This window comes from Boleophthalmus pectinirostris, unplaced genomic scaffold (assembly GCF_026225935.1).
Source record: "Boleophthalmus pectinirostris isolate CB_2022bp ecotype Guang Dong unplaced genomic scaffold, ASM2622593v1 HiC_scaffold_8, whole genome shotgun sequence".
In the NCBI taxonomy this organism is placed as follows: Eukaryota; Metazoa; Chordata; class Actinopteri; order Gobiiformes; family Gobiidae; genus Boleophthalmus; species Boleophthalmus pectinirostris.
Window position 1 is genome coordinate 32,802,780 of NW_026571515.1, and position 121,896 is coordinate 32,924,675.

General features: G+C 38.9%; 6 protein-coding genes across 7 annotated transcripts; 3 read left to right on the forward strand and 3 right to left on the reverse strand.

Moving 5' to 3' along the window:
• Nucleotides 1-42,071: 42,071 nt before the first annotated feature.
• pcbp2 (poly(rC) binding protein 2) lies at nt 42,072-48,225 on the forward strand. 2 transcript variants are annotated; one of them, XM_020929710.2, is made up of 12 exons: nt 42,072-42,228; nt 42,994-43,133; nt 43,211-43,243; nt 43,681-43,797; nt 44,393-44,524; nt 45,261-45,389; nt 45,876-45,950; nt 46,145-46,204; nt 46,482-46,554; nt 46,637-46,692; nt 46,780-46,949; nt 47,081-48,225. In XM_020929710.2, the coding sequence occupies exons 2-12, from the start codon at nt 43,041-43,043 to the stop codon at nt 47,115-47,117; spliced, it is 975 nt and encodes a 324-aa protein (XP_020785369.1). In that variant the 5' UTR covers nt 42,072-42,228; nt 42,994-43,040; the 3' UTR covers nt 47,118-48,225. The 2 variants fall into 2 exon arrangements, with proteins under 2 accessions (XP_020785369.1, XP_020785370.1); XM_020929711.2 differs by having other exon boundaries at nt 46,145-46,186.
• A 2,388-nt stretch (nt 48,226-50,613) lies between these two features.
• Nucleotides 50,614-60,010, reverse strand: map3k12 (mitogen-activated protein kinase kinase kinase 12). Its single transcript, XM_055166138.1, has 13 exons — nt 59,560-60,010; nt 58,622-58,805; nt 57,168-57,359; nt 56,404-56,562; nt 56,151-56,309; nt 55,133-55,241; nt 54,681-54,790; nt 54,474-54,590; nt 53,791-53,922; nt 52,959-53,673; nt 52,822-52,889; nt 52,068-52,353; nt 50,614-50,763 (listed from the first exon to the last, which is right to left on the reverse strand). The coding sequence occupies exons 1-13, from the start codon at nt 60,008-60,010 to the stop codon at nt 50,614-50,616; spliced, it is 2,832 nt and encodes a 943-aa protein (XP_055022113.1).
• A 2,054-nt stretch (nt 60,011-62,064) lies between these two features.
• Nucleotides 62,065-67,655, forward strand: aaas (achalasia, adrenocortical insufficiency, alacrimia). The gene is made up of 17 exons (XM_020929932.2): nt 62,065-62,212; nt 62,888-63,015; nt 63,373-63,500; nt 63,575-63,630; nt 63,721-63,812; nt 63,907-63,953; nt 64,029-64,127; nt 64,548-64,691; nt 64,833-64,953; nt 65,026-65,150; nt 65,616-65,676; nt 65,768-65,858; nt 66,312-66,408; nt 66,483-66,550; nt 67,037-67,109; nt 67,208-67,292; nt 67,426-67,655. Exons 2-17 carry the CDS (start codon nt 62,908-62,910, stop codon nt 67,579-67,581), a joined length of 1,551 nt encoding a protein of 516 aa, XP_020785591.1. The 5' UTR covers nt 62,065-62,212; nt 62,888-62,907; the 3' UTR covers nt 67,582-67,655.
• A 945-nt stretch (nt 67,656-68,600) lies between these two features.
• col2a1a (collagen, type II, alpha 1a) lies at nt 68,601-96,112 on the reverse strand. Its single transcript, XM_055166012.1, has 57 exons — nt 95,978-96,112; nt 94,146-94,209; nt 90,788-90,963; nt 88,826-89,342; nt 86,519-86,725; nt 85,795-85,805; nt 85,682-85,714; nt 85,106-85,147; nt 84,967-85,011; nt 84,743-84,844; nt 83,892-83,969; nt 83,472-83,516; nt 83,336-83,389; nt 83,197-83,250; nt 82,402-82,455; nt 82,231-82,284; nt 82,096-82,149; nt 81,956-82,000; nt 81,436-81,489; nt 81,307-81,351; nt 81,156-81,209; nt 80,562-80,660; nt 79,938-79,982; nt 79,758-79,856; nt 79,291-79,344; nt 79,101-79,208; nt 78,953-79,006; nt 78,386-78,484; nt 78,243-78,296; nt 77,743-77,841; nt 77,472-77,525; nt 77,316-77,369; nt 77,154-77,207; nt 77,003-77,056; nt 76,874-76,918; nt 76,655-76,753; nt 76,445-76,552; nt 76,252-76,305; nt 76,111-76,164; nt 75,973-76,026; nt 75,817-75,870; nt 75,621-75,728; nt 75,111-75,164; nt 74,506-74,559; nt 73,798-73,959; nt 72,891-72,998; nt 72,472-72,579; nt 72,295-72,348; nt 72,081-72,188; nt 71,824-71,877; nt 71,632-71,739; nt 71,489-71,542; nt 71,078-71,185; nt 70,706-70,994; nt 70,366-70,550; nt 70,048-70,281; nt 68,601-69,965 (listed from the first exon to the last, which is right to left on the reverse strand). The coding sequence occupies exons 4-57, from the start codon at nt 88,914-88,916 to the stop codon at nt 69,819-69,821; spliced, it is 4,452 nt and encodes a 1,483-aa protein (XP_055021987.1). The 5' UTR covers nt 88,917-89,342; nt 90,788-90,963; nt 94,146-94,209; nt 95,978-96,112; the 3' UTR covers nt 68,601-69,818.
• Nucleotides 96,113-97,598: 1,486 nt separating this feature from the next.
• Nucleotides 97,599-117,866, forward strand: LOC110164497 (glutaminase liver isoform, mitochondrial-like). The gene is made up of 18 exons (XM_020929531.2): nt 97,599-97,868; nt 99,694-99,781; nt 103,291-103,412; nt 108,694-108,823; nt 109,508-109,587; nt 110,150-110,313; nt 110,458-110,516; nt 113,752-113,784; nt 113,884-113,942; nt 114,012-114,078; nt 114,163-114,213; nt 114,343-114,519; nt 115,820-115,951; nt 116,419-116,511; nt 116,587-116,648; nt 116,932-117,008; nt 117,117-117,180; nt 117,713-117,866. The coding sequence occupies exons 1-18, from the start codon at nt 97,657-97,659 to the stop codon at nt 117,864-117,866; spliced, it is 1,824 nt and encodes a 607-aa protein (XP_020785190.2). The 5' UTR covers nt 97,599-97,656.
• A 385-nt stretch (nt 117,867-118,251) lies between these two features.
• Nucleotides 118,252-120,451, reverse strand: spryd4 (SPRY domain containing 4). The gene is made up of 2 exons (XM_020929532.2): nt 120,282-120,451; nt 118,252-119,614 (listed from the first exon to the last, which is right to left on the reverse strand). The coding sequence occupies exons 1-2, from the start codon at nt 120,421-120,423 to the stop codon at nt 119,073-119,075; spliced, it is 684 nt and encodes a 227-aa protein (XP_020785191.1). The 5' UTR covers nt 120,424-120,451; the 3' UTR covers nt 118,252-119,072.
• Between the last annotated feature and the right edge of the window lie 1,445 nt (nt 120,452-121,896).

Genomic DNA, 121,896 nt, shown 5'->3' on the forward strand with positions numbered 1-121,896 from the left:
CACACGTCACATGACATCACCGCTAAAGGTGACTCTAGCACTGACACTGCTCCTGCATTAACGCTCAAGTCAGGCTGAAGATGTGCCCTCTCTCAATGGCAATATATGAGATATACACAGTGACATCTTATTTTTTAGTTTTTAATATACCATTGTAGAATTGTTGTTGAGAACAGGACAGAGACAGACACCACAAACTCTTATGTCTCAAAAATATATATATATTCATAAACCATAGAATGTGAATTGCACAGATTTTAATAATGTAGAGATGTAACAGTAACCAAAATATTGTGATATTGTATCGTCAAAGTTCTCACAATAATATTGTGGACCATCACAAAATATCGAATCACAAGTCTCTTTGCTTAAATTAAGAGTTATGGTTCAGCAATAACTAAAAAAAAGACAGAGGGAACTACATAGACCATGATCCTTTGCTCCATTTCAGTGCAGACTACAAGAAGAAATAACAGTTCTCAGCACTTTCAAGTCTTAGTTCTTTGGATTAAGTCTTGTCAAGGCATTTTAAGAGGAAAAAGTAGCATATTCACAGTTTTGCCTCCACAAAATATCACAATAAATATTGTAGTGTGAGATGTATATAATGAAAATATCGTATTGAGAGATTTTGATATCATTGCATCCCTAATCATGAGCTTTCACACAATATCGCAATAAATAATGTACCATGAGGTTCATACTGTGACAATATCGTGAGACTTGGATATCATTACACGTTATAGTTATCATTAAATGAAAAATAAATAAATTTAGTGCTTAGCTGTGGAAAATCACAAGCAAAACAGTAACAGAAAGTGTATCAAATCAGACCACTATACATGCCGTCTTCACTGAGCTGGAAAACTTTTTTTTTTTGTCAGCTTGTAAGAAAGAGCCATGTGATTCATGACTGATTGGTTGTCCATGTGTGGTCCACCCTGCTTCACTTTTCTGTCTGAAAGAGCTCTTCTAAAGCTGTGGTAGTGGACAAAGAATCATGCATGTGAATTCTAGTTTTTGTGAGAGCTGTAAGATGCATTCATCGTTTCACTGTTTGAAAACCTAGCCAGGCTGGCACCACCTAGTGCCTCCACTCAATTTCATTTCTCTCCAGTGACTAGATCAGGAATTGGAATACACTAGACAGTTCACAAAAACCCTGGAAGTGCGAGTTCGGGCCCCAATCAGCGAAGAGCCATACATTCTGTTGTTGTGTTGGCAACGATTCCCGAGATCAAGGATTTAAAGGCGGAACAAAGAGAATGTTTGGTGAATTTTATCAAGGGGAAAGATGTTATTGCCCTTCTTCCTACGGGATTTAGGAAAAGTTTAATATACCAGTTAGCCCTGTTAGCGGAGCACTTCATACATCACCAAATAGCAGCGATGGGTTAAATTTTTAAAAGTACCCGCCTACCATAGAGCAAACAAATTCTAATGCTGAAGAGGTCAGACAGTTTCTAGGAAGTGAAACCATCTGATGAAACAGGCGATTGGAAACCAGCTCATATTGTGTTATTTTCTCATCTATGTTATAACGTACATATTTAGTCTTAGCTCTTCTCTCAAACTGAAAACTGATTGGAAATTCCAATCTCTAAAAACAGTAGTTAGTACCACTTCATGACATCACAAGGTGGAGCATTTTGAACTTTGGAGATGCAGACAGATACAGGATTACTCAAATATGTGTGAATGAAACAAACCACAATTACAGATATGTTTTTGATGAGGCAACAGCATTCTAGTCCATTGTGTGCAACATAGGAGCTGTAAAATAATTCTAAACTAACATAAAACATGATGGAAAAGTGTAATCCATTCCATCAACATTTTGAGAATAGCAATGCTGCCTGTATTTGAACTGTATACAGTATAAGGTCTCATGTCAGGATTAAGCCTATGGAGCTTTGGATTGCTGCTGCAGAGTAAGCCTAATCTGTAGTTCACAAAGACCCACAGTGGCTCCTTCTGCCACTCACACACAGCCCAGACACTCAGCAAAAGTTGCATATTTCTAAAGTACAATATGTTCTCTCCACATCCACTTCTCTTAGGCCTATTTTCTTGATAAATCATTTAAAAAGCTTTGGCAGTTACCACCACAGCGTAAGAGGCACACACTGACATTTTTACCCTTCAACAAAAGATTTCTAGATTCAGATCTGACTAAAACATGGATCATTTCAAAGTACAACATGAAATCTTCAAGTAGTATTAAAGAGAGAGTATTAGAAGTGTGTTGTGGGTGTAAAAGGTGTTACAATCTCCAGATGTTGGCTCCCTCATGGTCATGTGACTCTGTGTGGGCGTTTTGTTGTTTACTATCTCTAAAACAGCTTTCAGTTACTTTCCTGCTAAATCCCAGAATACACTGATTATTCAAAATATCTGCTGGAGGAAAGGAGCTGATACCAGTGATATATCTAAGAGAAAAGTATTAAAGGTTCATTATGCAGTACTTCTAATAATAATATCTTCTAATAATGTAATGTGATAATAATAAAAATAATGAATGTATTTTTCCATAGTAGTCTTCTGATATAGATTAGGATCCATCTAAAACTACTAAGGAAAGGTCAGAATTTGTTAATTATATGTATTTTTATCCAGTAACTGCTCAAATATTTAATAGTATTATTATTTTCTAATGATGACTCTAACTTTCATGGGTTTCTGCTGTCCTGTTATCTGGAACATCCCATTCAAAAGAGTCACTATTTTGTCTCAACATTTCCATCGCTATGGCAACATGCCTAAGTTTTCATCATTCTGAAAGCCACTGACATGTATCTGCACGGGGAAAGGAAAGAAAATCCAAAATTGGTCAGAAATACAGTGTCAATCAAAATTTGAAACTCTGACATCAAGACAAATTTATTCATTCCTATAGCCAGAGTTGACTTTCAAATCCTGTTCACTGCAAGGAAAAAAAAAAAAGCAAGCTTCAGTCAATGCTCCAATGAGTACTGGAACTAGTTTTAATATTCATTTTTGACAACCCGAATTATATGTACTGTTTTTTCTGTCTGCGCCTGGAAAATATGGAAAATTCAAGCTAGGAGATAAAACTAGAACTAGAACTAAACTTAGATCACTCCTCAAATCAATATTTAAATTCTGACATCACCAATGGATTTCTGAATTATATGTATTATGTTGAACAACTCAAAACGGATTAATTACATAACTATTATAACTCATGCTTAACTCTGTGCACTAATGAATGGATAATGGTTTATGTTGTATTGGCATCTAATTGTACCCCATCTAAGGTTTGCCCTCTTTGCAAGAATATATATTTCTTGCGACCCCTAAAATTTGTAGCTCTCTGGCATTTTCATTTTCACCAGAAGAAAAAGTTTGGAGACCCCTGCTGCAGATCAATTAGTTGATAGAAAAGAGGGCATGACAAAAGCTCTCAAAACTATTACGCATCTCTATGTATCTGAGTTTAATCAGTGTTTTTACATATGAATGCAAAAAATCAAACTCACTAACCTCTCCTTTCTACTGTTATCCCATATAAATCCTAAAACAGGACTATAGCCCTTGTTGTTGTGTAACCATAGTCAATTTTCAAATACTGTTCAGTGAAATCCCCTTCCTGCTCCACTGCCTTTGACCCTTCAGCCCAATCATTATAAAGACTCCTCCGTGTTCCCCCTGATCTCTCTGTACATGTCTGACACGTGCTTGACACCTGCCACGGTCAGCAGCAGTGTGGGGCCATGCGTGTAGGGAGGTGAAAACAATCTGACCAAAGCTCGTCTCCGTGGAGGCGAGCGGAGGAGGTTGTGACCCAGTGGAGCAGCACCAGTGTCCTGTGTGGATGGGTGATCATTACGGGGGGTCTCCAGGCTCTATCTCCTGGTGTTTAAGGTGCACATCTGCCCTCGGCACACTCCATAGATAATGTCCATGTATTTACTATTGCTGTGATAAAAGAAATGGAATTATTTTGGGTCCATATAGGTTTTATTTAACAGAACAGTAGGTGTAGCAGGAATTGCCCTTGTTCCTGCAGGATTTGGGAAAAGCTTAATATACCAGTTAGCCCCGTTAGTGGCGCATTACATACGTGACTACCAAATAGCAGTGATTGGTAAATGATAAAAAAGTACCCGCCTACTGTTGAGCAAACGAATTCTACCGCTGCAAGGTCAGACGGTTTCTACGAAGTGAAACCAGCTGATCAATCAGGCTAATATTTTATGCCCTTCTTGCTGCAGCCATGCACAAAATAAATGAGATTTAGGAATGCTCCAATCTGATACTGGTGTCGATATTGGTGCAGATACTGAAACATTTGCTGAATCCAATATCAGCTTCCAAATATCCACTCAGATCATTTCCTGGTTGGACATATACACATTGACGTAGATGAGACTATTTACTGGATCATAATTGGCCTAGAAAGTCTTGCAGTGTTTAAATTACATTATTATTATTTATTGTTTATTATTTATCATTTGTTATTTATTATTTATCATTTATTATTTATACAAAGCTGTCCTGTGTTATTTGAAGGATTGGTTGATATCTGGTATTGGCAGATACTTAAATCTTTAGTATCAAAATCAGTATTGGAACTGAAAAAGATGGATCATTCCTCCCTAATGAGATTGGTAAAATCAAAGTAGGAGTGTGTTGCCCAAGGATACAACAATAGGGCTTGGGCTTCATTTGTGAAAACCTATTATTCACTTATTTAAATCAAACATATTGATTTAAATGTGCAATATTAAATATTGTAACCTTGTCTCCTCTCCACTTGTCTCCTCACTCACAGCCCTGCTCCAGTTATATAGTGTTATATAGTGTACCTTTAAAGATGTTATAGTTATATAGTGTACCTTTAAAGATGTTATAGTTATATAGTGTACCTTTAAAGATGTTATAGTTATATAGTGTACCTTTAAAGATGTTATAGTTATATAGTGTACCTTTAAAGATGTTATAGTTATATAGTGTACCTTTAAAGATGTTATAGTTATATAGTGTACCTTTAAAGATGTTATAGTTATATAGTGTACCTTTAAAGATGTTATAGTTATATAGTGTACCTTTAGTTATACAGTTTACCTTCAAAGATGAACTCATTTTCTCCTGTTTCCTGCTAATGTTTTTATGACTACTTTGCGATATAATCACATTTGTTGTAAGATGAATAATTTTTCAGGAAAAACAATGAAATACTGTTTAGCATTTCTCTGATCTAGTAACAAGAAAAACTGTCCTTAGACGTACAATAATAAAAGTAGTGCATAAAACAAGTGAATTGATGTGCATTCTGACACCTCTGGCTGTAAAATCAATAGAGAGTGACGTTAATGTGATGGCATGTACCTGGAGGTGTTTAAAGCTTTGGATCGATGAACATGTGATCAATCATGGAGCATGTAAAACACCAGTCATTTCCTCACAGTTTGTCCAGTGTCCATGCTGTTTGTTTACCTGTGCTTTTTCCAACTCAGCAGTTTCATGTCAATACACAAAGTCCACGGGTGTATTTACATATTGTGTAGGGAACTTTAATTGATTTCAGCATGGCTTTAACCAGATTATGAGGCAAAAATATCACTTAGAAATAATGTTGTGAATAACAGTGCTGTGTGCAGACTCATGGTGTAAGGGGCACACAGAGAGTTGGTCTAATTGGGCACTATAACAGCAGGCCTTGTTTGTCGGTTGTTTTGGTCAACACACAAACACCCATTATTTATTATGAATCTACTACCTGGTCTACATTTAATCCAATGCTTCATTATTATTATTTTTTTTTCATATTACTACTTTTGTTATAGTTTGGATTTTAGAAACATCCAGGAGCACTCCTTGCCTGGGATCCAGAAAACACATTTCTTTAATACTTTAGATGTGAGATGTGATTCTGGTCACTGGTGAATCTGTTTTCACATGGGCATGATTGACAGGTGGAATAGCCAATTGGGCCACACATGGTCCATCCATATCATAAACTAATCTGACTGGATGAGCGCTGACTGACGTCAGTCTCTATAAAATATACTGAGGGATATTATTCTGGATTGGCAAGGCAAGAGCACTCCCATTTACTGTAAGCTTGTTTACACAGAGACTTGATGCAAAGCCTTTGCATTGCCAAGCTAACACAGAATAAGAAGTGCCATTGAAAAAATGCATCATGAAAAGCTCACATTTACTCCAGTAAATCTATATTTTTCACTAATGTGGTATACAAAGGAAATTTACATTTTAAGATTTTTTTTCTGCAGAATAAAAGTATAAAACTAGATTTCCTATCTCTAACTAGGTTTGTCAAAGTATCAAAAATCAGATTCTAATTGATACTAAAACTAATATCAAAAGACAGACATAGACACATAGTCGTGTATACACCCCACTATGAAACCTACCTGGATGACTGAGGGATTACACAGATAGATGATAATATAAAAGAAAATACTACAGTTTAATGCTGAAAACCACATTTAATTGTCTAAAGAAAGAGTGTTTTTAATTGTCACTGTGGTATCGAGTCTATTCCTTACGGAAGCCAAGAGGGCTCATAACAAACGCAAACGCCGCAACAAGTACAAACGCGACAACACAACAAAAAGCCACAACAAACCAAAAAAGCCACAACACACCAAAAAACGCCACAACACACCAAAAAACGCCACAACAGAAGTGACCGCTGGACTTTATTTTAATGCAAAGGCCGCAACAAAAACAAATGCCACAACACAAATGCAAATGCCACAATACAACAAAAAGCCACAACAAACCAAAAAGCCACAACGGAAGTGACCATGGGACTCTATTTTCCGATGGACCAAGCGAAGCGTTAAAGGATCAAGCGGGAAGGGAATGGGAAAAGTTGAAGAAGAACAAGAATGTGAAAAGTAAAGGAACGGAGAAGTGAATGAAGTTGGAAATGTAAGTAACAGTAATTTATTATTTTGTGGCCAGGATCGATGTCCCTGTCTGACTGTCGCTTGGTCCATCGGAAAAGAGTCCTGCAGTCACTTCCGTTGTGGGTTTTTTGGTTTGTTGTGGCTTGTTTTGAATTGTTGTGACGTTTGCATTTGTGTTGTCGCCTTTGTATTTATGCGGCACTTGTGTTTGTTATGAGCCCTCCCGGCTTCCATAATTCCTTATCATCGAAATCGAATTTGAAAGTTTTGTAACACGACATCACTATCTCTAACCTATACTTAACGCTGCCCTGTCCTCATCTCACCATTTGTGTTTATGCTTTTCATCGTGGGCCTATTGACACAACAATCACACTCACCGCCCTCTCTCTCCCCGATGCTTTCAGACTAATTTAATGCCAAACAGTCCCAAGAAAACCATTAGTCTGTCCTTACTCAGAGGAAGAAATATGACACATGTGAGAATCTCGACAAGAACAAACAGCTGTTGCCAGATTGGACACATGAGGCGTAATGAATCACTGGGGACGTACTGGTTAATTGCAGTGCGTAGATGGATGGTCCCTGGAGTGGAGAGCTCAGCTTAACATGCAAATATGTGTCAGAGCAGCTCCTCGGTACAACAGCAGCAGCTCAGGACAAGTGGCACAAGAGACAAAACACAACTACTGATAAACTTAGCACTCCTTCCTGCTTACTTTCCAACACACTGATCGTAATATAGCCATGTTCATTAAAAGTCCTATATTAAATTGACAAAACACAATTCCAGGTATGTTTTTGATGAGCAAAATGGTGTAATAGGGGCTCTTTAATTGCTGTCCCTGATGTTTTTATGATCATGTATTTTAAAATATTTATCTTTGCAATACAAAGTTCTCAATCAAAAATCAGAGATGTAAGTGAAGATGGAAGTTCAAGCTGGAACTAGAGCCAGTATTTCATCAGTTGATTCAATCTCAGAGCCAAAATAGGGTTGTCAAAAATATCAAAAAACAGATACTATTTGATTTTTACATCACATTTACACACCTGCAGGTAGGGTGAGTGAAGTGTATTGTCCAAGGACACAACCACAATATGCACTGGTGGTAGAGATTAACCTTTGACCAGTCAACCAATCAACTACTACCAACTACTATACTTGACCTTGATTTAAGTGTGTACATGTGAGTAAGTGTTGTATTCACTGGAAGGCAAAACGGGAATAGTGCTGTAGTTTTTCGCATACTTGGACAGCTCTTCAGTTTGTGGGTTTGCCTAATTTAGAATCCATTGTGTCCCTCTTTTGTCCACCTTTTGATAATTTTTTCAAACTGCTTCAAACTATGAAGAACTATGAAACATGAAGTCCACTTTTAGACCCAGTTTAGACCTTATTAGACCTAGAATAGTCCTGTGGTAGTCGGAAAATCAGATTTTTTATTTCAGGCATGTCAAACTCAGGTCCAGGGGCCAAATTTGGCCTGCAATATAATTACATTTGGCACACGAGCTCATATCAAATATGTATTAGAGCTGGCACACCAGCTGCTGTGCCAGTAAGGCTCATGCACCGCTAATACTACTACAACTAATACTACTACTTTGATGAACTTGTATCTAAGAAGAGATGCCAAGTATTTGTATCTGCTTTGGACCTATATGCATCAGAGTAAATCACAGTCTAGCAAACTGAGCTTGGATAAATGTTTTCTTTATTATTTTTAACTAGTCATAGTTGAAAGATTGGATTTTCATTGAAGCAAGTTGTTATTTTTGACTGATTGTTGGCTTGTGGAATTTATTTTTTTTTTTTAAAGGAGTTCAAAAGCTACAGATAGGCTATAGAAACATGATTTATTTAAAATGTTGTTATTATTTTATATTTTGCTTGTTCTGGATTAATTGTTTAAGCAAAACCATTATTATGCATTTATTTTAATAAGAAAAGGGTTTAACATTACATATCTTGAAAGAAGACTAAAAATGCAGATGTTGAAATTTTTCAATAAATATTTAGTTTGGCCCATGACTTAGTCCCAGTTTTTAATTTTGATCTCTGTGAATTTGAGTTTAACATCCTTGTTTTATTTGGTGGCACTTGGTGTGAAAAGTGTGAGAGCCAGTGGTATAGCGCAAATAATGCCTTATATATAGGTAAGGTGGGTGAAGTGTTTTGCCCAAAAACAACAACAGCCCTAGCCAGTGTCAAGAGGCAACAGCAATGCACTGCAGCAGTTTTAAGGTGGAATGGGAGAGGTAAAATTACAATAGTAGTAGTAGTAGTAGTAGTAGTAGTAGTAGTAGTAGTAGTAGTTGTAGTAGTAGTAGTAGTAGTAGTAGTGATGTCATTGTAACAGCAGCAATAGCACTAGTTGTGGATCACTTGTAAGACAGTCAAAAATACTGAAATCAAATACTAATCAATACTGAAGTTAGCGGATAATAGATCCTCATTTAAGCAGGTATCAAATATTATATATATCACTCACAGACTTTTCCTGAATAGCTTTAGAATGATCTTGAACTATATCAGAACAGCTCAAGATCATTTTGAGGACCACTGAGGGATTACACAGATAAAAGACCTCATTGTAATGGCAAATTAATGCTGAAAGATCAGCCACCTTTTATTGTCTAAAAAAACGACAATAGATTTTTTATTTTTATTTTTTTCAGTATGGTATCTGAATCAGTACTGAATATGAGTCTATTCCTCTGTTTCGAAATCAAGTTTGAAATTTTAGTATAATGACAACACTAATCACTTAACTTTTTAACAAACTATCTTTGGAACTATCTTTTAACTTTTATTTAGAGTTCAAACTTTGATTACTTCCTGTTCTGTCGTCAAATAGACGACCAGCATTGCTTTCTAAAATTACCCCAATGAGGACACATGGATCAGGGAGAGCTCAGGATTAAAGTAAAAGTGGATATTTTTGCCATTTCTGTGCGGAGACGACAGTGATGAGACAATAACACAGCAGATGGGACAGTAAGACACTCTCGCAGTGATAAGGAGGAAGTGTACACATGGCTAAGTTCAGCGCGCTCTTATTCTGAACTAAAGTAACACTGTTGCTATGGTAAACACAAGAAACAAAGGCGTGCAATGGGCCTGGTGATTTCTATGACATAATACTTAAGCAAGTCAAAAAGCCAAAAATGATACTGGAAAGAATCTGCAGTGGTGCTCAGACTGGAGCACTGGGAGCAGTGATGGTACACAGCCTGCTGATACTAAAGGGTCTTTACATTTACTGTTGTAAACTAGAGTTAGTTCTGAGTTAGCAAATTAGATTAGACTTTACTTTAGTTTTCTGTTGGTTCTGTTTAGACACAGAGATGCCAAGATTATTCAGTACATTTATAAATGTGATTTTTCAGATCACAATGAGCCATATCAGTCTGGAAACACATTGGCCAGAGTATCAGCAGTGTAGCTTTTCAGATATTTAGCAAACAGTTAGCATGTCTGCAGTTTAATAGTATACTATTGTGTGTTACAAACAGTTATTACCCATTACCCATGTTGACAGAGCAGTCCTGCCCTCTTTTGCTGCAGCTTTGCTCCATTGCTTCTTTAGAGCCAGGGCCATGGAAGTACAATAAGAGCTAAGTTGTTATTATAGATCCATGGTTAAGGTTCTGCCAGTGAGACATTCAACCAACCAGCACTTCTATGGTAGGGTAACCTTCAGGTAAGACTTTTACTTTCCAATAGACAATTTTACAGCTGAGAGGTAAAAGCTGGTGCTTTTCAAAATGGAACAGAATCATTTTCAGAATTTTTGTGAGATAATAAAGGTGCTGTCACTGGTTTGTCTCCATGGAGATATTATGGCTTTGCCTGGAATGTTACACAGTATAGCATTAAAGAAATAAAAATGAATAAATAAAATAAAACACAAATAAAACAAAACTTGAAAACATGCATTCTTACTATTACAGGGGTCGTCTCTTCACAGATTTGACCTCTAACTTACATACATACATGAGTTTATAAACTTTATTGCTATTGCAGTAAAACGTTTCAGCCCAAAGCAATAACATCTCCATAGATACAAACAGGTGGACCCTCTACTAGTAAAGTTACACAGTGCACCTTTAGCAATACCCAAATCTCACAGTGCAATATCATGGTAAACTGTCACATTTTTCTACAGCGCTTTTCCACCTTCAAGGCACTCAAAGCCCTTTACAACAAGGAACCACTCACCCATTCACACACGGCCACACCAGTGTATGCAGAGATTGAGGGCGAGGCGGAATAAGCGTCTTGCCAAGGACACAACAACATTTATCTGTGGGAGCTGGAATCACACGAGCCAACCTGTGGGTCAACCCATAATGTTTATGGGTTTCTAGAGCAGGATTCAAACTGCCAACCTTCAAATCTGCCACCCTTATTATCACAGTGTGTATCTCATTGTAAGATTTTTATAGCAATATTGCAGAATTGTAGATATGCTACCTTTTCTTTATAAAAATTACTTGACAAATCTTTGCTAGTACCATTACAGTCATATTACAATGAATTAAAGATACAGAAGTGCTTAATAACAGTTATTTAATCATGATCTTTAGCTGTTCCTGTTACAAAACAATGCAGTTAAACAGTCTTGTAATTCAATATATTGTTATGGCGTAGGATATTGTTGTGAGATAAGACTTGCACAAAAACTGCAGGTCTCCCCTTGAATATCTCCTGCACATCCTACAAATAGCAGTCATTTGGCATTGATTCACTCGTAAGCAGAATCAACTGTATCCCATTGAAACTAGCTCCTTTTCTCCCTCTCCACTCTACAATACAGTGTAGCATGACGACTGACATGGAAATCTGCTGAAGCCACTACTCTGTAATTACCTTGTTGTGTTTGACGAATGACCCCATGCACACCATTTACAGAGGAAAGCGACTGAGCGAATACGTGCCAGGAGCTTATAGGAAAATAAAAGGGATGAGTAAATAAATAAGGGTAGAACAGAAAACAAGTGAAATGCCAATTAGAGCGATACCTTGTGACATCTCCTCTCTCTCTCTTTGTCTCTCCTCTCTATCCTCTCATGTGAACGCTATAGTCAGACTTCATACGCGCTGAGTGAGGAAAACCTAGGTTATGCACAAAGACATTTCGGCTGTTTTAAATAAGTAGAAATCTCCAAACACCACCAAGCTCATTATCAGGCCAGTACAGACCGTGGTAAGCTGCACTTAGTTCAAAAAACACTTTCTTCTGTGTGTTTTTAAAGTTGGGATGAGCCAGACTTGAAAATAGAAAGTCAATTCAGTTAATGGGAATGCGCCATAGTGGGGAAACAGAGTGGGTTGTGAGCACAGGCGACCATTAACACCCATGGCAACGTGATATGCAAATACATGAATATATTGTTTAGACCATGAAACTGCATCTTCATCTTATCTCTCGGTCTTCATTTAGTCCTGCACATTGTAGTCTTATTAATTCTTATTAAGGTGGACATCTTAAAGCTTGGTGGTTCCGTTCAGCTTCAACCGGTCTATACTGTCATTGTGTCCTTGAGCAAGATCCTTCACCCTTTTCTAAGCGTGAATGTAATGTGTGTGAGAGAGAGGAAAGGCTATTGGAGCAGATGGACAGCCAAGTCTCTGTTTTGTCGACTTAAGGGTATCTGTAGTTACAATATAGATCTAATATACATTTTATGAGGTAATACTGACATTAAAATTTTGAAATCCCGCAAGACCCACACATTGCCTATCCCTAAAAGGAGCTGTTTACATATGGTACTTTTAACTAAAGGTTATAGTGTTGGAGCCAGGCTAGCACCACCTAGTGCCTCCACTCAATTTCATTTCTCTATAGCGACTAGGTCAGGAATCGGAATACAGTAGACGGTTCGCAAAAACCCCAGAAGTGCGAGTTCGGGCACCAGCCAATCAGCGAAGAGCCATATATTCTGTGTTGGCAACGATTCCCGAGATCAAGGATTTAAAGCCGGAATGTTCGGTGAATTTTATCAAGGTGAAAGACGTTATTGCTCTTCTTCTTACAGCCTGTTAACAGCGCATTACAGACGTCACGAACAAATAGCAGCGACTGGTTAAATAAAATAGTACCCACCTACTGTTGAGCGAACGAATTCTGACGCTGCGAGGTCAGACGGTTTCTATGAAGTGAAACCGGCTGATTAATCAGGCTAATAGTGCTGTTACCTCCTCAAAAACATACCCAGAGTTGTTTTGTTTCATTCACACATTTGAGTAACCATTCATTATTAGTCTGTCTACATCTCCAAATCTCTGATCCACCTTGTGATGTCAGGGAGCAGTAGTTTTCAAGTTAACAGCTATCCTATGCTAGTTTGAGAGAAGAACTCAGCCTAAATATGCAGGGTTTGTGTGTTAAACATGTGCGAATGAAACAAAACAAAACAAATCTCCAGGTATGTTTGTGATGAGGAAACAACATTATCAGTACAACGATCAGAAAATCATATGGGCCATTTAACATGTAAGGTCACAGAATCAAACCACCTACTCCTCGCACTGGTCACCCTCTGTAATGCTTTGAATGACAGTTGGATTCAGCCCATCACAAAGAAGTGTAAACTCTCAGAGCAGTAATAAAACTGTGATACAATTCTTTGGCATCTCACCCACTCCTACCCAAACCTACTTATGGTTCCTGCTAAATGCAACATTTTGAGAACTTATTTACATCCATCAAGTGTTAAATTATTAATCACTATGACAACAGTGCTAATTTCTCATTCGGGTGACTAATGTTCTGTGGGGTATGTCCTATAACTAGAGTGATGTATTAAAGGTGCACTGTGTCATTTGGGCTCAAATTTGACAAAATTTTGAAATTGCTCAAAACTTACTGGCAACATCTCCAAACAACATCAGACCACCCCAGATGTACATATTGAACCATCTTTTGTCATTTGAAAGCAGTTTTGGGCTAAAACCTGACATGGGCAACAAATGTGTATTTCGCCAGGTCCGGCCCCAGTCTGATTTATCAGACGTTTTCACTTCGTAGAAACTGTCTGACTTCACAGCGTTAGAATTTGTTCGCTCGCCGTTAAGACTGGTACTTTTTTCATTTAACCAGTTGCTGCTATTTGGTCGTGACGTATATAATGCACTGCTAACGGGGCTAACTGCTATATAAAGCTTTTCCCAAATCCCTGTAGGAAGAAGGGCAATAACATCTTTCCCCTTGATAAAATTCACTGAACATTCTCTTTGCTCCAGCTTTAAATCCTCGATCTCAGGAATCGTTGCCCAAACTCTCACTTCTAGGGTTTTTGCAAACCATCTACTGTATTCCAATTCCTGACCTAGTCGCTGGAGAGAAATGAAATTGAGTGGAGGCATTAGGTGGCACCAGCCTGGCTAGTCCGGCCCTGTCGTTTGGGTTCAAATTTGACCAAATTTTGAAATTGCTCAAAACTTGCTGGAAACGTCTCCCAACAACCTCACAGACCACCCCAGATGCATTTCTGGTGAAAGTCTCTGAAATGTTTCGAAGTATGGCATTAAACATTTCTATCATGGAGACCAAATCAAGCCAAGTTGCTGGGTCAGATCCGTGAAGAGGCGACACTACTAACAGTCAAAATACCTCTTTTTCTAAGTATTTTTGAGCTATAAAACCACCTGTAATTGAATAAATGTAAAGTAAGTAAAGATCTAAAGTAGAAATTGTGCAAGATTCAAAGCAGAGGAACGACATCTCCACAAAAACAAGAAGGTGACGGACCTCCAACCGAAAAGTTCCACAGTGCACCTTTAAGAACATCTATGGTATTATACTGGGTATCTCTTTCCTTTTCAATCCACTCTTAGCGTCACTGTACATGTCACAGCACAGGTTAGCTAATCAGTGCTTGTGGTAGGTCTGACTAAGCTCGTTTAATACACCCACCAGCCTGGCACAGCTCCAGTTGGGTTTCCTTCCAAACTCCTCACTCCTTCTGTGACTCCATAACAGCTCCGGTGACATTGACATTTTATAACCCCACATTCACATAGGACACCCCCAAGCCTGCACAAGCACACCTCTCCAGTCTGCTCCAACTATGCAGTCCTATATAAAACATGCTCAGGTTAATATTACATAATGGTTGTTTCTGCAATGAGCCCACACGTTAAAACCACACTTGTCAATCATTGCTGTTACACTGGCGTTCTGAACAGATTTGTGCTGCCATTCAAGTAATTGTTTGTGGACTAAAATAAGATTATAATTGGGTAGCTTTGTTTCAACACATTAAAAACCGCGGAGCTACACTGTTAAATAAAAATTACGTGTAGAGAGACTGGTGATGCATGCTTTTTACGCATTAATGAAAGAAGGTTTGGATGTTGTCAAACGCACACTGATGTTACGTTAAACGGAACACGTAGCTGAGTGCGTAATGGCAATGATTAATTCAAATGTGGATAGAAATAGCCAGCCAAAACTAAATCTGACCCAAAATTTACGTTTTTCTTTCACATTATCCAAGGAGAATAACTTTGAAGCAAGAAATAATGATTTGTCATAGCTCGAGCTGTTATCAAAGTTAAGTTGAGTTCCTAGCAACCGTGTATCTCTCGGATTTATGATGAAAAGACTGACGATTGACGTGACATTTCCACGCGAAAGACTATTCTCTTAAGCGTGTTCCCACAGGTGAGGATGCTATAAGCTTTGGCAGACATTATGGCACACTGCAGGCTCGTGTCTACGTCCTAAAACCGTGCGTCTTTTTGAGGGAAAGCCGCAACGCCCGCTGTAAAACCCAATAAACGTGTCAACAAGCTTACCTTTTCGGCGAACGAGCTGCCAGTGGATGTCGTTCATGCAACACACAGTAGTTTTTATCCAGCTTTTACATGTCGGCCGCGATATCACTGTCACCAGCTGTTGGCAAGGTAAACAAGACGCGGATCCGGGGACGACTGAAGCGCGGTAATTTCCTTTTTATCCTTTTAGATGTATGGCGTCATTCCGCTGCGGTCATGTCCAATTTTCTATCCACTGTCCCGCCAGCGTGGTGAGGGACTGTCCGAGCAGCTCAGGATTCCGTCATAGGCAAAAACGCAGTTCGGTTTTCTGTGTTGACGATGGAAGAGGAGGCTGTTGCCGGTAATGCAGCTGCCGCACCGCCGAGACGCGAGATGAGGAGAGAGGAGAAGAGGAACGGAAGGATAGAGATGCGCGCGAGAGAGAAAGAGATGGAGAGAGAGAGAGGAGGTGGCAGTGGGGGGTGGGGGCATCCAAGGGCCCACGACAAACAGTCAGATCCGCGTCGGAGGACTCGGTATGAACTCATAAGAGAGGAGTCCGAGAGAAGGAGCACGGACTCACGAGCAAACGGTGGTTGATGAATCACGATGCGCACGCAGCGAGCGAGGGGACTGTTGGAAGTGCGCACCGTGAATTAAAAACAGACAGAGCGTTCGTGGAGGGAAAACAAATGTAGACTGTTGAGGCAGAAGCTCAATGGGATTTTTAATTAGCCTCGTAAAAGTTGTTTCCCAACATCTGAGCCCTCTTGTTACAGCTTTTGTTACGCACACTCATATTGTGTCTCACATGGAATAGCTCTTGTCATATTATGAATGGATCAGAGCAGATGGCAGCGCGTGAAGAGGCGTCTCAAACTACTATTTAGAGGTGGAAGGTGAAAAGACATGACGTTGCGATGACGTCCACTGAAAATCTGGACGAGTAGCGCATATAGGCCTACGTATTACACAGAGGGTGAGAATCTCATGTGATTCAATGTGATTAAATAATAGTAATTTAAGATATTAAAAATAGCCCAATGTAAATAGAATAGCCAGAATAGAATTTAGCATTTTGAGCATTTAGTCTATACAAACTGATTGATGCTTAATGTCAATAGGCCCAGCCATTTAGTCTGACAAACCTTATTGATTCACAAGAGAAATTACTTGGACACAGTAGCTCATATATCACAATGAACAACTAAAAGGAAAATATAATGTGTTGCTGTGACACAGAGGGCCTTTGTCCTTGTTTATTCACATTTAATTTCATTTTACATCTGTTTATCCATATTCAACTGAACAGCTAAATATTACTATCCCGGGTGTGTTTTATTTAGTCTTTTAGTTAAGTTAACATCACAATACACAAAATTTTAATATATTTAATTTGGTTATTGAGGATTTGCGTGTGATGTGGCAGTCACGTGATTGAATGATTTGGCGGCCATACTGGAGGTCAAGATTGGGGTTGATCCGGATGGTGTTCTTCAGTTTACAATATAATCATGGCAACTTTAAACAGGGTAAACAACATAAAACTGTGTGAAATTGCCAGCTCCTTAGATCAGCTGTCATTTGAAAGGTATAAAGCTAAAGTCGTCCTCCTGGGTTGTGGAATAGATCCCAATCTAAATCCGACAGACCGCTTTGTTAGTTTAATCAACACTCGCTCTATGCATAACCTTCAGTATCTGTTTTTTTCATGTTAGATCTTCTTTCAAAGGAAATAAGCGAACATTTTGCTTTGGCTTTCACTGGCTATGGGGTGTACGTGAATAATGATGGAACGTAATCTGGTGAAAGTGGGTTATCATTCCTTATACCTATGAGAAAAGAAAAAGTTTTGGTATATATCATTTCATTTACTGCAAATCCCTTCTTCGTTTGTGTGGAGATCGTCCCTCACCAGAAATGAAATGTTGACTGCACTCTTTTTTCACATCAGCTATCTACCTCTGTCTGCGATCTTTATCAGCCGGGATCCGATAGAAAGATACTTTAGTCTAATTCTTTAACAGATTGACTTCGGGCAGAACATCCAATTGCAACACAGGTCAAAACCATTGTTATTCAATTCAAATGTTATCTCACATAAATACTACACGCTGGTCCAGATGGATAGTTTGACCTCCAATATGGCGGCATAAACACCAGGTCACATGGTTTTGTGACGTAAACACAAAACGCGATTACATACACCTTACCAGCTTACCTGTTACTCCACATGGTCTGGAGACAGAAGAGGGGGCGTACCCTTGGTCAGCCATATTTGTAGTCTCTGGGGGAGGGTTTGGGCCAGACCATGTGAAGGGAAGACTCAGTTTCAGGTCTCTTTTGTTTTATAGATCCATATATTCTGGCAGCACACTTGAGAAATAAGTAAAGTGGCTAGGAGAGCTAACCTGAGTTTGTTGCACTGACCCAGAGGGAGGTGCTTCCTGTGTGGCGGGAACTATAAATTTGGGGTAATTCAGCCTGTCTGGGGTTCACCACCAGTGTAGCCATGTACACGTCGGTTTTTCCTTTGTTTTGTTAATTTCTGTTGCTTTTGACTTTATTTAAGTATAGTTATTTTTTGTAAATGTGTAATTTTTCCACGATTCCACAGTGAAAGCAAGAATATATCCTTAATATAATATGAAATGTTTATATAGAACAGATGAGGATAAAGAGATTTAATGCAAACATAAAAATGTATGTGCAATATTCTAAACAAATTTCAAATCTGATGCAGACATTTCCTTTATCTTTAGTTGTGCAGACAAAATGTGTGTCTTAGCAGTATGTAGCTTAATACAGGTGGTGATACAAAGCAGAATGAGGAGCAGAGAGGTTCTGAGCGGCAGTATAATCATAAAATTTCTAATATCTTACCTTATTATTTTACCAGGAAAATCCCACTGACATTTGGGATCTCATTTTCAGGAGAGCAAGCTTGAGGGAGCTATTGTCGCTTACATGTTAATAAGATAACCAGAGCAAAGACGAAACCTACGCTGACAAACTGAGGACATAACTCCACACAAAAAGGCTGCTATTGATTTATACAGTTGTTTAAAGGTCATATATTGTGCAAAATTGACACATGTTTGAATGTTATTACCTCAAGAACATGGAGCTGTGTTTTGTTCTGTTCACACATGTTTAAGTAATCCTGTATTATTGCTGGCTTCATCTCCAAAGGTCAAAATCCTTTGTTCCACCTTGTGGTGTCATGAAGTGGAAGTTTCCATGTTAACAGCTACCTTTTATTTATTTATGTATGTATGTATGTATGTATTTATTTATTTATTGTAGAGTTTGGCAGTTCCAGGGTTGAAATTATCCAAATGATTCTAATGAAGGCGTATGGAGTTTAAAAATACAGTAGAGCACTTCCTGCATTACCATATGACATCATAAGATTAAACAGGGTGTTTTCTGTTTGAGAGAAAAACTCAGCCTAAGGCTACGTCCACATGACAACGCGTAATATGGGCCCTTTAATATATCTATAACTAATAATAAAACACACACAAACACCAGTGGACCAATGTTGAGCAAATATGTTTTCTTCAGATGTGGATCTTTACCACTTTGAACTCATATTTGTGCATAAAAAAACACACTTACTCCATGAAGCAGCTGTTTTTATTCTCCAGAGCACTGAAAAGATGAACATGCTTGGTTTAATGTGAAAATTATGCATGCAAGTAGAATGAGATGCAGTCTGCTGTCTGTACCATTGCCTCTCCACTGTAAATGCTGTAAATAGCTCAATGTTGGAGGCGAGGAAAGCTTTATTTTCTTCTGTCTTCTTCAATTGGGGGAAAAAAGCACTCCAATCTGGCAACGTGGTGAGCGTGTTCTGGTGTGAGGCTGCAGTCTTCTTGCGCTGATGGAGGTGCATTTCCACAGTGATGGCAGTCTGAAATTGGGGTAATTTTTTCAGCTCTCTCAGAAAGTGGGTGCTGGAATGTCTTCAAAGGTGGATACAACATGGCAACAACTCATGGTGGAAAAAGTTCAAGAATTCTACTCTACAAAAATGTGCCGTGAAGCTGCTAGTTAAAATGCCTTGAAATGAGAATATAAATATGTGATGCTTTTTGCCAGTGCTGTTTGGAGATTGCTTCACTGTGCGACCCTGACTGGGAAAGCAATCAAAAGATGGTAATGTCTTACAAATAAACAAATGATCAATAATTAAGTATATAGGCTTTGCAAGTGTGCACTGTAAACCTGAATAAGTTACCAGAGCTCAAAATAATTGAGGCAATCAGTTGTTTCAAATGTAATCACAATCCAGTATATCCAGCTGTACCTACACACATTTTAGTACACATATGACAGTATATACACAGTAGCAGAAAGGATTTGAACCCAGGTCCCTCATGTGAAAGTCAGGAGGTTTTACCAGTTGAGCTACCCAGCTGAATGCTATCCACACTCTAGGAGGGGGTTTAAACAAAGGTTCCCCATGTGAAAGTCTTATTTATTTGAGCTGAAGCTCGTGTATCCAGACAAAGTGTTCCCAGGTGGGAGAGAGGAAGGCATGATCCCACATTTTATTTATTTGAAACTGTGCACAATTTTCACATTAACCTTGACAGGAGAGATGGATGCATTGTACATCAGGTTGTAGCATCAGTGTTAATTTCCACCTGTAGTCCCTGGACAGGTTCATTGATTGTATTTAACTGACCTTGACTATCAACTGTTCTGGGGACCTGTAGCATGTTTTGGGTTGATAGGGGAAACCAGAGCACCTGGAGGAAACCCATCCAGACACGGGGAGAAACATGCAAACTCCACACAAAAAGGCCCTGGGCGACCTGGGGATCAAACCCAGAAACTTCTTGCTGTGAGGCATGAGTGCTAGCACCACCATGCCGCCAGTAAGTCAAGGGACTTACTAGTTTAATTAATAATATATAATATGTATATAGTTTAATAATACATACATACTTACATACATTACACATTATAGCATACACACATTACATATAATTTTGTCATTACTTAATTGTACTAAGTTGTACATCTATCAATCAATCAAACTTTATTTATAAAGCGCTTTTCATACAAAAATGTAAAACAAAGTGCTTTACAGTGATTAAAAACAATCCCACATTCCTTTCACTCACTCACCTGCCCAGCCCCCACAGCTGCCTGACCCCACACAACCAAACAACCCAGACACACACACACACACACACAAACATGCACAGACACTCACACACATATTAACACACTAAAATACAGAAAACTACATACAGGAAAATGTGAGGCTGAATACAGGCAAACCAGCTGAGAAAACACCATTAGAGGAGCCGTCTACACCAGGAGCAGAGAGCCGTCCACCGCCACCAGGAGCGCTGCCACAGGGCCCAGGGGAGAGATGAAGCCCAAGCACCCACCCTCCACCAGGAGCCCACGGGACAGACTCGGCAGCCGCAGTCAACCTCTGCTCCTGATGCAGAGGCTCCTACAGATACCTCATCTATGTTTTTGAGTTACGCTCACTTATACTCACAATAGTTCCCTTTAATCAAAAAATATTAGTCAGAATTTCTAAAAAAGAAGATGTTGACATAATTAAGTTAGTAGGACTATTTCTAAAACTTTGAGTATACACAACTTAATCTATTGAATTACTTTGAACATTCAGATTTACAGTGATGAGCCCATATCATAATTCTTTTTAAAGGTCCTATATTACACAAAATTGACTCTTGAACTTGAAATTGAACTTTTAGCCATGTTATAATGTTGTTGCCTCTTCAAAAACATAAAACATACATGGTGTTTTGTTTCATTCATACATGCTTGAGTAATTATTAGTCCTTCTGCATCTCCAAAGCTCAAAAATGCTCTATTCTACCTTGTGATGTCAAGAAGTGATACTTTTGAAGTTAAAGTTGCACTGCTTATGTTTCTTTTTCATTGCTTTGTCTGGAATGTTCCACAGTAGAGATTAAACTCTGTTTCAAGGGAGACAACTATAGGCTACACTATTGTATTTTTGAGCGATAGAAACATAGCCTGGTTTCACTTCGTGGAAACCTTCTGACCTCGCAGCATTATAGGATTCGTTCACTCGACAGTAGGTGGGTAATTTTTTTATTTAAACAATTGCTGCTATTTGGTCATGATGTATGTAATGAGCCAAATCCCATAGGAAGAAGGGCAATAACATCTTTCCCCTTGATAAAATTCACCAAACATTTTCTTTGTTCCAGCTTTAAATCCTCGATCTCGGGAATCGTTGCCAACACAGAATGCATGGCTTCATCTACATCCATCTCGACCGCTTTGTTTACTGTTGTGCTGTACCACAAAAGGGACCCAGGCACGCACTTCAGTCTGACGTCATGGCTTCACAGCTCTTCACTGATTGGCTGGTGTGCAGTCAACAACTTACAGGGTTCTTGCAAACCGTCTAGTGTATTCTGATTCCTGACCTAGTCGCTGGATAGAAAAGTAAAGCACTAACATTTCCATGGAGACAAGAAGGTGATGGACCCTCCACCAGAAAAGTTGCACAATGCATCTCTAAGCTACTTTTTACAGCTTGTTCAGTAGACATTGGCAATTACGACCCGTAAATTATCAATTCTAGTGAAGGTGTAGAGTATGGATTTTAAAAACTCAGTGGAGCACTTCTTGTATTACCACATGACATCACAAGTGTATTCAGGTTGACAAAAGAACAGCCTAAATATGCAGGGTCTGTGTTTTAAACATGTGAATGAAATAAAACACAACTCAAGGTCTGTTTGTGATGAGGAAACAACATTATAACATAGATCAGAAAATAGTGTAATACTGTATGGACCCTTAAAATAGGTCACCGCTGTTTCTATGTAAAGACAAACTCCCCTCTGTGGACAGGTCTCCAAGGGGTCAACATGTCAGACTAAATGAGGCTCCAACAGATTAGAATGGCTGTAATTAAGCTTAACTCTATTGATCACATGGTTCAAAGTGCAAAGGGTCTTGACTGTACAGCAAGACAGGGCAGGCTCATTTGTGGAACATCATTTATACACACGGTAATCTGAGTTTATAGTGATTTATAGAGAAAAAAGTTGTTCAAAAATACTGACAACTTTTACAGATGAAAAAGAAGTTTGATTAATAGCTACTCTTTATGTTTACAGCCGAAATAAATAAATACTTGAAAATAATACTGCACAAACACTACGACACAGGACCCCATTAAAAGAAATCTATAGGGTGAGCTAAAGCAGTGTTTCTCAATCAGGGGTGCAGGGACCCAGTATAGGAATAGTCCATGTATCATTCGTTCATTCGTTTTTCAAAATAAAACAAAAAATAAGAAACAAAAAAACTACTATTTTCTTCATTATTTGTCTCCAAAACCAAAATGAAAAAACTGATAACTGTTAATGATTTCAGGACCAGTCCTGGTCCTGGCCCGGTCTTAGTCCCAGTTTCAATACCGGTCTCAGTCCTAGTCTCTGTCCTGGTCTGTCCTGGTCTCAGTTCTGGTCTCAGTTCTAGTCTCATTTCTGATCTGGTCCCGGTCTCAGTGACGATCTGTTCTCGATCTCAGTCCTGGTCTGGTCCTGGTCTCAGTCCTGGTCCTGGTCCCGGTCTCCGTTCCCTTCCTCAGTCTTGGTCTGTTCCCGGTCTGGTCCTGGTCTTAGTCCTGATAACCCGACAGAGTATGTGGGCACACCTCTGGGCCCGTCCCAACACTCAGTCCTGGTTCAGTCTGGCATCACAGCTTTAGTCACAGAAATAGGAAATGGCTGTTATCTTTTTTTTTTTCCATTATTAGTTTAAACACAAAATCGAAAAAGTGAAAAAACAAATCGTTATCTGTTTTTTCATTTTGGTTTTGGAGAGAAATAATAAAGAAAATAGTTGTTTTTTCGTTTTTTTTTTTTTTTTTTTTTTTATTTTGAAAAACGAATGAACGAATGATACACGGATTTGGAATGATTTCAGATTTAAAGGAACGATGGCACTGAATAGTAATTGAATTTAAAATGTTCATAATTTTACATCCTTAATAGTGTTTCTGTATGATATTTTTGGCATATATATATCATAAAAATAAGAACATTTTATTTTTATAATTGGCCATGTTGGTTAAAAAATGTTAATTACCAATAAAAGAAAAAGGCTGTGAACTACTGGTCTAAAGCTATACATTAATTAAATAAATATTTAAGCTGTAAAAAGGCAAATTATGACAGGTTTTTAGTATTAGGGTGATGCAGCTCTTGTAGTTCTAAATTCGTGCTCTACCTTTTAAAGTGTAAACATGCTCGGGGTCCTGTATTACATCATCAACATGTGACCTCTGCGTCCTTGGACCAGCTGCTGCTCCAGACACTAAAACACACAACATCAGGGAGTGTGCGTGCTCCAAACATGACTGTACATACAAAATAACCAAATGTTCACTTGACCCCAATTAAATGTATGGTATTTCCTTAAGGGAACATGGATATTTTAAAGGTACACTATGTAACTTTTCTGCTGTAGGTTCTGCCCCGTAGGCCATTTCACTGGAATGATTTACTGTATGGCATTAAACAAATTTGCCACCATCAGGCTACAGATACAGGTCAGATCTGTGGAGAGGAGATCGTGCTGCATGTTTTTAGTGTATTAGTTCAGCAACACATGCATCACGAATTTCGGACTTCCGGTCATTACGCAATAAATACTGGGAAGGATTTTCTGAAAAAGTGAGCATCAAACCACCATGTTTGATTTCCCAGTGGGATGCGTCTTTGTCAAAGCCGATCTTATCAAGTCTTTTGAACCATATCATATTTTGTTTCTGGTTCTGATAGTCATATTTTATTTATATAATTGTGTGGTTGTTGGATGTCCTAACAGCGGACAACGGACTTCAGAAGTTTGCGAACTCCATAACTGCAAAAGGGAATCAGATGTGTGTGACCTCCGTTCAAACTGTTTCCCTTCCCAATGGAATTGAAAAACAGTGAAAGGTGAAAGCGATGGGCAGTATTGATCCACAGGAAGGACGAAAAAGGTAACCTTTGGCTGCCTAAGAAATCATCCCGAGTTTGCAGCGAACATTTTGTATGTGGAGCACAATCAAAGGAAAATACTGTTTGTTAAGGGAAAGGTGCAGAAGACAAACAGACTGAGCTGCACTTTCTTGTTCTTGTGGCTTTACAGCAACATCACGTCTTGGTCGCTTTGCAGTGGAAGGTGTTTCTTGGCGAACAGCTGGTGCCTTTCGCTTTGGCGTTGACTTTTTAAAATTGTAACCGAGGTTAAGTGAGGGATCGGGATTTTGCTTTGTTGGCGCTCCACATATAAAATGTTTGCTGAAAACTCGGGATGATTTCTTAGGCAGCCAAAGGTTACATTTTTGGTCCTTCTTGTGTATCAATACTGCCCATCGCCTTCGTCTTTCTATTTTTTCAATTTCGTTGGGAAGGGAAACAGTTTGAATGGAGGTTTGCAGTCACACAGATCTGATTCCCTTTTGCATTTATGGAGTTTGCAAACTTACAAAGCCCGTTTCTTGAGCTGTTTTCCACTGTTAGGACATGCAACAGCCACACAATTACGATGTCCGAATCCCATAACTAAAATATGACAATATCCAAACCAGAAACAAAAGAGATATGGTTCAAAAGACTTGAAAAGATCGACTTTGACAATAGATGCATCCCACTAGGAAATCAAACATGGTGGTTTGATGCTCACTTTTTCTGAGGATACTTCTCAGTATGCATTGTGCGACGACCAGAAGTCTGAAATTCGTGATGCATGTATACAAATAACTGTAATAAGTCCATAAAACATACTTATATAATTTTAATGCTATACTATGAAATATTCCAAGCAAAGCAATATCTCCATGGAGACAAGCAGGTGGTGGATCTCCTCTATTTGCTTCAGTAGACCTTTTATTGTGTGAGATTGTGTTAAAAGTTAAATCATTTGCTTTGTGACATGTAAAAGAATGACACATATATTTATTTATTCATTTTTAGAGTGTACGTTTATTCTGAAGGATTGCAGTATTTTTTTTAATCATATTATTCTCTCAAAATATCCTGACAAGCCCTTTGTGCATCATTCATTTTAGGGGTGATTAAGAAAAGTCATTTATTTGACTGCTCTGGAATGAAGCCAAGAATTATGGGCTGGAGTTAATATTTTTCACGCCACTGTAACAAAGCTGTACTAAAGGCCCAGGACTGTTTGATATTTCTCTTTTCATTCAACTGTCCTTTTTTGGCAGGAGATTCTGCTGTTACCCAGGTTATTTGGCAGATTAAGTCAGATGCCCTTTTCGGTAGGCTACTGAGGAATTAGTTCTAAATGTTAAGCCTGGTGAAATAAAGGTAAAATAAAAATAAATATTACTGATTGGAATAGGCGATGTGGTTGAAGTGCTTGAGCAAAAACCTGTTCCTTTGAAGTACATAATTTACATGGCGATATTACGTCCCCATTGTATAGTATTAGACTGTGTTCAGTGTAATATATTACAGGTAAAATGCCTGTCACAATAAATCCTGATGTAACACGTCGTCTTCCTCACAAAGGGAATAAAAGGTCGAGTCTCTGCCACCAGCGACACATGTATGACTAATGTAGTTTTAAACCCTCTGACAATACAAGACAATATGTCTCTCTCTCTCTCGTCTCACCCCCTCTTCTCAGTCTCTCTCTCCCACACACACATTCTCTCCTCTGTCTCTCTCGGTCCCTCTCTTTCTCTGTCTGTCTCTCCTCTCTCCTCTCCCTCTTCGCAGTCTCTGTCACTCTTTCTCACTCTCTATTTCTCTCTGTCTCTGTCCCTCCTCTTCTCTCTCCATCTCTCTCTTTCTCATCTTATTCTGTTTCTCAGTCTCTCTCTCTCACGCACACACACTCGCTTTCTCTCTCTCTGTCCCTCTCTTTCTCTGTCTGTCTCTCCTCTCCCTCTTTGCAGTCTCTCTCTGTTTCTCACTCTCTTTCTCTCTCTTCTCCCTCCCTCCTCTTCTCTCTCCATCTCTCTCTTTCTCATCTTATTCTATTTTTATTCTCTTTTACCCTGTCTACGTCTCCCCTCTCCTCTCCTAACTCTGTCTCTCTGCCCCTCTCTTTCTCTGTCTGCCTCTCCTCTCCCTCTTCACAGTCTCTTTCTCTCTCTGTCTCTCTACGTCTCCCTCCCTCCTCTTCTCTCTCCATCTCTCTCTTTCTCATCTTCTTCTATTCTCTTTTACCCCCTCTACTTCTCCCCTCTCCTCTTCTCTCTCTTTGTCTCTCTTCTTACAACCCTTTTTTCCCTTTCTCTCCCCCTCTCTCTCTCTCTCGCTTTCTTTCTCTGTGCACAGAACAGCCTGGGAGCTTCAGTGTTAAGGATGGCCCATTGGATAAGAGCATGACTAATTTGTCTGAATGTGATCCAACAATGGAGACATATCACGCAGACAGGCCGCCATATTCCCATTATAGCTGGAGATTAACTCGTCTACCACAATCATATGCACTGTATATTTACAATAGACATGTACAATTCATCATTCAAACAGACTATGTGCTATTATTATCAATACCAAATCCACACTAAAGGGACTGTATCTTGTGAACTTTAAAGGGACAGTCCAGAATTTTGAACATAGAACCTAAATTCCTAATTAGCCAGAGTGTTGGAGACATGTGGTGACACTTTCTAAAATATTCCATCAGTTTTATTATATTGTATTTGCAGAGGTAGCTGGTGCTAGGCTAGCACATGTCAATGGCCATAGTTAGCCTGCCACTACTGTCTTACCCACCCACAAAACACCCAAAGCAAATCTATTATTACGCCAGACTGTCGCTGTGAATGTCTGTGTTGATAGAAAAATGTTTGAAATAAAACTAACATTGCATCGCATGAATCGTCACATGTTGAGGGACTATTTTCTCGTATATCAGTCCGCCGCTGCCAAGCTTTTTTATCAGGAAGTACAACTCGCTGCTGCTGTTCAGACATAAATCCTTCAAATGCAAGGTTGGTTTTACTTCTAAAATTATTCCGTCAACTCAGACATTCACATCGACAGTCTGGTGTAATAATGTTTGTTGTTAGTCTGTTGTATGTATGTCTGTTTTTAGTGGCAGGATAACTATGGCCATTGACATGCGCTATCCTAGCACCAGTGACCTCTACAAATACAAGGACTGTATGGAATGTTTAAAAAAGTGTCTCCACACGTCACCAACACTCTGGCTCACTAGGGCTACTGTTACGACCTCAGCTTGGGTCTGTATTTTGTGGGGGTGTGTTTGTGCTGCTGCTGGCTCTCTCTCCCTCTTTCCTTCCAGATTCCAAAGTGGGAGGGCCAACCAACGAGCTGCACCTGATTGTGGCCGTGGCCCACGACCTGTAAAAGCTGGCTGCTGGAGACTGCACTTTCTCTTCTCTCCTCTCCACCATGAAGCCACGACTTTGTTTGCTCCTTGCTTTTAAATAAATATGTATTTTTGTACCGTTTTTGAACATGTGTGGACTCCCTCTTGTTCAAACCCTGAGCCAGTTTATAACTGCTACATTTACACTGACACAAATCACCGTATCGGAAAATATCAGAGACACGTAATTTCTGTGTCCGCAAGCCTTCCCTATTTGTTTACGTTTTACAAAAACGAAATTTAAAACCACATGGCTAATTTGCATAAACTGAGCGCTCAAAAATACAGCTCGCTATTGTGCACTGATGCGGTTCAGCTTCTGTCGGACTAAAGGACACGACTCAGTTTAACTCATGTTAAACTTTTCCGATTATACGTCTGCAGGTCATACGCATAGACCCTATATATAAATAGTCATATATCCTAGTGTCTTTGCATTTTGGCAGTGAATTACTTCGCGGCGCATAGACCTACCGCGTATCAAAATTTTCAGGCGTCCACACTGTGCTGGATCAGATCTGTACTCAGATAAATTTGTAGAAGCTGGCAGCACCAGATCATTCTGTCTCTGGAGTTGTTTTCAATCGGATTAGTGTGGATGAACACTGCATCCACAATGAAAACGACTCGAATACGTACTAGTGTGGACGGGGCCTAGGAAATGAGGTCCTATATCCAAAATTCTCGACTGTCCCTTTGAGCTATGTTAGAATGTTGTTACCTCCTCAAAAACATAAGCCTGAAGCTGTGTTGTTTCATTCACACATGTATCTACATTTCCAAACCTCAAAATGCTCTGTTCCACCTTATGATGTCATGTAGTGGTAGTTAAGTTCAGTTAAGTTAACAGCTACCTTTTGCTTTTAGTTTAGTAGAAACTGGAAATTCCAGGGCTGAAATTATCCAAATGCTTCTAGTGAAGGTGAGTTTAAAAACAAATCACAAGGCAGAAGAGAGTGTTTTCAGTTTGAGAGAAGAACTTAGCCTAAATATGCAGGTATGTTTTTGATGAGGAAACAACATTATAATTCCTAAAAAGTGCGTAATATGGGTAGTTAAAGACAGAAATCAGATACAGTGCCTTTAAAATCCAATGAATTGTAAGCAGACAGAAAAAGTATTTTTAGTTTTAGCATTCCAAACTGTCAATACGCAAAAGGACTCGGGAAATAGTCTTGGGATCCAATGAAGGAAGTGTCTGGGGAGGGGCAAGTCTTCGTTTCTCTACGCTGAATAAGTGTTTAAATATGGATGGATCATTAGTACTTTTTCCAATCGTCTGTGGACTGCTTGCAAGTGAATGTGTTTTGAAGCCAGCTTTACAAAATGGTGGTAAAATCCGTCAACATCTTTTTATGCTGATCCCCCTCAGAAACAAACGGCTTCATATACTCACTATGATCACTCCCAGATGTGTCGTGAAGAGCTTTAATCTTTCATATTTCAGCCCTAGATTAGTCATTTCAAATCTGCTTCTGTTTCACACAATGCAGCAGTGTCAGTCTCTGTTCTCCACTGGGTTTAAGCGAAAAGAAAAATAAAGAGAATTTTAAAAGCAGTTGGGATCTGTCCTCATTCTAAAAGTTTGTACAACAGAATGACTAATGGATAAAAGTTAGTAGTAGTAAGTTGTGATAATTATTAATACTAGCACTAGTAATAATTTTGAAGTTGTACTTTTACCCAGTTAGTCACAAAGAGTATAGGTTCTAAAAAGGAGGTCTTCATGGGGGCACTTTGGCTCCATCGGCTCTGAATGCAATTGACTTTACATAAAAAAACTGTCGCCCCTCTTTCTGTAACTGCTGTGGTGAGTGTTGTCATTTTGATCTTAAAATGCTCATATTATTGTTCTCTATATGGTCCTTTAACATTGGGTCATTCAGGCAAAGTGATAGCATCCTCATGGAGCAAGTGCAAGTCCAGTTCACCGTTATGGCAGGCGTTGAGGTGGGGAACTAAAGAGAGGCGGGAGAGGGGGATCACCAGTGGGTAGGGTCTGTTAGCCATTCTGGTAGTTATGGCAAGGGTTGGCCAACAGGTGGCGCAGGTGGAAGCAGGGTAGGAGCAGTCTCTGATCATGTTGTGAGTCATAGACCAAAACTATAAATATATATTAAAAATATACATATTATGTGCTACTACCTCCACATAAATATTTGGCACACTGACCAAATATCAGTTAGCGAGGCTGGTGCCACCTAGTGCCTCCACTCAATTTTATTTCTCTCCAGCCAATCAGTGAAGAGCCATACTTTCTGCGTTAGCAACAGTTCTCAAGATCCAGGATTTAAAGCCGGAACAAAGAGAATGTTTGGTGAATTTTATCAAGGGGAAAGACATTTATTGCGCTTCTTCCTGCAGGATTTGGGAAAAGCTTAATATCCCAGTTAGCCCCGTTAATGGTGCATTACATACATCACGACCAAATAGCAGCGATTGGTTAAATTCGTCGAGCGAATGAAGAACCCCGGAAGTTGTAGACTGCGCACCGGCCAATCAGCGAAGAGCTGTGAAGCCATGATGTCAAACTCAAGCGCCTGTCTAGGTCCCTTTTGTGGTACAGCACAACAGTAAACAAAGCGGTCGAGATGGATGTAGATGAAGCCAGACATTCTGTGTTGGCAACGATTCCCGGGATCGAGGATTTAAAAAACAAAGAGATCGTTTGGTGAATTTTATCAAGGAGAAAGACGTTATTGCCCTTCTTCCTATGGGATTTGGTGCATTACATAAGTCATGACCAAAGAGCAGCGATTGCTTAAATAAAAAAGTACCTGCCTACTGTCGAGCGAATGACAGTAGGCAGGTCAGATGGTTTCCACAAAGTGAAACCAGCTAATGAATCAGGCTAAATATCATTATCAACTAGATAAAATATAACAGGACAAAAGTTTCACTAAAGTTTCAGACAATTTCTTGATTAACAACATCTAGTAGACCATATTGGGAAAATAGAATTAGCTTATAGAACTAGTAATTTTAGACTTATTTCAAGTGAGCAAATGCTTGATCTATGTATACAGTAAAAGAAAGTGCTGTATCATTTAGAATAGTCTTGTGCTCTGTTTCACTAAGCAGCCTCAGTCCACAGAACATGGCCGGTGGCATGCATGGCCCGCTCCTTCGTGTGGAGGGCTGGCATTAAACCTTACCCCCTCCTCCTGTTTGTGCCCCTAAGACATCACGCCAATTATCTGCCTCTGTGGGAGCAACCTATTTGCAGAATATAGGCCCAAAAAAGACTCTGCACTTCACCCTCTGGTCCTTGAGTGGACAGTTAGTGTGCACGTGTCAGCGCGGGTGGAGGGGACCCTAGGGTGCTCTCTGAAATGGCAGAGGAAGTGCAGTGACGTTGGTGCAGACTCCCGGTTCAGTTCACACCCCTGTGGAGAGAATGGGTCCCGCTGTGGCTGTCTGCATCTCCATTTTAAGGAGATAAAAGTACATCACACTGCTTTGCAAATACAAGCCTATGTGTGTCAGCCCACAGTCCATTTATACACACTGCAGACAAGGTGACCAAGTGTCTTGCCCATAGAGACATCAACATGGCTTTCAAGGTATACCCACAGTCCTTCGTTACCATAGCAATTACACAATCAAAGTATGTAACTTTTTGGATGGGGGTTCATTACCTACAGTTTTTAATGGGTATGTTATTTCTCTGCCTGAAATGTTATACACTATAACATTAAAAAGCTCTACCTTACATGTATTCAATTACAGGTGGTTTTATGGCTCAAACATACTGTGATGGAGCACCCATAGTTGCCCCGTCATCACCCGACCGGCACATCTTCCCCTGGCCCAATAGACTGTTTCCACGCAGGACCGTTCATGTGTCCCACCGCCCTGTACCCCCACAGACTGTTTCCCCACTACCTGGACTCTGTTTTCTCCACTAGTGTGTTCGAGGGTACGCACTCGACGCCTATGTCCCACATACTCCTGCAGCAGTATCCGCACCTCTCTGGTGGGACCAAACCGAGGCACTTCCTGGTCATGTTCTAATAGTTTCCAATTTGTGTATTTATTTTGTTTGTTTTTTTAAGTTATTAAGTTGAATTAAGGATAACTATATGAGGGGTTATTTAAGTCATTTTTATTATATTTATTTCCAAGTTGATTTATGATCATGAGTACAGTTTTGCTTATGTTAAATCCTTAAAACCCTTTTTTTTTTTTTTTTTATGGTTAGCCCAGGGGGAGGGGCTAAGGGGTGTATAAGGGGGAGCTACAGCCATTTGGTGTGCCTGTTTTTGGCCTGACTATGTGTGCTGGCTTACTGTAAGAGCGATTGCTGTAAATATTATTGTAAATACTTTTTTTATTTTTTATTTTTGGACTCTACCTCATCATTGCCACTGTAAATATTGCACTCTGCACATTGGGTTGTGGTGTGAATAAAAACGCACTTAGGTGAAGTTTTTTTTGACTGAGCCATCATTTCTTTACATTTATTTACCCATGACACATACCTATAAAAACAGGTATTCTGATTGTGAGCAGATATGACCTGTAACTTGGTTTGGTTTCTCCGTGAAGATAATAAAGGGTTAATACAATACTGTGAAATATTCCAGACAAAGCAATAACATTTCCAAAGAGAAAACCCTCCAACATAACAGTTACACACTGCACATTTAAAACCAAAATAGCTCAGAGCTTTGAGATTGGGAGTAATTCTCACAAAATCATCATATAATTTACATGAAACCATTGAATACACATGAGTTGTTGGAAGAGTGTTCTACAGTAAGGGCCTGTTAACACGAGAACACTTATGGGTAAAAACAACAGAATATTTTATCGGAAGTGCCTTTCGATTAGACGGTGATGGCATTTTTGGGGCTTAAAAACGAAAAAATCTGTAACCCCCCTCCAGAGTGGAAAAGGTGACTATGCTCGGTCGTAGTGTTGCGGTCTACACTGCCCAAGACGCAAAACTCTGGTCAGATCTGCTCACATTGCATACACATTTACGTCACATACATACAGTATACAGAAACCTGGCATGCATACCCAGTCGAATTTCACACACTTTTGCGTCACCATATGCACGCAGATTTCCTCCCGAGAACGCTCGTCTAAACACGGACTAAAAAGTGAAGACGCAACGCCACTTTTGTTTCTTCTGTTCAGACCATCATCATATAAAATCAAGGTCAAAATGTTCTATCCCACCTTGTGGTGTTATGTAGTGGTACTTCGTAAGTTAACAGCTACCTTTTACCATTAGTTTAGTAGAGATGGGCAATTCCAGGGTTTGAATTATCCAAATGATTTGAGTGAAAGTGTATGGGTGCACTTCCTGTATTATCACATGACATGAAGAAAATATGCAGGATTTGTGTGTTCATGGGAATGAAACAAACACAACTTCAGGTATGTTTGTGATCAGCAAACAACATTATAACATAGCTCAGAAAACAGTGTAATATGGGCCTTTTAAAGTCATCTGCATAATTAAAGCAGGTAATGCCAACAGCAATTTCAATTTTAAGTTTAATCAGCTGGCAGCTTCAGTGATCACTCAATAGTTTCTGTGTGTGGAAAATTAGAACACCCACATTTCCAACAAAATAGATAAAAGTCAGGCAAAGTAAAAACATAAATACCAAACAATTTAAAAATGATCTAGCTAATATTAATTGGACTAGATTTAAACTAATTCCTTGTGTTGCAAATGCTGAAGACATCTTCCATGGATTAGTCCTTGTTTGTTTGAGCCTTTTTAAAAAACAGGATCAAGCTTGGGATAAATACAGATTTTCTAAGGACCCTGCTATTAGGGAATCATACTGGCTTCTTAGAAACCACTGTAAAACACAAACACGTAATGCATAAGCTAACTGCTTTAAGGAAGCCTTTGGTCACAATTGAAAAAAAAATACCAGACAGTTTTGGAAACATCTAGACCATCTTCTCAATAAATCAAATGATGACTCAATTGTTAATAAAAATGCTGCTTCAGATCCTCTGATGATATCTGAGGCTTTTAGGACATATTTGTCTTTGATTAGCAGTGCAGAGCACTCTGATCATTCAGCTTCGTCATGCTCATTAAATCAAAATGAAGCATTTTTTTTCTTTTACTAAAATTTCACCATCCGATGTACAAGTTATTTCTGAACTAAAAACTGGTAGTGCTGGCCCAGATGGTTTAGAAGCCAAATTTCTTAAGCTTGGATCTAGTATATTTATATACTGTATTCACTATCTGATCTGTACAATATGTCCTTAGATAGCAGCACCATCCACATTGTTTGGAAAACTGCAAGAGTAACTCCAATATTCAAGGGAGGCGATAACATTGATTTAAGCAATTACCAGTCTATTTCCATAATGTGTACTGTTGCCAAAATATTTGAAAATTTCCAACAATGATATAAATATCGCAATCAATTCAGCATCTTATCTCCTTATCAATCAGGCTTTCATTCTGGTTGTGTACAGTGTACAGGTACTATATTTTTTGACTTTTGATTTTGTACTCCACTACCTACTGTTGGACTCACTCACATCCATAGATCTAAATAGAAATGCTCTTTTACGGTTCAGTGCGACGTCAGTTTATAGTATTTAAAGATGCATCTATTCAACACATTATGAAAAAAGGTGTACCACAGGGTTCTACTCTAGGTCCCTTGTTATTTTCCATTTCTATTAACGATCTGTCTCACGTGTGCACAAACTGTCATGTTCATTTATATGCACATGATACTGTTCTTTATTTTTCAAGCTCCAACTTATCTCAGCTCCAAAACAATCTACAAATAGACTTCAGTTCAGTCCAAAATTGGCTTAGAGTTAACTTCCTAAAACTTAACATGAAAAAATCTCCGTGTATGTTTTTTGGCACTCATCATTTACTTCAGTCTTTTGATCGGAACATATATTTTTACAATGGCACTCTAATGACTGAGGAAACCTTTGTTAAATATTTGGGAGTGTGGGTGGATCCAGAATTAACTTTCAAACTCCACATTGATTATATAATAAAACAACAAACATATTCTTGTTTAATGCCTCTGTACAGATCAGGAGTAAGAAAGAAGTTAATCTGAAATCTTATTCTGCCTATCACTGATTATGACAATTTATCACAACACCTACAATATACATCTTAAACCATTAGATGAATTGTTCAACATATTATGGAGATTCAGTACCACTGGTTTCAGTTTATATTTAAATGTATTTATTTTGACTTTCCATCATATCTGGAATGTTTTCTTGTCCTGTCTACTACAATTTACTCTCTTTGACACTCTCAGTATATAACATTTACTGTACCTCCCATCCGTAAGGAGGCGGGTCAGAGGACTTTTCTTTTCTTTCTCCTTTAGAATGGCTTTGTTAACTTACCTGAAAACTGACTGTCACTGCTGTTGATTCTGTTACCGCTGTGTTTACATTAATAACTATATGGGATGAACCTATGAGAAGTGGGACGGTTGTGAGCAAAACTGTCCTGTTACTTATATTGTATGTATGTGTATGTATGTATTATCTTGTTGTATGTGTTGTTGTGGAACTATGTGTTTGTATGTTGTATGTTCTTAGTCCCCCTTGAAGATGAGATGCAGCACCTCAAGGAGATTTCCATGAATAAATTCAAATTCAAATACTGTGGAACATTCCAGGTAAAGCTGTAACATCTCCATGCAGAGTACCACAGTGCACTTTTAAGCCCTGTTAATTTGTTTTGTGAGTGCGTCTGAAGGTATGTGTTGTCTCTAATTTTCTGTCGGTGGACTATTATTATTCCGCTGATGTGAGGTCCCTCTTGCTCAGTAATAAATGTTTGGTTGGATTTGCTGATATAGGTACTGCCCCCACACTCCTTTTGGGAATAAGCAAGAAAAGGTGATGCAAAGGATAATGGTCTGAAATTGTAAATATGGAAATAAATCAATGAACCAACATAGTAGCCTATATCAGACAAAATGTTATTTATTCACAATAAATAATGAGTACATATATAAGACTGTTTATATCTCCAAAACACAACATGCTCTTTTCCACCTTGTGATGTCATGTAGTGGTAGTTTCCAAGTTAACAGCTAAATTTTGTTCAGTTGAGATTGAAAATTCCAGAGCAGAAATTATCCAAATGATTCTAGTGAAGGCCTATTGAGATAAAAGATACAGCAGAGCACTTTTTCTATTATGACATGACATCACAAGGTGGAACAAAGCGTTTTCTGTTTGAGAGCAGAATTCAGCCAAAATATGCAAGATTTGTGAGTTAAATGTGTGAATGAAACAAAACACAAAAACAAAATATAGAAACACAGAAACTAGTGTAATACAGGCCCTTTAAAGAGACCCTAACTTATAAAATATATGCCAAACATAGCATGAAAGACAATTTGAGAATTTCAAGAAGATCTAAAATTGTTGTTAAAAAAGTCCTGTATCACATCACTCAAGATTGTAGGCACATTGGGATAAATGAAACATATCTTTTTTTCAGTGAAACATAAACTTGTTTCAACCATTTTCATAATAGTACATTTTATTGCCAACACTTACATTTACGTTTTAATGAAGTATTGTAATTACCAAATGTAACAAACCAATACAGAAACAACAAGGGAAATGGTGTCTGTATTAAATGTTCCCCCTTTGCTTTTTTAGATGTGTGTCAGCAAGCTGTAATGCAGGTAATTTCTTTTTAATCATTTTAAAAAGCAAAGGAAATCTACAGCCATGAAGAATTAATTGCATTTCGTTGTTTTTTTTGTTTTTTTTTCATTACATCAAGCAATAGTGGTTTCTCGCTCAGTGGGGACAGACTAGACTATTAAACCAAACAAACGCAAATGTAGAAATGTGCATTAAACTAACTGTGTTTTAAGGGCATTTGGGTGAGACTAGTTTCAACTGAAGATTAATAAAAGTGAATATTATCTTACTATCCACGCAGGCAAATCTATTTACTATACTGCTGAAGGCTTCGCAAAAAAGTCAGAAGCTGTAAAAAGTTGACAAATACTACTACATATGTTGAGAGTCTGTGTTCTGAAAGTGTTTAAAGATGCACTATGTATCTTTTTTGTTGGTTTCCATAGAGATGTTACTGCTTTGCCTGGAATATTCCACTGTATAGCATTAAACTGTCTTCATGGAGGTAATTTAAAGTAAATGTAAGATTGTTATGTTTAAGCCAGTAAACATATACCATATATATTCATCAAAAGAGCTGTTTTTATTAGCCTGATTTATCAGCTGGTTTCACTTCATGGAAACCGTCTGACCTTGCAGCCTTAGGATTTGTTCGCTCGACGGTAGGCGGACACTTTTTTTATGTAACCATTCGCTGCTATTTGGTCATGATGTATGTAATGCACCGCTAACAGGGCTAACTGGTATATTAAGCTTTTTTCCAAATGCCATAGGAATAAGGGCAATAACTTGAGGAAATTCACAGAACATTCTCTTTGTTCCAGCTTTAAATCCTCGATCTCAGGAATCGTTGCCAACACAGATTGTATAGCTTCGTCTACATCCATCTGACCACTTTGTTTACTGTTGTGCTGTACCACAAAAAGGGACCCAGTCATGGCTTCACAGCTCTTCGCTGATTGATCGGTGCCCAGACTTGCACTTCTGGGGGTTTTCCGAACCGGCTAGTGACCTAGTCACTGGAGAGAAATGAAAATGAGCAGAGGTACTAGGTGGCACCAGCCTGGCTATGTTTTTATAAGAAGGAGGAGGAAATGTCAGACCTGCTATATCATAGACTGTATAAAGAAGTGAGTCACCCAAAGAGTTTGACTCTAGTCAAATAGAAATAAATATACAAGGTTTATATGAAGAAAGTTAATACGAACATTTTAAGACCAAAATGATGAGACTCTCATAGCAGCAGTCAGACAAAGGGGTGCCAATTTTTCAATATAAATTCAACTGGAGCCAGAATGGATGGAGCCGGTGCCACATGAACACTTCCCATTTAGACCGCAGGTTAACTATGTCAACTTATATGTGTTATATTCATGGATTTCAGACCAACAATTCCTTCCTGATTTGAATTACTTATGTGAGGATTCAGTGAGGACCTTTCTCCGTATTCAAAAGATATAATATTTTAATCTGAATTGCTTAATCGCTATGACCACAGAGACAGTTGCCATGGCTTGAAACCCATGAATAGAAGAACCAAAGAGGAGAGAGTGGATAGTCACAGATGAAATGAAGTTACTTGGTCTGAGGAGAGGGTGATATGTTCCCTTTATCTTAGTGGTGAAAAAGTGTCTGAACATTACTCCTCGCTGTGAGCATACCCCACTACAGCTGAGACAGAACAGTGGGTTTAACAAAGCAGGAGAATCCGACATTGGGCACGGACAATAGCAGGCTGTGACATTGACTAATTGTGTTGTGTGTGCTCAAATGTGCACAAGATTAATGAGTCCTCAGCTCAAGCAGAAGACTTTGTCAAACAGACCATGAACATGTGGTTTTAGGGCTACACTACTCTGCTTTAATTGTCATATAAATATATGTGTGTATTGGCTGCATGTTGGTTTGCTATTTTTGTACTGTTGTTTTTGTAAATGTTTTGAATGTTTATAATAATGTTTTTCATGAGTGTTAATGTGAAGGACAGGTCAGAATTCTGTGGGGCATTTAAGGACTCATATTACGCTATTTTCTGATCAATGATATAATGTTGTTTACTCATTAAAACATACCTGGAGTTATGTTTAACACACAAACCCTGCATGTTTTTTTCTCAGACTTCTAACTTCTCAGAGAAAACACCTTGTAATGGCATGTGTTAAGACAGGAAGTGCTCCTCTGTGTTTTTTAACTCCATACAACTTCACTAGATTTATTTGATTTTAGTCCTAGAATTGCCAATTTCTATTTAATTCAAGGTGAAAGGTAACTGTTAACTTGAAAACTTCCACTACACAATATCACAAAGTAGAACTGAGCATTTTTTGTTTGGAGATGTACACAGACTAATAATGCTACTTTACTTATATGAATCAAAGTTTATGATGTCCTTAACTAATATGTGAATTTTGTGTATGAACAAGTGAACTGAGGTGAGCGTGCAATCAATGATCCAGTAGTTTGTCAACTGTTTTCCAGTCTAATGATAGCCTGATTCATCAGCCGGTTTCACTTCATGGAAATCGTCTGACCTCTGACCTCTGACGTCTGACCATTAGAATTCATTCACTCGACGGTAGGCGGATACTTTTTTATTTAACCATCTCTGCTATTTGGTTGTGAAGTATGTAATGCGCTGCTAATGGGGCTGACTGGTATATTAAGCTTTTTCCAAATCCCGTAGGAAGAAGGGCAATAACGTCTTTCCCCTTGATGAAATTCATAGAACATTCTCTTTGTTCATCCTTTAAATCCTCGATCTCATGGAATCGTTGCCAACACAGAATGTATGGCTCTTCGTTGATTGGCTGGTGCTCGGACTCGCACTTTCGGGGTTCTTGTAGACCGTCTAGTGTATTCCAATTCCTGACCTAGTTGCTGGAGAGAAATTAAATTGAGCGGTGGCACTAGGTGGCGCCAGCCTGGCTAGTCTAATGAGGGAAAGCAATTGGATTTTAAAACAGGAAAAATACACATTTGGTGCATAAAAAAAATTTTATGGAATAAAAAATTATCTATAGCTTAATTTTTTAAATAATTTTTTGTTTGTTTTTTTGTTTTTGCTTGTGAATACATTTGTCAAGAAGAAGAAGGTATATTTAGTGTTTAAGTGGTTGGGACCCTCTCTATGTCTTTCATCATCAGGCATCAAAAGCAAAGTCTGTCTCCGGATTTTGTGAGACTGTAGTATTTTTTAATAGCTTGAATCCAGTTGGATGAGTGAAAGGGATAGTTGGCTCTGAGTTTGATGTTGGACAGCTCTGGTTCAACAGTTGGGTTCTTGTCAGGTCTCGATACTGAAAGTTTCTGGTGTTTTTCATTTTTTGCCACATTTGTTTCAGTGCTCTGTGACTGCTGTTGAGGTTGCAGTCTTAAGTTATGTTTTTTCCTTCTCTTCTTTTTGGGAGTTTGTGGCACTTCTTTTGGCTCAGGCTCTGCTTTTAGTTCCTGGGTTGCTGAAATTTTCCAGACTTCTCCAACTTCTCCAAACTGTACTATACATTCAGGCATCTCCAAACTTAAGCTTTGATGCCATCACGCTTTGCTTTCCTTGTTTTTGGTGTAACTTGTTTGGTTACTGAAGGCAACTCAACACAAGGTTTGAAAAGGGGTCCAAAATGGACTTCAAATCCTTGTCTGTCACCTGGAATCTCCAAACAAATGCTAACTCTAGCCTTTGTGGCCTTGCGTGGTCTTGTTGTGCTGTAGATTCATTCACCTCCATTGGCTCAGGGTTGGTTTCTTGCTTAGTTACTGCAGACATATGAACACAAGGCTTGAAGAGGGACTTGTCAACCTCACCAAAACTGATGTAGGACCTTTGAGATGTCTGGTTATGGGCCTAAATATTATTACAATGAAATAACATAGATCATATGGATACTCCTTAGATGCTGTGAGTTTGTGTGCCATCTGACCAGCATGTTTGTGGAGGTATAGGACATTTTGAGAACCCAAGGGAAACCTATATGTAGACACAGGCAGAACATGCAAACCACATGCAGAAATCAACTCTGCACCTTCTTGCTCAGAGCAGTTTTGAGCCTGCTTGTTGAGCATTGCATAAAGCTGAAATACTGGTTTGTGATTCTCTGTTTAGTCCTGACTGTGGGCACCAGCAGGAGGCTAGTCCCTGAGGTGAAACTAAAACTGGCACAGCCGCTGACTCAATCATAACAACTTGATTATCATTTACTCACAGAATTTAAGATACTAGCTGAAAATATCATGCTTTTGGGCCCCATACTTCACAATAAATTAAATTAAATAATCCATATTCATTTCTTTTACATCCACATACTTATATTACTGACCCTTCACTACACTCCCAAACTGAGATAAGGACATCAGCAAATTACCGTCCCCAGCCCATTAGGCCTATTCCCTGCACAAAAAGCAATATGCCGTAAGAGGTTAGTCATGTGTGGTTAATTATATGGTCTATGTAATGCAGAGCAGTGATAAACATGGAGCTCATTATTTCAAGGTCGTCAAAAGGTTAAATCTTCATGACTTCCCTTTAACCAGCAGTTTATGATTTATCAGCAATTTCTGTGTCAATTAAGAAAGGCAATTACTGCACACACACAAACTTTCATATTTAGAGTTAATATAAATATGATGGATTCACAAAATAATGCAGATTACTGACCTTGCCAATGGAACAAATGACACACAAATAACCAAATAATGTTGGAGATGTTGGCAGTGTAAATGGCCAATACCTGAGAAGGGCGTGCATCTCAGTAAATTACATTACATTTTCTTTTTGTTGTTACTCATGGACCCAGGCTATATTCTTCAGAACTGAATGATGCATCAACATCAATATTGCTATAATAACATCCCTCCCAGTGGCCCATGTGCTTAAGGAATGCAGTTTACTGTACAAAATGACGACTCTGTGGCGCAATGGCGTCATCTATTGGTTGTATTAAAATCTTGCTGCTTTTTCGCGCAGCTTTACAAAAGAGATACATTTGTGGGGCGCTTCATAAACATTAATCATATTTAAGCAGACATGGAAAAAATATGTGTGTGTGTTTGAGGTGTGTGGGGGGGTACACAGAATGCAATTTTTCTTGGATAAATTTGTGTTATTTTGATCTGGTGACGGGTCTAAACTAAAACATACAAAAAGTGGAAAAGCAAAATCCTAAAAATGATTCACGAAGTGCATATACGAATGTAGTATAGGCTATAAAAAAAAAAAAAAGAAAAAAAAAACAAACAGAGTTGTACACTTTTAAGTTGAGCTACTCGTCGAAGTAAAAGTAGTAAAGTGAAGGTTGGTGGGGGCTGGCGGGCAGGGGCGTGTCCACAGCTCAGGGGGCGGGGGCTGCGGGGTCAGAGTTGATCGTGTTTTGTCTTTTGTGCTGATTCTGGAGCAGGAGGAGAGTGGAGTCCGAGCGATCAGCGGTGTCTCTTCCCTCTTCCCCGGGTCCTCTCTAAACTCCCTCCCGAACCTCTCCCCTTCTACCCTAACACCCTACCCACCCCCCGAACGCTCTCTACGGGACGCGAAAGGTAAGACCACCGCATAAAACGACGCGTTTGCTTAGTTTTTCCCTCTCGGTTTTGCAATGAAGGACGCGGGTAACTCATAATGCTTCAGTGCGCTCACTAGGCCGCAGGAGCCGACTATTTCCTGGAACGCTAGCGTGCTCAATGGAAAATTACCCCAAGTGAAATGAATGACCAATCTGCATCTACTTATTTTGTATGGGGTAATACTATCTATCTTCCCGATTGAAATAGTTTACCTACTGCCTTCACACGCGGTGATTTGATGTTTAGTAGTTTACTTGTTGTGATAGCTCGCATGGCGTAAATCTCGTTTGCGTGACTAGCGGAGATGCTCTTTCCACAATAGGATTTGGCTATGGAGCTGGATGCACGAAGCTCCGTAAATAACCCTACTGATTGCAAAGTGAATACATTATATCACTACGATGTTTTTGACTATAAATTACTGCTTGTAGATTAGAAAGTGAAACGTGCGTCGCTTCCCCCGCTTTTCCAGCACATAGACGGCGCCACTCGGAAACAGTGGCTCATTGTGCTGATGCTGAATGAATGGATTCGGGCCAGTGAGTCGTGCATTACCGCAACGAGTACTGCCCTTTATATCACGATATCTTCTGATGTTTATTTACTAATAAAGCTAAAAACCTGAGTCTATAAATACACTATTAGCACTTTTCGTAATGTAAACAGAACTAGGCTAGTTGCACGCAGCCATGTTGTTTATTGTTTTAATTTTAATCTCGTTTGTTTTTTGATCTGTTGCAGCTACCAGTGACCAAAGACATATTTCGTCGGCCAGTACAGTGTCTACTATGGAATCCAGTCTGGTTGAAGGGGGACTTAATGTCACCTTAACTATCAGGCTTCTTATGCATGGGAAGGAGGTTGGAAGCATCATTGGCAAAGTATGTTTTGATTTCTCTTACAATTATTTCTTTTTTCTTGTCTTCCTTATGCTAAAATGTTTATTCCTTCTTTGTAGAAAGGAGAGTCGGTGAAGAAGATGAGAGAGGAGGTAAGAGGGTGCTTACATGCATGATGCAATACTCTGTATCATGCTGCAATGAAAGTAAACTTTAAAATTTAATGCTTCCTGTGCCATTTTGATTTAATTGTTGCGCTCTTTGACATACACTCTAAGCATATTTGCATGTTGTGTTTACATAACATTTATTCAGTTTCAAAATTACTTGACAGTTGTTTAAATAATTGATGAGCAGGACCAGCTCCATAATATTCTTGGTGAAATCCTATCTATTACATTTGACAATTTATGAAAGTGTTCAACTTCTTGTCCAGTTTGTTTATGGACGCCAGAGAACAGTATTTAATCATAGGGGCCACCATAGTCTTCTCTCTTGATTTAAAATGCTGCATGTTTAGAGTTTCAGTGGCATTCACTGTTACATGATCAGAGTGAGAGTGATTTTGGGTGTCCTGTTTTCTCTGTAGAGTGGAGCTCGCATCAATATCTCAGAGGGCAACTGTCCCGAGAGGATCATAACACTCGCAGGGCCCACCACCTCCATTTTCAAAGCCTTCTCCATGATCATCGAGAAACTAGAGGAGGTAAGAACCGAGCACCTACACCAGTGTACACCTGGTATGTGGTGGCACTCGTGGTCCTCTGCTAGAGTGCCAGTTCCGACTTAGACTTCACAGGTACTTTAGTAATCATTGTTGATTGGTGTTTTGAAGGTTTAGACCTAGTTTATATCCAGCTAGTTTTAGGTGGGCTGAATAATTCCGGGAAAAAATCTAGTTGCAATTTTTCTGACAAATATTTTGATTGGCAATTTATGTTTAAAAAGTTGTTTTCTGGTCAGTGCGGATATTGTAAATACTCCAGGAGCATTGACATGAGAGAAGACTGAAATGAACTAATAAACTAAGAATCAAAAGACATATCAGAACAATTAGTAGTATACAAACATAAGTACAGCTTACAGATTTTGCTTTTAAAATGTTATATTTAATTTTTTGCTGTGCAGTATCTAACTGCAGCCTTTGTGGTAGGATAATTTAACCATCTCAAATTGTAATTTTGATTCAAATCTGAATGTTCAGTCACTACTTGGTGTGAAAAGTTTGCAAGTCTGGATTTTCATAAAATTGTGAACTGCAAAGAAAATTCAATTTACATTGAGATTTATTGTACTTTCAGGACATAAGCAACTCTATGTCAAACAGTACGGCCACCAGCAAGCCTCCCGTCACCATGCGCCTCGTCGTGCCGGCCAGTCAGTGCGGCTCTCTTATTGGGAAAGGAGGCTGCAAGATCAAGGAGATCAGAGAGGTCTGTGCTCACTGTTCTAGTATGTGGTGATGTCATCTCTACAATGGGGGCAAGAGCCAGTATTCCTGTAACAATAACCGTATATGGGGTGTTCATGATAAACATTCAGAAAGAAAATCCACAAATATGAACCTAATTAGCGACAATATATACGGTTCCATTTATGTATTAGACATTGGCCTATAACATAATTGTAAAGCAGTGGAGAGTGTATCTGCAAACTACTTGAGTTATTAGTAATATTTAGTATTCTGAAACTGCAGTGTGTTAGTATACCAGTTCTTTTCTTTGCTTTTTGTACAATTTTGGCAAATAAATCTCTATGGACGTTATTACTAGCAACAGCAGAAACTTTGCCACATTTTTTTCTCATCTTCGACTGTCTTTTTACTGTTTCCCAATCTTATAACTACGGGGACAATTAGATGGCATATGATACCACAAAAAACAACAGTATTCCTATTAAATCATTCCAATTAGGAGTGGCGCCAGAATGGACAATGCAGGTTTAAATGTAGTTGGCCTCCTGCAGTGATAAAACCCTAATGTGAAATTCAGTTTTTCCATAGCCTCATTCTGAGTATTTTATGGTTGCTATTTGAACATTTTTAGACAAGATTGGATGTTCTATGAAATATCTTGGCGGCCCCATTAGAAGAAATGACAATCCACATCACTGTAACCCCCTCCATAAGTTCCACTTTTCTAACTTTCTGTTTTTGTGTGTGTGTTGCAGTCGGCCGGAGCTCAGGTACAAGTAGCAGGGGACATGTTGCCCAACTCCACAGAGCGTGCCATCACTGTCGCAGGGACCCCACAGTCCATCATCGAGTGTGTCAAACAGATCTGTGTCGTTATGCTAGAGGTATGGGCATCAACAAAATTTAAAGTTTACTATTCTGTCTGAAACTATAGCATTTGTCTTGTAATACACCTTAATTTTTCGCTAGAGCAGGAATAAAACAAAAAAAAAAGATATTGAGAAATGTTATTTTAAGTCTAAATGGTAGGGCTGGACAGTATACCTAAAAAAACAAACATTTTAAAAAAAAAATTTTAACATTGTTAATCACAATTTTGGATTAAACGTTATTTTCTTATTGAAGATAATTGACACATTTCTTTCAGTATTAAAGTATCCTCTAAACCACATGCTTTGACAAAGATTGGCTGCAGACCTTTTGATTAAAAAGACCCAAGCATGTTATTGACCATTAGACATGACTGAATCCTGACTAAAACTAAATTAATTGCACAGCCCTACTTGATTTCTAGACTGTAAGACTAAATTATTAACTTGAATTATTTTTGCTGCTTGTGTTGTAATGAAATGTTATGTTTCTTATTTTAGTCCCCACCAAAAGGTGTGACTATCCCATACAGACCCAAACCCTCAGGCTCTCCTGTCATCTTCGCAGGTGGTCAGGTAAGGACAGTTTTTCCCTTTTTTAAAATTTCTAATGTGACCTTTTGCAGATAGTGGTAGTACTTTTCCTTTAGAAAATGCCGATTGTAGTCCGGTCCTCTTCAGGTTTTGTTCTTTAGTGGAGTACGGGTTGGGGTTTGATGGATATTGAAGTGGTCTGACATGCCTGGTTAAGTGCTCTTCTCTCCTTGTAGGCTTACGCTGTCCAAGGGCAGCACGCCATTCCACAGCCTGATGTAAGTGAAGGGCCCTCTGTAAGTGATCCAATATATCTGCTCTACCGTCCTGGGGAGCCATGCCCTCCTATCTCACCTCCTTTCACTTTATTTCCTATTACCTTCTATTATCTTTTGCATTCATTCTAAACACCACTATTGTTGAATCTCCTATAATTACCTACAGCACGTTCCATTTCACTATTCTTTCCATAATCACACCACTTTAAAGGGATTTACAAAATACTATGCACTAATGGTGTTAAGACGACTGTGCTCATGAGTCCTTCTGTTTGTTTGTTGCTCGTCTGAACAGCTCACCAAACTTCACCAGCTGGCCATGCAGCAGAGCCCCTTTCCCATTGCACACGGCAACCAGTGCTTCCAGGGTAGGCTCACGCTCCAACCAGAATGCGATGTATTTGTAATCCTGATAATCAAGTCTGATGTGAAATCTTTGTGTTATTTCAGCTGGGATGGATGCCTCTGCACAGACGGGCTCTCATGAGCTAACCATTCCAAACGATGTATGTCACCTCTCCTTTTAGAGTGGAGCCTTTATTTAATGTGATAAATCAGAGGCTCTTGTCTCAACATTTTCTGTTTATTTTCAGCTCATTGGATGCATCATTGGACGCCAAGGGGCAAAGATCAACGAGATCCGTCAGATGTCGGGTGCTCAGATCAAGATTGCCAACCCAGTGGAGGGCTCTACCGATCGCCAGGTCACCATCACGGGCTCCCACGCCAGCATCAGCCTGGCCGAGTACCTCATCAATGCCCGGTAAAACAGAGAGAACCTTTTGACCCTAGATACAATTTAGTGCACTGCTTCACTTTACTGTTATTATTGTAATAATGATGTTGTAAATGTTGTCGATGTATTTCTGCTCTAAATATGTTTCTGTTCCTCAGGCTGTCCTCAGAAGCCACTGGACTGGCAGCCAACTAACGCGGAGGTCTCATCTGCACCTGACTCCCCCCTCTCCTTTTTACCGAAGCCCCACACTCGATTAATGCAAAAACCAAGTAAACTCACTGTTCTCTTTGCTTTGGATACATGTAATCACATCCTTCTCGCATCAGAATATGGATATTTTATTTATTTATTTTTCAAATTACTTTCCATTTAGTTTCCAGAAATATCCTTCCTAATGTGTTCTCATATTTTGCTGTATATCTGTATGATCTTTATAATAGGTAAAGTTTTAGAAAAATCTGAAAATAATGTTTTTTATGTCAGATTTTTCTTAGAAAATGTAAAAAATGAAGAAAAAACTCACAATAACATTGATAGACTGTTCTTTCCTTTAACTAAATATTTATTTTATTTAATACACAACGTCTACACAGTAAGAGTGCATTGATATTTGCCACCTATTTGGAACAGTACTTTTGAATATGGCATTGGGGGAAGGCGCTAGCAGGTGTATGATTTTTCCAGTTGAAGTTGTATGCGGGTAGAAATCTCATGTTGAAGGCAATTTAACTTGTGTTTGGTGGAGTTTTAAGGAGAAATAATTAAGCAACTTTTTTGTCACACCTCTAATCTGCAAAGTAATTGTTTTGTGTCATTCCTGTTTCCACCTTGTTTTTTATTGATCAGGACTTTTGAGTGTTGTTGTTGTATTGGATCATTTTGAGCGGACCGCGCGTCAGCAGGAGGTCCCGAGTGAGAGGAAGCATTTTGTTTTTCAGCAATTACAAGACCACAATAATGATGAAAATAACATTGAAATGTTTGTTTTAAATAGAGAAAATATTTTTTTTAACTGCAGGGTTTGGGGAATGCTACCGGGGCAGAACTTCAACATATTGGTCTTTATAAATATATTATGCTGAGGAATTAAATTAAGATAAACTAGAATGAGAAATATAGAAATAACACTAGTTTCCTGCTATCTGTTTTTGCTTGGGTCAGATTTTATTTTTTATTATTCTTTGCAGGATGAAGAAACACGTTTTTTGTGCACGTTTTCAAAACTATTGTAGATCTGGGTGCAAATGAATTGTTGAAGAATTGAAATGCAGAAATAAAAAAAATATGTGAAATGCTGAAATGTCCTGATTATTGAATGGGTCAGATTAAATTTATACAGTGCTTTTTTATTGAGTTTAAAAAGTAAAAATTGTTATTAAGATGAGTGGAGTTCACTCCTGTAAATCATGGTAATGTCATTACCGGAGTATATTAGACCAAATGCATCATGAAATGGAGTTAGAAAACAATGATGTCATAGAATTTGGATTATCCAGCCCTATAAATGCACCTGTTTAAATGTTTATGTTCAAAATACTATACATGGCCAAATTTGGGAGATTTTTTTATAATCTGTCAATTAATAAATTGCAATTTTTAGTGAACCTTAACATCTAGTTTATTGTTACTTCCCTCCTCCCTGGCGGAGATGTTCATAACAGTGAAAGTACTGGGGTTGTCAGTATCACTGTCCAGATAGTATTGAAAACTAGTCATTTAAACAAATCGCATAAACTGGACAAAAAATCCTTTTAGATTGAATCTTTAACAGTGTAACACCATATGGTGATATTAAAGACACTTATTTTGTGTTGAAAATTACAGTAACTATATTTTGAATTAAAATATTTTTAATGTTTAGTATTGTGACACTTATGTACTGAGAGTACTCCATCTGAGAGATCTCACACAAATGTGAACACAACCAATAAAGTGACACTCTGACACTGTGCACATGCTTAAAGTTGTTGAAAATAGTCATTTATTTCTCATCCATCTGTCGTTGAGTGACATAGCAACAGCACAAACTGTAGCTATTACAAGGCTTGTGATTTTTAAACAAACATCACACTGTTTTTTAAACCAATACATTATTTATTGTTCATAGTATTTTTGCTTTTCGATATAATTCCTATGTTACAGGTACAATGTGCAATGCCGTATAAAAACAGAACATTTCTATTCAAACCCAAAGGATACTTATAGTCTTCTACTGAAACCACCACAGAGTGCTCTAGTCAGGCCTTTTGGCTAACCTCTTAAAGGGTTCAAGTGTTTTTATTAAGCTCACCCACAAGAAACATTGGTTCATTAGTGGAGCACCATATATTTAAACATCTGATACCTTTGCACCGCGATCAGACATGCATTCTGCAGGTACAGGCCTTCATAAGTTCATTTACTATAGTCCAAGTACCTTTAAAGGGCCCATATTACACTGTTTTCTGATCGGTGTTAGAATGTTGTTTCCTCATCAAAAACAAACCTGGAGTTGTGTTTTGTTTCATTCGCACATATATACATACAGAAATCCTGCACATTTAGACTGAGTTTTTCTCTCAAACGGAAAACACTCCATTTACAGTACCTTCACTAGAATCATTTGGATGATTTCAGCCATGATTTCATGCCTATCTTTAGGAATTTTGAGCGCTGGAGATGCAGACGGACTAATAATAAAGGGTTACTGGAACATGTGAAGGAACACCACAACTCCAGGTATATTTTTGAGGAGGTAACAGCATTATAAAATGGCTTAAAGCACATAAGAATCAATTTTGTGTAATATAGAACCTTTAATGAACCTCGTTTCCTGTTTACATCAGATAAACTCTATAAAAACCTATGTGTGTTTTATTCCTAGGTAGAAGCTTACCAAGACCATCTAAATATGCATTATGACACTTGGTGTAGATTTCATTCCCATATATATATTTATATTTTTTCAGTGTCGACATTTATTATTAACAAAATCAAAAATAACAGAATACTTTCAGGATTTAAAAAAGTGTAAACTCTCACAAAATATAAAACGGACACATCTGAACCTTAAATTATAAACATTTATAGTCATGCATTTGTTCACAGGGGCTGCATACCGTTTAGTTTTATATACTATACAAATAAAATAAAGTTACATATTTGTCATGTGGTATGGAATGAATATTTACATTATTATTCATTAGTATTTGATGCATTAGTGGGAAGTATTCAAGATACTTCATCGTGAGGGTTAGTGTTTTTAAAGGACTAAAGTGTAAAGTTTGTGCGTGCGGTAATGAAATGTTTTTTTTTGCCAAAGTCGAGCAGCAGATTCGGTTACCATGTTTTATGTTACGCTCTATCAACGCCAACTCATCTGTAACTGCAATAAATGTCCATGTGGGAACATTGGATGCACATAAAAGTTCCACTTTATCCAATAACATGGTAACAATTCTGGCAAAATGACCCTAGTGACCATTAATGACACAATGTGATGTTACAAGCTGCCAAATATCTATGAGGAGGAGAGGGAGGAGAGGAGACAATTTCGTTTGGCTTGTTATAGTTAGTGTTTCATAAAATCGTCGTGGCAACAGTTCAGTCCTGCACAGATTGTTTGGTGTAGTGTAGTTGTGGTTCTTCTCTGGGGCAGCTCTAGTCTCTGTTGGGGGGCACAGAGCTATGGGGGTCTTTATGGGGGTCCTTATGGGGGCCCGGGGGTGGTGTGGGGGGTCTGGTAGCCCTGTGGTTGGGAGGGGGAGGCCCAGGCTCCAGCACTTGGGGGACGGCTGGGCTCACCGCTGCCAGACTGGTCCAATTCAGCGCTGTCACAGTCAGAGTCGTCACATAATCTCTATGGAAACAATGACAATAGGTCAAGCTCTGTTTTATTAGGTGTAATACAGCAGTTTATAGTTCATTTTCTGTGTGCTTTCTGTACCTTACTGATTTACAATCACAGTCATTCAACTGTGTAGCGTTTTATAGTGTAGGTAAAGTAGTGTGGTTGAATGCTGACATTTATTTTCTGTTAAAATAATTAAGCCAGATGAATAATGCATTTATCCCATTGTGACCCTCATAAAGCTGAAATAATTTCATATTTGTTTACATATTCTGTAATTATTTGTAAATAATTTGTAATGAGCTTTAGTTTTTTTTTTAAAGTTTCAGTTTATTTGACTTATTTAGTGTCATGCACCATTTAGTTGGTGCCCAGCCCGCATGGGCTTATAAGACACATACAACAATAAGCAGATAGATCACACATCAAACTCTTATGGAGGTCCCAGTCTTTCAACACAAACTCAGCCAACTTGAAAACATTAAATTTAAACAAATACTCCAGTCTCTCCTCATCAGACTTCGCAAACCAACAGTAAGACACATTAGACAACAACTAACAGCACGGGTAATGATACAAAGGATAGTAGAAAATGAATTTCATTTTCAATGTCCTTTAAGCCACACAGAGCACATGTGCTCCTCTTCTAGGACTGAGTGGAAGCGTCCCATCTCCAGAGCCAGAGACAGAGTCCCACACCTCAGCTGGGCACATACTGACCTCTAACCTCTGACCTCTGCTCAAGTTCAGAGTGACATATGGCTCAGGACCAAAATAGTCTTTAAATTTAGAATATATGTTCTTAATTTTGGTTTACATAAAATTTCATTGTGCCACTTCTGTTTATACTTCTGACACTACAGATTAAATTATTTCTATAAATAAACTGGAGATCTGCATTCTCTTTGCAAGTATAATGATTATGCACGGAGTACCAGGGCACAGGTGAAGTGAATTCCACCGCAACATTCATTTTTAAATTGTCACTGGATAACTTTATATAGCCTACTGGTTTTGTAAAAATAATGGACAATAAACATCCTTATTGTCAAGCAACCCTTTCACACTCACTTGCCCATTTATACACCAACGGATGTAAACAATGCAAGATGAGATGTCTTGCCCAAGGACATATTGTCAACATTGCAGTACCTGCGATTGCACCACCAACTTTCGGCTCAATGGGATAAAGCTTTTACCAAATGAGCTCCAGCTATTGTCTTTCTGTATTTTTGGTGAACTGTTTTTACCCATGAATATTTTGAGTGCACTGCCTTTCGCCTGTGTCAGTTCAGCATGACCAACCCCAAAACACTGACCTCATTTGAAGTCTGCCCCAGGTCCAGCGCTGCTTTGGCCGTTCCCATAGCGCCCTCTCGCTCTGACAGTCCATCTGTGTTGTCGGCAGGGATCTCGGAGCCCTGGGAGAGGAGGTCATCGCTGCGGTCGTCCAGCCTGTCGTCTGTGTTGGTGCTGACCACGTCTGGAGTGCCGCTGTGGGAGTGGTCTGTGGTGTGACCCTCCTCTCCATCCGAAACAGACAGGTTCTCTGAGCTGAACGTGGACACCGACTGGCACTTAGTGATACTGGTGGGACGTCTGTGCAGTGTGGAGGAGACACATTTGACACATTAGAATCCTGGAGTACCTTATCAATGCAGTTTAGGTTTAAATGGGCTGAAGTCCCTCTCTCAGATGGATGAGCAGGGGTCAGAATTCCTTTATTCATGGATTTTCATCTTTTGTGTGTTTTAATTGCCATGGTAACAGCCTGGATCCACAGTTTGATTTATATTATAGTATTATACCATAATGTATACTTAATATACCATTTTCAAAGAGCACAAGGAAAAAACAATTGTTGAACCTGATCATACATTGTACAGTGACCTTTATACCGCTGCATTTATTCAGCCATTTCACAAAATATTAATAAAATATAATATAAACTACAAATATAGTATTTAAAATGACCACAAAGTCTCATAGTTAAAGCAACATAGAGGTCGAAGCTGAGAAAATGAGTGAAAGAATAAAGCAGTGACAAAAGGACAGCAAGTTACTCACCGTCTCCGTGGCAACTCAACCTCACTGTCAACTTCACCCTCCTCCTCTTCTGATGACACTCCACGCCTCTGTGTGAGAAAGCAGTCAGCTTCCTGTGCTCCGTGCTTTGTGCTGTGAGACACTGTGAATGCGTGTACCTGTTTGCGTGTGATGGCAGCTCGGTACAGGATGGCTGATGGGGTGAGGTGTTGACTCCCTATGCCCCCTGACGCTCCTCGTGGTATCCGCACAGAGCCCGCCCCCTCCTCCTTGTCCTCTCCGTCGTGAGGTAGTCGTGGAGATCCTAGAGACCCCCGCCCCGCTCCCGCCCCCCTCCCACACGGAGAGTCAGGGCTACTCGAGAAGGGGAAGGAGGGGTCTTCACTGGGCGTGTCACTGCGTGGAGGTGTCTCTGTCAGGTCGTCTAGAGCAGAAGCCCCCAGCTCTGAGCCCCCCAAGCCTGCAGAGGCACTCAGACTGCCCCCACGCTCTAAAGCCCCCCCAGAGCCCTCCCCTTTGCCCTGGGCATCGGCCTCCAGCGTGGTGCTGAGCAAGTCGGGGCTGGAGGAGGAGAGCTGCCTCTGCTGCTGCTCATGGCTCAGGCCCCTCAGAGCGGCCGAGGGCTCCAGGAGCTGCTGAGAGGGGGTGGTACTGGAGGGGTCGGCTTGGGAGGAGGCGTCTCGATGGGGGGACGACTGACTGGCTTTGAGCCCTGCCAGGTCCCCGCTGCTCCCTTTACCGGGCTTACGGTGCCGAGTCTTTACTCTCCGTGAGCGGTTTGGAGAGGTCCTGTTCTGACATGTGGGGATTGTCACTTGCATCACAGAGGAGTCCATTTTAGGAATGATCACCTCTGACTTCAGAATGTCAGGCCTACAAGAGGAAGAAAAAATGTGGTCACTCTGTTATTCAACAAACCATAATGATCAGCATTGGTATCACTGTTACATATTTAGGCTTCATAAATAAATCTTTAGTAACATGACTCACCTCTTTCCTGACGGTAGTTTCTGTGGGACGTTCCTCTTCTTGATGAGTTTGTCCATGGAGTTAGTTGAGCTTTGTCTAGAGCTGTGGTGTTTGAATAAACCTGGATACTTCTTGTCCAAAGACTGTTCTCTTCTACAAAAGACATAGATTTAATCCTATTAACTTCACTTTTCTCTATAATCTATACCCCTGAACCAGACACTCTTTAAAAACAGTAAGTAGCTGATGGAGAAATTTCACTGTGAAGCTGAGCCAAGGACACTGTCTGCTCAGTCCTCATTATGTTAGCCATGTCATGTCATGAGAGGTATAATATTATCTACAATGTAAGCATAAAGAGACTTGAATAGACCATACTATTCTGGCTCCAGGGTCTCACACTAATGGTGAATAAACCTCTTCTGCATTAGAACTCTAGTGTCATACCTCTTCTTGTAAAAGCCAAGTTTATGCAAGCACCTTTTCTATTGACTGATGCTGTTTAAACCTTTTATGTTTTTAGTCAAATGTTTTTGTGGCTATTTTACTTTGGCCTTTTCAGCACTTTGGTCAACTGCAGGTGTTTTTAAATGTGCTATAGAAAAAAACTTAGACTTGACTTGCAACTCTGACTACTTCAATATATTCTACAGCAATATCCATTTGACCCAGAGCCCCTGTAGTGATGTCGATTATGATGTTACCTCTGTAGCTCCTTCTCTTTGAGCTCCAGTTGCAGCATAACAGCACTCAGCTCCATATACAGATTGTTGGCCCTCTCCAGTTTCCTCTCGTAGTGCTCGCGGATGTCCAGAGCATGTCTAAGGTTAGAGGCTGTTATTACTATGCGCTCTATGGGTCTAATGTGACCATATGTCTTTCTATACTATATTCTAATCTTGATATCAGACCTGAGCTCCTCTCGGCGGCGGTTGATCAGCTCCTCGTCCAGTCGGTGCAGACAAGTGCCCTCCGATTTAATTTTCTCAAAGTGCTGCTTCACTTCTTCTCTCCATTCGGCCTGTTCAAAGCACACTTCTGTTAACATGGCCTTCTGTAAACCATCTATAGTATCCAATATACTGCTAAATTAAGATGACTTTAATTAAGAACATATTATCTTGATTTAAGTAGATTTAGAATAAAATTATCTACTAAACGAACTTTTTTTTTGCCAGGTGAACATCTCTTCAAATCAAAATATGTTCTTAATTCATGAAACTTTTTAAACTTACCTAGATAATACATTTTGCAGTTTAATTCATAATTCTAGCTGAATTGATGTTTTGTTGTTTACCACGCACACATAATGTACTGTAACTATAGCGATTTAAATGCATACAAATGTGCACATGTTCAGTACCTGAGACTTGAAGTAGGTCTCTTGAGGTGTGGACAAAACATCAGCGGAGGCTATGTCCAAATGAAGAAGGATCTGACGGAAAGAGGGTCTGTTCCTGGGCTTACAATTCCTGCACATTTGAACAATAAAAATATATAGATATAGATTTAGAGTAGGTTTTGTGGATTCAATCTACTATCATGTCAGTGGCATAAATTTGTTTCAATATTATCATTTATCATCTATATTTACTTACAAAATTTGTTATCATTACAAGCTTATAAGTGCTATTTTACAAGTTCATATATCATTGCGCTGATTGTGTATGCATCAACAAACTTTCCATGTTACTCTAGAGTGCATAAAAGTCCTTTCATCTGACAACAATTAGAAAAATGGCACTACTATCTGAAGCTATTAAGCATCCTTTCACTTTCTAACTAAATTCATGCGGACAGAGGTTGTGTAACCTAAAACCAACCAGCATTGTTCTTATAGTATATATAGTATAAATATTGTGATATCGTATCATCTAAGTTCTCACAATAATATCGTGGACCATCACAATATATCGAATTACATGTCTCTTTGCTTAAATTAAGAGTTATAGTGCAGCAATAGCTTAAAAACTACATAGACCATCATCCTTTGCTCCATTTCAGTGTAGACTACATGAAGAAATAACAGTTCTAAGCACTTTTAAGGCTTAATTCTTTGGATTAAGTCTTGTCAAACCATTTTAAGAGAAAAAAGTAGCATATTCACAGTTTTATTAGCCTCCACAAAATATTGCAATAAATATCGTATTGTGAGATGTATATCGTGAAAATATCTTACTGAGAGATTATGATATCGTTACATCTCTAATCGTGAGCCTCCCCACCATATCGTGAGCTTTCCCATGATATCACTATAAATATCATACCCTGACTATATTGTATCGTGAGACTTGAATATCTTTACACCCCCTAATATATAGTATTCCTAGCTATATCTATATATATACATAGAGAGAGATAGATGAATGAACAGTAGTCACCAGCATTGTCTGAGCAGGATCTTAAAACCATCTGGGCAGCTTTCAGGGACAGGCAGCTGGAGACTGTTGTTCCCCACTCCCCAAATAATCGCAGAAGAGTCCACGTCTTTGTAAGGAATTTCCCCTGTGAGCATCTCCCATAGAACCACTCCAAATGACCTGCAAAAATTAAATCAAAAAGGTGAATACAGCACAGGTAATAAAATCATGATTCAAGCCAAGATATTGTTTGAGTGGTGATGATTTGACTCACCAAATGTCCACTTTTTCAGAGACTGGCTCGTTTCTTATTACTTCTGGGGCCATCCAAGCCACAGTGCCAGCAAATGACATTTTTGTACTTTTGTCACTCAGCTCTTTCGAAGTGCCAAAATCAGAAATCTTCACCAGATCGTCATGCGTTATCAACATGCTGCAAAGTCAAAACATAGAGAAATTATGCTTTTTGATGTTTTTGAAGGCAGAGGTTCTCAAACTGTTGGAGTTACTTAGTGGGATCTAGTGGGATTGATCTGTGGATATTTTAAGGGAATTAAGACCTGTTTTAATCCTGGTTTAGTCCAAGTTTAGTTCTGATCAAGGCTAGATAGTTCCCCCATTGATGTTGCATACCATTTTCTAAGTCCTGGTTTGTTTCTGCATTTAAACACCAGTTTAATCCTGATGTAGGCTTGATTTGGTCCTGTTCTAATCCAGGTTTAAATATTTAGTTTCAAAGCTGCAATTTCAAAGATGTACTGTCTACCTTTTTGGTGGAGGTTTGTAATATGCTTCTTTCCATGGAAATGTTATTGCATTTATTCAATTACTGGAGTTTTTATTGCTAAAAATGCTTTCTTGCATTTGGTGTTTTTTGTAGGCTGTGAATCACCCTGAATTTCTAGAGGTAGGGGATACAGGGAATTTTGAATACTTCTGTAACATGCTAATGTAAAGCCAGATTGGTGATTTTTCATTGAAATAAAAAATTAAGAATGACTGGTCTAGGATTAAAGGAGCACATATGTACAATCTTACTTTGGTGACTTGAGGTCTCTGTGGATGATCTTATGTAGATGTAGGTAGTTCATTCCTCCTGCAATGCCCATGGACCAGTCCACCAGAAGAGAGGGGGTGATCTTTCGCCCCGCTCGGAGCACCTCATACAGCTGTCCTTGGGCGCAGTACTCCATCAGGATACAGTAACATGGGGCCTGCGTGCACACACCCCTAAAAACAACCAAAGCAGTTAGATATGACATTGATAGAACTGTAGATCGGAAAAATATGTATGTAGGCAATTAGAAATGCCCCACACATGAATATTAAAGGTGCACTATGTAACTTTTCTGATGAGGGGTACACTACCTTCTTGTCCCTGACTTGTTTTGCTACACATTATCTTGAAAACATGCATTCTTACACTGAATGAGGTCACCTCTCCACAGATCTGACTAATCACTTGGCTTTGTGACTTTACTTGCTTTTCTCGATGATGTGTTTAATGTCACACTGTGGAATATTCCAGTAACATAAATAAGATTTCCATTGGAAAAGGAGGTGACAGATCCTCTACCAAAAAGTTACACTGTGCATCTTTAAAAATAGGCTATGTAACTGTAGGCTCCCTGATGTGAAATTGTTTATTTTGTTGCAGTGGCAAGGCAAAAAAGAAGAAGGATCTACACAGCGCATGATCCAATTGTTGTGCTTCAGTGCAACCAACGTACAATTTCAATGTGTCAATCTTATGATATAATTCAAAGGTTTAATATTGTGCAAAATTGACTGTTATGAGCTTTAAGTTATTTTATAATGCTGTTACCTCATGTTTGAGAAATCTTTTATTAGTCTGGCTACATCTCCAATGCTCGAATATGCTCTTTTCCACCTTGTGATGTCATGTAGTGTAGTTGTCAAGTTAACAGCTCCCTTTTATCTTTAGTTCAGTAGAAATGAGCAATTCCAGGGCTGAAATGATCAAAATGATTCTAGTAAATGTGTATGGATGTTAAAAAACACAGTGGAGCACTTTCTGTATTACTACATGACATCACTAGGTGGAAGACAATGTTTTCTGTTTGAGAAAAGAAATCTAAGGTCTAAAATGAAATGACATGAATGAAACAAAACACAAGTCCAGATATGTTTTTGAGGAGGAAACAACATTATAACATAGATCAGAAAATGTGGGCCCTTAAAGTTTTTTTGGAACAGTACTGTCAAACTTTGCTTTTGTTTCACTGTGCTGCTCTATCTGGAATTTGTGTCTCTGTCTAGACTGCCTGCTTTGCTGCTGCTGCTGTGCAAACTTACAATATGCGCTGTCCTTATTATAAATAAAAAAGTATCATTTCTACCATATGACAAACCCTCTTGTAATACATATCATAACAGTGTAATGACCATAGTGCGTGATTTGAGTTTCGTTACATTCCACTCTGATTGCCTTGTTGATTGAATGGCCCTAGAGGCATGGTGAGTGTCCTTACTTGAACGTGATGATATTGGGGTGCTTGAGTTTGCGCAGGTGCTTGATCTCAGTCTCCTTTATGTCCCGTACTTTCTTCACTGCCACCTCTTCTCCGTGAAACTTCCCCAAAAACACAGCCCCCTGAGCCCCACTGCCCACCCACTGCAGGTCAGAAATCTCCTCAAATGGGACCTCCCAAGACTCTGCACACAAGACAACAGCAAACAGTTTTACTTATTAAGTCATTTTGAAGTAATGAACCAACCAACCTCAAAGCATTCAGGCTTAGAACGCAAGTTTGTCAATCGTAAAAGTCAAACTCATTTGTTTTTGTTTTATGACACTTAAATATGTTACACTTATTCATAAATAGTAACTCAGCTGTAACTTTGTGGTCAGTGTACTTCTGTTTGTGTTTTTTTGTTTTGTTTTGTTTTTTCATGCTTCCCCCAAAATACTGCATATTTATCATGTAAGACTCCTATGTAACTTTGTTATAGTACAATGTTGTTTGAATGTAATATGTTTGGAGTGCACTACACATGTGATGGTGTATGTGACCATGACCAGTCTCCTAATGTTTGTACTTGTATTTGGACATTTATTGCAGTCTCACCAAATGAACAAGGACTAGTCAAAGAAATGTCTGCCTGTGAGCTGTCAAACAGACTCTGGCTCTAAGTGACACAGACAGAGTGGTCACTTCAGAGGAATCAGCTCTGAACAGACTGAGATCAATTCTTTATAAAGCTCAGAGCTGGAGCCAGACCTCTGTGAGTGGAGATCTATGTGCTCCTCACACTCAGAGAGTGACAAGAGCACAGCCAAAGTCCACTGCCCCAGGACCAGATGGAGACAGACTACTGTCTACTGTCTGTACAGAGAGAAGCAACACATGACATGAGCAGCTCTTAAACCCTGCTCCACCTGTGTCTTAACAAAGAGTGGATATCTTACCCTCCTGATTGTGTTTATGCTCAGTAGAGTAGGCCTTTCCGATCATGGTCCACACAGGTTTGAGGCAGCCGAAAAGTCCCTCCAAAAAGCCTCCACTTCCAGCCTGCAACCTGAAGCTCTCGGACTGCCTGCGGACAGCGCCGGCCTCCGGGCTGTGTCCCGCCTCTGCCCCACCACACTGGCATGCCTCATGTTCATGCAGAGTCAACACACTGTTGTCAAACTGGGGTCCATCACTGGGGGTGGGGCTACTGCCCCCGGGGGCGCCCTGGGCCCCAGTGTCTATAGACAGAACATTTCGCAGCACACACTGTGTGGGGGTCAGGTCCGTCTCAGGGGTGAGGGCGGGTGTGCCAGCGTCCAGTCTGCGGTAGGGCTCTGAGAGGGGTGAGCTGAAGCCTGAGAGGGAGGGGGAGGGGGCGCGGGGCTCATGAAGACAAGTCCCACTCATCAACACAGAGGTGCAGAGTGGAGTGGTGTCAGACAAGGAGACCACCCGAAATCAACAAGGACCACCTGAAATCAGTCAAACATTAGATTGAATTATTGTCCTGAGGGAAGCATTGGACAGACAGACAGACTGACAGATACTTTATTAATCCTGAGGGAAGTTCAAGAATCCCATTGCATTGCATTATACTCATATATACAATATACACATGAAGAGGACTGACATTTAACTCTGTGGTTGCTCAACTCAAGGATGACTTGTTTACTGCTCCATATGCAGTCATGTGTTTGTGAGTGTGAATGGGACAGAGCATTACCCTCTCACTACAAGGGCTTTATGAATGAGTCAGTCATTGGAGGGTGCACGGTGCACCCATCTACACTATCACCTGTTCTTACGATCCTTCTGCTCCGTATCTCGTCCGTCATGCATCAAGACACATCACAAGAATAAACCAAATTGCTTTACCAGGCAGCGCTGAAGTGAGGGGAGGAAAGATGTATAAAGCGAAAGCACTGTGGTCCAGTCACACACACATCAGCAGCGTGTCCTGTACTGCACCACTGCACGGGCTGAAGCGAGAGCGGCGTGAAAACGGCCAATAAACAAGCGCTGGGCCTCGCGAGCAAACCGTGCACACGCGCGCACACGCTAACGCAGGAAGATCAATCTTTAAATAACCGAGGATGTGACGATGACACTCGGCAGCATCATTGCCGACGTGCATGAATGCGAGCCCTATGTCCAGTCCAGTCCTGTATGGTCCAAGTCAGATTGCCGCAGCGTCTTTACGTTGCTCGGTTCAAGCATCAACGCAAATGTAGATGATAGTGAGACATTTTGTGGTCACAAAAATCATAGTTTGTGCAGCTGATCGAGCACGCTGCTTTGATTGGTGCAGTGTGAGCGGCACGAGCGGCAGCGGCATTACGCCAAACAGACACTTATCACAGGCTCATCTGTGCTTCACGCGCGGTTTAAGTGGATACTATAACATTCCCATACCTTTCTGCCCGGGTGATGTCGCGTTGTCAAGTGCAAGGATGGGCTCCGTCCTGGTATTTGGCGTGGACAGTTCGTTGTTTGTTCTTCGGCCCCTCGGTTGTATCTTGTGTAGTAGGCCTACATCCAGCGCCCATATATCCACGAGTTTCACGTTTCTGGGATGGATCCCAGTGGGCAAATTGTGTTATCAATAACCGGAGCCATGCAACGTGAGGAGCGCGCTCGGTTTTGGGGGAGGGAGCTGTCTCCTTCCCAGTGCTGAATTGACGTCACGGAAATGCAAGTTCGCTTGAGGGGGCGCTGTTATCCCCACACTAAGTACACATGCCACTAGTAAGGTTAAGGAAGTCGAATATTTAAACTTTACCCCCACGCATGCCTTTATTAGGCTATCAGAGTGCCATTCATTGAGACGCAGCATTTTTATTTGTTCATTCTGAAAATAAATAAATAAATAAATAATGATAAAAAAAATAAAAAATATGCCGTAGGCTATATTGTCTGTACTTTATTAGGCTATATTTTAGATGCCTTCATTAGGGAATTGCTCCACTGTGAGAGCAAAATAGAATATATAACACTAAAACCTAGAAATGGCCTACTGGATTTCTGCTGTTTTTGTACTACTCTGATTTCTTTGCTGTATATTTTGCATTTTATATTTTTAGTTTATTTTAAGAAATGATAAATTTAAAATAAGTACCAAAACAGCAAGAGACTTTTTTTTTTTTGGCTACTATTCAGTGTTTCATGTGCATCATATTGCACATTCCCGTTGTGTTCATAGGGAATGGGAATAAAGCCTTTTCTGATCCTGATTATATTCCTTCAAAAGAAGATACATTTTTCCTAACCTTGTGCATATCAAATCGTCCATATACCCATAATTTGAATATACTTTATAAATGCATATTAGAATTACAATCAATATTGTGCTTGGCTTTTAGGTTTATTTTGACTACAATTTTGATTACAGTTTCACTCTTTGTCCACCAGAGGACACTGCACAGCTCCGTGAGCACCAGCATTAGACCCATACGCGAGAAACGCTTTTTGTCCTTCTCGCTTCCTGTTGGTGCTTTCTCGGCGCGATTCGGTCCAGTCAAATGTGTCATCAAAACTGCACTCATGTTTTTTACTCTTTTAACACTTTTTGCCCAATAAACCAATACTGAGAGACACAGCAGAGAGAGAGGGGTAAGTTTTATTGAACTACTTGAAGGTACAATGTGACAAAGTGTAAATATAATTTTACAAAGTAAGCCAGTAGCAATGTGGCTATCAGAAATATTAACATTAGCTGATGGATTTGATATGTTGTCCAAAGAAAGTACACAAATGAACTAGCGTGATATCATAATCAGATTATTATTATATTTCAAGTCTTAAACGAAACATTTAGCCTGTAATTAGTTTGTTATGAGCAACATGTAGAAACTCCGTGCCTTACTGTCAGATATCAGCCTTAAAAGTTTTAACCTAATCGAGCCAAAATCTGTGTTTTACCGTGATATGTAAAACGATTATGAAAATATCTCTAAAACGTATCATCAGATACAGTTACAGTTCTTTACAGTTTTGATACTCACAAACCACATTTGTTGCTTTGTTTATCCTGTGGGTAGAGTTGCTTAACTATCACTATATTGCTTAAAGATTCACTGTGTAACCCTTCTGATGGCGGGTCTGCCACCTGCTTCTGACCCATAGATTGACCTGGTGGCCTAACTTCACAGATGTTTAATGAGATCAATGCCATACTGTGGAACATTGTAGGAGCAGTACAATCTGACATAGGCATTAACAAGTGTAAGGGTCAAGTCTCTGCATATGACACTTTACCATAACTCATTAATTGTCTGTGTTTTTCAGAGCCTGTTAGTGATCTAAAGATGTGCTCCCTGACTTTGTTCCCTCCTCCGCTGCCCTCAGGAAACACCACTCTGTGTGAATCCAACAATGAGCTGCTGTCAGGACCCAACAGCAATGAGACTGTCCAGGTTAATTACAGTTTATCTTGGTGATGTCAAATTTGAATGGTGGAATTATTTTTAGAATCCAGCAGTGTTCTATTGTATCAAAGGCTTTGAAAAATAGTAATCTTGTTTTATGTTGATGTTTTGTGTTTTAAGTTTGAAGTAACAGATTGTAATCACCATTAAAGCCATTAAAAAACATCACATAAACAATTCTTTACACGTTCTTTCTCCCTCATACAAAAACACTTAATGTGCTCTTTCACCTATACAAATAAATCTCTCTTTGAAATTCAGCCCTTCTGATATCTATACTGTCACCTATATATTATTTGGTCTATTTACATATTTAAATGAATGTTTTGTTTTGTTTGTTTCCAGGACAATAATCTTTTGAACTTGTATTTTCCACGGGATTCTCTGAAGCTACACAGTCGCACAGAAAGCAGCAGTAAAGCAGCTTTCCTGGACCATTCAGAGACACTGTGGATGAGGAGTGCTTCGGCCTGGTACAAATCATAGAACATGTATAAAATATGAAATGTAAATAATAATGAACACTTTGTATGTAATCTTTCTACAGGAGAGATGGGGGAATTACAGGACTACTAAATGAAATATCGAACTCGGACACAGAGGGTGAACACTGCAAACTACCTTCTAGAGTTACAAAAAATATGGATTTTTAAACAATTAATAATTAACAAAAGTCTGTTTTGTCTGTTTTAGTGCCCAAGTGGCTGGCAATGAGCTCCAGATGTGTTCTTGCACTGCTCAGACGGATTGCCTCCTTTCATGGATCTTTGTTTCCTCATGTTACAGTAATATAACTTATTTTAAAAAAATTAGAAAAAAATTTAAATTGGTAAAATATTACTCAGCACACTAATAATCTGTGTGCCTTTGTTTTCATAGCTGAGCAGTGAAGACATGATTGCTGAATTTTCACAAGTTTTGAATTGGTAAGGACTTTATCATCTTAAATTTGCTTAAACTTGTGTTGAATGTGCAAATGAATGTTTTAACTGTTTTGTCAGGCCTGACTGTGTAGTGCGAGCCTTTGCCTGGCACCCGCACACAGACAAATTTGCTGTAGCTCTTCTAGACGACTCCATCAAGATTTACAATCCCAAGAGGTAAAAAATGTTTTTGTGTTCACTGATCCTTAAATAAATACACCTGAAAGTGATAACTATGTAACTTTTAGTTTAGTGTCTGTCACCTGCTTATCTGCATGGATATGTTATTGCTTTGCCTAAAACATTTCACAGTTTAGCATTAAACTCTCTTATAGTGATTGAGACAAGCAGGTAGTTCCACCAGGGAAGTTACAGCAGTTTAACTAATACTGTGGAACATTCAGGACAACAGGTGTAGGACCCATAGCAGAAAAGTTACAAAAGTTACTTGCAGCTTTTAATATATCCCTGATATAACATTTTTTGATTAGTGATTGAAATTTAATATTCATACAAATTTCACTCTTATTCTGAAGCCACCTATTTTGATTTGCATTATATTTGAAAGTATTTCATGTGTATTCTTGCTGCTGTCAGTGCCACCACACCTACACTGAAGCACCGTCTGCAGAGGAGCGTTGCCGCAGTGACGTGGAAGCCTCTGTGTGCATCAGCTCTGGCTGTGGCCTGTCACAGCTGTATCCTGGTGTGGCACGTGGATCCCTGCTCTTTATCAACAAGGTGCAATATGCCTCACGTTTATTTTCTCAACTAATGTGTTTTCTCAAGGACAATGCTAATCATGATTTTGAATTAAATTTTCTTTTGTCTTATCAAAAATATTCTATTTTAAACCATGTGCTTTTATGGACCCATCTCTAGGCCCTCCTCCGGCTGTGCTCAAGTTCTGTCCCACCCAGGTCACTCCCCTGTCACCTCCATCGCCTGGTCTCCAAGTGGATCCCTCCTGGTTTCTGCTTCGCCCATGGACACTGCCATGTTGGTAGGGGCAAACCTCTTATTGTTTTACTCACGTGTCACTGAGCATACAGGTGTTGACTGTCTCCACTGTCAGGTTTGGGATGTGGCCGCAGAAAGCTGTGTTCCTCTGCAGAGAGTCGGAGGAGGAGGAGTCACTTTTCTCTCCTGGTCTCCTGATGGTAGTCATGTTTTGGCTTCTACTCCTGTTGCTCTCTTTAGGTATGGGTACACTTTTAATTGTCTGATTATTGTTATATGCAAGGTCGATATACGAGTGCTGATGTTTTCCTGTTGTGATATCTGTTTGATATGGTAAATGTAGCTGGTATCATGCACCAATATTTTTTTGTAGTCTCTGTGTGTCCATTCTTTTAGATTTTAAAACGTATTAAGAGTGACATCATCATCCAACTATGAGTTCCATTGACAGAAACAACAGAAATTAGGACTTTGTTACAGAGCAGAGCAGATAATGTCTGTTATGTGTCTGTTATTCTCTGTTGGTATTATGGCATATTCTTATATAAAAAATAAAATTACATAAAATTGCTCCCCTTATATCTATATCTTACTACAACATATATCGCATACATGTATATTAAAAGAAATAGTAGTGCTTGCTGTCAGTTCATTAAACAGTACAGGCCTGTAAGTTGATATTAAAAAGCGACTATATTTTATTAGGGTGTGGGAGACCCGAATGTGGACGTGTGAGCGGTGGCCTTGTCTTAAAGGACGTTGCCAGGTAAGAATCTCTGTACTCTTTTTTTTTTTTTTTTTTTTTTTGTAGTTTTAGCCTTCCCCTGACCCTGTTTTTCTTGTTTTTCTGTATGTAGACAGGATGTTGGAGTCCAGATGGAAGTCGTCTGCTTTTCAGTGTTCAAGGAGAGAGTGTCATCTATGTCCTGACCTTCACCGCCAGCCCAGGTTAATTCATGCTGTTTTATTTGTATTCTTATAGGTGTGACTGTCTTAACTACGGCTGTACAATATACCACAATCAAATGGTGTGGTATTGTTTTATTTATATAGGAGCAATGTGCAACAATACCTTAACTAAAACAAGCCTCATAGGAAAAATACTGGTGTTAGGTTCAAGCGCAATTTGAGTTGGAGCAATTATTAAAACACAAAGGCATTCATGGGATTCTTATATTTGTTTCACATTTACATATTTCAGTCTTATTTGAAATGTTAAAGGTCATGAGTTGTTTATAATGTGCATATTTAACTACTTTTTAATCATATATTGCAAATTTCAATTGCAATACTAGTCAGAAAACTTTAATTAATTAATTTATTTATTTTTTGTAGAATTGAGTTGTTTTAACCCAAGCCAAGATACAAGTTTCAAATTTTATTTTATTTTTTATAATTCAGGCCTGTCTTCAAACTCTCCTGTCACCGGACCTCAGACAGCGACTGTAGTGGCTGATCTTTCAGAGACGACCTTCAACACACAAGATGGAGACATAATGTAAGTATTCTGATTCTGGAGACAAATAATAATTGATTTGAATTTTGTTTTTTTGTTTTGTTTATCTATCTAAGTGTTGGTGGAGAGATCCAGTGTTTAGCCTGGGACTCTAAAGGAGAAAGACTTGCTGTGCTTCTTAAAGGTACAGTCAGTTTCTTATTTTTTTTATTGATTTATGCTCATTAAGCAGTGAACTTTGCTTCCTCTACTTAACTACTACTTATACTTATAATGAATTCTATTCTCCAACTCATAACAACTCTACAAACCATAAAAGTCATACAACCGTTCGCTACAGCATCATGCCAGTAATTTCCTTTACTCCAAAGCTATCCATCTTTCCAGACTACTATTTTAACACTTCATGGAACTGCATGAGTCGTGCAGTTTCTTGTGCCCTCTTCTGGAATTTTGTATGCATGACAATTCTTCTTGTTTCCAATAATTAATGAAAGACATACATGTAATTCCTTTAAAAATGTATCCTTACATGTTTAATAGTGTAAAATAGTATAATAGTATATAGTATTAATAGTATAAAATTAGATAGTACATGAGAAGTGCTTATGTTTTTTGTGTCTGAAAATACCCCAGAGAAATGTCAGTTGCTGTAAATTCTTCATTTCAGGGGCTGCAGACCGTCCTGCCATGATCGCAGTGTTCAAGACCAGAACCAGCCCCATCTTTGAGCTTTTGCCTTGGTTTGTAATTTTGTCGACTTTTTCATTTCTTTCCCAACCCAAGTAAGCTATATTTAATTCATGCTCTCTTCCTCCTCCCTTCCTCTTTTCTTTTGTAGTGGATTTGTTCAGGGGGAGCCCGGAGCTGAACCAAGGCTCATACAATTTCACCCAAACTTCCAGCATGGAGCCCTCCTCACTGTGGTAAGCGACCTCATTTTTCTTTAAATAAAATCCACTTTCTTTTATGCATTACTAAATCATGGATTCTTTATAAATAATTGATTAGATTTTCCTTTCTGCCACCTTAAGCACAGTTGTTCCATTATTCTTTCAGTGTTGGTCCAGTGGAAAAATCACCCATGTTCCTTTCTACTTTTTGAGCGCCGGCGTTCCTCATTTTGGTCTCAATGGAAGTCCGTCACTGCCACGCCCCCAAGAAAGACCAGCTGACTTTGCCAACCAGTCACTTTTTACAGAAATGCTCTTGTAAAATATTCACTACAACAACTTTCTTATTTTGCACTGTGAATTTTCCTAAATAAACAATTACATATTAGGTTTTAATTGTTTTGTTTTTTTCTTTGCCTTGTCTTTTATCTAGCTGAGACTTGACTTGTGGTACTTTTAAAGTGGCAAATTCATGCATCAATCACACAGCTTTTACCTATCTCTTATCACTGGCAAAATAAACATTTGTATCATAATTTTATGAAAATAATAGGTTGGACTGATATTGCAATATACATACTTTTCAAATCACAAACTTTTATGGACTTTTTCCATAGAATGGCTATTTGGGCTAAAGATGCTATTTTGTTTTGTTTTTTCAGTTGCCTCTGTCTGCAACAAGTGCCTTCTTTTGAAATATGACTGTAAAGATTACTTTCAGAATAAGAATAATTTATAACGTGAGTAAACTTCCATACTGTACAATTTCATGTTTCATATTACCATGCTATTGACAATTGTAACATGTTAGAGGAAGACATGCAGTTTTGTTTGTTTAAAATGTTACAAACATGACCTAAATGTAATAACTAAATATACCCGTTCACCTGATGCCCATCATGAATCAGTGCTAGTGCAGCCTCTGCGGCTCAGTGAGTGAATTCTGGAGGTTCTAAACTACACAACATATGGCCTGAAAAACATATGTGACCTCTATGCAGGTTTGGGCACTGGTAACTCAGGTTCAGTTGTGATTGTAGTACTTTTTTTTTTAAACCAATATGATACTGAGTAAATAAAAGTATGCTTCTTTGAGGCTTTAGTCAGACCTTTATTGCTCAGGACAGAAAAGTAGTGATGCACGAGTTCTCTGTTGCAAATGTTGCATCAAACTACAAAATTGTTATAGAATTTTGTTTCCATTCATCTTTGGAAATACAGTACTTGGATAATTGTTGAGAGGAGAGGTCACTTACACCAAACTTATGTTAACACACACACACGCATTCACTCACCCAGTCACAGCTATGACAACATGAATAAATCTATAGACAAAAGCACTATGTCCCCACGCCAAATCTGTTTTATTCAAAAAATCAACATCCTGCTAAGTTGTGTTTTCCTTTTATTTCCAATTTACATCAAATAGAAGTGTAACAAAATAAAAACAAAAATACCATAATAAAATTAATTAAAAAATGTACACGCCCTCACACAAACACAGACACCCCACCCTAGTTTGCTCCAATTCCCATAACCAGTTTTGGACAGCAAAAGTAATGCAATTTAACATACCCCTCCCTCTTAGTTAGCAAAGTGCGCCCCCTTCTGGTCCAGAGTGGAGTGTCCGTGTAAGATGTGAGGCTAGTGGGACACAGGAGAGAAGGGTTAAGGAGGGAAAATGAATTCATAGCACCTTTAGAAATGCGAAAGTGAGCAACCCAAAGCAAAGCTGGCATAGCAGCCGCCGAATTCACTTTAAGGCAAATTTTTTGGATGAAATTCACTTTGATTTTAAGCGTGAGGTAGCATTTAAAAGGATAAAGGTTTAAAACAGCAAAATGTCTCTAATTATTTTACAATCTAAATTTGCTTGGGAACTGGGTAACAATGTCTTATTCTAAGCAGTTGAAACATACATCCCAATGAGACCTCACTTTCATAAAAAAGTGTTGGTGTGCATATAGACACAAATAACAATCTGGCTGCTTATAAACACGCACCTTTACAACAACAGAACAGGGTTTATCATACACATTTAAGGCCTTCTTTTGGATTTCTGCCATTTTTATGTGAGGAGTAACACAGGGAGGGAGGGAGCTGGGGTAGGACAGGTCCAGAGGCGGTGCTGTGGTCTTGTAGTGGAAAAGGGGCGTGGCTTACTTACAAAATGTACCTGTCCAGTCCTACCTCAACTCTGCCTGTTCATGTTAGACAATAAATAAGTGACATCAAGTCATGTTTCTCCAATCAGTGACTCCTCCTGGTCCCTCTTCTTCCTCTGGCTCATTCCCGTCAACAGTTGCCATGGGAAACATGACTGGATCTCAGGAAGTAGGTCGACAGAGAATGGTGTTTAATGTACAGATATTGCCGGTGCCCTTCAGTGCTAACATCCAGGGAGTACAACTTGGAGAGCACTTCGTTTTGACAGAAAAAGTATCAATTTTCTTTAGAGTTTCCAGTCTCCTTTATTGTCGAAATGTAGTTTAATAGTTCATGGTGGAGCTTATCTTTTTCCTGTATTTTTGTCTGGGGAGGGGCTTGTGATCTTTCACTTTACAAGAAGCAGACTGCACCTAGATCCACACCAAACTCCTGATCGGCTCCTCCGATGTCTCGAGGAGCAATGTCCAGAATTGGCAGACGAGAGGTCTTTGTTGTTTTGTACTCAAAGACAGTCTTGCCCCACCGGCCTGTGTGTCTCTATAGGTAGACACAAAAACATAGGTTAAAACCAGGTTACAATCATAAGTGAAATACTGCAGTATTGGTTACTGTAACATACCTTGCAGCCGTCCTCCAGCACGCTGTAGGTGAAGCGGCTGTTGCCCTCTGCGCGGATCTCCACCTCGTTGGAGCCTCCGAGCAACAGAGCCTTCTTCAGGTTTCCTGAGGCCTGGTCCATGTAGGCGATGCTGTTCTTGCAGTGGTACGTGACGTTCTGAGATGCTTCAGTCGACAACAGCCTCAAGAAGTTGAGCTGCACGGTGGCGAAGGGGCTGTTCTGAGCGTAGCTGAACTGTAAGAGCATGGTCATATTAGTAAGCTCTGTGCACAATAATGATAGACTATTACATGAATCATATTGTATACGTATATGTACCTGGAATCCTCCATTCATATCTCCAAACCAGATGTGCTTGTGTTCCTTGCTCTTGGCAGTCCACCAGTTCTTCTTTGGTAGACTGGCAATAGTCGGGTAGACACAGGTCTCTCCAGTCTCCATGTTGCAGAAGGCTTTGATGGCATCAGCTGTGCTGCCCAGGTTAGGATCAATCCAGTATTCACCTGAGGACATTGTACAGTGAGTCTGTCATTCTGTACAATGGATTTAAACCTTTATATATCATGATATTTTAGATGACATTTTGTATCGAACATAGCCATAAAGTTAATAGATAACACTCCCTGGCCTAAGCAGCACTAGTGTCTCCAGGACTCACCGCTCTTCCACTCGGGGTGGCACAGCTTCAGATCTCTGCAGGAGCGGGATGGGTTCTTCTGGGTGCCATCGGGGCTGCGCAGGTTTTCGATCTGGTTGTTGAGGGATTTGAGAGTGGAGTCCACCTCAACATCGTGCTGCCGGAGGGAGGTGGAAGCCTCATCAGCCCTCATGTACCTCAGAGGATCAGGAGACTTCTCAGTCTGACCCAGACCAGCGAAAGCAGACATGTCAATGCCAGGGCCAGGAGGTCCGGGAGGTCCAGGGGGTCCAGGGTTACCAGGAGGACCCTAAGAGCAGAGGGGCAGATTAGCACAGAACAGGTGTGGGCCAAATGCTCTTTAAAAATGCAGCAAAAATGGGTGTTACTTACAGCAGGACCAGACTCTCCAGAGCGACCGCGGGGTCCAGGGGGTCCGATGGGGCCAGGCTGTCCGTTAGTTCCATCTTTACCAGCAGGTCCAGCAGGTCCGGCAGGGCCCTGAGCACCAAGGGGATAGATTTATCACATTATTTTTCTATTTTATTTTGAATTGTACACATACACATTTATATAATTATATCTTATTTGACACCTGTCTCTTGCTACCTTTTTGCTACTTATTTAGAATTCATTATTCCCATTTTTTTATTATATATTATATTAAATATTGAATTGTAAATTGTGTGAGCTACTAATAATAACTAAAGTAAAAACTAAAGTGTTCAGGTGGTGTTAAAGTGATTTGACTGTTTTGATTTTAATTTGATTTTAGTCACATTATCTGTTGTTTCCTTGTCTCACCTTAGCTCCACTTGGTCCGGCAGGTCCAGCAGCTCCAGCATCTCCAGCGGGGCCCTGTATTAAGCATATAACATTAATACTGTCTGATGCATACAGAATACAGACAGCAGACTGAATGTAAGTATAAGGCCTAAATCACGTACAGGAGGTCCAGGCAGACCCTGTAGACCGGTGAACCCACGGTGACCCTTCTGTCCTCTCTCTCCAGCCTCTCCAGCCTCACCCTTGTCTCCACGGGGTCCTTGGGGTCCCTGCAGAGTGAACAGCAATCGTTAAAGAGCCATTTGTAACATTTAAATAAATCATTATAATGTTGGTAAATACATGATACTTACAGCCATGCCTCTAGCTCCAGCAGGTCCAGGGGGTCCAGCAGGTCCTTGAGCTCCCTGTATGAGCATTAAAGAAGACATATTAGGCTTTTTGTCTAGTACTTAGTAATAAACTATAACAATATTTATAGTGGGTTCATAATAAACGACAACATCTATCTAAAACAGCTTAGTAAAAGAAATGGGAAGTTAATTTAGCAAATTATGTCCCCTTTTACAGTTATTTATCTTTATCTATAGACTTTTGGTGTGACACTTACAGCCTCTCCTCTGTCTCCCTGTTTTCCCAAAGGTCCTACAGGTCCTGGGGCGCCGGGGGCTCCAGGGGCACCAGGAGCTCCAGCAGGTCCAGTGTTACCGCGCTCTCCCTGAAGAACAACAAAGTCAGTGTCAGCAATATAGACACTCATCAATAATACAATAATTCTAATAATGGAACAATAGTGCTTGAGAAAAAATAACAGTGTCACCCACCTTGACTCCTGTAGCTCCATCTCTGCCAGGGGGTCCATCTGATCCAGGATTTCCCTAAGAGTTAAAAACCAACAATGAAGTACTCATCTATCACAATACTAGAGTTTGGGGCTTATTTTTCTGTTTTCGGGGGATATAGTTTATATTAGAATAATGCGACGATGCTCCTGTTCTGACCTCTCTGCCAGGCTCTCCAGCAGGTCCGGTGAGTCCAGGGGGTCCAACAGGTCCAGGGGGTCCACGGTCTCCAGCACCTCCTGGGGCTCCCTGTTTCCCAGGCTCACCCTGAATACAACAGCAGATATTAGTAATACATAAGCAAAGTATCACAAAGGTACAAAAGTGCAATTAATGTGTTCACTACATGGAATTGTTATTGTTGCAGGTATAAAATGTGTGGTTATGACAAATATAGTTGGTATAGGAAGATGAAGCTTTCTTTCAATTAAATTATAGATGAGCTGTGTTTCAAATTAGTCACTCACTTTTTACATTACCACCTTCATATATAATCGTTCATAGTCACACAGTCATATTTCAAAATGACTGACTTAAAACTAAAGCTAACTCTAGCATGTGGTGATTGAGACACTTACAGAAGGTCCAGGCAGACCAGGGAAGCCTCTCTCTCCACGCTGTCCAGGCAAACCCACAATACCACGAGATCCAGCCAAACCCTGAGGTCCTGCAGGTCCATCAGCGCCCTACACACAGGTCAAAGAATCAGCATCTTATCATTTTACAAATTATCTAAAGCATAATTTCACAAACACTGATCAACACTTTTTACTTTTATGTATGTAACAGAATCAATCAGAGCCTCTCTATAATATCTAGTAAATTCTGTGCTTAGAGGATAGGGCTGTGTATCATTAAGAAGTTGCTGATGCGATACATAGCTCGATACAGTGCACTTTCAATTTGATATCATATATTTCAAATCATTTCGATAGGATTCAATAAAAAATAATGGCTAAATAATGGCTAAATAATGGCTAAATCATGGCGGTGATTCTAAAAGTCTTTGTCAAACCACATCCTGTGCAATGTTCATATGAAACACAAACATTTTAATCATGAAAACTGTGAATATGTCAAATGTGTCTCATAAACGAGTTTCCTTCCACTGAACAAACAACAAAATTGTAGTTCTGTAACAAAATAACTTAGGAAAATATACCAAAAAATACTCTTACTTGATATATCGATACAGGAGTCCCCGATATTGATACTGTATCATCACATTAAATGATACGATATATCAATATTTTGATATTTTTGCACACCCCATTAGAGGATAATAATGGCCTATTGTGATACTATTGCTATTATTTAAGACACCATTAAGGTCTATCTATCATATTACCATTATTATTTCCATACCCACTACATATCCTCATGCAGTAATGAAGCTGCTGCTGAGTGCTAGAGGAGACTGCTGAAACAAAGTACTGTAGTTTATGTCCGACTAATCTAAATAAGATTTGCTTGTTTTGCACTTACAGGGGGTCCATCCTCTCCTGCCTCTCCCTTCTCTCCCTGAGCTCCGGGTGGGCCGCGCAGACCAGCATCTCCCTGTCGTCCTGGGGGTCCGGCATCACCACGAGCGCCTTTAGGTCCGTCTTTACCACCGGGACCAGGAGGCCCAACAGGTCCTGGGTTGCCCTGACATGGAGAAGTTGAATTTAGAAACACCACTTTGGTACAACTGAGCATTAAAGACAAGCTTTAATAGGTTGGGAATACATTCTACAATTTCAGATGGAGGGCAGGGGTCAATGTAACTAAGGGAAATTCTGAGTTTTTGTAGGAAAGACATTTACAATGCACAAATGTTGAACTTATCATTATTATTTGTTTGAGATTGGCTCAATTGGCTTTAAGTCTTTTCAACTGACACCTCGTTTATGGGTTGAATAATGGCACCACTTTCTGAAGCTATAGTGAAAATGTCTTTTCACTTTGGTTCATTTCTGCGCACAGCCAGTGAGTCAGTGTTTTTTGTTTCATGTGGATAGGACCTGTAATTACAGTACAGTATAGTAATTAACCATAAACCAGGTCAAATCTGCAATGTGAAATCCACCGACCTGTTTTTGATTTTAATTTGGCATTTCATGTTTGTACTTGTTAGCTTGTTGGTAGCTAATTGATTGCTTTTACTCTTTAGCACTCTATACATTATACTCTCTACAGTCAGTATATACTTACATTAGGTCCAGGAGCTCCAACTCTTCCAGCAGCACCAGGGAAACCAGTAGCACCCTGTCAGAAAAAAAAACAAAAACATTATAAATCACAGTATTAACAAAGCTACTTTATAATAAACCATATGTTTCAATGAAACCAGGATGACTTATTTCTCAGCATACATCTCCTGTCACCTGTTGCTATCTTTGTATTTCGGCCAGTCATCTTTCAAGTTGATTTAAAAGCCCTCTCAATTCACTCCTTTCTTATTTTTTTAGCTACAACCCTCCTCCACAGCATCTCCACCACAGCAGTAAAACCACCAGCCTCCACAACGTGCCTCTACACTTTTCATGTGTTTTTGTGTTTCTAATTCTAATTCTAATTCTAATCTATTTTGTAAACTATTTATATCACCCCACTCATTTGTATGGATCTGTTTAGGACTCTCCTTCTCAAAAGATATAGTTTTGTATTATATAATTTGAACAATTCAGAAATCTCTCAGTTGCTGACGTTTTAGTCTATCAATTACTATGTGAATTATGAGGTTTTTGTGTCATAATCCTACACATTAGAGCAACAAAAACAAAAAGGTGTGATTTAATAAATAAAATTATACTTACAGGAGCGCCCTGAGCACCACGAGCTCCTTTAGGTCCAGATACACCAGTGGGTCCCTAGAAAAGTGACAGCAAAAATCAGATTAACATTTAGGATTTCCTATCTGCTGCATGCTGGCTGCACAGGGGCTATAATTTATAGAAGACAAGAGTCTAAAACTGTTATTATGGGTGTCATTAATAGTAATATTTTAACAGAACATTTTTAACCCAATAATATGTTGGTAACAGTTAGCAGTTCATGTCTATACAATATGGTGTTACTGAATAATATCACTGCATCTGATGCCAGTAATTGTTATTGATATTTGATTGGCTATAGATCATTATTATTTTAAATTTTGCTCATTCTGGCCAGCATTAGACTTTGTGTAGGTCTTGTTTCATGTGGGCAGGCCTAGGACAGGCCTATTTATTACACTTCTAACTTGCCAATTGTACTTCTAAAAGTTCAATGTTTCTGTGCACTGCCACAAACAAATAAAAATATTCAAACTTCTGTTCACTACTTACAACAGGTCCAGGAGCTCCAGAGGGTCCCTGAGGTCCAGGGGCACCAGCCTCTCCCTTCTGTCCAGCCTCTCCCACTTCTCCTTTGGCTCCAGGCTGACCATCTGCACCCTTTGAGGCACAAAGCACAATATGGTTTAATACATGAAAACAATAATACAGTAAGGCTGATGATACAAATTGAGGTAATTTTACTTACAGGAGGTCCAGCAAAGCCAGCAGGGCCAGGAGGACCAACCTCACCACGGTCACCCTAAAGGACATCAGCACAGTTGGAGTTTTCAATTCACTGTATACTTCAGGTTAAGATTATGATTTGAGGGATTTTGCTTCACTGTAATGAGGAAGTACTTACAGGGGCACCACGAGCTCCGGGAGCACCATTCGGGCCACTAGGTCCAGTCTCACCCTGTTGACAGGAGAAAGGGTTAAGAAAACAGGTGATAAAACTTTAAATGATATATACAGTCTCAACAAACCAGCAGAATCTTACCTTAGCGCCATTAGGACCAGATGGACCAGGAGGACCAATAGGTCCAGTCAAACCCTGGAGACATCACAGATTAAGATGTTATGGTGGATGATTCAAGATAGAGACAACACTGTGAAAATGGCCAAACAAATGGACACTTACTCTAGCACCATCCTTTCCAGGAGCTCCCTCAGGTCCCTTTGCACCATTGTCTCCCTGATCAAAGAGAAGAGGGCAGGTTTGAGAGCATGCACCAGCTCACATACAGTTTAGACTACAAATACAGGTCTTTAACTCTGCTCCATTCGACACATCTGTGCTTTCCAGTGGCATACACAGTAACAGTGGCACTCACTCTGTCTCCTTTGGGTCCTGGGATGCCACCAGCTCCTCTCTCTCCGGGCATGCCCTGCAGACCAGGAGGGCCCTGAGCGCCTTGAGCACCAGCCGGTCCAATAGCTCCCTGAGGAACACAAAGCAGCAGTTATAGTTGACTTCCTAGAAACTTCTCATTAAAGCAGTATTCACAAAATAAAAAAAGATTGTAAAAAAATAACCCTCTGACCTTGGGTCCATCAGTTCCAGGAGTTCCAGGAAGTCCACGAGGTCCCTGCAGACCCTGAGGTCCAGCTCCACCCCTCTCACCAGGGAAACCACGCTCACCCTGTTCAACAGAGACATCATGGTGTCAGGGACAGGTGCAGTCATGTAAGTGTGTCTGTTAACTGTTTGGATATAATAAAAAATAGGACTGGATATGGTTCATGATAATGTGTTTACTCACTCTAGCTCCAACAGCACCAGGAGCACCGCCCTCTCCAGGAAGACCCTAAAAACACCATTTGGAATTTAGACGTGTTCAGTGCACCTATATGAATGGTGAAGATTTTGAGAAAACTTCTTATAAACGTACCTGGTCTCCAGGTTTTCCACTCTCTCCAGGAGCTCCAGTAGGACCAGGCAGACCCTGCACACAAACACAGTGAGTACTGCTACTATCACAAATATCACTTACATATCATAATATTTCTGTAGTCTAGACTAGACCCAGGTCAGACATGTACCTGGAAACCAGGGGGTCCAGGTTGTCCTTGCTCTCCTCTCTCTCCAGCAGGTCCCTGTAATAATCATATCATCAGTTAATGGCAATTGTTTGATTTCCAATTGGCAATATATAAATAAAAAAGCTTGATGTAATTTTCCAAAAAGCAACATATAATACTCACAGCAGGGCCGGGAGGTCCAGTGGGGCCAGTCTCTCCATCTTTTCCAGCCAGACCCTGTTAGACAGATTTCCTCCAGTTACAAAATGAATGTCTTCATGATTTCTATAATACATGTAATATTATGTATAGTTAAAGTATAGTTATAGTTGTACTCACTCTCAGACCAGGGCGACCCACAAGACCCTTCTCACCAGGTTTTCCAGGTTCACCCTTGAAAAGAAAATGTACAATAATTACAAAATGTATGAAGTATTGTCACATTATACCTGTCGAAAATAGACATAATGATGAATGATGTAACTACTACACAATAGATTATAGATGTCTAAGAAATAACTAGATGATGACAGATGAACCATAACTAACATATCTTCTCTTCTGCCAGAAAGAGTTACAGTTTTAACCCCATATTCCTCCTGACTCTTACATTGGCTCCTTTGGGTCCAGGGAATCCCATAACTCCGGGCTGTCCACGAGCTCCCAGAGGACCAGGAGGACCGGGGCGGCCATCTTCACCAGGAGCTCCCTAAAGGAAAACAACACTGTCAAATAATCACTTAAAAATAAGGTACTGTCTGCGTTAGAATTGACTATTGCTCTGCATCTGCATATTATTTACCATATCATTACTTGTATAAAACCTAATGTTTGTCTAATGTTTGTATATTTTACGTAGAATATTCTATTCTATTGTTGTGCATTTGTTCTTTACTTTTGGTAATTGTCATAGGTCCGTCTTGAAAATGATACAAGAGATCAAGAGGCCTACACTTATATAAAAAAAAAAAAGATTAAAATGTGGCTCTGATGCTGCATGTTGCACCCTGTATTTGATATATGACTATCTTACCTTACACCTGCTAATAGCTTATAATGGATATCAAATGCATTGTCCCATTAATTTCCAAATTCAGGAAGTGAACTTACAGCAGGTCCAACTTTGCCCTGAGGACCAGCATCTCCAGGACGTCCAGTGAGACCCTAAAAAGACAATACCAGACACAGTGTTAAGTCTATTTTCATTATAACTTAAAATGAGCACAGCAGAGATGCCTGAATCCTCTACTCACTCTTGCTCCGGGGAGGCCAGGCTCTCCTGTGCGGCCGGGGTCTCCAGTAGCACCCTTGGGTCCAGCAGCTCCAGCAACACCACGGTCACCAGGGGCACCCTAATCCAGAGAGACAAGATAAGTTATCAACCATGACACAGGGACTTATGTTCTCAATATAACTAAGAGATAAATAATGGAAAGTATGATTTGTGTTCATGTGATGTTGTCACTTACTTGTTTCTAAGTTAATTAAAGTTTTAAAGTTATAACTGAGCTAGAGTACAGAACAGAATTGTATGGTAGATCCTAATGTATTGTATAGATCTTGAGGTTATGTCATCACACCTCATAGATATTTTAGTTAGCCTAATGTTAAACCAGCAGAGATGTTAAAAACTATATTTAGCGAACATTCAAAGGTATATCTGTATATGATAAACGTAGTAGTGACCCAGCAGTTTATCAGGTTCATCCATGGTGTTTATATATATTTTTTGGCAAATGTCATTGACCTGTGCTTTCATGTTTTGAAATGTTGAAGACGGTCTAGAGTGATAATTTGTATATATGAAATGTAAGACCCACCTTAGCACCAGCAAGACCATCCTGACCTGGGAAACCACGGTTACCAGGAGCTCCCTAGAACATAACACAGAAATGATCAACATGTTGTCAGTGTATTATCAAATAAAGACATAAAAATGTAAAATCCAGTGTAATGCTAATAGCTTACTCTCTCTCCAGGAGGTCCGAGGGGACCGGCTGCTCCAGGCTCTCCTCTGGCTCCTCTCTTTCCCTCTTCTCCAGCAGGACCAGGGGGACCTTGAGGACCAGCAGGACCCTGGAAAAGAACAAGATTCAAAGCAAACAATTATAATAAAATAGGAACAATAAAATCTAAAATCTCAAAAAGAGGAACTTACAAGCTCTCCTTTGGGACCAGCTTCACCTTTCAATCCAGCAAGACCAGGCTCTCCCTAGAAAGAGAAGGAGCACGATCAGTTTAAAACCATACAAGAAACTTAAAATACCAAATAATTATCCGATACAGTGGTTCTAAAACTTTTCTGAAACAAATCTAGCACCATTCCAGAGCAATTAACAATATAAATACAAAATATTATATTTTCCTTAATTGGCCAGCGTCCTCAAAATATCACAAATAGCTGCTTCTAAGGGCATTACTGAAACTTTAGGTTAGTTTAGAAGTGACTGAGTCCTGAATTAGACCTGTTCTAGACTTTGTTTAGTCCTGGTTTGATTCTGTGTGACTTCCTGTTTCACCTTGGTTCAGTCCTAGACCAGTTATGACTGGGTTCATTTAATGTAGGTACTGAAAAATATTTTCTGAGACAGTTCTTGGAGTGAAATGTTGTATATGAAGACTTACAGACTGTCCCTTTGGTCCCAGAGGTCCAGTGGCTCCCTGAGGTCCAGGTGGGCCACGAGGACCAGGGAAACCGGGGGCTCCAGCAATACCAGGGGCACCCTAAAACACAAGATCAAACATCAGGCAAAGTTTAAAACAAAATGAAACATCACAGGACAAAAAGAGGAGACATGAACTTACAGCAGACCCTTTAGCTCCAGGAATACCATCAGTACCAGGGTTTCCCTATGACACAAGAACAGAGGACATGCAATGAAATTCAGACTGAGACAGATCATAGTGCTGGGTCTGAGATCACAACATTCTATAGGCCAATAATATTTAATGCAGATGGGGCGCTGCTAACATTTATATTGTTAAAATGCATTTTTTGTTGTAATATAGTAAGTTCTAGGGCCCAGACTTCACTAACATAAATGATCAGATTCAATATTTGTGAATTTGCCTTTTGGGTATTTATACAAATGTAGTCAATACTATAAACTAGCTCTCATCTTCCATTCAGAGACTAACATTATAACACTATAGAATCTGAAAACCACCAATACTGGCCTGGTTCACAACTGGCACTTAATCTATTGACCAGACATAATGATTAAATAAACTCATTATTAAAATGTTTACAAGAATGATTTCAATCCCAAACTTATGTATTATCACTAATCATTTCTAGAGGCTTTATTTGGTTGGGGTGGTGAGTTGTACTTTGGTTGAGGATAGTTCTTGGTCACTTTCAGTGGCAATAGACAGTAGACAACAACTATTTCTACCTAGATTCAAATATAAGAGACAGCAGAGACTTACAGATGCTCCAGCAGGTCCAGGAGATCCGGGGGTACCAGCCTCTCCTCTGGGTCCCTGTGCTCCCTCAGCTCCACGGGCACCAGTAGGGCCAGCTTCTCCCTAAAAAAAACACAAGTTTATAAATTATACATTTTTGTTATTATTCAGTAGAGTGTAAGGCTAAATATAAAAGGCATCAATTATATTTAGATTTACTGAAGACTGAAATAACAGGAGACAACATTACATGCTAATCCTGATATGTGCCAATCACAACATCAGAAGCAAGATGAGCAACAATCTGAGAATAGAGGTACTGAAGAGCTCAAGGTATAAAAGACAATTCATGTTTTCTGGTCTGGCTCTTATTTGCTAGAGTCAAGAGCAATTTACCTTGAGCTAATTTGGCTAAAATCTCTGACCATTAGACCATCATATCTCTAAATGTTCAGTTTATTTAAGATGATGGAGGGGGCTTTTGTTATTGTGCTCTATGGTAGAGTATGCTAATTCCGTTGCTGATTGGGTAAATATAGTGTCAAATTGGACACTGACATAAGTCTAACCTTTACAAATTTGTTTTGAGTGATATGAGTGATCTTTAAAATCTCAAACCTTAGCTCCTGGGGATCCTGGGAAACCGGGTGCTCCAGCAGGACCAACAGGCCCCTGAACACAAGAGTCATCAGTTAGATTCAAAAATATTGTATTAGCTTTTATTTGTTTCCATCAAAAATAACATATATTGTTGAATTTAGGCACTTACAGGTGGACCAGCAGGACCAGGCAGGCCATCATTTCCACGGGCACCCTAAAAATGAGAAAAAGAAGGAAGTTTTGAATTTGTCTGAAAAAGTTTAATATTAAATCAAAAGTTTAAAATAGTTTCACTCACAGCAGCTCCAGCGGCTCCAGGACGTCCCCTCTCACCAGGCAGACCACGAGGGCCCTAAACACAAGACATAAACATAAACAATATAATAGATGATATCCCTAAGTTTGCTTTAAAAATTTGTTTTGGGCTACTTAAGTTATAGCTATAAGTTCTGCCACAGTCAAGCTTTAAGTTGCTCTGGGCTTTAGTGGTCACATTTAACCACTAGGAAAATCAGCTGCAGTACACATGTCATTATAATCAGACCAGCTTATAATATAATATATAATGTATGTAAATCTATTTTCAAATCAGAAAGTTTTTTTCATTCTTGTCACACAAGTAGGTGGGGCTATTACAGTTAGTGACTGAAGGAACTGAAAGATTAATATCACCTTGTCCTTTTATATCCTTATGAATGTGTTCCCCTGGTTTTAGACAAGTTTTGTTCTCCTGGTGTAGACTTAGTTTTAATGTGGTCTGTGTGCAAGTGTTATTATTTTTCCCCTGGAAAAGCATCTGTTTTATTTAATTCACTTACCATTGGGCCAGGGGCTCCATTCTCTCCAGCAGCACCAGTCTCTCCCTAAAATGGAAGGAACAATGGTAAATGAGATACAGTACAATACAATTTAATACTAAAAACAAAATTATGTTGGTTTAAATGGAACTGTTTTGTACCTTGGCTCCAGCAGCACCATCTTCTCCCTTTGCGCCGTCCAAACCGGGGTGACCCTACACACCAAATCACAATGGTAAGACTCATCATTAATTACATTTAACTATAATAAATATAAAAAGGGTTAGGCCGTTTACTCTGTGTCCTTTGATTCCAGGAAGTCCAGGAGTTCCAGGGAATCCACGAGCTCCCTGAGAAGTTAATGTTTAAATCAGTGTTTCAGTTCAATTTCTGAATTTAGCATAATGGTATTGAACATTTGAGTCCTTCAATTTAACATTATGATATTTTAACATTCCGGTCCTTACCTGTGGTCCTGCAGGTCCACGCTCACCAGCTTTGCCAGGTTTTCCAGCCTCACCCTGAAAGCAATCAAGTCAATATTGGTATCTGTAAATATCTCTGTGTAGCCACTAGAGCATTCACATCAACAAGATATTTGTTTTGTTCTGTGATAAAAAAAAAAACCAAACAAAAAAACTGCATAGACATATACACATAGACAATAAAACAATAGATTCACTGAAATTAAAGGTTGGCCATGTAGCCTGTGCTCTAACTGGATTAAAAAAGGAATTACAATCACAAAACTGAACCTGGGTTACCAGTCTCTTAACACACATACAAGTTTGTCTCATTCTCAGTATATGGACAGACCATGTCTCATGGGAAAATTCAGAACCTCCAGAATTCCCTCACTGAGCTGCAGAGGCTGCACTAGCACTGATTCATGATTGGCTGCAGGTGCCACTCAGATCAGAGATCAGATTCTTTTAGGTTTTAACCAGTTGGATTTCACTGTTGAAACTGGCAACCCAAATGAGAGACGTGTGAGGCTCATTCTGCTTTCAGATTGGATAATCATCCAGAGAACCAAATACTAAACGACCACTTCAGCAGATTTGCCATCATATGCAATGTGTTTGTATTTAAGAATAGATCAGCATTACAAATTGCTATTGGTAAAAACAATATTTGATTTGAACATGTTAACCTTATATCACAGATAGAGAATGTTTATGAACTACAAATTCTACTAGTACATACCCTCCCTTTAAAGCAGGAGAGTTGCTTATGCTGAGGTTGACAGAGAAAACACTTACATCACTTCCTGGTTTTCCAGATGGTCCAGGTGGTCCACGGGGTCCCATTGGTCCCTATGATTAGATTTAAAAGAGCAATGAGTGAATTATTATAATTAATACAAACCATGAACATTCAGAGAGATGTACTGGGACTTACAGCAGGTCCGGGCTCTCCAGTTTCACCAGGGGCACCTTGGAAACCCTGAGGTCCCTGTAGAGAAGAACAAAACAAAAAATATTCAGTAAATGTAACAATAAATTATTATTTTATGTTTGACAATTTATTGTCTTACAGGAGCTCCAGTAGGTCCAGGGGGTCCACGTGGTCCCATAGGTCCCTGTAGAAAACAAAACAATTGAAGTATTTACATGTATGTTTATCATATTCATAGGTTCATTGATTGTTATTAATACTTTTATTATTTGAAAACATGCATTTTTAGCTCACTTAGAAGTTAACATATTTATACAGGTAACTATTAAAATACATGGTTTAAAGTAATGCATTTCTTTTCTGAAGCCACACAATTCATGACTTTTGTAAATTATGTATTTACTCTGTTCAACCACCTTTGAGGTGAGGTAACACATAACCACAAGAGGGCAGCACTGAGATGCCTTTTAGAGCAAGAAGGAATACTATATTTTGTCAATCAAAGTGTATATATTTATAAAGTGTTCAGACAGAATCGAGAAGGCCACACTGTTCTTACCATTGGTCCTTGCATCACGCCCATCTGAGCACCTCCAGCCTTCTCATCAAATCCTCCAGCCATCTGAGCAGCAAAGGCCTGTAAAGAAAAACTCAGATGAGATTGTGGCATCATGGGAGTTATGGAGGCAATGTTGTGATAGATTAAAACACACAAGACTTAAAAGACTAGCAAGTGGTGTGTAATTTTAGGTGTCTTATTGGAATGTATTGATAGCTGTAAACCTGGAAATGTGAGAGATGGATATACTGTATAAATGGATTATCTGCTAAAATATCACATACAAATTTATTTTTGCACAATGTTTTTCCATCTATTTTGCGTTGTGGCACGTTTCCTCTTTTAAACAGTAGCAACACAACATCCACTGAGAGGGTTACTCAGTGCCACTCACTACAACAATACATGCATCTGTGATTCTGTATTTGAAGCATTCATTGACAGTGGTAGTTGTGTTGGTTTCTATTTATAACCAATTGATCTGGTTCACATTTTGGCTAAAGGCTAAGTACTAATATAGTTACAGTGTGAAACATTACAGCTAAGTGCAAATGACTATAGTATACCTGATAATGCAGTGGCACTCAAGAGTATTGTCACTAAATATGTCACACTACTAAAATCTCAATCCTGAGGAAGGGTTGATACTCCATACTATTGATATTGATGTAAATTTCAACACAAAACCCAATATCCATACTTGCTCAAAATTAGTATCTAGTTTCAGTACTAGTTTTAGTATCTGGGTATCATACTTTTGACAACCCTTACAACCACACACTGTTTTTAAAGACTATAAAATAAACGCTACAAAGGTTCCTGATCTCATTTTCCCGCATGCTCAGACTCACCCCTCCAAGTCCTTGTGGTCCGGGTGGTCCGGGTGGTCCGCGTGGTCCAGGGTTTCCGGGTATGCCAGGCTCTCCATCTCTTCCTCGGGGTCCGGGAAGTCCCTGAGAACAAAGAGGAAGAGCAAGACTGTGTTAGGATCATTAATATAGCCGGACCTATTATTGATTCACCTGAAAAAGTGAAATTAATTGTATGTTTTTGAGCTCATGTTTTCATTTCTTACCATATCACCTTTTGGTCCAGGTTCGCCTCGTGGTCCTTGGTCGCCCTAAAAGTTAGATAATATTAACATCATCACTTTAAGTAAAAAAAGTATAGCTAATTTCATTAAGCAAATACTAATCAGTATTATATCTTCTTACAATAGGGCCTTGTGGTCCTGGTGGTCCTCTTGGTCCTATAATCTATAAAACAAAAACGCAAAATTAGGCAGGCTGTTGCTTGTTTAAAAGTAATACAGATTCAGAACTAAAACCTTATAAACTGAATACTTTCTTGGTTAAACAGTGGCTATAAGCTACCACACTGTGTAATATGAATGTGAATTGACAGGGCTGGCTTGGCTAAAAACATCCCCCCATCTTAATCTCTGCTTTGGCGGACATTGTTCTTTTGATGTGCTTTTACGAGACAGGTGCTGAGCAGATCTAAGAGGACTGGACCTGCTTCATTATGTCGAAGGAATGTAGAACTTTCCCCTAATGAGTTATCAAATTAAAGGCTATCATTATTAATTAACTTTCCAATACAAGACAAGGGTCACCCCATTGCACCAGGACATAGAGTTGGGAATTGAATGTTTTATCAAGGAGCTGTGTAGACATAGTATTGAAAGAAATTCAATATTCAAAATTCAATATTTTTATATTATTGTTTTAATTTTTCTTCTCTTATTATTGTGAGAATTATTTGTGAACTTATCATTAACAAATACTTACATCTGCAATGTCTCCTGGTTCACCCTTTTGGCCCTACAAAAATACCACACATGATTTGGTATTATATTCAATTACAATGCATTTAATAGTTATGCACAATGGGACCAACCTACCTTAGCACCAACTGTCATTGTTGTTGCCAGGTAGATGACAAAAAAAAGAGAAAAAATAACATTAAAAGTGGTCAAATGTAAACATGTATTTGATATTAGTGGCAATTAGACAATGATTATAAAACCATTCACCAAGTCCAAAAGAACCAACATAAAATGGTGACATGTAATTGAAATTGTTTATGCCAAAGCAACCCAGGAATGCATTTTAGTAAATAAAACAGAAAACTGTATGTATTTTTGTATATATATTCTGGATCTCCCTATGTATCTCCCATCCCTGCAGTGCACCAAGCTTAAATAGAATACTAAATAAATATTCTTGTATAGTTTCAGACCTGTCTCATTCAAATTCATTCATTCAGAAATATAACAAAACGCATCAGTGCAAACATTGTGTGGATAGCGGCTTATTAAATTGAGTAAAAGCTTTTGTATTAGTTTGAATGGGGACCAGTGAACACATTACACGGGCTATTTCCATTGTAATGAAATGCACTTCCACTGATGGTGCTCTGGTAGCCATCCAAACCACACACTCAAATAGAAAGCATCTCAAGTTGACAAACATGCAGAGTGCTATGTAAAAATTTGACATACATAACATAACATAACTGAGAAAAGTTAAATAGTCACTCTGCACATTTTATACCAGTGGATGCTTTCTTTTGAGTTTAAAGCAACAGTAATTTATTTATAGGTTTGTGAATAAATAAATTACAACCAATAGGTGCAGTTTCATCAGCGGGGCAGATGGGGCAGCACTCTCCAGATGGGATGATAGGATTGGCGCACTCTTTGATGTCTTCACAGATAATCTCATCGCAAAGCACCGCTCCGCTGTCGCACACACAAATACGACACGGCTCTGGCTTCCACACATCTTTATCATTGTACTGCTGTCCGTCCTGACTGCAGCCGCCTGTTATCTCTGCACCGACCAGCAGAGGGGGCAAGAAAGCAGGAGAGGGAGGCAGAATAATAGCAAAGCATGTTAAAATATGTGCAAAGGGTGGGGTAATGTTGGGGTATTTAGGGGCAATTATGAAGAGGAGATGAGAGAGGCATAAAATGGGGTCAAGGGGCAAGTGGGAGGGGTCAAAGCAAAAGGGGAGGAGCTACGAAGAAGGTGGTCAAGGAATGGAAGAATTTAGGTTGAGGTTATATCCTGTTTTAAATGGACATATGAAGAAAGCAGCATTAAACAGCAAGTTAATGTAAACAAAATATGAAGCAAGATGCATTAGACACTCAAAGCAAAGCAAGCCAAATGCACTTTCAAATTGTCCATTCATAGCTTTAAAATATATATATACATATACATATATATGTACAAATTCCATTACTAAATAAAATACTAAATTTGATATAAAATGTAGGTTAAGAACAGTTAGGGTGTGTTTCTAAAGCTGTCTGCAGTTATTCCACGTCTTGCCTGAGTAAATGTTACCCTGTGCTGAGTATGAATGAAGCCCTCTCATCCAGATACTGTGCCCAATTGACAAGCTGCTGCCTTAAGTAAACATGGGGTCCTTCGAAAATTCTCCATCTGGAACTCAAGCTGGTGTCAAGTGCCAGTTCAAACACGCCAGGGAATTAAAAAAACTGCCTGATTTGTTAATGTATGGATTGCAACTAATGCCTTCCTCTGCAATATGCATTTTTTACTCATATTTTTATTTCAATTACTATCCTAACTGAGTACTACTTGTTAAAATATTATAATAATTTTGTTATAATGTAATATATGGGTTCCAACCTGTCAAATGCACCATTTTGAGGACTTTTTCCCATGCAAAAAATATAGCATTTTCTTTTGTGTTAAATCGCTATGGCAACAGTCCTAACTTTTCATCATCATTCTGAAATACAGATTTGACTTGATTTCACTGTGACTATTTTACACCATTCAGTATCTTCATTTCATTCAAAGTAGATTTAAACATTTTGCTTAATCGTCCTTTTTATCTTGCATATTTTTGATTCCCTTCTTCACTGTTTTTGCACAGTCCAAATAAAGGCTGTCTTTTTTGATTGCTTATTGCTGTTAAGATACTTTTAATGAAACTACTATGTTATCTCCCTCTTAAACCAATTGTCCCAGTATACAGGTGTAAGTACATTTATGACCCCTAGGCAGGTGCTGTGATCCTGGAGCAAATTTAAGGCAGGTATTATTGTCTGTGTCGCTATATTAAGGCCTTCATCTGTTGACCCCCTGCTGAGTGAGTCTTGTGTCTCTGCTCCCTGTGAGCCTGTAGGACTGGGGTCAAGCCTGGTCTGACCTCATCACTTCACATCAGCAGCAGTCACACCCAAAGTGGGCCAATTTCACTGCTCTAAATTGTAACAATAAACTCACTGTTCATGTCTAAGATCATTTCCTACAATCTGTGCTTTAAATATTTGCCAAAAGATTACCAATGACTTATAAATTAATAAAGCCTGCAGTAAATTAAAGTTAAGTAGGTAAATATAGACTGTTGTTCACCTTGTCTGTTTTATGTGCTCTGGCATTCTCTCCTAATCAGAATTATAATATAATACTCTACTTAGCTCACTGCCCTTGTTCTTATTTGTCTAAGTCCTTATTTATCTTTCATATTTTTCTACTGCTATGTGACCATTTAAAACTACCACAGAATGCACATAAGATACATTTGGGCATATATGTAATAAGGCTACACAGACTGGGAGACAAACTGATTTTGTAATGCCAATAGCTTAAAATGGCTGGAAAAGTCCTATTACAGCTGTCAACCTGCCACAACAGGTGGCTGTTCGACTAGACTGTGTTTTCATGATTTGAGCTCAGTTTGGTCCTGATGTAGACTTGGTTTGGTCCTGTTCTAGTCTTGGTTTAGTACTTATCTTGTCTAATTTTGGTCCCAGTTTAATTTTGCAAGTTAAAATGCACACTTCGACTTAACCATCACAATAAGGACGGAGAAAGCAACACACAAAAATGCAACACATATGACAATGAAAAACAGTCCAAAAAATTTTAAATCAAGAATAAAATCAAACTTACGGTCAATCCCTTGACATCTCACCACAGATAGTAAAACGACTTGGGATGCTACAAGTAGCAGGAGAGTCCGTGAATCCACAAAGCCAAACATGTCTAAATATTAGACATGCAATAGCTCAGGGTAAGAAGTTGAGGGGAGCTGAGCCCAGGCGATGGTCAGTCAGTGGAGTGTGGTGGGGGATCCAGAGACTTAAGGGACCATGGACCGATCTCCCAAACCTAAGAGAAATCCAAAAAGAAAAGGGGCCCCGGCTGGCACTCTGCACCCACCGCGTCAGGGCAAGCACCGCGGTTTTATGTCCACTGTGCCTTCTATGGATCTTGGTATATTCAGAGATGCCAGTCCTTCCCCCTGACCCCCTGTGAAGCTGAAACCTGATGCCCTCCCCTCCCCTTCATCCGGCAGCAGCATCACTCTCCCAGGGACTTTTTTAAGTTCCTCCTCTGACCTGCGTGGCCTGGGCTGCCCATTGGATGCACCTTCACTTTTACTTTAAAGGACCACTACCTCAAGGGCCTGACAGTAATGTAGTTATAAGCAAATAGAAATTAATGGCAATCATACATTACAAAGTCAGTGCAAAAAGACTAACACTTCTACCTCAACCATGTGGCCTATTCATGGGTTTCAGAATGATATGTAATTAAAAATGTTGCTGTAGCAGTTAACAATTCAAAATATAATATTTTATCACTTGAACGGTAAAAAGTTCCCAAATTGTTGCATTTTGGTGTGTTTGTTTGAAATTGATAATAAATTCATCATACTGAAACTCATAGATATTCAGGAAGCTGAAACCCATGAATTGATTTGTATTAAGAATTATTCCTAATCAACATAAAGCAGGAGAAGTATTTTCTGTTTAATTGTGTTAACAATAGTGTGAGCTGCTTAATGTGAAAGAATTTATGCTATTTCCAGATATCACAAAAACCTTTCTTTTGCTAAAACTGCTTTGTACTGACCTATCACATTCTTGGCAAGGTTTTCAGAATGGCATTAAGTTTTTAGCTGACTCTGAATAGCCCACACTCGAGTACAAAGAGATTAAACACTAATATGTAAAGGATTTAACTATAAAGCAATTGGTTTTTTTAGTGTTCTTCAGAGTTTATTGGACCATATACTTGAGTAATTATAATTAGTTGAACTTTTAAGGGTCAGTAAGTTATTCAGTTTAGTAGCTCTTAAGTTAACACAATGTTTGAACAAAAGCAACTGACACATACTTGAGAAAACCACTTAAACCAAAGAACTGGTAGAGCTAATGAAGCAGAAAGTGGATTTTACTAGTAGAATACGGTCAGTTGTTTGATATGATTAACTTAGGGCAGGTTGCGCCATTATTTCAAAATAAAAGTAGTTAAATTGAGGTAAAAAGTAGAAAACTAGTATATACTCAAAAATGAAAAAATATGTGGTTGAATACTATAGCAAATATTTTGACGTGAGGGTATTTTTATGGTTTGGACCCAGTTTAGTGACGTTAGTCTTCCTCTAGTCCTGGTGTAGTCCTGGTATAGTACCAGTTTAGTCCTGGTTTAGTCCTAGTTTGTTGTTTGTTTGTTTGTTTATTAGTGCAAGTAAAAGCGTCCTTATCGAAATTTTAGTATTGATTAAAAAAAAGTGTCACTTTTTAACATCAATTTGTGCGCTTTGTAATGGATATTTAAATATTAATATCAGCAAATATCGGTTACTGACCTCAACAGTAGGACAAATATTGAGTATCGGTATTAGCTTTCCAGGTTAACATGTTTTTTGCCTTATAAACTTTACCACTTATAGACAAATTCTGTAACCTATAAAATGTAAGAATATTGGTAATATTTTGTTTTATTATTTACATGACATTATATTAATATTTCTTTGCTACCCATCTATTGTCATGGCATGCATTGATCTCAGCTCTTCACTGAATCCGGGTTGAAGTATAATTAAATATGTGATGTCTCTCGTACCTCTTTCGCAGATCTAGGCCCAGGTGACTGTGGCTGAATGGGGGTCTTTGTCATCCGCAGAGGCACAGTAATTCTAGGGTCACGACCTTTTCCCGAGCCCCCCTCATTCCACATACAGAACTCAACCATTCCAGACACCATCTTAACTTCTGTCCCTTTTGGCAGAGTTCATTAACCTATCAAAACAGAAATTAGTAAGTAAGACATGTGATCTCTTATCTTTATCCTTGAAAGTGTAATATATGTATTGGAATTGACATAATCTAAAATTCAGTTTTGACAGGGTTTGTTTACATTTGCTAACTTTCAAGGAAGTTCTGACTGGTTTCTTATGTCAAGTAAAAATGTATGCCAGTGGGGTAAAGAAATTGCCTGTAGTAGTACTAGTAGTAGCAGCAGTAGCAGCAGCAACAGCAGCAGCAGCAGTAGTACTAGTAGTAGTAGTAGCTGTAATAATAATAATAATAATAATACACTTGATTCATTAAACACTCAAAGCGATATATATGTTTTTTTTTCAGTCACTCAATACTTGGTGGTGGTATGCTACTGTAGCCACAACTGCCCTGATCTAGACTGATGGACGCAATTCTGCCTATCTGCGCCACTGGCCACCTCCAACAACCATCAATCACAATCACCAGATTCATAAGTGTCTTGCCTACGGACACAACAACAGTAAGCACTATAGACCACTGCCAACTGACTACTCCCATCCAAGTACGAGCTGCAGGAATTTTAAAAAATGATCTAAAAATCTGTACAAGTCCAGTCCAAGTCAAGTCCACGAGATATGATTTTCACTTTTTACAGGTGAATAGCTCTAATTTTAGCCCTATTGTTCACCACGTAGTTAAGAGCTGCTGTGAAGTTAGCAATATCATTAGGATTTAGCTCAACTCAACAAACACTGGTGTTTAGACGCTACTAAGTAAAACATTTGAGGAATTTAAACAGCCAGCTGAATCAATAATGTTTGTGTGCACCACTTGGACAATAGAGCTGTAGACACTGGTGCAGTTTGCTGAGTCAGGCCAAGTCACTGTAACTTGTCAAGTTTTAGAACAATACTAACCTAGAGATACAGTGTTATGGTGTGTAAATAAATTAAATCCTCCCCAGAGCTACCAGTAATTCCTCATCCCTGTCAAAATATCTCCTCAGTGGTTCTGAAATCAAAACTTGACTTGACTTGACTGTATTCAGTGTTTAAAAAATATATATGTATGTGCATCTCTTACAACATTGCATTAGAACAAAACACTTAGCTGTTAACGATGCAATGACTGACTTTACTCAAGTTTATCAAGCATGCAACGTTTCTGGTGGAGGGTGCCCCATAATTGCTTGGAATGTTCCACACTATATAGCATTATACTTATCTCCCTGTATTTATTCAGTTATCTGTAATTCATTCAACAAGATACATTGTAAAACTCTTACTGTGACTGGGTTCACCTCTCCTCAGATCTGACCTGTAACTTGAACTAGATAAGTATAATGCCAGACTGTGGAACCTCCCAGACAAAGTAATATTATCTTTATGGAGACTTTCTACCAGAAAAGTTGCAGAGTGAGGCTTTAAATATATTCACAAGCTCGGAAATGGGTCAAAATGAATTCATGTTAGAAAAATGAAGTGCCTCTTAGCCATTTTCATTCATAAAATTACTCTCTGACAATAATCTCAACTTTAAATTGACTTTGATTTCTCTTTTTAATTACCTTATAAGCTACAAATACTATTAAAATAAGACCAACAAATATGCATAGTTAATATTTTGAAGCATAGTTCTATATAAAAGTAATACATAGTGCTTCTGTTCTACTAATTAATGTTATTATCATTTAACATTTCTCTGTTGACTTTAATAACCTTCTGCCTATCTCAATATAACCAACAACTTTATATATAGTTTGCATGGCCTCATTTTGCACTAAGAATCCAGTGTTCATTTGGTACATGTCCTCTTTCTCGGGCCCTCTGACTGTATATTACCTGCTGCTAGCGTCTCCTGCCTCACACAATAGGGCTCTGTGTGTGCGGCCGCGGAATGCTGTGAGATGGCAGGGCAGTGGGATAGCCGGTGCAGCGGAGGGGGTCGAAGGAGAGAGGAGGTGGAGAGGGGATGAGAGGGTAGTGACGGGATCAGGCCAGGCTCCAGGGGTCTACAGGGTGGATAGGTACACCGACCCAGGTGAGGGCTGCTTCCAGTCTGGTCCAGTGAGGAGAGACAAGTCTAATGGTGTGTTCACACTTGTCCTGGTCCTGGTTTGAGCTGAGTTTAGTCCAGGTGTAGACTTGGGTTGATCCTGGTCTAGTCCTGGTCCTGTCCTGGTCTTGTCAAGTTCGGAATTTAGTCCCAGTTTAGCACAAGTTTGGATGTGGTTTGTGTGCAAGTGTGAACACACCCTAAGAGAGAGCAGTGAATAGGCACCGCAGTATAGTACTGTACAGATGCTACGACTGATCAGCTGATATCTGCATCTGCATAACGGAAGAACTGATTAAAGGTTCACTATGCAACCTATTGTCTCCATGGTGATTTTTATTGTCTGGAATGTTGCTCAATATAGCTTTTACTGTACAGCTTTCTTACTGTGAAAGGAGTGACCTCTCCACAGATCTGGACCTGGCCTGTAACTTGGCCTGGTGCCATCAAGTGTTGTCTCCATGAAAATACATACATTTAATCTGAACATTCCAGGCAACGTTCCTTCTATAGAGGAAGGCAAGTGGCTGACCCTCCACCAGAAAAGTTACATGCGACTTTACAGTACAAACAGTTCTCCTTTAATATCATTAGAATATACCTTTGGATTCCTTTGTATCTGGTTTCTAAAAAGGGTTGAATCAAGCAGCCATGACGTCATTCAGAACTAAATGTTAAGTCATGGTTATAGGTGGTCTACAACTTGTTGGTTTGAGCAGTGTAGTATACTTATTTTACCTTTATATCTCATCCACTGACCCCCAGTTTGGTTCCAAATCCCACAGATGAATACTGCTGTTGTGTCCTTGGGCAAGACACTTAGCTCACCTTGCCCCCAGTGTCTGTGTACACCGGTGTGCGAACGTGTGTGTGAATTGGTGAGTGGTTCCTTGATGTAAAGTGCTTTGAGTACCTTGAAGGTGGAAAAGCACTATATAAAAATTAGACCATTTAAATAAACACAATAGTTATGTACTGAGAAAACAAAATGAGACTTAAGTCTGACAAACAGGAGGGATGCAGTGAAACAGCTCACACTGATCCTCTCAAGTACAAAAAATGAAAAGGGTGAAAACGTTGCACAAGAGCTTGCATTATGTGAGAGCATGTTTGAATGTACTCCATAAGGACATGCTCTGACTTACCTTTAGCATGACCCAATTACATGTCCTCCCTACACTCGCTTGGACAGGGATCTTCCTTCCATACCTGAAACCACAAAATCATTCACATATTTAGCTTATTATGCTAAAGGTAACTTTGTTGTTGACATGAGCCCATCTAATTTTAGTAAGTTTATAGTTGTTCATGATATAATTACATCAACTGCCACTCAATCAGCACCTAGCCTCTCTTTTTGGTGTTCTTCAGCTTTGAGACATTTATAGTCTATTCACACTTGCACAAACACCACTTCAAGACTGGGACTAAACATGGACTAGGTCGGAACTGAAGCAAAACCAGGACCAAACCAAACCAAGTCTAGATCAAAAACCAGGACCAGACCAGCAGGATTAACACACCCTTCGATTCACGAGACGATACTTAACATAGGATTTCAAACCAAGAATTCAAGTGAAAAAGTTACTAGTTTTTCACATAAAAGTACATTTTAGAAAATATATATCTTTCTTACATGGTGGCAGTGCAGGCATATTCAATTCTATTTTATTAATCGAAAAATGACATAAAAAGCATTGAGAGAGCAGCTAGGCAATAACAGATTAGAAATGTGCTAATTAACTCATCTAAGTGGGTGCTTGACTACTGCAACAACAGGTCAAATATACCTCCTTTTGCAATACTATCATTAAAATCCAGGTACAAGTTTCGACCTGAGTGTAATGAGTTAGCATCATTCTCTGTAACACACTTTTAAGCTGCTTGTGCTGAAGACCCGGGCCTCTCCCCACACCTCCAGATTAGTGGGGCTGAATCAAAGCCCCGTCTGGGTATGCTTCTTTTCCTGTGCTAGCTAAGGGGAAGAGGTTAAGTTTGTGCAGGCCCAGCGAGTGTGGTGAGGGGGGCTTTCTCACACAAGACGGAGGATGAAGGGACAAAGGTGGCATTCATTGGCCCAGGAATGGAAAACATTTTCTCCTGAAAACAGAGAAGCTACAACCGGCAGAGGTAGCACAAGAAGGCCATGGGTGAGCACTGATCAGCAGCACCCATTTAGAGGAGTCCCTTAGAAATACAGTGGGGACCACCGCTGGCTTAGGTCCTGCTAGGGCTGTGCAATGAATCAAAGTAATGTATGTAATCTGAACTATGAATCAAAACATGTGATTGAGATTCGATTTTTTCATAATAGAACACCAACAAAGTCATGTTTGTATCAGAAATGTTACTGTGAAAAACGTGCATCCTCATTCAGGACTATACTGACTACATGAAACTATTTGGGACCGAGGGAGGCTTGTCTCCAGTCCCAACAAACATCTCTAGGCCAGTGTCAAACTCCTAAAATAACAAAGATTGGCATTCCAAACTGCCAAACTCAAAGCAGTAATAAAGTAGCCTTGAGTCTAATGTGTGGTCTTATCAGGACGTAAACTTACATTAAAGACTACTGTAGGCAGGAATCCACATTTACTAGGCTATTTTAGGACTCTTGCATGGGCATTTTCAATTTTCCCCCTCCCCCCTGAAATCCTTTTGCATAGGGTCCTAAAACCATTGCTCTAAATAGTAATAATAGGTCTTTATTCAAGTTTTGAGCAAACCCTGATCATATTGATCACTTTCCTCACTGAATTAATTCACTGTGTTGTCGTTTTTATGACCACCCCAAACTTTGAACCACGTTTGAAGCTCATTACATTGATCTAGAAATGTGGTCAGACAGTGATTGCTCCATTTTTCATAGAAGAATGGTGAGGTTTAAAAAATCCCCTTCAATCCCATTTGTCTCCCAAATAAAACACAAATAAAGTTTAATCAAATTCAAAACGGAACTGGGGCTAACATGAGCTACCTTCAAAGACAGGAAGCACCGTAGGCTACTTCAGAAACACAACGGGATATCTTTGAGGGTGTACTTCTGATTCAGGAATGCTGCCAAAAGTCTAGAAGAGAGGCGAAGTCTCAGACACATGACTGTGAGATGTCCTCCGACACAACAAGTGCCAGACACACGCACTGATGCACTGACCCGAGCGGCGGGGTCCTGGAGCCACTGCGCCACCCACAGGAGAGCGCAGGAAAAACACGTGTGCGTCCAGTGCACATGCGGCACATTGACCACACGGTGTCGCTATTGGAAAAGGAGAGGGGGCAACAACGCCGATCGTTCTTGGGAGTTGTTGGAGAAGTTACAAGAGCTCCTGACTCCTTAGCCCAGTCCATACTTTACCTGTTTAAATATTTAAGGCTGATTAAATTAATTGTAAGTTCACACTGTTTGCAGACGACTACGGTGATAACAGGTAACCTTTGATTGATACAATATTACAATCTCATGCACACTCAAGCCTTCATTTGTGTGAATTATCAAATGTAATCATGCTAGTCTGCATTATTTGTATCTTACTACCAAGTTGATTAATAGTGGTTCCTGTATGTATTACACACAGAAATGATCAGGGAGCAACCTTTTTTGTTTTATTTACTTCCAATCTTTATTAGTGTATGTGAACCCCGGTCCCTCACTTTGTCCTGGATATTGCTTTACCATAACTTTTCTCAGTGGCCTCTCAGTCAAGCTGTAATTGCATTAGATTTTGAAATTGTATTTTGTCATTTGTCTGCACAGGGTCATCTATGTTTATATTGAATTCATTTATTTTGCTTTGTTTGAAAAGTTCCACAGTAGCGTGTTACACAGAGCTATGGAGAGAAACAGGTCAGACAGAGAGGCGAGCCAGCTCACTGTGAGAATGCATAATTTTCAAGGTATGTTTAAACAATAAAACACCTGTTCAAATACAAGATAGATTGGTTTAATGCCATACTCTGGAACATTCCAGGCAGAGCAATCACATCCCCAAGGGCGATCAGGCTGCATGCAGGTTCCATCGGAAAAGTTACATAGTCCCCCATGAATGTATTATTGTATAATTTATTTTCTTAATGGCAGGCTACATGTAACTTGAGAGTCTGCTCTTGTCAATTGCTTTGTCTGGAATGTTCCACAGTATTCTATTGCACTTATCTATTTCCATGGAGACAAGGACTAAAAAAAGTTAAATAAACAGTGCTTGCATTATGATGACAATATGATGGCCTACCTATAGGTATAGGAGGTGTAGGTAGGGTTTAAAATAAAACCAGTTAAAATTCATGCACAAAATCCAAATTAATTCAAATAGATTAAAGTGTTACAGGTCAAGGCAAAACCAACAGGTGGCTACAATAGTTTTAAACTGTCAATCGTTACGGCAACAGCCTGAGTGTTGCATCATTCTGGAACCCATGGGTAATGTGAATGGTAACTCCTGGCTGTGTTGCTATCAGCTGCCCCAGTGACTGTACGTGAGTGGCTCTTGTCATGAGGTCAGTCTGTCTGTATCGGAGCTCCGCCTCCTCCTCCTCTCTGTGCATTTGATCTGTGACTGTAAAACGCCACCTGCTTAAACTCACTGAGGACTAACTGCTCTGCCCACAAGTCTCCTCCCCAGCAGCAGAAGCAGACTTCTCTATACTTTTCTTTTACTAATGCATTGCTTAAAAAGGACAGCTAACCCCGGGCTTCTGCAGTTGTTAAAACATGCAGGGCCCAGTGCCAGGCTTGGATGTGAGGGTAGCTCTGTGTTGTGGCGGACTCTGCTCCCTGCTCCTCTCTCCTCGGGCTGGGGGATCACAGCATCACCCACTCAGCCCCAACGAGCCCTGCATCAGACTTGCCCTGAAGACCAAGGACACACCAAGTAGGTTACATCAAATGGACTGTTTCAGTTTAATCTGGTGTAATGCATGTTCAAGACACACAATTAGAATGAGAAAACTATTGGAAGGACATATGGCAAGGACTGACCAGAAATGACAACATATTTTCATTCTAGAATATTGAAGTAAGCATTAAACAACAAGGAGCAGTTCACACTTCACGGAGGAACACCGCTGCATGTATTAAAACTGCACAAGTTGTTTAATGCGCTTATACCACAGCTACAAACTGAAATGTCTAACTTGTAAATGTGAAAAGCCTGTTCACTGTCTGTAAATGTCCAAAATATCAGCTATTATCAGCTACTTCAATGTTTTAAATGATACTAGTTACTACATTTTATCCCCAGGAGTTGAACATTTGTTTATTGATGTCGTGGCGACGGCCGCATAGCAGTGATATAAATCAGTGATTTGGGTTTTGCCAGACTACTACTGCGTTATGCAGTATTAATACACAACAGTTAGTTAGTATAACAAACAATACCATATTCATTCAGATTGATGACCTTTTATGGTAAGTATATAGTACAGTACCAGACAAAAATTTGGACATATAATTTCATTCAATTTTTTTTTTCTTTCTTTTTACTAGAAAACATCAAATATATGAAGTAAGATACATGGAATTAGGTAACAAGGAAAAACGTTATTCTAAAAGTAACTCTATTAAAAAAAAACTAAAAAAACCAAAACTACATATTCTTAATATAACTAGCCACCCTTTATTTTTTTTTACTTTATTTAACCTTTTCCTTTACTCCATTATTCAGAAAATCTTGCCATATGTACCTTTCTACATTTTGAAAGTAGTAAAAATAAAGAAAACAAAAACAATGAATAACAGAGTGTGCCCAAACGTTTGACTGGTATGTATTCTTATACACCATTACTCTAGACACATTATGTTTGTTACAATGCATGCAACGTTGACTTAAACTTAAAATATAAGGGCTGCGCAAGATTGCAAAATTATTCATTCAGTTCATTATGATAATTCTAAAATGTGATAATGTCATGAACCTGCTGCCTTCCATCTGTGTTCAGTATTATTGGCATTTAGAACGTTGTGACTTCATCTGAAAGTCACAAATGTTCTAGCAGTTTTAATGATTTATATTTTTGTTGTACTGACTTTTAATTGAACTTTGTTGTCGTATGAGACATGAACCCACATTTGCCCTCAGACATGACCTCACACAGGCAGAGTTTGTGTGCGCTGATGCATCAATATTGGTCCGTGCGCCAGTCTTTCTCAACAGGTCATGTGATTGACGTAGAAGATTTATGTATGTTTAACTAACTTTCTCTTTGTTCTCTGTGTCTCCTCCTCCTCCTCCCCTTTCTCTTTGACCCCCTCCCTTTTACTGTTCCTCACCCCTCTCTCTTTGTCTCTCTCCTATTGCCTCTCTCTTATTCCTCTCTCTCCTTTCTTCCACCTCTCTTTTGTCTCCTCCTCTCTCTGCCCCCCCCCCTTCTTACTCCCTTTCACCCCTCTCTTCCTCTCTCTCACCCCCTGTCTTCATCTCACCCCTTTCTCCCTCACTCGATCTTTGTCTCTCCTCTTCCTCTGTCTTTCCCGCTCTCTACCCTTATGCCTCTCTTTGTGTCTTTCCCTTTCCCTATTTCTCTCAATCTCTCTTTCTTCTCCCCTCCCATCTCTGTTTCTCATCCCACTCCATTTGTCTCTGCCTGTCTCTCTTCCTTCATACATTGTCCCTTCTCCCTCTCTCTGTAACCTCCCTGTCGCTCCATCTCTCTCACTCCTTTCTCTCTCTTTCCCCCCCTGCTGTTTTGCTTGTGTAGATACAGGCTAATGGAGGGGATGGAGGACCTACTGTTTTACACCATCACTGAAGGCAAAGACACCATTCCCCTGTCACAGTTTGTCTCCGTGAGTCAACAACAGCCTTCACACTTCACCTGTCACTCAATGTTGAGACTTTCCACTGCGGCAGCGCCAGAGGACACGCCTGATGTTTACGAATTAACCTTGGCACTGAAGGAACTAGAGCTGCAAAAATTTAATCACTATTGAATCGTAATCCAAATTAGGGTATCTCACGCACATTTGTTTGCATTCAGTTATTATTTCCCAGTGATAAACAAGTGAGGCCACTAACCAAAGCTACAAGTCAGATCTGTGGAGAGGTGATCAGGCTTACAGTGCAGGTTTTTCAAAATTTTTTGAACTCTGAAAATATGTACCTTTTCGCAAAATTGACTTCTGTGAGCATTAAGCTATATTAGATCTTCACGAAAAACATACCTGAAGTTGTGTTTTGTTTCATTCACACATGTTTGAGTAATCCTGGTGCATCATCTCCAAAGCTCAAAATGCTCTGTTCCAACTTGTGATGTCATGAAGCGATAATATTCAAATTAATAGCTGCCTTTTACCTTTGTTCAGTAGAGATAGTAGACAGAAAGCGTCCAAATAATTCTAGTAAAGGTGTATGACAGGGGTCTTCAGCCTTATCCTCGGGTGAGCTACCTTTACAAAACGAATATTCCAGAGAGCTACTAATTTTAGCGGTCGCAGGAAATAAAGTATACATAAAAGCCATGGGAAGACTTAGATGGGGTACAGTTGGATAAAACATAGAACATAAACCAGTATTTATTTATGAGTGCACAAAGTCAGGCATCAAAATAATAGGTTTACAATAATAAAAAGCATTTAATTCATCAAATTTGAGTTTTTCAGGACAATACGTGTAATTCAGGAATCCCTTGGCAAGCTACTTGAAAGGGAGCTACTGGAGTTTAAAAACACTGGCGCACTTCTTATATGACACGACATCACATGGTGAAGCAGAGTGTTTTCTGTTTTAGAGAAGCACTACCTAAATCTGAAGGATTTTGGTATTCAACACGTGTGAATGAAGAAAAAGCTCCAGGTATGTTTTTGATGAGGAAACAACATTATAAGACAGAGCAGAAATTAGTGTAATATGGGCCTGTTTAATTCCACACAGTGTAACATGCCAAGCAAAGTTACATACAGCAGCTTTAAATGAAGTCACAGTTGATTTTACAATACATACATTACATTGTAAATCTTGATCTCATGCACATTTGTTCAGGGTTGAAATACTATTGCCCCTCCTATGGGATTCAATTACTCCATATTATCTTAGTTTGAGCTTAACTACCAATAATGAAGTTACAGTGGACCTGTTTCCTGTTCTGAAAAGCATGTTAGCTGCATTATTGTTGCTCTGTCATAGGCCTATATTCTTAGCAACTAGACTTCTGCTATATCCCACTTGTCCAAGTCCAAATTATTTTAGATTTATGTTTTTGCTATTACTAGACAGTAAAACTGAAAGGCAACCGGGGCTATTTCATTTTGACTTTGATATTTATTATACAGGATTTTATTATGTAAACTGGGAACCCTGTTTCTTGTTGCTGAGTTGACCTTGACATGGGAAGTGACAGAAGGTATAAAGAAAGACAAAGCATGTCCTCAGCTGAATTCTTCGTTGTGGTGAGAAGGTGTTTGGAGCAGAGCTTATGTAATGACTCTAAAAATAACATCTGGCATATTTCGAAGTTCTAGGGCACATGGGTTAAACCTGTAACAAATTCTGACAGGGCTATTAGTATACTGCTATAGTATATTAGTATAGTACTACAGAAAATCTTATATTTTTAATCATAAGTAAAAGCACTCTATCATGCTGGTATCTTACAGCATGCCAACTTAGACTTCACCTTTGATTTCTGAATTTAACAGATCTAAAATAAAGCATAAGAAACAACACTACAAGAATCTACCATTGTCCAATGATCCCTCCTTTTGTGGCAGCAAATTCACATAGGTTCACACACTGAATAAATTTAAATTCTTTTATAGTGAATGATAACTTGTATAAATTAGACTATCTTGAGTTGTTAAACTAATACATTTTACATATGCGGTCCTGTTACAAAATGACGGAGAAAGGCAGTCATTGCACATTAACCTCTGTGTAATCTGAAAATCATTTTTAGCTCAGATTGTGAAATAAAGATCTCGTGTCATGGCTGACTGTATGTATTGTATTTGGAAATAGGTCAAGAGCTTGTGTTAAATGTTATTTCAATCGATAAAAGGTTGGGGGAAATTCAGGACCAGTATCAACATAATTACAGAGTTAGCAGAAAGACTTTGAATTACTCACATACAGTCCCTGGTGTACCATTAAAACAACAGGCACTGCACTGTGTAATGAAGAGAGTGCTGGGCTTTGAACAACAGAGCAGTTTAATTGATTCATATGATAAACAGTGCTTAAATAATCTGCAAGCTGTTTAGTTTGTAAAGAAAAGGCTTTTAATAGAGAATATAATGGAGTTGGATGTTGGATATATTGAATTAAAAGGTAGAAAGGACAGACTGACATGGTTTGGACAAGTAGCTGAACTAGAATACACGTATTTATTGCAGTATGTTACTATTTGGATTGCAATTGGTGCATTAATAATCAGCTAAACTAACAGAAGAATCACAAAGCTTTTAAAAAATAGGTTTAACAGTTTTGGTGCTGTACATAAGACCCTCAGACTGATTTTTTTTTTTTAGTTTTTCTTATCTGGCTGTTGAACTATACAGTATGACTGAACTGGGGTAGTGCTTTAGTTTTTCCTCGAGTGAAGCTCAAAAGAGGGAGCCACTGTTTGTGTGAATGTTCATGTACGTTAGGGAAAACAAGGACTGTGACAAGTTTGTGTTATATTTTTTAATAGTAGAATTATGTTAAGAATTTAAATTTTAAACACAGGAGCATTAACGATTAAGAGAAGAGCAAAATATGAAGTGCTAAAATATCACAAGTGACCTGTGTGATTCAGAATGATCGAGGTCTAAGCAACTACAGGGTTAGAGGGTTGTTTACAGAGAAAATTATCTTACAACTGCATCCATTCAAACTATGATTGTAATTTAATTGCAACTGTAGTCTTACTTTATATTTAGCAGTGCCTCTACATTAGAACATGTGCTTAAATAGTCTCATGTCTGCTGCTTATGAATTAAGAGAGCATGCCTGTTTTTAGTACAGCTCAGGTGGAGCCCATGAGCCTGAGGGCTGACTTCATGTGAGAGGAGAGTTACATAAGTGTGAGGGGCCACGAGTGGACAGCCCATTGCCCCATTTTTGCCAAGTCTGAATTACTGTTTAAAAAAAATCTTTAAAATTCTTAGACTCTTAGATTTTTAGAAAGTACTGTAATCATAATTTTTCATAATATTTGTTTAATCTACTTTGAGCTTAACATGTCTGGAGAACAAGTCCATACACTGATCTTGTATTTAATCCTGTTTCTTGCTTAGTCCTGTTTTTTTCTTAACTATATGCACCATGTTGTTTACTATCATTCTTAACTGTATCTTTCTCCCCCTCTCTTCTGTCTCAGGCCTTAAAGAAAACTGGTTTGTTGATGTCTGATCCTCGGCTGCGTGACTGTTTGAAGCAAATAAGGCAAGCCTCGCGTGAATCCAGCAGCCACGCCATGATGGACAAGGCGCTGTTCAGAAGGTGCACGCTTATACCTGTGTGTTCATTCTTATCACATTTAAATGTCGTATATTGTGCAAACTCGACTCCTTCTTCATTCTTGTCACATTTAAATGTCGTATATTATAGAAACTTGACTCCTTCTTCATTCTTGTCACATTTAAATGCCGTATATTATGCAAACTTGACCGCTGTGAGCTTTAAACCATGTTAGAACGCTGTTACCTCATCAAAAGCATATGCGGAGTTGTGTTTTATTTCATTCACACATGTTTGAGTAATGCTTTATTATTAGTCTCTTTACATCTCCAAAGCTCAAAATGCTCTGTTCCTCCTTATGATGATAGAGGTATTTTTTAAGATAACAGTCACCTTTTACTTTTAGTTAAATACAGATTTGCAATTCCAGAGCTGAAATCATCCAAATGATTCTAGAGAAGGTGTATGGAGTTTAAAAACACAGTGGAGCACTTCCTGTATTATCTCATGACATCATAAAGTGGAATAGAGTTTTTTGTGTTTCAGAGAAGAACTCATCCTAGCAGGATTTGTGTGTTAAAATGGGTGAATAAAACAAAACACAACTCCACGTATATGTTTGATGAGGAAATAACATTATTTTATATTATTATATTATAGATTAAAAAATAGCATAATGTAGGTCCTTTAAAGTGCAACTAATTAAAAAAATAATAATTATGTAGTGTTGCCTTTCCTGGACATTCATATCACCTAATATCAAGTAACCATTCTCATGCTTGGCAAAGAGATTGAAGTGTCTTGCCAAAGAGTACAAAGGCACTGATGCAATAATGATGAACCATCCAACCTTAGCCAGCTAAGCTACTGTCAAGGCTTCTAATAATTTTTTGCTGCCAGCTTGTCTTAAAATGCGACTTGACAATAAAAAGCAAGAACTTTTCATTATTTTCATATACATTTTAACAATATTTATATAAAGGAGTAATAGCACTAGCTTTAATTCCATAATGACAATATTGTAGAGAGCGTAGCATTAGCAGTTGTAATATCCATATAATCATTCACGTTCAGTCGTGTATCTATTTAATGCTCAACACTAATTATTCACAGTCCATCAGCCTTCTCTTGAACAAATTATTTCAAGCTTATTAAAAACACAGCTTTTAAAAGTTTCTCTGGGATCGTTTTGCACCACCTTGGAAAATATTTGGCCACGCAACCATTTTTAATTTATTATAACACTGTGACTAAAATCAGAAATAAAACTGGACTAAATAAAGCTCAAACTATGGCTACATTTGGACAAGAATATCAGCTCTTTCTAGGAGTAAACAGCATAACTACAGGGCTTAGCTATATACCTATAAGGGATCGCTACTGTAGACTGTCTCAGCCTTTTCAGACCTAGTCAACAAAGAAAATATTTGGCTTTCCCAGTAACACCAGGTCTAAAACAGGACTAAACCAGGACTAAAATAGAGTTGAACCATGGCTTAAACATTTAGTCTTTCTAGGTCTGCCACCTGCATGTCTCCATGGAGATGTTATTGCTTTGCATCTTGCATAATAGATGTAGGTGTTTTTATTGTAAAGGAAATACTTTGGGGGAAAAAACCTAAACAAAAAAAACTTCCATACACTGAGCAGAATCAACCCTCCACAGAAATGGTCTGTAACTTAACTTTTTGGCCATAGAAAACAAGCAGGTTTGGACCCTTTGCCAGTACATATTAAAGGTCCTATATCATACAGAGCTTTCAGCCTTGTTATAATGCCGTTACCTCCTCAAAAACATACCTGGAGTTGATTCATCACACATTTGAGTTTCAGTAATTTTTTATTATTAGTCTACAATTCCATGTTCAAAATGCTTTATTCCACCTTGTAATGTCATGTAGTGGTAGTTTTCAAGTTAACAGCTACTTTTTACTTCTTGTTCTGTAAAGACTGGCAAATCCAGAGCTGAAATCCTCCAAATGATGAGCTTGTGAAGGTGTATCGACTTTAATAACACAGTGGAGCACTTCCTATTAGCACATGACATCAAGGTGAAGTGTTTTCAGTTTAAGAGAAGAACTCAGCCTAATTATGGTGGGTTTAAACATGTGTGAATGAAACAGAACACAACCCCACTTTTGTGTTTTTGATGAAGAAACAACATTATAACATAGATCAAGAAATAGTATAACTTGTAAATCCAATTATGAAAGTAAGAAAGCATTAGAATCACTATGTCACCTTACTGAGGTCAGGGCTGTAAAACTATTAAAACTTGTTCTTTCTGACACTGGTTACGCACTGGACATAGACGAGTACTAGGTCTCCTTTTCTCCCTTCCATCCCAGCACGCACAAGACAGAGCCCAGGCGGACTTGTTTTAAATATGCATCTACAGTGAGACTTGTGAAGCAGAAGCACGGAGCACCCTCTTCTCCAGGTGTCACCCAAACACCAGCTCTGAGGGGGCCACCATAATCACCATAATAACTCTGTGTCTCTCACTTTCCTTCAGCAAGACTGAAAGTGTTGACTCTTCTGCAGTGGGTCACTCTCTAGGTGCTCTAGCCCCTGCCCTCAGCTTGTTTAGACATCTTTGCAGAATAACTACTGATAGCTCACCAAGTTAGCGAGACACACAAGCCATGAGACATGCTTTACTTAGTAGCTGGTAGTCACAATCCTCAGCCTCTCTGACTTGCAGGAGTGACATGAGGCTCCATCTTTATTATATTACAACAGCGCATGATCTTGTGCACTACAATATATTGCCCAACACATGTAGTAGCAATCATCTCACTCTAACACTGACACTGTGGACATCAGATGGGAGAGGAGGAGAGCAACTGTGTGTCCTGCAGGTGTCCCTGTTGTGACCACGCCCCCCTTACAGACCTGAAGACTGCCATGTCAGACATTAAAGAATTTAGAAAAATGGCAAGATTAGGTGTGGGGGTTAGGGTATGGGTTAAGGTCAATGTCAGGGGCATGTTTAGGGGTTAGTGTAGGGCTAGGCTCAGGTTTAGAGGTAAGGTTAGGTTAAGGTCAGGGTGGGGGCGCTGCATAGGCACACGCGAGGGCCAATCATTGTTGTCTGTGGTTATATTTTACAATATTTTTGCTTCCTTAATGGGGCTGCCTGTGTTTCTAGGTAAGTGTTGATCACCTGTGCGTTCCCGTGACAACACATTAGACCCTCTTATGAAACAAGTGGAAGAAGGAGGGGGAAGGGTGGAAAGGGCAGATACACCATAAACATTACTGTGGGAAGCAGGAAGCGTGCGTTGGGTTAGCTAAGGTTATAGAGGACTTGCACAGGTTTCAGCACTTGTGTAACAGTAGCGGAGCTATTTAAGTCTGCAGGGAGATGAGGGAGAGACGACAGGTGCCAGCTGCTGTGGGCCGATTCACGTGCCAGGGACCAGTGCTCTGCGGCGGGGAAATATGTGTATGGTGGGTCAGATTAAGAGTCCTGGTTTAGTCCAAGTTGGAGCCTGAATTAGATTTGTTTTGGTCCTGTTCTCGTCATGTTTTAGTCCTGATCTATTTGAGGATTCTTTCAGGATTTAGTTCCAGTCCCAATTTTGATGTAGTCTGAACACACCCTAAGACTTTTATGTAAAGATTGTTAGATGAATTTCAAGAAGGAATATCTCAGTAGAGTTAACTTGACTTGAATTATATACGTAAATTATATGTTATATATTTTAATGATATAGCATGTTACTTTCTGGAGGTGGCATGTCGCCTGCTTGTTTCTGTGGAAATAGAAAGTTAAAACCATACATTGGAACATTCTCCATGGAGTTAGATCAGTTTTAGGCCATATAACATAATATGTTATATTATAGTCAGAGGAAACAAGCAGGAGAGAAGTCAAAGTCAGATTTGTGGAGATGCAAACCTGCTCACAGTCAGGAAGTATGTTTTTCTAAGTTTTTCAGTGCAGTTTAAATAAGGGAAAAACTACACTAAATATCAAAATTATTACAGTAATTAGTTAACTTCTCCATTGAGTTATTATGATCTGCCAATGACTGTTTTTAACTAGAGATTTCTCAGTGTTTGCAGTCAGAAATAATTATAACCTTCAACTCATATAGACCCTAAAGTGATTAAGCTCCATTTGATGAAAATAACATATTGATTATTTTTCTTTGTCATTGTTATTTAGTTTAGCATTAACTTCTGACACTAGCGACATAAAAAATTGTGCTGACTACACATTAACCACATAAATTTATTCATCAAAATCACGAGGGGAGCTATAAATATAATGGATAGAAATAGACTAAAGTAGTTCTTGTATTTTGGGGGAAATTACCCATATGAATAATAGAAGTTGTCTCTCCTCTGTGTGTCCTAAAAACTGTCAGTGTCGACAGGCTCATCTCAGATTGGCTGCTCTCCAGGAGGATATTTTAGTTTAGAGAAGCTGTGAGGGAATGTGTGCCTTGAAAGCATATACTGACCGATTATCTGTATTGACTTAACTTTTGTGGTGGAGGGTCTGCCCCAGTTTGTCACCACGGAGATGTTATTGCTTTACCATGAATGTACTACAGTATAGTATACTGCAGTTACTGAACTGTGAATAGGCAAGCCATCCCACAGTAAGAATGGATGGTTTTTCTATGTATTTTTTAGCAATGCAGACACTACTATTGATAAGTTTAATGCCATACTGAGGGACATTTCAACATCCCTTTCCTATCCATTTTGAGATAAATAAAGTTGCTGACTGATTCATATATTTTCCAGAAATTTGTGTTATTCTAGAGTTGTAATAATAGGTAGGAGATGGGTCCCTGGGCTGTCATTGCCCACTGCTCCTGGCAGATTGCAGGTTTGGATAAAGAAGGGGTCAAATGCAGAGAGTTTTTACCTGATGTGTGTCATAAATTAATGTTTTTTGTCACCCTATACACAGTCATCATAGCATTTAAGTCTCCTGTTATTTTTGTTATTCAGAGGATAAATATGCACAAGAAGAAGTATAAAGTATTAACACACTTATGCAGGACAAATTTCTTCAGTTCAGGTCCCAGAGAAATTAATACTCAACACTGTGTGGTGACAGCTCATGTCTGGCAATGCTTTCATTGTAGGGAGTATTATAACCTCATAATGGTGCAGACCAAGGATAATTAATCCTCAAAGAAATGTCAATAAGCACTGAGCTGAAGGTGTCCTTAGCAAAGCTGTGCAAGGATGCCAAAAATCAACAAATATTACAAAAGTGTCAATAATGAATGCATTTTAAACAAATTGTTTTAATTGCAGTCAGTCACCCAGTATCACTAAATCTTCTGTCTAATTGCAGATGTGTGAGCAACATAATCCTGCTCCTGACAAAGGCATTTAAGAAGAAGTTCATTATCCCTGAGTTTGAGGAGTTCACGCTGGAAATTGATAAAATGTATGATCGTGCACAGCAACAAGAGGGAGGACAAGTGAGTCTAACATTACACAGTGAAGAGATATACAGTATACTGTATACAGAAATATGGTATACAGGCCTGTTAGTACTACAGTCACATGTATATGATTCTAAAGCTGGATTTCACATGACATCACAACATTCAGAAGGCATGTGCTCACATGGCATCACAACATTAAAAAGCAGGTGCTGATGTACAGGCTGTTCAGGCTATGGGAGATTGGTTATTTCTGAGCTCAGCAGAAGTAACCTGAGAGTAAATAAGGCATGCCCTCATTGAAATGTTAAAGTGCAGGACCCATCATTGTTGAGTTTCAGATGACATCACAACATTCTGTAGGGCAATAAAACTTAATACAGATGGGGGTAAAAAGGTAAAATTATGCTGATTTTTATTGTAAATGTGAGTTCTTGGATCTAGTCACTGATAGAAATGACAAGATTCAACATATGAGATGTAATACAAATTGTATTGACAAAGGAGCAGACAAAATGACCACTGTAAATGTGCAGAGTGTGTGGTCTCCATGAAAAGCATAATCACTGACTTAGTAGCATAGTCAGGTTCAACATTATTAGAGTTGACGTTTAGATATTTCAAATACCATATGATACAAGAATACTGACTCCTGTCCCCATTTGGTTGTGTGAAATTCCTTTATTCTACACAATCTTAAATCCCTTGTATCTGTTGCAGGTGGCTGACTATATTCCACAGTTGGCCAAGTTCAGTCCTGATCTTTGGGGTGTGTCTCTGTGCACTGTCGATGGACAGAGGTAAAGTCATGTGATCATTTTAATGTCATTTATTCATTTTATTCATCCATAATGTCATCTCACTCAGAGGTGGGCAAAATATTGTCCTCAGAATAATTCAAAATACTTGAATAGTACATGTGCTGGAGATATGGCAAATTACAATTTAGAGTATTCACCAAGTTACCACAGACTGGTTCATGCACATGAATGTTGAACATTTTACACAAATCAACCTACTTTGTAACATATTTTAACAGTGAGACTTTTACCTCTTAATTGGAAATGACAATAAGAAATAAAGAATGGATCAGTAGCATTCAGAAGTAAAAGTGTGCAGGGCAGAATAAAGTGCATACCATCTGTAATAAGAAAAAACAAACAGGAAACTCATACATAAAACTCAACCAAATCATTTACAGGCAGGTTTTTGTCTCTTAATGCTTCTCTGGCAGAATATCAGATTATCTCATCTTATCTAAGTAGTAAAAAGTATCGGGATGATCCCAAAAATATGAAGACATTTTTATTCACCTCTGCCTTTTCCAAACACTTCCCCGACCCCCATCCCTCCCTCTCATAGACACTCAGTGGGTGACACTAAGGTCCCGTTCTGCCTGCAGTCCTGCGTGAAGCCCCTGGAGTATGCCATCGCTGTGCATGAGCATGGCACTGAGCATGTGCACCAGTTTGTGGGCAAAGAGCCCAGTGGACTCAAATTCAACAAACTGTCTCTAAACGATGAAGGTAATTTGAACTCATCCATGATTTCATTACATCATACTCATTCATGAAGCCAGAACTTCATCAAAGAAATGATTTATTTTCATTTTATTTAATTTTGGTGAATAGTATTCATTTATAACCTTTTATTTTGGATGTTGTCTGCAGATAAACCTCACAACCCAATGGTGAACGCTGGAGCTATTGTGACCAGTTCTTTGATAAAGGTAATATTATTTTGCATACTTACTTTATAAGAAGATGAATGGTTATCTATCTCAACTGTATAGGTACCCAATAATCAATCATTGGTCAATATGTCAAAGCAGAACGTGCATTAACATCAGTTACAGTATGTGTGCACAAATATCCCTTAACCTTTGCAATTCAAACCAACCAAAAAACATGCGCAACAGGCAAAAATGCTCCAGTGAAGGTAGTCCTGACCAAGAATGACTAGCTAAGCTAGATCTGTGGAAACATGAACACTGAATGCATGTTTTTATGCTGGTGTTTTTCCAATTAAAACATCTGCAACTGAATAAATCTAAGATAGATAAGTTTAATACCATACCATGCAACATTCCAGGTGAAGCAATATCTTCTCCATGGATAAGAGCAGCTAGCAGACCTTCCACCAGAAAAGTTACACCAATGAGTAAAGAGGCCCAAAACCTCAAAATTAAGGACAGAGTTATTTTGCCTGTCGCCTTTTACAGCTGTGTTGAAACAGTTGAGGTTGACAAATTTTCCTTGACTACTTTATCACCCAAGGCCATCTGTGTATCCAAACAATCTGAAAATGTGACTAATGGACTTTGATCAGACAGACACGAATCCTGCCTCCAATCATTCCAAAGCCATTCCCTTGAATGGACAAGTGTATTTATTTTACACAAACATTCCCAGCTGACTGAGGTACACTGAGGCCTGTTGTCAAATATGGGGCAGGTTCACCAGGGGGCGGGAGGAGGGTATATTTGGGGCCTGACCTTCTCCACTGACCAATAGGAAGCCATGGAGCAGAAGGTGTGTTTTTGGGGAGGAAGAAATTCTATTCATTTTGACTTAATGTATTGTGTAATATTATGATATTACAGTTACAAATACAATTAACTTTTCAAAAAACTGTAAGTAAATTTGTTATGTATAGTTAAAAACATCACCTTGAAAACACCATTCCTTTTCTACCAAATGATTAAATGCATTTAATTATAATTCAGTTGTTTATATATTGGTACAACATTGATACTAATGGCCAAAGTAGGGTGACCACCTGTCCCTCTTTTGGTAGTCCTTCACAACCAATTAGGCCCCTGTGTCCTGCCCCACTTACTGAGAGAATGACCCAGTTTTCATTGAAGCCACATTAATTATAAAAAAGTGAGATTTACACAAAAACATGATTAAAAAAAAAAAAAAAACTCACAAAGAAATGTAAACACAGACTATCAGAGTATTTTTATGTATGATATGATTTTAGTATGATCTTAAATTTCCCGATTTTGTCCTTCAGTGCCCAGTCACATTCAGCATCTCATCTCTCTTTTTCTACATCTTGAGGTGGTCACACTTATGATGAGGAATACCTGCATTCTCAGCTCTGTACTGAGTACTATTTTAGCAAGATCCAACTGCTAAAATGTTGAATAGCAGATTTTAGCTGATGGATCTTGTCAAAACCAGTTTAAATCCGGTTTTCTGGTATGTCATTCCTCCTCTGATTAGACTTGGCATGTTTCCTTTTTTCTTGAGAGTGAAATTTAAGATTGCTCTTAAAGAGCTCCACAACCTTCACTGCCAAAGGGGTAAAACATTCACTATGACATGGACACTCACAGCACAGTGTCCAGAGTCAGGTCAATGTCACAGTACAGAAACACTGCCCCCTGTAGGGACACACAGGGAGAGTTCTATAGAAAAAATGTAGCAGAATTAAAAATAAGATAATTAGTATTACATGTATTGTGAGAATAAAGAATATGATGTAATTATTCTTCACAATTATTGAGACCAGGACCAAAAAAAAGTAAAATCTGGAATTTTCCTTCATTACCCTCATCTAAAATCAATCAGTCAAACTTTATTTATAAAGCACTTTTAATACAAAAAATGTAACACAAAGAGCTTTACAGTCATTAAAATCAATCCAACATTTCCTTCCTTCCACCCACCCACTCTACCCCCACAGCTGCCCAACCCCATATAACTAAGCAACCTAGACCAGGGATCTCCAACCTGTAGCTTGGGAGCTACCAAGATACAGTAGCTCTCCACCTTCTTCCAAGTACCTCGACAAAGGATTTCGAATTATACTTATTGTGCTGAATGGCTCAGATTTGATAAACTACCACTGTAACTACTATTTACCCAGGATATTTCCAGTTTTGAGCCCTGTGTCTCCTGCCCCAGCAGATTTATCCAAAACCAGTTTTGTCCCAGTTTTATTCATGAAATGTCCCATGTGTTCCTGTTTTTGGCCAATCTGACCCCTGCCAACTGTAAAAAGAGGCATAAATTGTCATTTGTTTAGGTAAAATACAGAAAAGCTGCTTAAAAAATACCCAAACACAAAGAAAATGTGACTATACTGATTTATATGTTCGTCATGAATAGTCTCTACATAACAATTTTCCTTAATTACTTACTTTCACAGTTTTATTATTACCGATGACTAAAAAAAATGGGGACGTCTCAGTTTTTTTCATTTGGAAATCTGGTCACCCTAAACTTTGTACACTAATAAATGGAAAATGGTTTATGTTTTATAGGTATCTAACTGTTCCCCATCTAAGTTTTTCCTATGCTCAATTTCTTGTGACCGCTAAAATAAGTAGCTTTTTGGCATTTTCTTTTTGTAAAAGTAGCTTATCGGAAGAAAAAGGTTGGAGACTCCTGACCTAGACAGTCGCCTCACCCACATGCATGCAAACACTCACACACACACACACACACACACACACACACACACACACACACGCTAAAATACATGAATCTACATATAATAAATCATAAGGCTGAATACAAAAAAGCAACGATGTATGTGACCAGCTTTGTGAAATCAAACATTCTGAATTATAAAATAAAACTTAAATACTTTTAGCCATATTCCCTTATTATAATTATTAGTGCTCAGAAAATTTTTTCATCTTACCTTTTCATCTCCGCCCACATGTTTATTCCAAAAATGTACACTCTGGATCAAAAGATTTAACATTTCCATTTTTCAGCACTTACAACACATAAATGAAAATCTACTGCTTGTTACGGTGAACATATTTGCTTTTTTATTATAGATTATCAATTTTTAGTTCTTCCAATTATTTTGTGACCTGAATAATCATGATTATAGATTAACCAACTAATCTTCACATCTCAAATCAATAGCAAATTTGACATTATGACCTCAGTAGTATGTGAAATGTCAAAATGTTAATCAGTACATCTCTTTTTCTTTGACAGCCCATGTCCAATAAGGCCGAACGGTTTGATTATGTAAGTAAATAAAGTTTTGTATGTATGCCTGATTATCTATTCTCCTTTTTTTTTTTTTCATTAATAGTTTACGGTGAATGAGAAATGTGTTATTTTCAGGTTATGGAGTTTCTCAAAAGCATGGCGGGTGCAGAGTATGTGGGCTTCAGTAATGCAACGTAAGCTTATATCTACATCCAAATGCATTAAAACATTTTTGCTTGTTATAACCATGCTGTCGATTATAGGTTCCAATCTGAGAGGGAGACTGGAGATCGGAATTATGCCATTGGATACTACCTCAAGGAGAAGAAAGTGAGTCATTTCATTGTGTCACTGGAGTTGCACCAAGTGTACACTGTAGTGTTTTGATAAGTAATACATTTGTTGTCCTTACAGTGTTTTCCAGAAAATGCAGACATGATGGCAGCCCTTGACTTTTATTTCCAGGTGAGACATAACTTTAAATTGCTACACAGATACAACAGTATATTTTAGAATGCTGGCTTAACTGTATTAAGTGCTTGCAAGCATTTTGAAAGTTGATAAAGAATTCTGAATACATTACTTTTATTTCAGCTATGCTCCATTGAAGTATCCTGTGAATCTGGAAGTGTCATGGCCGCCACTCTGGCCAATGGAGGAATCTGTCCAATCACAGGCGAGCGCGTCCTGAGTGCCGAGGCCGTCCGAAACACACTGAGCCTGATGCATTCCTGTGGCATGTACGACTTCTCCGGGCAGTTTGCTTTCCATGTAAGAATCCACCTGATGTGAATTGTGTAAATATCAACTTGACATTAATTATTCGCTGAACAAATTCTACAAGACTGTCATTTTGGACACCATCATGTTTGCTCCGATCTGCTACTATAGCCAACAGGCACAGCTTGTCATTAAAAAAACATAACTGCTCCACATGCACTTGATAGATGAAGTTTATAGTGCCAAACAAAAGCCTTTTTATATTGTGGACTGTGAACACAAGCCACATATCTGGGATGTTATTCAAATTCTATTATCATCACTGTATTAAACTCATGCTAGGATATTTATTGGATATATTTTAGGAAAGAGAGGAAGGATTGTGGAAATACCTAGCCTGATTCATCACCTGGTTTTACTTCATTTCACTTCGTACAAACCGTCTGACCTCGCAGCCTTACATTTCATTTGCTTGATGGTAGGCGGGTACTTTTTAATCATTTAACCAATCGCTGTTATTTGGTCGTGACGTATGAAATGCGCCGCTAACGGGGCTAACGGGTATATTAAGATTTTCCCAAATCCAGTAGGAAGAAGGGCAATAACATCTTTCTCCTTGATGAAATTCACCAAATATTGTCTTTATTCTGGCTTTAAATAATTTATCTCAGGAGTCGTTGACAACACTGAATATATGACTCCCCGCTGATTGGCTGGTGCCTGAACTTGCACTTCGGGGCAAACCGTCTAGTGTAATTCCTGACCTAGTTGCTGGAGAGAAATTAAATTGAGTGGAGGCACTAGGTGGTACCAGCCAGGATAGGAAATATGGTACTCATTAGTACAAAATGTCAGTTTAAATCTGCAATGTAAATTATTTTAACAGTTTGGCTCTAGTCATTAGAAAAAACTAAATGGACCGAAGAATCTTGGTTTGTCGTCTCCTGTGCTCTTTTTTCTCTTAGTATATCACAACAGTATTTCAAAATCAGAAACTAACTATAACATATATTGTAGTATATAAGTATTGCAAATTCCAGATATTGCAGCTGTTACATCCATACTAAACTACTTTAAGCGTATATTACTGACCAAGAGTTTGTTTTCATACCTGACAGTTTCGACTGCTCACTAGCGCTCTTCCTCAGAGTAGTCACGTGATGTTGCTGTGACGTGTCCGGTCAGCTGATTTATACAGGTTTTGGCGCTGTCTTACTAGAGGTAGAGGCAGGATGAAAAAAGAACCTAATAACAAGAACTATCAGAAGACCAAATGAACCTCATTTGACTACTATTTACTTATATAGCTTCTAATCAGAATTTACTAAATATTTTGTCTCTTATTTTGAAGGTGGGGTTGCCAGCTAAGTCCGGGGTCTCTGGAGCAGTTCTGCTGGTGGTCCCTAATGTCATGGGTGTGATGTGCTGGTCGCCCCCTTTGGACCGACTCGGGAACAGCGTCCGTAGCATTCACTTCTGTCAAGTAAGCTGTTAACAGTACCACCCCTTATTATGCTACACCATTTCTGCCATTATTCACGCTCTTTGGACAACTTAGAATTTCACAAGTTAATTTTTAGAATTTAAATGAATGTGTATGAATCAAAAAATCACTATGTAACTTTTCTGATGGACGTTGCACACCACCTGCTTGTCTCCATGGAGAAAATATTGCTTTGCCTGGAATGCTTCACAGTATGGCATTAAACTTATCTATCGTCATGGAGAGAAACCAAATTACAAGTGAGAATGCGTGTTTTTCAGAGTATTTTTAAGCATTAAAAAGACCTGAAATTGAATAAATAAAACATATATAACTCTTTCTGTCACACCGTGAGGCATTTGAGGCAAAGCTCCAGAAAGGTTACATATTGCACCTTTTAATTTTAACTGAAGTAACTCTTCCTGTATTATGCTATAACCTATATAACCTTATATGTCTCTTCTCAGGAGCTTGTCTCTTACTTCAATTTCCATAATTATGACAACCTGAGACACTTCACCAAAAAACACGATCCACGTAGAAAATACGACGAGGACCCCGTAAGTCACCAGCCATTTTGAAGATTTTTTTTTTTTACTTTACAGTGATCCTGAATCAGCCTTTTCTTTTACTAGAACAAGTATGTGGTCAGTCTCATGTTTGCAGCCTACAGTGGGGATGTGAACACTATGAGAAGGTAATTTAAAAATGTCCACTGTAAACTTATTCTTGACAAATCATCTTCTTGAATGAAAGGTTAAATAGGGAAATCCAAACTCCTAAGGGTCTGTGTAATCCCTCAGTCATCCAGGTAGCGTCCAAACGTTTTTAGAGTAAATACATTTTGCCATTCATTAAAGTAACTTCAGTTCTGACAGTCCTGACTTCGGATCTTGTAATATTAACTGATAAAATAAATAAATAAAATAAAAACCTTTATTTTGGATTTTTATATAATTTTAAAAATATATATTTTCTAGGTTTGCCCTCTCAGGAGTGAACATGGAACTGACCGACTACGACTCTCGCACAGCTCTTCATATTGCAGCAGCCGAAGGTAACTTTTATCTTGCATTCACACATCTGTAATAGCTGGTGTGTGTAATATCCGCATGTCAGATCTCTCATTACATTACATCACACTGCATTTTCTCTTCATCTTCAGGCAAAGTTGAAGCTGTAATCTTCCTCACAGAAATCTGCAAAGTAAATCCATTCAGCAAAGACAGGTGAGGTTTGGCTGCTGGTTGGTGGTTCAATCCCTGCTACTGAAAATATATAGTATGTATCTGCTCTTGGGCAAGACTTTCCCCAGTACTCAGTTACAACAACCTGAGTACCTTTTTAAATAAACACCATACTTACTACTTACTACTACTTTTGTAACAGTATTACTTAGTTAGTCTTCCCACTATGAGTAAGCCTATAAAAAACTTTATGTTGACAATATGAAATGATTTGATGCGTCTTGCACTTCTTGTCAGATATGATTTAGTTTTTCTAATTTTATGGTATATAACTATTGAAAATGACAGGTTTTATGCATTATTTAATGCTTTGTCCTTCCAATTGAAATAGGAAATCAGATGGTACATGCTGACAGTTTCTCTTACAATTTCTCTCACTCACGTAGTCGTTAGTAGTGTAGTTTTTTTTACACTCCTTTGAGTACAGTTTGGCTACTCTGTTCAGTACCCTCATCTGGACATTTCCTCAGACTCAAATGTATGTACACAGAGATTAATAAATCATCTTTTCCAGGTGGGGGAACACACCCATTGACGATGCCATGCAGTTTGGACATAATGTTATTGTGTCACTCCTACAAGATTATCAACAGCTTTACGACAGCACTTACAGAATCACAGACGCAGAGGCCAAGACCATAATGGACACTATTAAGAGTGTTGTTTAACTAGGTAAATCATAATAACAGTCAAATGGATTTATTTATATTATTGTTATATAAAATTATTTTATGAGTTAAAGACAAAACATATATTTTATAGATTTGTGTAATTGTGTTATTTCTATTTTTGTTCTGCTGTAAATAGCTACACACTTTATTTTCTTTTATTTAGATAATTTGTGCAATAAATGTAAATATGTGTATAGTTAAAATCTAAAACTATGAATCACAACTAATTATTATAGTGTGCTTTTGATTCAAATGTCAAATATCCATGTGGTCATTGTTATATTTAGAATGGCATATATTTGACACCACTTAATGACTCATGCAGCACTACTGAAGACTTACTGTAAATATGTCAGTTAAATAAAAGGCAAAACTATTCCACTTCTGTTACATTATTTTATTCTTCGTCATAACGCATGTGTGAGGTTCATGTCTTCATAATACAAACAATGGCACAACATGAAAGCACTCATAATGCTCAAACTTGGCAACTCATATCTGCAGAACACCCTACACTTCAGTCAATAAAAAGTAATACATGAAAAACACATAAGCACCCGTGCAGTATGAAAGTGGTATTAATATTACTGATGGTGTTCAAAATGACCTGTGACCCTTAGTCATCTTTTACCTCATTATGATAAAGCCACAATAACATAGAGGTGGGAGATATTGAAAAGAAAATAATTTATTTAAATTCCTATGGCAATATTCAGATGATATTATAGCAAAGCTTCAATGCCTCAGATGCAGGAATCTCACCTTATATCTTTGTTTTAGAAGAGTGTGCAACATTGTTGCGCAACTTTCCTAAGAGAGGGCCCACCACCTGCTTGTCATCATGGGAAAATATAGCTTTGGCAGAAATGTTCCACAGTTTAGTATCAAATGTATCTATTTCCACAGAGACAAGCAGGGGACTCCACCAGGTCTAGTTACATGTCAGATCTGTTGAGAGGCTCAAGGTGAGAATGCATGGCTTTCAAGGTATTTTTGAGCAATAACTCATGATGAAAAAAACATTTCAATCAAAGAATAACATTTTCATGGTGTGTAAGAGTTTTTTTTATTATTATTATTGATATTACTTGATTACTTGTAATTTGGCATCTCTCAAAAACAACAATCTTGATATTGCCTATTTTTCAACATACTTCCCACCTCTAGAGTTTTGAACAGTTAAGCTCCACTGCTCAAGCGTCTTCACTTGAGGCCTGCTGGCTCCTCCAGGCCACTGTGTGTCACAATCTCCCCATCCCAAAGTCCAAAAGCGGGGCAAATATCACCCTGAAATTTGGCTCTGATGCTATGAATGATGCTGCCTTTTTCTACGTCTACCAGCGCTAGCACTCCACCTTCATAATCGAGCAGAACTCCCACGCGGTCCGGCTTTCCTACCAGTGTCACAGGAACCGTTTTATTGTTCAACATGGCAAACCACTTCCTCTGGGCATATCCGTAAACCCAAGAAGAACTGTTGGTGCCCACACACTCATCTCGAGACATCAAAGCTTCTGCAACTCCAATACGAAATTCATGGGACTTCTTGACGGTGACCTCCCAGTAATGTCTCCCGCTGCGGATCTTCTCGTCTCCGAAAACCACAGCCCAGTCTCGGAAGCGCTCGGGGTTGTTCTGCACCTGAGACGGGTCCAGTCCCAGGACTCGGTAGATCACTCCCGTGTCCCTCTTGAAGAGATCCAGACTGCTGTGAGCAGTCTTCTCATCTAGTTTGAACTTTGCATCTGAAATTTTAAAAAATACAGCAATCACATTAGTATGACATAGAAGGGGGCGATAACGACAAAATTAATATCTTAATAACAATATTCAGAGAATATTTTAATAATACATTAGTAATTGATTGATATGGACCATAAGTAACCATAAAAGCAGAGCAGAAATATTACTTTAAACTCTTGTTTGTAAGGTTACACTAGACATTTTGGTCAATTTTGGTTTTGATGTTCATGTTTTATAGACACATGGTCTGGACAATTAAATTCTGAAATCAAAGTCTTGTTTGGTATCTAAGAGTTCATACTTCCACATTACCTTTGATTTTTTTGTATGTGTGTAATTACTACAATTACCTTTATTTATACTGAGTTCGCTTTTGAGTGTCGGCTGCACTGACCCACATAAACAAATGGAGTTATGTAATTAAGGAGTCTGAAAACTTTTATTATTTATTAACCCATAACAAATTTTTAACTAGACAATAGAGTAATTGCAAGTGCATGCTTATAAATGAGATTATAACTGAGGAAAGATGAACATGCTGCATTGTTACGAGCTTCCAGACTTGCTGACAACTTCTAATGAAACCTCTTTTGTTGTCAGCCACACTTGAACATTTTGACCTCGTGCGCCTCCATGAAGCGTGGTTATTTAGTTTAAGTGTTGCCATACCGTTCCTGGTGGTAGTGACCACATACGCCCTCCTCTGCAGCGGGCTCATGAAGCGCTTGTGTCGGGAAGAGAGGAGGGGGAGCGCCCGCCCTGAGCCCCGACAGAAGCGGACTGCTGCTGCTGCCACTGCGGGCGACGCCATGTTTGTGTCTCTGATCACATGTTCACTCTCTTGGCCTTATAAGAAAGAGAGAGGAGCGCTCTGCTGCCCCTGTCTTAACGGAGAGGAACTGCAGGTACATGACGCTTCAGCACCATGGACAGCGACCTGAAAGCCTTGAATGAACACTGAGTTTAGTATTTAGGACTTTGAAATTCCAATTGCTTTAACATTTGGCTATTTCTCTGGGGCTCTATTCATGTATTCTGTCTATTTTACCGCCATTCTGGTCAATCTTATAAACTTGATGAATTAATAAAAGTTTTTTTTTTTTGTGTTACATTTTACAGTGCTGTTAGAATACTTGAGAAAAACATACAACATGTTATTTTCAGTGCAAACGAGAGACAAAGGGTTTACAATATGCATGCATTAAAATAAAAATAAGAGCTTTTTGAAGTTTTGAATCAGATTCGGTGTTTTGATGTGTGTTTTAATCTACACGTTGTAGTTTCAATTGTAGGCTAATATCTAAAACATGTTTTGTTGAACATATCTCTAATGTCATTATTATTATTAGTTTGTCTTTCACCCCTATATCAATCTCCTGTTTCTTGCTTGGAGATGCTTTAATGTGGATGTTTTTAAGATGGCTGCACCAGACTTGCCCCTCGGGGATCAAATAAAGAAATCTAAGTCTATTTAATCTTACCATATGATGATAGAGAACCAGTCTGTTGATGCTTTTGTTTTTGTTCTCAATATAAATGCCTTCTCATATGTTTGACAGTTCAGTGTGTGTATATATATTTTATAATGGGTGAATGTCAGTACAATGTTGATGTTGCGTTTGGGTACAGCATGTATTTTTAAGCACACAGCCATAATAAATATCTCGCAGATTAACTTTGGCTGGACTGCTGTGACTGCTGTTTGATGCATTTTTCACCCCTCTGTCCAGCTGGGGACCAAATGCCATTGTTTATTTATGGCCCTGTCTACACAAGGCACACATCATTATTTGTAGTTTTTTTTTTTTTTTTTTTTTTTTTTTTTGGCTGTGATGATGGATGGACGTTTGGAGTGTAGTTATTAAAAATCTCCTCTGGCTGACTGATGTTGCCATATTGTAATTAAAACACTGTATGAATCAACTAAAATAGATTTGTCTACATGGCATAGAGTACAGTATGGTGCTTTTCCTTCATAGAGCTAAGTGGTCATGAGATTAATGTTGCTCTCAGTAAAGTCTTAGATTACATAATTAAATTGTCTTTGTACAAATATAAGGTTAAGTGCACTTACATTTAGTCTGAATATTAACTCCAAATGAGATGCCATAGTGATATACAGCGACAGCATAGGGTTATACTGAGGCTAATACAGATTTATGGTCAACTTGTATGAGGTTTAAATGTTATTACTTGCTTTTTATGACTGTGATCAGCAATTTGTCTTAAAGGTGAACCATGTAATTTTTCTGGGGCCTGTCACATGTTTGTCTCCATGGAGATG

What these genes read in the sequence shown, in the direction of transcription:
- pcbp2 (XM_020929710.2), top strand. Translation starts at nt 43,041, where the DNA reads ATGGAATCCAGTCTGGTTGAAGGGGGACTTAATGTCACCTTAACTATC. An exon ending in TGAAGAAGATGAGAGAGGAG is followed by an intron (nt 43,244 to 43,680) that starts GTAAGAGGGTGC and finishes TTTTCTCTGTAG; the next exon opens with AGTGGAGCTCGCATCAATAT. An exon ending in AGATCAAGGAGATCAGAGAG is followed by an intron (nt 44,525 to 45,260) that starts GTCTGTGCTCAC and finishes TGTGTGTTGCAG; the next exon opens with TCGGCCGGAGCTCAGGTACA.
- map3k12 (XM_055166138.1), bottom strand. Translation starts at nt 60,010, where the DNA reads ATGAGTGGGACTTGTCTTCATGAGCCCCGCGCCCCCTCCCCCTCCCTC. An exon ending in ATCCTGCTCAGACAATGCTG is followed by an intron (nt 55,242 to 56,150) that starts GTGACTACTGTT and finishes TCAAATGTGCAG; the next exon opens with GAATTGTAAGCCCAGGAACA. An exon ending in AAAGAGAAGGAGCTACAGAG is followed by an intron (nt 53,923 to 54,473) that starts GTAACATCATAA and finishes TGTCTTTTGTAG; the next exon opens with AAGAGAACAGTCTTTGGACA.
- aaas (XM_020929932.2), top strand. Translation starts at nt 62,908, where the DNA reads ATGTGCTCCCTGACTTTGTTCCCTCCTCCGCTGCCCTCAGGAAACACC. An exon ending in ATCGAACTCGGACACAGAGG is followed by an intron (nt 63,631 to 63,720) that starts GTGAACACTGCA and finishes TGTCTGTTTTAG; the next exon opens with TGCCCAAGTGGCTGGCAATG. An exon ending in ACACAAGATGGAGACATAAT is followed by an intron (nt 66,409 to 66,482) that starts GTAAGTATTCTG and finishes TATCTATCTAAG; the next exon opens with TGTTGGTGGAGAGATCCAGT.
- col2a1a (XM_055166012.1), bottom strand. Translation starts at nt 88,916, where the DNA reads ATGTTTGGCTTTGTGGATTCACGGACTCTCCTGCTACTTGTAGCATCC. An exon ending in CTGGACCTACTGGAGCTCCT is followed by an intron (nt 83,390 to 83,471) that starts GTAAGACAATAA and finishes TCTTCTCTACAG; the next exon opens with GGACCTCAGGGTTTCCAAGG. An exon ending in CCGGACCAAGTGGAGCTAAG is followed by an intron (nt 71,186 to 71,488) that starts GTGAGACAAGGA and finishes CTTGGTGCTCAG; the next exon opens with GGCCCTGCCGGACCTGCTGG.
- LOC110164497 (XM_020929531.2), top strand. Translation starts at nt 97,657, where the DNA reads ATGCATTGCTTAAAAAGGACAGCTAACCCCGGGCTTCTGCAGTTGTTA. An exon ending in CCGGGCAGTTTGCTTTCCAT is followed by an intron (nt 114,520 to 115,819) that starts GTAAGAATCCAC and finishes CTTATTTTGAAG; the next exon opens with GTGGGGTTGCCAGCTAAGTC. An exon ending in GAAAATACGACGAGGACCCC is followed by an intron (nt 116,512 to 116,586) that starts GTAAGTCACCAG and finishes TTCTTTTACTAG; the next exon opens with AACAAGTATGTGGTCAGTCT.
- spryd4 (XM_020929532.2), bottom strand. Translation starts at nt 120,423, where the DNA reads ATGGCGTCGCCCGCAGTGGCAGCAGCAGCAGTCCGCTTCTGTCGGGGC. An exon ending in GGTCACTACCACCAGGAACG is followed by an intron (nt 119,615 to 120,281) that starts GTATGGCAACAC and finishes TTAAAATTTCAG; the next exon opens with ATGCAAAGTTCAAACTAGAT.